The sequence below is a fragment of the Rhinolophus ferrumequinum genome, chromosome 8, assembly GCF_004115265.2.
Source record: "Rhinolophus ferrumequinum isolate MPI-CBG mRhiFer1 chromosome 8, mRhiFer1_v1.p, whole genome shotgun sequence".
Taxonomy (NCBI): domain Eukaryota; kingdom Metazoa; phylum Chordata; class Mammalia; order Chiroptera; family Rhinolophidae; genus Rhinolophus; species Rhinolophus ferrumequinum.
Genome location: NC_046291.1, coordinates 2,822,142 through 2,966,320, shown reverse-complemented (window position 1 = coordinate 2,966,320; position 144,179 = coordinate 2,822,142). Strand labels below are relative to the sequence as shown.

Below are 144,179 nucleotides of genomic sequence, written 5' to 3'. Positions count from 1 at the left end.
GTTTGAGGTCAGAAAATGAGACACAAGGAATTCACAAACAGGCACGCATCCTCCCGGTCCCCGTTTTAGGTTATGCTGAGGCCCAGATGGTTTCCAGCTTGACCCAGCTCAGGCTGGCAAGCACTCGACCCATCTGGCTCACAGCGTCTTCCTGCAATGGAGGTATCTTCTGCGTTAGGCTGATCAACACTGAAGCGAATGGATCCTGCTGACAGCCTTTAAATAGTATTTTGTGAATCTCTTCTAGCGATGGGGACAGAACAAAGACCCAGGAATCAAATATATAACCAATGAAGAGTGTGTTTCCAGTCGCGACAGTGCAAGCAGCATGCGATCTAGTCCAAGCAGCGATGATTTTTAAATTTTTCAAAGTTGTATTTTTTTTTCTCCTCGAAAGATGACAGTGTTATATCAGTTTCAGCCCAATCAGGAGACAGAAACCACATAGCAACTTAAACAGGGAAATTTCAGTCTCAAGAATTAAGTAAAATGAGGGACTGGAGCAACAAGGGCTTGGCTGGTAAGAGCAGAAAGACCTCTCAAGAATACGGGACTTGCAGATAAAGCTACAACTCTCTCTCCCCAGGGCTGAGACAGAGCTTCAAGGAAGGCCCCTGGGCCCTGCCAAGGCTGGGAAGATTCAGGTTTTACTGCAGTGCAGAGCAGTTGCCATGGGGCCACACCTGGAGAACTTGCTGGAAATCAGGCCTCCAGAACTGGCTGGAGAGGGGTTCTCTAGACTGCCAGGGAAAGCAGTTTATGAGAAGAAAGCCTGAGGTGGAGGGGCAAGGCACCGGCCGCCCGCCATGCGTGGCCTGAGCTGGGCGCAGTGGGGTTCCATGTGGCAGAGGGGTCCTGCGGGAGGAGCCCATATGCTGCAGGAGCTGGGGTGCTGCAGAGGACACACTCACTGCAGGAGCCTACCAACAAGACACCCTAGAGGCAGGGATGAAAACTCCTTCCTCTGACAATGTCTCTCCAGGGGCCGCTACTGACAAATATCGTGCCAGCTGACAAGGGAGAAGTATTTAAAGGGTCCGTGAAGGGTAAATTTGGAGCTGAGAGGCGATACTTTGACAGCTGACACATGCCCGCCACCTTGGCCACATGGCTCTCGTATGCACCCTTCTACACAATGTGAGCTCTTGTATATCAATAAAACAAGTCTATATCTCTTCCTAACGAGATGTAGCTATATGTCTTAGAAGTGAAAAAATCCTTACCCTTTCCCCCCAAATGAGGAAACCCATCACCCCAATGATTGTATCAATTGTTGGCTATATTAATTATTCCTCAAACTCAGTAACAGTCTCCCTGAGCTTTGTTGCCTCAATTATCAAATTAATTTACAACAACTTGTACATAAAATAAAAAGGGGGAGAAGAGAGAAGAATGGTTAATGTATAGAAAAAAATACTACTATACAATAATCAAACAGAAAATAGACAAAGCACCTACAATCGTTGTCTCTGTAATTTGTCCTGAGGCCGTGTTATGTCTCTGGCTCCTTTCTTCCACCATTTCAGGCAAGGCTGCTCTGAGCCCATCAGATGGTAGAGAAGCCCACATCTTCATTTCTAGAAGGTCTAAGTCCTCAGCCAGCCTGACTTTTCTGGGGTTTCTCTAGTTTTCCCTTCAACTTTAGTATTACTTAGTTCTTGCATGGGCCTCCTAAGAGGCACTCAGAGAACCCCTGGGTTCCAGACGTGGCCCTCTGTGCCCCCATTGTGTAGCAGCAGCCCCATTTCTCCTGGACAATCAGAATCACCAATTCCGGCCGGTAGACTAACTCCTTTTTTGGCTGTGGGTCCATCGACATCAGGACCTCACCATGGCCACGTGGCAGTCTCTGCTTCCAGTTTAGTGGAAGCATTGTTATGTCCCTCGATGGAAGCACTCTCCATGGGAGCCCAAGACCTCCAAGCCATCCAGAGTCCCAGTGGCAGGACAACTCGTTTCTTGGACCCATGTGTTCTGCCTATCCTGGCCTCTGATTCAAAGTGTACAGTGCGTCCTGGAAGATAGAACCCTGCCTTCAATCATATTCCATGAAGCTCTTTCAGAGGAGAAGGCAGAACAGGATCTGATATGTAAATCAGTGAAGAGTGTTTCAAATTCAGAATGTTGTTGACTCAAGATTGATTTTTCAAATGTTCAAACTTGTGGGTTTTTTCCCCTCAGAACACTCTTGCCTATAAAAGGAAATGTTGAACGAACCTCTGTTTCAGGCTATGTGCTTGGTCCTATGTTTAGTGTCTTCTTTTGTCCTCATAATCCCACCTGGCAGGTAAATGTTAACCTCCATATTTTGCAGAAGACCAAAAGCCTCTAAGATTAACTTATTTTAACTTATTTCTGTAAGCAGAATTTATGTCAAAATTTAGAAAAATAAAGTAAGGAAAAGCAAAGTGAGATCAAATTTTAATATGTGGTTTAACAACTCCAAACTTCTGGAAACTTTTCTATGATTCAGATCAGTACTTCAGACAAGCATGTCACAGAGTTGCCTTAGGTGGGAGTGGTTTTATTAGCAGGGATCTGAGCAACACGTAAGTGGGCCAGCCTTCCCCAGTCATAGGGACAATTGAGATATCTTATCTCCAAAGCCTGAGGACTCCCTAGAAAAAGTGTTTCTCACTTTATTTTCTTCAAGAGGTAAAGGAGGAGAAAGACAGGAAAAGAGGGAGGGAGGAAGAGAGAAAAAAGGCAGGCAGGCAAAAGAAGTTGTGCTTGCTATATGTGAGATATTTTGATACACTTGCTAAATATTCTCGTCTCTAAGAGATTGGATCACTTCCTGGCAGTTATGACCTCAAGCCGTCGGAAACCAAAACCCATTTTCATCTGCCGGTTGGTTGATTTGTTGGTGGTGTCCCCACTCTGCATGGTGTTACCCAAACCATACATTACACAGCACCCTCGATAGAGCTCTGCACAGTTAGACCTTTCAGAATGGTTTTAAATAAAATGATAGAAAAGGAATGTAAGGTGCCATTGGGAGAAAAGTGGCTTACAGGATAAAGCATCAAAGAATTTATAGTTTTGCATCCTGTGGGATTTGAGAGTAAGAGAAAAAGAGGGAAAAACCAACATCTCGTTCCAAAACCATGCGTGTAGAGACTCAACAGCAATGGCAGTAGAGGATAGAAATGGCCTGGTGAGAGGCGGGCTCCTCCACATTAGCCGAACCTCACTGACAAAGAGCGAGTTTCTAACACCATCCTCAGCCTTCCTGTCAGTGATAAACTGAACCCGTTATGTGTCACAAAATGATCAAATTGGGCGTCTACTCATTCTCTGAACCAGGAGCCTTTGCAGCTGAGGCCACTGGGAGACCTCGGGATAACTAATGATTTACTGGCTTCCCACCGACTGCCTATGCGTATATAGATGCTAAGGACAGAAAGACTGAGGGTAGAGGGGTGCTTGGCGGGAGCTGCAGACGAGAGCCAGGTCAACAGCTTGTCCACACTCTCCTCTCCCCCGTTACAGGATGGGCAGTTCTGGCTGGGGTGGAGTGGACAGGAAGAACGGAAGATCCTTCTGTGGCCAAGAGGATTTGAAACCCACTTGCACTCACCTCTGTTTTTGCAACAGAATGTGACAGATCAACTCATTTTAGAGGTTATTATTGTGAAATAAAGGTTTGAACTAGATTCTTTTAAAATTCCACCAGTATACCTGCTTGTGGGATTTATTGAAGCTAATTCATAATATTGAAAATGGAAAACTAAACATGTTTAAAGGAATTTCTATCTCTAGTAAAGAATGTTAGATAGAAATCCAAAACCATAGCCTACAAGTGTAACCTACACACCTAGGACCCAGATCTTTGTTTCTCATACTCATCTTCAATAAAAGGAACCAGAGCTCCTTGGAGAAATGGCTGATGCTAGGACATGGGGCAGGAAATACACCAGAAGAGCCTGGATCATCTTGTAGTGCAAGAAAATAAGGAAATGCTCAAAAAATAAAAAAGGGGAAAAGGAATAAACGAACACGGGCAGTGTCGCAAAAGAACCTAGGAGCCAAGCGTAAGTGCTTCCAATAACCAAAACTGAACAATTTGGACAACAAAATTAAGTCGTGTGGGATTGTAACCCAAAGTATAAAAGTCATGAGTCAATACTGATGTAAATAAACAGCTGGGGCCCAGGAGAGACACAAATCTCCCAGACAGCAGAATTTCAAATAATTGAAGGAGAGACTTTGTCTCAAGGAGATGGCACAAAAGTCTACACTCTGTAAGTCGGGCTGCGCAGAGTGGCTTCTTTCCAAAAAGTATGGTAAGTGGAGAAGAACAACTTTAAGTTGGAGAAACCTGACATACACAAGGTCAATATCAACAACAATAAGTCCCGGTGACAGTGCATGCCCTTGACGTGATATTATCAAAAACACACAACTCCAGTCAGCTCAAGAGAAAACATCACACCAACTGCCATTTAGAAATGTTCTACAAAAGACCTGGCCAATCCTCCTCAAAACTGACAAGACCGTCAAAAGGAAACAGACAAAGGAAGTCTGAGAAACTGCCACAGCTAAGAGGAGCCGAGGGAGCTATGAAGACTCCGTGACCTGTGGGATCCTGGAACAGAAAAGGGGCGTTAGGGAAAGACAGAAAATCGGAATAAAGTATGGACTTCAGCTAGTAACCATGTAGTATTATTCATTCATCAATTGGAACAAATGTCCCACACTGTGGTAAGGAGACGCAGGGTACAGAGCATGCAGGAACTCCCCGTACTATTACTGTGGACTAAACTGTGTCCTCTTAAAGGTCACGTTAGAACCCTGACCCTCAGTGTGACTGTATCACTGTGTCTGGAGGTGGGGTCTGTAGGAGGTGATTAAGGTTAAATGAGCTCATAAAGCTGGGGCCCTAACCAATAGGACTAGGCCTTAGAGGAAGAGGATGAGCTCACTCCCTCTGCCACGTGAGGACGTAGCGAGAAGGTGGCCGTCTCAGAGCGAGGGAAAGAGCTCCCACTGGAACCCGCCATGCTGGTACGCTGACCGTGGGCGTCACACCTCCAAATCCATGGGCCCACTGGGGAGTTACCAGTGAGCTCGGCACAGGGTGGTGTGAGATTCGCTGAATTAACTCTACTTCCGCGACTATCCTGTTTGAGCACAAAGCATTTCCTGGGGAATAATGCAGTGGGCAACCCAAGTCCTTTGATGGAGAAAGCGTTGCCAGTTTGGACTGCACATCTTGACTTGGAGAACAAGCCCAGCGTTTGGAGCAGCTGTTGAAGGAGCCTCACCTGTGGTCGCATATGTTACGTTTGACTGGTCTCTGCAAAACTTGGAGAGTTTTCTCCATATTTCAGACTAAAAAGCCAGGTATCTGGCTTTTTTGCACAATAGGTCCAAAAGTTCTGTACTCATGAAGATTCTCCCCGAAGCCTGGAATGAATGTGGCTTAATGGGGCATTGTCTATACCTGGACTCTTACCACTTGTGACAAAATAATGCTACAAATGATGAACTTTTTCTTCCTTTTTCTTATGACTCAGCCTACAAGTTCTAGCCATAATTATATCAGACTGAACAGCAGTGTTTCCAGTTAGATTTACATTTCTAAATATTTTTCTCTGTTCAGAATACACCACTTCTACCACCACATTCGAGCAACAATCTCTTAGGCACTTACCGTCATGTCTGGGCTATTTATTTCATTTAATACATAGACACGTCTCAGCCACGTCAATTATTGAATTAAAATTTAAAAGGCCTATTAAAATGTTTCTTTTTATAATTTATTAAATTTTCCACCATGCATGTCTTCTTTATATTGGTCATAGATCTAATTACATTATTTGTCTTATAATGATATCTTAATTTCAATTCATTCTGCACAGACACACTGTTTTGGCAAAGTAAACATATAGAATTTTTTCCATTTGTTCAGTTGGTTTGCTGTAACTTTTTTCTTGGAACCTATAGTTTTGTTGTTTATTTTTGCATTTTTAATAGGGCACAAAAGGATATAAGAATTATCTCATTACCTCATTGTCCTTTTTACTGCAGGGGAAACAGCACACAGTGATGACCAGTGACAACTGACTTCCTTGTATTGGGAAACACCAGAGCGGGGTGGGGGCTGGGGCAAACGACCAGCTCCCATCCCACCAACCAACCATCGTGGCTGTGCTGGAATGTGACTCATTGTCTGCAGATCTCTGCGAGTTTTCAAGTGAAATCAAGACTTCTGTGACTTCAAACCTTGCCAACTAACTTAATGATAAACCAAACAAACAAAACTCCCCATGTGTAGATCAACTCTGGGCAGAATAAATGTCGGCTGTGACCTGCAGGCCCCCTATTAGAGACGCTTTCTTAGAAGAATGATGCCTGGAACCAAGCAAATGCTCAGGTGGGCCAGAGCTGGGCACTGTACGAGGTCTGACAATTAAGTTCTCGAACACTTTGCAATGATGTTGCTAATATTTTTTGATATCAGAGGGATTATTCATTATGAATTTGTACCAACTGGACAAACAGTTAACCAAGTTTACTATTTGGAAGTGCTGAAAAGACTGCCTGAAAATGTTAGGCAAAATATTGAAAGGAAGACATTTGGATGACATTCAGGACATCAAGGGTAATACGATGACAGCTCTGATGGCCATTCCAGAAAAAAAGTTCCAAAATTGCTTTGAAGAGTGGACTAGGCACTGGTGTCGGTGCATAGCTTCCCAGGGGGAATCCTTCAAAGGTGACCATAGTCATATTCAGCAATGAGGTATGTAGCACTTTATGTAGGATGAGTTCATGGACTTAATTGTCAGTCACTTAGCCGGTCTCCTGAGGGACCCACTCCTCCATCCGCGCATTCTCCAAGCAGATTTCACACCAGCTTCTGCAGCTACTGGTTTTGGCATCCACGCCACAGCGCTGACTCACAGAGCAGAGGATCCACTGACTCCCTGGGGCCTGGCACTCGAGCTGAGCCCCGCCCGCCCACACTACCAGGGCTACTCGGGTTCAGTGTCCTGGGCCTCAGAGCCAAAGGGAACCCAGGCACCTCTGTGGCCCGCCCCTTGCCTTTGCAGAGCACGAGACTGGACCTGACAAAAGGGAGACGACTTGCCCAAAGCTACACAGCTTGTCGGAGGTAAAGTGAAAATCGATCTCTCCCGAAGCTGGCACTGATCCCTCACTCAGCCTTTACCTCCCCTCTCCCAGAGAAGAGATATGTGTATGGTCCAATGGCGCCAGAGAGCATGTCTTCGGTGCCTCTTAGTTCACATCAGCTCTGTGACTCTGCAGGAATTAGTTTCCAATAGAAATAGCAAAGAGAGAAACATGATACTTAAAATCAACAGGTAACATCTGCTATCAGGAAAATCGACCCAACAGAGGTTCTCATTTCACACTAGACCTACAAATTATGCCCTTGCTTCTCTATGTGCCTTAAAATATTAAATGGATTAAAATAAAAGCGTAAACCACTATGGAAGAATTGTGTTGACTTTATAATATCTGAGGGTGGGAAAGACCGCTCTAAGCAAAACCTCAGGCTCTAACCTCAAGAGAATAATTTGCTGCCTCAAGTAAAAACGTTTTGCATCTATAGAAACACCATAGTCAACTTTAAAGACAAATAATGAGTGGAAAGAAATTGTTCCAAGACAAAGGGGAAAGGTTTGATTTTCCTAATGTATCAGAAACATTGACAAATCATTAACAAAAAAGTGAATATATACCAATTGAAAAAAAAAGGCAAAATATTTGATTGAGGAATTACAAAGAAGAAATACGGGGCCAATAAATGTGTAAAAAAGCATCTGAAGTTATCAGACTCCGTTTAAAGTAATTGAAATGATCATTTCCAAAATACTAGGTGAAAAAGGAAAGGATTAGTGGGTCTCCTCATCAGCAAAGACACAGAGAAGTAGACGCATGACTGCTCTTGGGGGATCATAGCTTGTAAGTGTTTAGACAACCATCTGGTCACATGCACTCGGGCCCCTCAAAAATCTTCCAGGAAATGATTCTACAGGGCAGTCAGTCACATATCGTGTGTCATGCAGGGTGTCATGCGGGGTCTCAGCTCCCAGTCCCTGCATAAGAACGCCGGATATGGTGAGGCCAAAAAGGAACACCCACAGAACCATAGATAGGGGAGTCAAACCACTATATTCTCTCTGGTGGTTGGGTTAGAGACACAGGAAGCAGGAACCACACGATCTGCAACCTGCTGTCCACTTCTCTCTGCCAACCCACCTCACTGGCCAACTGCAATCCGCCATCCGCGCTTACTAGTGTAGCCACAGCAGTTATATCGGTGGCTAATGGCTAACTGGTTATAGCTGATGGCCAACCAGTCACAGCTGACGGCCATCTACTCCCTGAGCCAGCACCTTTCCACGTGAGGCCGAGAGCCTGAAAACTGCTCTCTGGGACTCTGTCCCCACACTGTGTTTCCCCAAAAATAAGACCTAGCCGGACACTCAGCTCTACTGCGTCTTTTGGAGCAAAAATTAATATAGGACCAGGTCTTATTTTACTACAAGACCGGATCTTATGTAATATGGTGTAAAACTAGGTCTTACATTAATTTTTGCTCCAAAAAACGCGTTAGAGTTGATTGCCCGGCGAGGTCTTATTTTCGGGGAAACACGGTAGATGAAGTTGTCAATCACCTCACTGTTTAATAATGAAAAATTGGAAGAAATCTCCATGACCAAAAATAAGTAAATAGTTGAAAAGCCAAGGAAAGGATTCCATGCAACCATCATGTGAATCATGCAAAAAAGTGTCCGATGGGTCCAGGAAATACTTTCTTCCAACTTGAAGGAATAAAAGCAGCGCATTTCCATTTACATCCATGTATGAACATATATTTGAAGACTTTACCCCAAATATGAATGACAGGTATTGGCTAGGTAATCAGCTGTAGTCAATTTAATGACGTGTTATGTGAAGAAAAGCACAAAATTTATAAATTATTTTAATATAATAATGATATTTTAATTGTGTTTGGAAGTATCCAAGTATTACAATACTGCTTAAAAACAGAATAAAAAATAGTCATAATATCAATAACCAGAGTATAATCTTAAGAGAAGAAAAGCAAAAAATTACATCAATTATTTTTAAAAACACAGAATGAAAAATAAAAGGCAGGATATCAAAATTACACCTAGAGTCAAGGATAGATTGTGAATTTGGGTCACGTTTTATTTTCTGTTATGTTCTTCTTTATTCTTCCAGTGTTCCTCAATCAATATATATTACTAATAAAAATATTGTTAAAATTAATTTTTGCCTCCGATTCTTTATTAAAAGGAATGAAATAGCTTGGGAAAGGACACACACATTTGCATAATCATGGGAAACAAATTCTACTGTTCAGGTTTATAGATTTTCTTTTCATCAGAAATACTGCAATCCTCTTTGGCCTATAAATCACGCATCTCATTTTTCTTTGATATTCAGTCTTTAACCTCCATCAGCAATAAAATGATTACTAACTTTCTTGGGGAGGAAGATCCTTCAGACACATAAATGCAATGAAAATTTTACATATTTCATCCTCATCCACGCAAGCAGCCTTTTATTCTTCTACTGACTGACAGAAACGCCTACAAGTCACTTTATTCTGGAACAAATAAGGTGAAACGGTTCTATTTCTGTCCCAAGTGACCTCACGCAGTTTCTTTGGTACAGAGTCTGCTTCTATAAAGCTTTTTCAGAGAACACTGAGCTGCCCAGGTTCTAATGTGGTGCCCTTTTTGGAATTGTTAGGAATGGATGATGGTGAGTTTGAATCAACTGCAAAGTATCATCTGCCAAAGAAAATAACTCAGAAGCTGTCACGGTGGGCAAGGAGTTTACCTCTTCTGGAAGTTTCCAGAGCTCATCTCTTATATATCAAACACAATCCTTGAGACAGCTTCAGTTCTGACACCCAATTCAGCGTCAGTCCGGCAGGCTGTTCTGTGAGCAGGGATCTTGTGGCCTTTTCACGGAGCAGTCAACCCCCGAAGCTCCTTCTTCAATTGGGTCTCGGGCCTCTGTGAAGACCCCAGCTGTCTTCTCACTTGCCTCCCCTCCCTCTTCCTCAGCCTCCTCTGCCCCTCCAGACCTCTCCTCTCCAGGTGCCCAGAGACTCAGGTCTGCCTTTCTTTTCTGGCACGTCTTTATTCTTGTCTCTTTATTGTGCTTGGCACACTGTGTTCCTCATACTGGGTCCTTCCGGCTGGTTATAGGGAAGAGTCCATCACTCCCCAGACCACTTGTCTGCATAAGCTCCTGAAAGAACAAAGAGCTGGGCTCTGGGTTTGGACCCCAGCTCAGCCCGTCAGTGGCCACGGGTCTTGAGGAAGTCCCTCAGCTTCTCTGCAAAAGCAGAGAGTGATGGGACACTGCTCCACAGAACCACTGTGGGGATTAAAGGTGTGCAAGCTCTTAGGGTCCAGAGTGTGGGGTCTGCAAACACACAAACCCTGCACTGGGTGAAAAGAACGAAGCAGCCAGCATTTACTGAGCACCTACTTACATTTTATATACGTCTTAGTTCACTCTTATAAAAAAGATCCTCTGAAATGGGTATTATCAACATGTTTTACATAAGACAGAAGCTCAGAGAGGTTCTGCAAGTCTACACTCCCAGTGGTAGGAGCCAATGGGATCCCAGACACATGTTGCTCCCAAATTGTGCTCTTCTCAACTTTTCTGTGCCCTTCAATTCAAGCGATAGACGATGTCCAAACCCAATCTCTGCCCCAAGCATTCTGCTGGACTTAATTACATACAATAACCATCGATCAGTGGGTGCAACTGTATGTGATTAGGTGCTTTGATCTGGAGTGTTGTCCACCTGGCTAGTAAACAATCACAACTATGTAAAAAAAAAAAATCCTAATTAATGAATATGGAAAGGCATCCACGAGGAAACACGGCATGGGATTATATGTGAAAAGATTAAATACAGTAGTCCTCCTCTATCTGAGCCTTCAGTTACCCAAGGTCAACCGCAGTCTGAAAATATTAAATAGAAAATTCCAGAAATAAACAATTCATGAGTTTTAAATTGTTCCCTCTTCTGAGCAGTGTGTCGGAATCTCGCATGTCCCGCTCCACCCACCTGGGACGTGACTCACCCCTTCGTCCAGCATCTCCACACTGTACATACGCCAGCTTTAGTCCCGTAGTAGCTGTCTCCGTTATCAGAGAGAGAGAGACGGCGAGAGAGGGACCACCTTCACATAACTTTTATTACAGTATATTGTTGCATAATTTTCTATTGCATTATTAGTTATCATTGTTAATCTTTTACTATGCCTCATTTATAAATTAATTTTTACCATAGGTATGTATACACAGGAAAAAACATGGACTATATCTAGGGTTCAGTGCCATCTATAGTTGCAGGCATCCAGTGGGGATCTTGGGACGTATCCCAGTGGATAAGGGGGGGTTCACTGTAAGTGTTGGTATTTCTCCCCGTGATCAGAGGATAAGGGGCTGCTGAGCTCCCTGGGGCGTGTCCGTCACCCCTTCATCTGTAAAGGCTTGTTGCAAAGCTGCAAATTGCTGCTTGAATTCTTTTTCCATACTGGGCACTTGGCTGCCAAGTGGGAAAGAAATTCGCCTCCTACTGCCAGCTGGCCGAGCCCCTAGAGGCTACGGTGTGCAAGCTGGGAGAGGAGGGAGCACTCCAGGCCCCCCACCTCTGAGGTCTGGCGAGCTGGCACCTGCCGGCCCCTTTCTGTCTCTGTCCAGGGAGGAGGTGGAGGCCCGCCGGTGGGAGAGGAGCTGGACTCCATGGAAGTGACTGGCTCTGAAACAGATTCCTCTCCCCTTCACAAAAGGAGGCAAGTACCTCTTGCCTCCCTGGGTGCCGTGCCCAGCAGTCACCAAAATGCTGACCAGTGTTCATTTCATGACCCGCCTTCTAGGCAATAATTTTGTAGAAAGAGGAGTGCCTACTGCCTATCACTTTGACCATAATCCAGTGATGTTACTTTAGAATTGTTTTGCAGTGCATTTACATACAGAATGGGCCTTTGCTGCATAGCACATGTTACATTTGTCATCTGTGTTTCGTACCAAAGTCCTGCTCCCTCTGCTAGGGCATTTTTGGCTTTAAAATGATGGAGAGACCCTCTCATTTTACCTCTCACTGCCTCTCAGACGTGAAGGTGAGTTCCAGCTCCACAGTCGCCCCTCCCAAGGCCCCGGGAGGCCCAGCATAGCATGCACGCCCCATCCCTGAGTGGGGAAGAGCGAGAGGAGACCAGAGACCAGAGAGACACACACAGTCCAGATCAGGCAGAACCTTGCAGTCAATGGGAAAAAAACCGGGAAAGAGCAGAGTCAGGGCACCTGAGGGAAGAAAGGTTTCCAAGGAGGTCCAGGGAACTAAAGCCACTGGCAGTTTAGGTAAGATGACCACAGAGTCATAACCATGGAATCTGCTGACACAGAGGGCATGAATGATCCAGGAAGCCACTTCAGTGGGTACAGAGGCCTGATTGAACCAGTTGTTTACAGCAGATAAAGGGGTGGATTCACAGGGATACAGAGCTGGAGAAGTTCGTGGAATCAAAGAAATTTGCTCAGCTTTTTCTGTCTGGCTTATTTGGCTTTGCATATAAGATCCATATTGCAAACGGCATTATTCTTTCCGTGTCTTGGCCACCATAAATAAAGCTGCAATGAACATCAGAGCACATATATCTTTACAAATAAATATTTTCAGATTTTTTTGGATATATAACCAGGAAAGGGATTGCTCGGTCATATGGTAATTCTAGTCTTAATTTTTTGAGGAACCTCCACACTGCCTTCCATAGCAGCTGCACCAGTCTGCATTCCCACCACCAGTGTATGAGGGTTCCTTTTTCTCCACAGCCTCTCCAACACTTGTTCCTATTTGTCTTGTTGCTGATAGCCATTCTGACTGGGGTGAGGTGATATCTCATTGTGGTTTTTATTTGCATTTCCCTGATGATCAGTGATGTTGAGCATTTTTTCATATGTCTATTTGCCATTTATATGTCCTCTTTGGAGAAATGTCTCTTCAGGTCCTCTGCCCATTTTTCAATTGGACTATTTGTTTTTTTGTTGTTGAGTTGTGTGAGTTCCCTATGTATTTTGTATATTAGCCCCTTATCAGAGGAGTTTTTTTGCAAATATCTTCTCTGATTCAGTTGGTTTCCTCTTTATTTTGTCAATGGTTTCTTTTGCTGTGCAGAGCTTTTTAGTTTGATACAGTCCCATTCATTTATTTTAGCTTTTACTTCCCTTGCCTTTGAGGTCAAATTCAAAAAATCCTCTTTAAACCCAAGGTCCATAAATTTAGTACCTATGTTTTCTTCTATGCAGTTTATTGTTTCAGGTCTTATGTTTAGGTCTTTGATCCATTTTGAGTTAACTTTGGTACATGGTGACAGATAGCAGTCCAGTTTCATTCTTTTGCACATGGCTTTCCAATTCTCCCAGCACCATTTATTGAAGAGGGTTTCTTTTCTCCATTGTATGTTTTCGGCTCTTTGTTGAAAATTATCTGATTCTGGGTGGTGAACACACAATGTGATATATAGATGATGTATTACAGAATTGTACACTTGAAACCTATGCAATTTTACTAACCATTGTCACCTCAATACATTTTAATGAAAAAAAGAAAGAAATTTGCCACAGGTTGTTTATTTTGTTTGCTTTTGGGCAGGAGAAATTAGAGCTTATGTTGTGATGAATGATGTAGAAGAAAATGCTAATGATACAGGACAGAGAGATACTTGGAGGATCTAAGTTCTTAGAAGGAAGAGAGAAGAGGATTCAGAACACAGGTCAGCAGTCTGCACCTCTGCCAAGTGAAAAGGGAAAAATGACGAGAGGTACAAAGCCTCCGAGTGGTGGGGGCGGGGAGACCATGAGAGCACCGAGTCAAGGATTTCAGATGCCAGCATTAGAGTCCGTACAGAGCTGGCTGTTGATACACTCGTTTGTTCGGAACCAGAAACTTGACCACACGCTGAAGTAAAAACAGAAAGTGAGTGAGTCTTGTCCCTACAATTTCTGCTGTCCTTACTCAGTGGGGATCCCAGAAGAAGACCTTCAGCGGAGTCTTGTCTGCACCCCACATGGTCTTTCATCATAGTCAGGGTCCCAGAAATATGGTGATGGAGAAAGTTAGAACCATGCAAGGCTTTTAGAACCCATGCTGATCCACTCATTGTGTGGAGCAGGAAAGTAGAGGTGGTTTTTAAAAGGGATGGATGTCAATTTTTGCACTTGAGTAAAAATATGTACATTTCTACACATGCTGGTCATTAGAGGAAACTTGACAACTAGTCTTGTACCTGTGGGGGCTCATCTCACTGGGAAGATCCAGTAAATGAAAACATCCAACACCACCTCCCTCCACACCATGTCAGGTTGAATTCTTCCAATGAACCCTCCAGAGGTGAAGCATCTTCAGTAGTACCCAATACCAACCATGAGAATCGTCCACCAGCTGTATCTTGCAGGAAGTTCTGTGGTCACCCACACCAGTGGCTTCAGATGAAACATCAGCCCTGATAAGCCAGCTGACCCACAGTCTCTGGACGAGGTCACTCCCACATACTTGAGACGGGACAAACTCCCCCTGGGCAATATACACCCCATGCACTTGAATTTACCGAGACTTCCTTATTTCAGCAACATAATCTAGGTCACTCTTTCAAAAATTTTTCATCTCACTTTCATTTTTAAAATCCCATCGCAGGTAGAACAGGGTCTTCACACAGTAAATACTCAAAGGTATATTTCTACTAAAATATATAAGAAGACCAATAATTCTTGTATTGCCAACTTCACCAGGTTATTGGGAGACACAAAGGAAATAACTGGTCATAGTCTTTGTAAACATGGAAGGTCTCCAAAAAGTATATTTAGCCCTTTCTGATGGTCCGTGTAACACCTCAGTTAACTAGAATAAATTGGAAATGGGTTTCCGGTTAATCGAATTTGGGGGTTAATAAAAGAACCTTTTTGTTTCAACCTATGCTTAAAAGTATCTAAAATGTTTGTCCACTTTCATTCTTTGGTAGCACCATGTGGGGGCAACTCTAAGCCCCGCTTGCTGAGGGGAGGGATGCAGGAGCATACGGTCAGGCATGAATGGTCGGAGCTGAGCTGAAAGGCTATCGGCCGCATGAGTCAGTGCATTTCATTTCTAACCAATTTCCCTGCCATGACAAGCTCCATGTTTGCCTTTTTCACAACAGCACGCTTTGTGCCCAACACGTCTTCCCTTCTGTCGGAATGCAATCAATATTTGTCACATGAAGAAGCTCCTCATATTAATCTTGTTCTTATTTTTTCTTTCCAAATAGAGAACAATTAACAATATTGATGTTTTAATTGGTTGAAATGATTTGGGTTCTTACCAGCTTCACAAATTAATAATTATTTTCAAATGGAAAATCAGAATATTCAGAGAAAGACCACGGGTTGCTCTGTCTACATGAAATCAAAACATAAAGTGAATTAAGACCTGTTTTAAAGCAACAAATCCTAATGTCTGGCCTCATGGTGGCAACGCCCAAAGGCTCCCATTGGCTTGGGGACAGGAGTCAGGGTCTTGTGGGGAGAAGGAGGCAGAAGGATGGACATCCAAGAGATGGGTCAGGTTAATGATGAAGACCAGAAAAGTCCAGGACAGAAAGTTCCTAGGCAAGCAAATTCTAGAGGCCTAAAGAAAATTGTCTACACCTTCTAAGAGCATACAATCAAAATCATAATGAAATCGCTGTCACTTTAAAACAACTAGAACCAGGCAGCAAAACTCTTGCCCTCCGTGTGCGTGTAACATGGGTCCAGCCTTAGCTTCAGAATTACTTAAATAAATGCCGCCTTACTAATAAAGGTTCGATGTAAAATGTAATGTCATCTTGCTTCCCACACGCTCTGATTCACTGAGAGCCTGGGCAAGGATGGAAGTGACAAGGCAGTGGTGATTCTTGGGCACATCCCCCGAGGGAGGCCGTGGAATGGAACTGGAGGCCCCGTGACCACAGCTCTGTCAGAACCTCAACCACTTCTGGATGGTGGGATTTCTCAAAGACAGGCTGGTTTGGGGGTGAGCCCAGGAAATGCATTTCCAAGTTCCTTGACCTCAATTTGAAAATCACTCATGTCTCATTGCCAAGACAAAGGAGCCCACACACAGGGTACTAGATTACAGGATTTAGAAATCCAGCCACCATTTAAATGCCACAAAGCTCACTAGATCTGCAGTTTCAGCTATGGTGACACGGATAATAACATGTTCACTTGTGGAGCATGCACACTTGGTGAAAAACACTTAATTGTAGTTAACATTAATATTCATTATTGTTCAGCTTCAGCTTCAGGTGTACAGTGCAGTGATCAGGCATCTACATCTTCCCTGAGGTGGTCTCCCTAACGAGACAAGTGTCCATCGGATACCCTACAAAATCTTTACAACATTATTGATTACATTCCCCAAACTGACTTCCGTATCCCCGTGGCCATCTTGTGGTTACCGACTGTGCTTTCTAATCCCCTCACCTTCCCTCTTATTCCCACCCCCCCTCCCATCTAGCAACCCTCAGTTTTTCCTCTATGTCTCTGAGACTGTTTCTGATTAGTTCAGTCATTTATTCTTTTCTTAGATTCCACATATAAGTGAGATCATATGGTATTTGTCTTTCTCTCTCTGACTTATTTCACTTAGCATAATGTTCTCTGGGTCCACCCAGATTGACTTCTTTCACTCAGCAATAGGCACTTAAATTTCCTCCATAGCTTCATAGCTCATTTCTTTTCATGGCTTCATAGCTCATTTCTTTTTAGTGCTGAATAATATTCCATTGTCCAGATGGACCACAGTTTATCTATCCCTCACCTACTGAAGGAGATCTCAGTTACTCCCAAGTTTTAGCAATTATGAATAAAGCTAGTATAAACATTCATGTGCACATCTTTGTGTGAACATAAATTTTTTACTTCTTTGGATAAATACCAAGGAGTGCGATTGCTGGATCATATGGTAAGTGTATGTTTCATCTTGTAAGACATGTTAAACTGTCTTTCAAAGTGTCTGTACCATTCGTGTTCCCACTAGCAGTGAATGAGAGTTCTTATTGCTCCACGTCCTCACCAGCATTAGGTGTTGTCAGTGTTCTGGATTTTGCTCATTCTAATAGGTGTGTAATTTAGTTCTTTGAAAGCTCAGTGAGTGTTTGCCCACCTGACCTTTGGACATGCGGCTCCTCTGCCTGAAATACTCATCCCTGAGCCCTCTCCTAGTCACCTGGCTTGCGCTTACTCCACTTTCAGGTGTTGGCCTTTGTGTTGATCTATGTCTTCTGAGAAGCAGATGCTAAGCCAGGATTTGATGTGCAAGAGATTTATTAGGGAAATGCCTGCAAGGGGAAATGGAAAGGGAGCCAGAGGAGGATGGAGAGTCATCAGGTCATGAAGCAGGTCTGATTCTTTGTCAAGAAAAAGGGAAGGAAAGGAGGCTGGTTGAAGAGTTGTAAACTGCAGTGCAGTTGAAGAAATTTTGGTAAAGATAAAGGGGTGTCCTTGAGCCAAGGTCATGAATCAGAAGAGTCAGACATCTCCCAGAAGAGTGTGCCTTAGTGTCCCTGCCGTGCCCAGTTGTGGGGAAGCATGGTTTCAGTGTCCACATGGTATAGATTTCAGAACACAACAGCTAGAACATCAGTCCATTATGGTCGCTATAGCTGGAGATCTAAGAGGTACATTTCACAGTCTCCCCAGCCCTCAAATCCTAAGGGAAACTCCTATACTGACTCAGGACCCTACATTAGGACTGGGAGAGCACCCAACACTCTTTCTTAATAATGCTCATTAGATGTTTAATTTTTGACTTGTTTTAATATCTTTGTCCAATTATATTGTACACTCCACGAGGGCAAGGATTATGTCTACATGTTCACTGGTGAATTCTCAGCACCCAATAGAGAATCTCAGTTAAGATGATCTCAGTTAAAAGCTACCAAATGCATGAATAAATAAATGAATGAGTAAACAAAAGTACAATATTCATGAGCAGATGGAGAATTTCAGCAGAAAGAAACTATTAAAAAGAGTCAAATGGAAATGCTGGAAATAAAAATAAATATGAAGAAAGTTTCCCAAGGCTTATTACTAGACTCAGCACAGCCAAAGAATCACTGAACATAAAGGTGGCTCGATGGAAATTACCAAATTTCCATGGGAAATTGACACAAAGGGGGAAAAGCGTGGAAAAAATTGATCAGAGAACCCAAAAGCTATGGCACAATATCAGAAAGTCTAACATATACGTAATTGGCATCCCACATAGAGGAGAGAGAGAGGGAGAGAGAGAATCAGAAGAAATATTTGAGATGATAATGGACAAGAATTTATCAAAACAATGAAAGACATCAGACCACAGATCCAACAAACCAGGATAAACTCTGAAGAAGCAAAAGCATACCTAGACACATCATATTCTAAGCACGTAAAAACAAAGATAAAGAAAACAAATCTTGTAGGTATCAGACACATTACCAACATAAGAGCAAAGATAAGAATTTATAGGCAACTTCTTGTTTAAAAATGTGCAAGCTAATTTCTAGAAAGAGATGAATCCTGACTGTCCCGGCTAACCACTATCCTCCTTGGTTGGGCAAAGCTGTGTGTGTCAAGCTGACTCGTGCCTGTGGCCAGGTAACCACATTTACCCCTCTCCAAGCACAGTCAGTGTCCCATGAGTGACACCTTCAGATGTTTGCACACTTACTTGATAAGGGATCATTTTGAAGCTGTTACAGAAGAAAACGCATATGTTGATAAATAGATTTTATTTCCAAGTATAATCAAGACATACTGTATAATCAGCTGACCTGGACACCCAAGAACAGACTTTCTGGCAAGTAAAAATGACAATCAGTATCCGGGAAGGAGAGAGCTTCAGTCCAGAGTGCTGACGATGGCCTGATACAGCACATTTCAGATTCCATGGAAAATAAGATCTAGAATAAAATTATTACACCTCAATGATTAGGGTTTTATTATCATGGCTTCTAAAAGGAAAGGGGACATAAAATATGGATAATAAAGATTTATGTTCAATTCCATTTACACCCTGCTATTTATATTCAAATACTTTACACTGAGCCTTTCTATATTTAAGAAGCAATAAAGGCGCTGGCTAAGAATCTCTTCTCAGACCATGGCTCTGCCTCCTAACAGCTAGTTGACCTTGGAAATGTTACTTTACCTCTGAGTCTGCTCCTTTATCCTCACAAGGTCATTAGGAGAATTAAATATGATAATCCAGGGGGAGTACTTAGCACAATGCCTGACACACTATAAACACCCAATAAATTTTAGTTGTCATTAGCTTAATTATTGTTTTTGCTTATTATATTGTTATTCTCACCATTGTTTGGTCTGAGTCACTTTTATCTAAGCTAAGGTATAATCTGGTAACTGACGCTCTTTGTGTGCCTTATTCTTTGCGTCTGTCCAAAGCCCAAGATACATTCTTCTGTGACTTTTCAGGGCTCATTGCTCATTTTCCTTTACGAGGTTTGAAAGGTGAGTGCCAGCTCTGAACTTGGGAGCTAACACAACTCTACACAGAACTGGAACATTTTGTGCTTTCCCTGAGATGCAGCCAGAAAGAACGTTTCCATCCCTGCATTTCCACAAATGTGTTAGCACAGCCCATTTTTGAGGATAAAGTAGGGTGGATTAGCAGGAAGTGATCAAATGAACTTTAACCCTACCGGCACTGCATGGGTCTATAAAACTATTTCTAAAAATTGTTTCTTTTGTAGCAATTATTATCAAGCTGGCCAATTATATATGCTGGCTTCACTGGCAATGGCATTATACTCTAAATCGGGGATTAACAAACCTTTCTATAAAGACCCGACAGTAAATACTTGGGGCTTAGTGAGCTACACACAATCCTGTTTCATATTCTTCTTTTTCTTTTCCTTTTTTTCCCCACAGCGCTTTAAAGATATATTTAAAATATCTTAAGCCATGGACCGTATAAAAACAGTCTATGGGCCAAAATCGGCTCACAGACGACCGTTTGCCGACCCCAGTCCTAGATCCTGATTTCCTTTGTCTTACACAGTTTAGCAATCTAGAAGACTACACCCTAAAATGTTCTTCTCTTTGCCAGAATCACATTAAAAGTCCATCTTGTTTTCAGCATGTAGGAAACTGGACTCTTTCAGAGGTTTAATTGGAAGAGAAGAGGTATTTCATTGAAATATATTTTGAAATACATCGTGTATATTTACACATGCTCACACATGTATGGTCTCAGTATTCCAAGTCAATAAAAAACGTCTGAACTTTTTCAGCTCGTTTCCATGGGAATAAACGTTAAAACAAAACGTATATTCTCAACACGCACCAGGTTTTCTGGCTGATGAAACGTTTTATGAGTTGACTTTGGAGGGTGTTTTATTTCCATCAGTGCCTGCCTGGCTGACTCTCCTTGCTCTCCTCTCCTCTCTCTCCCCCATCGTCCTTGCTCTCTCTGTGCGTTCTCTGAGCCACATGTGCTCCTCCTTGTCTCCCTGTCTGCTGATTTCCCTTTCCTTCCCTCCTCTCCCTCATCTCTTTGTGCCGCTCACTCTGTGGGCCTCTGAGATGGACGTCAAACATCTGGTTTCCATCTCCCCACACTGTTTAACTGAAGCCCAGCCGACCCAGATTTCCTGTTCATAAATCATTACTCATCTGGAACACACTCAGGACCACTTTGGGGAGTGTTTACTCAGCGTATCTCCTTTTTTAGAAGAACTGTGTTCCTTCCATATCACTTCAAGTTGGCTGCCATCTTCTAAGTTGAAAATTTTCTCAATTTTTAGTTTTGAAAAGTGGACAAAAAGGAATTTACTTTAATCAGGCATTTAAACAAATTGTATAAAAATTAGAATAGGGTGAAATGTAAGAGTTTAGAATTATAAAAGTAGTGAAAAAATGAGAAGAACATATATTGTACTAAGATATTTTACATTTGATGTAACATTTGATATTTTAAATAAACCTTTCAGAAGTGAAGGTAATACAATTATAGCTATGTGCCAGGTCATACTTGAAATATTTATTCATTTAATTCTCACAACAGCCCTACTGAATAGATACTATTAACCTTATTTTGCAGAAGAAGAAATTGAGGCACCAAAAAGATAAGTAACTTGCCCTTATGGCTACCAAGTGGCAGCCCTGTGAAAAGAAATAGACAGTCTGGCACAGGAGTCCATAAACTTAAGCACCTGATGCAACTGCTTCTTAGTTTCTTCAACTGTAAAACTATCCCCATTTCACAGATGGGGAAATTGAGGCGCAGAAAAATGAGTAAACAAAACTGTTATAACCGTATTCAAGTTTTTCCAAACATTGTCTTTTTATTAGTACTTCTGATATGTTTCAGTGTTGTACTGTATTAGTTTGCAGTAAACTCTCAAGAAGTGTTTCAATTCCTGTAGAAGTGCTCTACAGCAACATTAAAGTTTAAAAAACTACTTCCATTTTTACATTTTTCATAGAAGCATGTGATATGCCTATCTTTGCTTAACTGATTTATCTCAGAGGAGAAATAAAATAAATATATCAAAATATTTTTATCTAAAAATTGATCAAAGCAATTCAATGATTTTCCTATGGTCATAATGTCTGACTTCAGATGAATTTATTTTTATTATTTGTTTTGAAATTTATAATTTTGTTTTTATTTCTAACATAAATCTTATCATGTTATCCCTGCTCCACATGGTCACTCAAGGACCCAGGCTACTGAAGCCTCCACAATTTTGCAGCTGTCCCTTCAAGAATATGTGGCTTTCATGTTCAACATGGGGACAACGAAGTAAAGGGCATGGCTTTTTACTATCTCAACACTCACCCCTTTTCCTTGGCCAACACTCATTGTCTGGACCCACTTCCTGCAAGATGGATAGAATAGACTTGGGAGCTGATGAATCCCACCATGTGCTAACAGAAAGGAAATGAAGGCGCAGAAAGAAGAAAATATCAAGCCTATTCCCTAGCCTCATGATCTCTCTATGCCCTGGAGTTGGGGTAAGAGATAACAGTCTTTAGGAACAGGGACAGGTCAGAGCAGGTACCTGTGAGGGATAATTCGATGGAGATATTGATTCTGAGATACATTGCAACCAAATATATTACTTATAAATTCCAAGCACTTCCACATGTATTTTATAAGCCTTGTATTTTTTAATCCGTATAACAACTCTTTGAAGTTAAGTATTTTGCCTAAGGATGCACAGATCATAACCAATAAATCTGATGTTGGAACACCAGTCAATCAGACTCCAGAGGCTGTCCTGTTCTCTTATATGCAATGCTGCTGGTAGTCATCTTGTGCAGAGCAAAGGAAGTGATGCCCAAGGTTTTGTAAAGGTTTATGTTATTGGCATCAATACTGCCCCCATTTTTCTCTTCTGTGTATGGCTCAAAATTTGATTGTCACTTCTACTCTGAGCTTTCTTTCTTTAGTCTCTCTCTTGTTTTGTAAATATCTTTTTCATTGGTTTGGTTTCTTCAATATAATTTGTGCCACTTTTACTGTATCAGGAAGGGTACGTGCATCATGATGAAGGAAGTACATGCAGAATAAGGCAGAAAACTATTATTCATTTATCTATTAATTAATTTATTTATTTATTTATTTATTTATTTATACAGAAAGACAGTATCCAGATGGTATTTAGTCTGTGAATCTAGTCTTCTGATTCCAAATAAACCAACTCAACAATCATTAAAAAAAAAAAAAAATCCCTCTGTCGCTCAGCGGTTTCTGTTATTCATAAGCAAAATATGTATAACTAAGAAAAATAAAAAATTAACTATCAGCAACTGATCCTGACGTACGGAATTGGCTGCGTTCGGATGGGGGTGATGTATAACAGTCCTCGAGCTCTCTCCATCCTGCAATGAAGCTGCCAATTCTTCTTATCTCCTGGGGCTCAGCTCACTTGTCTACTGAGGCTGGTGCTTTGGAACACCTGAGAGATAGCAGCAACTATGATTCTAAGATGCTTCTACTCCTTCCTATTATTGCCTTTGGTATAAAAGCTAAAGGAGAATGCTTCTCTGGCCAAGCGGAAACACAACAGCAGCGCACGTTTATTTGTGAAGGGAACTCCTTTCTCCGTTCCCAGCACTATAATGATGCCAAGTGACAGATAAACATGGCATTTGCAAAACTGCACTGTTTTTAAAGCTGAAGTTGAAGCACCAGTAAGGAAAACAAGAGACCCTCATTATTAGGACCAGGACACCTGGGAAGAGGCAGAGGAATTCAAGATGCTAGCTGCTCTGGGCCCCAGACATACACGTCCCTAATTCAGAGCCTTTATATTTGTGGTTGCTTCGGCCTGAGATGCCTCCTCATCACCACCTATCTTCTCCCCCACCATCAGGGATTTTCAAGGCTGGTTCACAATCTTCACTTTTTTCATGTATCTGATCAAATTCCTTCTTTGCAGAAAGACCTTCCCTCAGCACCATTTATAAAGCACACACACACACACACACACACACACACACACACATCACTCACTCTCAGTGTCCCTACTCTGCCATATTTTTCTGCTTAGCATTTATCACCACTGAACATGTTAATGATTCATTTTCCTATCTCTGCACGTTGTTTAGGCAGAAAATCAGCGTCAGACAGCGAGGCATGATAGTGGAAGCAAGGTCAGACAGAGCAATGACGCTGGCTTTAAAGGTAGAGGAGGAGGCCGTGATCCAAGGGAGGCCAGGCAAGGAGACAGAGTCTCTGCTAGAGACTTAGGAAGGAACTCGGCTCCGCCCACACCTTAATTTTTACCCATGAGACCTGTTTTGAACTTCTGACTCCCCCAATTGTGAAATGATAAATTGTGGTGTTTTAAAGTCACTCACTTGTGGTATTTGTTGTAGCAGCAATAGAAAACTGATACATTTGGGTTCGTTTGACTTCTCTGAGCCATTTTTTTCATGTGTAAAATGGAGATATTAATAATACCTACTTCTTAGAATTCTTGCAAGTAAAGTACCTAGGACTCTACTTGACATATTGTATGTGCTCAGCAAAAAGACAGTCGCCGTCACTATTGTGAAAGACAGGTTTTCCAGGCGAGCTTTTTCCCCAGCATCATTTAGCCGTCACAAAACCTATCCTAGTAATCAGTGTACTCCTCCTGCACCTTACGGAATGTAAACTGATGTAATAACAAATAGACTCAAACATACAATGTCTCAACATAACATAAGTTTTCTTTCTTGCTCACAGAACAGACCTGAGTCCAGCTCTCTTCCATGCATCATGCAGGCGCCCATGTGCCTGCCTTGAGTGGCTCCATAGTCCCCCGAATCCAGAAAACAGAAGATTATGCAACACGGGGACATGTGCATGCAAGGTGTTCATTGTCCAGGCCTGAGATTGGGACATGTCGCTTCTGTTCGTTTGACTGGAAAGGACTTGGTCATAGCCATATGGAACTTAAAGGGACATTGGGAAATAGAGTTTTGTGTGTGTCCAGGAAGAGACAACTGGAGTTTTCTGGAGAGCTCTCAGTCTCTGTCTTGTGTTCTTCCATTAAAAGGTGAGCTGCTTGAAAACAGCAGCTTTGTCTGTTTTATCTGTAATTGTAGTCACAATGCCTGCAGCATAGTAACAATTCAATAAATTCATACTTAATGACTAAAAAGTGAACATAAGCAAATTTGATTTGAATGCAGCCCATGAAGGCTGGGACTACAGAACAAATTCACCAAGACTCACACCCCTGTTTATTTTCGCCATACATACCTCCTGCAGATCACTAAATTCAGATCTGAGGAGATTAAAAAGTCCTAAAAGTGTCCAAGTACGGACAGTTTCCTTTAGTGAGCCTGGTAAATAAAAATCATGATTACCCAACATTTCTGACATTGAAAATTCACAATTGTACACCTCATAAATAAACAAGAAAGGAATTTTAGCAGTACTTTAGGTACTGCTTGAGATTTTTCCATTAATCTCCAGAATGCATCCCCATCTTTCTCTGTCTTCCATGAACCCCAGGAACAAATTAGACTAATGTACCCACCCACCCCACAGGAAATATGCCCTTTGCATCTCTTACTCCTGGCCCAGGAGGACACTAGGGCAGGAAATAGTTCAAAAAAGTGGCCACTAGACGGACGTCAGCCAAGGGCTTCAGCCCATGCCCAGGGCACTGTGTCAACAAAGGGACATGCATGGCTTTTTCTGTCCGGAAGAAAACAATGTGTGCTCTGGACTTTGACCAGTGGATGGTGCTTCTGGGCTTCCATCTTGTTTTGGCTCTACCAGCTCACACCAGCTGTGACAGCCATTTAGTGCTCATCTTGCAGGCGGTGAGGACTTACATCTGCATTATATCAAGACTGCGTGGGAAGAAACGGTTTAGACCACAGAACCTATTCTTAGAGAGCTCCAGAAGCTCTGGGATACCTCCAGATGCAATGAACGTGTGCGCATGTGTGTGGTGCATGTGTGTACCAGGCAGTCATGCAGTGGACTCTAGACCTGACCAGACAACTTGCTTAACATCACTCCTCTAGAAATTGCCTTTTCCTGTTATCCACGCATGTGCTCATATTAGGAGTAAGTAAGTAGTGACCCAAACGGGGCAGCTGGACCAATTAGTCAGGGAGTCAGGTAGCTATGGGTCTATATCCCAGTGGTGATATTTTCTCGTGCAGGTGAAACAAGTGGTGATTAACACGTTCCGTAAGGTGCAGGAGGAGTGCACTGATTACTAGGATAGGTTTTGTGGCGGCCAAACGATGCCGGGGAAAAGCTCGCATGGAAAACCTGTCTTTCACAATAGTGATGATCACTGTCTTTTTGCTGAGCACATACAATATGTCAAGTAGAGTCCTAGGTACTTTCCTTGCAAGAATTCTAGGAAGTAGGTATTATTAATATCTCTATTTTACACGTGAAAAAACTGGCTCAGAGAAGTCAAACGAACCCAGATGTATTAGTTTTCTATTGCTGCGATAACAAATACCACAAGCAAGTGGCTATAAAACATCACAATTTATCATTTCACTGTTTGGGGAGTCAGAAGTTCAAACCAGATCTCACGGGTAAAAATAAGGTGTAGGCGGAGCCGAGTTCCTTCCTGAGCCTCTAGCAGAGAATCTGTCTCCTTGCCTGGCCTCCCTTGGATCACGGCCTCCTCCTCCACCTTCAAAGCCAGCGTCACTGCTCTGTCTGACCTTGCTTCCACTATCGTGCCTCGCTGTCTGACGCTGATTTTCTGCCTCCTTCTCCTACTTTGAAGGACCCTTGTTATTAAATTGGGCCCACTGGGACAATTCCAGGTATCTCTCTATCTGCTATTTGGCAAACTTAATTCCCATTTGTTATGTGATGTAACACATTCACAGGTCTTCAGGATTAGGACGTGGGCATCTTTGGGAGACCGTCATTCTATCTACAACATCAAGGTTGCATAGCTAGCAAGTGGCAGAGTTTGAATTCCAATACAAGTCTGACTACAAAACTCAGATTCGAAACCATCACATTCTCCAACCTCTTAGCTGGTTACCACATGGCTCTCTCTGCCCCTTGAGTGACTTCTTGAGAAGTCCAAAGCCCCCTGTCTCTGCAAAGCTCAGGGCGACTTCCATGTGCTGTGAACCATTTCCTGAGTAACCTCCCCAGGGAGCATCACAGCTACGCTGTCAGACCCCCTCTGCAGTCCTCCTTTCCCAGTGCTTGTAGACTCTGGAGTGAAGAACCGTCCCAGCCGTGTGTAGCCCACCTCATCTTCTACCGTCCACCCATCTGGTTTTAAACCTTAGGGGTAAAGAGAACAAGAAGAATCATTCTTCTGCAAGAAAGCGTTCACGTATATGAAGGAAATGGCCAGCAACCTCTTACCCCCGCGTCTTCTCTTGGCCATGTGGAAGAGCTTTGGTTCCTTCCACCATCTTCACAGGCGGTGCTGGCACCAGCTCCACACTCTGGACACACTTTCTGGCACACACTAGTTTACCAGTGGGCCCTTTACGCAGTGTCAGTTCCTTAGGTGTGGTCTAATCACACCTCCAGCATTTTTCTATAAACTCATATGAGCTCAAACTAGCTTTTCAGTGGGTATGTCACAGTATTTACTCAGATTTAATTGACACTGACATGGATTAGAACCATTAAGATATTTGCAAAGTGCTACTATTAAACTACTATATTTTTATCCTATGGGGAGGTTATTTGTGGGATTTGATAAGTGGACCCAAATAAAAGAGTTTACATTTATGCCTAGTAAAATGTACTCTTACAGATTCAGCCCCTTTCAACCAAGGACTTTTCACTCTCCCTCCCAGTTTCACGCCATCTGTAAATATGGAAATAGTGATTTATGTGTTTCCGTCCATGGTACTCATGAAAATGCTCAACAATCTGGATCGGGCGGCAGAATTCTGCAACACAGAGACCAAAACCCTTTGGGTTACTGAGTCGACAGTTCCTTCGGACACCGCAGTCGGTACTGCACCTCATTATACCAGCCTCCACCCATATTTCTCCAGCGTGTCTGCAAGTAGATCATGAAAAGCTTGTCAAACGCCTTGATGGAGAACAGATGACGTCCTGTGTGAACCACATTTCCCAGCTAAATGCCTGTGAAAGAAGGAAATGAGATCCGGGAGTAGTGGAGGCTGTAATTAGAGTAGTTCTTTTCCTCAGACCTTCCACTGAGTGAAATGATTTCAGACTAGTCACCTTACACACAATGACACTTATGGTCTTTAATACTATGGAGCTGCACAGACTGAAAGAGCAGAGTCATGTAACCAGGTCTGCTCTCTATGCCTTTGGACGTGTCCCAGAGAGCCTTCCGTGTCCTCTCTGTGACTAGCACAGTGCCTGCTCTGCCTGTGTCTCGGGGTTGTGGTGAAGATCGAGTTAGCTGAGACGATGAGCGTGTGCCACGAACGCCAAGGCATGCCCCCCAGCACTGTGTACCTGAGGACATCGTGACATCGTCCAGGCACCCCTTTCGTGGCCTCACCTCAACATCCTCAACCAGCTCAGGAATGCCTGACATCTGGGGGCAAACTTCAGGGAAGTTCTAGTTGCAATAACTTTCTTAAAAATGCACTTACTACATATGGAGAGTTTGGAGGTAAAAAACAATTCCTACAGCTGAAAACATTAAAAAGAGTACTAATTCCATGAGAAAGTTAATCCTGCTCTCTTTTAATAGAAGTTTCCCACTTCCCAACCCACTTTGTATTTATGAAAGTGCTTGAGGCACAGCTCTGGCATCTTTGGGATGGCTTGTCCAAAGAAAGGAGTTCTCCAGTCACATTGAAAAGACACCTCTCAGGCAGGTACAGTCACACCTGCCAGTTAGTGCCACCCAGTAACTAAAGAGATGACCAACTTGAAGGATGGAACACACAGAGCAGCTAATTGGAGGTGTGTAAAATGTAGTGAAAGGACAATCATAGGCAAAAGACCAGCACTCCTCACTCATCAAATGTGTGACCTTGACCTGGCCACTCTAAGTCTCGGAGCTTAATTTCCTCATCTGTAAAATGGGTTCTTTGTACCTTCTTTACCGTGGTAACTTCTTCATTGTACCTTCCCCACCATTCTACCATTTCATCATTGTACCTTTTCCACAATTGTACCTCTCCACCATTGCACCTTCTTTACTATTGCACCTTCTTTATAGAACTATTGTGAGGATAAAATGTAATAATGTATATGAAATCACCAACTCTAGAGGCAGGCGAGGCCACAGGACTTTCCATGACTAACACAGCAACAAATGTTTTCCTTAAGATGTATCAGAGCTAATTCATACAAAACCAGCTTCCGTGGTCGCCTTTGATCTCAAGCTTACCATTTGTCATGGTGTCAGAGCTTTCAGTCATTATGTCACAATCCCCAGCAGACTTACTTTTAGTTAAAAATAGAATCTTATATAATGCATAAGCACTTCAGAATAAACTGAATGTGTCTATATTTACAACAACAAAATTCCCAAATTTAAGAATTTGACCACAACATGAATGGACCTAAGGGTTATTACGCTAAGTGAAATAAGTCAGACAGAGAAAGACAAATACCATATGATTTCACTTATATTTGGGATCTAAAAAAACAAAATAAATGAGCAAAACAGAAACAAACTCATAGATACAGAGAACAAATTGATGGTCTCCAGATGTGTGGGGGATGGGTGATAAAGGGGAAGGGATTAAGAAGTACAAATTGCCAGTTATAAAAACAGTCATGGGGATATAAAGTACAGCATGGGGAATATCGTCAATAGCATAATAACAACATATGGTGCCAGGTGGTTATTAGACTTACTGGGTCATCACTTTGTGAGTTATATAAATTTCTAATCACTATGCTGTATACCTAAAACTAATATAATATTGTATGTTAACTGTAGTTAAAATTTCTTTTGCATTTTAAGCAAAAAAAGTCAAGTGCAGTGAGATCATTCACTCTTAACCCAGATATGAATTAACAAAAATGCAAAGTAGCTTGCAGCTTTACTGGTAATATTTATAATACCTTTTGATAATGAGGAAAAATACCATCCTATAATAGCAAAAGCAAATACTCACTAAAAATGTAAAGTCAAAAATTATATTCAACTGTACATTACAAAAAACATTCCACAAACATTAGCTCAACAAATGGCTTTTGCAGATGAGAACACTGAAGCTAGAAAGTTTAGGAAGCTTCCTCGGAGCTCCACACGTCTTCAGTGCCAAGGCTGAAATTCACACCAGTATGTCCTCTATAGCCCGTGCCTTTCCCCTCTAAGCCCAGATTCTTCCCAGTACAACAAGCTGCCTCCAGCCTCTAAACTCACTGCTTGCCACCTTCTTCTCTGTTGCTGAAAATGTCTACCTGAACCCCCACCACTCTTTCCCTTTCTGATTACTCTCCAGAGGACTCGGACACAAGGCGTGCTGGAGATTAGGATATTGGCCACACAGGCTATAGGGTTGGGAGGAACGAGACGTGGTTGGAGGGAGCCAGGGAGACCCAGGCCCTGTGTCCTTATGGGAAAAGCGTATTCAGATATGTCCAAGTAGGTGAGGCCACGCAAGGAAGAGCCACCAGGCTGGTTCACAAGTGATCAGCTTGCTTCCCGAGTGAGAGGAGCTGGTGCTCCTCATCCACCTGGCTCAGGTAATGTACAGACAGGGACTGGAGCAGTGAACCTGGAGGGAGCAAGAGTCAGGCAAAAATCAGGATGGGGCCAGGAGACTGGGGTGGAGGCGGAGCTCCAGACTCAAGGCAAAACCAGGAAGTGAGGGGAAGTTCTTGCCCTTTGGCCACTGTGGAGGGAGGTGGGCGCCAGATTTGCTGTTCCAACAGCAAAGGAAGAGGTGTGCTGTTTGGCAGAGAGAGTGCTGGGCAGGCCCAAATGACAACTGTCCACTGTAGCCAACCCCTTCAGCTACCCAAAGGGTACCTGTTTGTGTACCCTTTCTCTGGGTGTTCTCCAAAGAACACACGCCAGTGAATATTTTCCCATTAGAATGTCATGAGGGTTTTCGGTTTGGGTTTTTTTAATTAGTGAGTAGGCTTCATTTTTTTTATAGCAGCTTTAGTTTTATGGGAAAATCGAGCAGGAAGTGCAGCTCCCATGTCTCCCCCACCCCCACCCCCGACACACAGCTTCCTCCATTATTAACACCTGGCATGAGTGTGGCGCATTTGTGACAAGTGATGGACTTGGTTGGTTGAGGTTCTTAGCCAAGGAGGAGCCTTCACCTCCGTGACTGAGGGGTCTGAGCACTTGCTGGTCCTGCCTCCGTGGAATTGCAGTCGTTTTCAGTTCAGCTTCATCACTGTGCTTGGTGGTCCAGGGAGGCCCAGTAGGGAGCACCGAGGCCTCCTCTCCACCCAGGTTGTAGCAAAGAGCTCGTTTCCCCTTCAGGGCCAAGGTCAATCATCAGGCACTATACCCCATTTCTTTGCTGGTTAACCCAGTAGCAGGAGGAACCCCGAATGGCCAACTAGCTGCACATTTCCTACTCAGTGGACGAAACCACAGTTGTAAGGTTAGAAGCAGCAGCCCTGACGAGGATACTGAAAGTTCTAGCCCAGAAAATTCCGACATCATGGCTACATACAGGACAAAATGCAATCAGGTTATCAGGGATACTTGGAGGAAATAATCACACATCCCCTCCCACTGCATTGTTCTCAGATGCATACGGAAGAGTTATGGAAGGCACAGCACCACACGTTGGTCTCTGGCTAAGAGCATAGAGAAAGCCTGCAGGACGACAATGCAGAATCACAACGTGTTATTCCCCAGCTGGCACAGACCTGAGGTTTCAGGAAGCCGCGTATACTAGTCGTTAGGCTGATACATGGATTCTGGTTCTCTCCTTCCAGCAACCTACTGGGAAGGTCCTTCTTACACCATGGAAGTTGCGTTTGGCCTTTTGCCTGGATGACATCTAAGTGGGAAGTGGTAACACACAGGATGTAGGTTACCTTATCTTGTTTTTATTTTCCCCTACATTGGTAACTGTGGAAGCATTTTTCAAGATGAAGCCTCTGTCAGCCTGAGGCTGACATGGTAACCAGTAAAGGCAAACCCAAATTCAGAATAAGTGTCTTTTCCAAGGACAAATCACTGTTCCCTCATGATGGAATGGGTCCAGTGTGATCAAACTGCCATGGGGTTGTTTGTTGGCCCCTCAAGGTACCGCACCAGGGGACCAGGATTGGTCACAGCTGTTGGCAAGTGGACGACACACCAGGGGCAATTGCGGGGCCAGCCTTGATGGAGCGGAGTCCAGATCACAGATCCCATAGAGAGGCTTCACCCTAAGCTCCTGGTGTTTTCGGCCGTGGGCCATTGGAGGAAAGAAGCTAACAAGATCCCCAGTGAGAGTCACCGTCCCACCTGTAATGGGGGCTTTGGGTGGCCTTTCTGACAGAATGTGAATAATCTCAGCTTCTGAGTTCATTGCAAAAGGAGCCTTCTTTTACCCCAAACTGATATGTCTCTAACCTCCAGGGCTGCTCTTTCGGAGTCCCTGACGCTGATGTCATGGTCCATTAGTCAGTATGACCCTTGTCTCTAGCCATGTTATCCCTGGTTGCCACAAAAGCCGTAAACGTGAGAAGGATGCGGTACCGTTAGCCATTGCTCTCCTCCCAGGTGAGGTTACTTCATGCTAAGTGGACAAGGTGATTGCTTGAAGTTCTACCTTTAGGAGGTTTTCCCTTCCCTGCTGTCCCTCAGGGTGTCCCGAGTAAGGACGCCACGCGGCACAGTCCACCTCATGTAGCACTGACACGTCTCACAGACAGACTATAAATCATGTTCCATTTTCCTTCTGAGGAAACCACAGGTGTGAGCTGCAGAAGGCTGCGCTGTGGCAGAAGGAGGAGGGACAGCTACTGGCTCATGCCACGTTCCCACGTCTGCAGACTCTGCTTGCACCAACCCAGGTCTTCCTCTGAATGAAGGCGGGCTGCTGGGCTCCCCTGACTCCGGGCTGCGTGGGCTGGGTACATGCAGTTCGTGACTTCCAACCTAGGAGGCACGGCGATGTCTCACTCCCCAGAATGACAGGAGCTGTTTCCAAAGGAGAGCCCTTCCACGCTCAAGAACATGTGGATGGGCTCCCAAATCTGCGGGAACGCTGCTGTGACTCCATCCAGGGCAGGCTTGTCACTGGCCGCTCACAGCTCCCTCGCATCCACAGAGAGTTTGTGACAGGCTGTGCTGGATCAAAGAGCCACCCCAGGGCCTCACAGCTGGTCCCCAGATGCGACTTGCATGTGTCTGTCTTATGATAAACTAAAAAGTCTTTAAAGAAAATAAGCTAATGGCAGTACAAATAAATCGAGAAGATACAAGCCCTGAAGTTTACAAAGTTCATTTTCAAAGAAATGAAAAGAATAAGGAAACAACCTGAAAAGTTTTTTGTTGTTTTTTTAATTTAGAAAGGCAAAATGAAGTAGCACAAACGGAGGTTATGAACAACCAAGATGCCATTCAAAAGGTCTAAAATGTTACCAAACTAAAGCTTTAAAAGTATTCAAGAGAAAGAAAATAAAAATAGTGTAAACACTAATGATTATGGGATAGAGCCGAAAAGAACGGAGAGACAGTAATGAAGTCAGATGGCGATTCTGCTACCATGTTTTACTTGACAAAGACGAAAAGCATCTTCCAAATGGTACACATGACCCTTCCGACCTCTAACTTAGTGGGGAACCCAGGAAAGAGCCCCAAGCTGGCATCACATCAGTGCTCGGCTCCCTGCCTTACTCAAAAGGGTCTGACGGCAGGCAGCCTTGTAGTTGAGGCAAGTTTGCCCTCAGCTGGACGTTGGCACATGGCCCCACATGTCCCTGGGGATGTCCTAATATTCTTCACCACCTCGCAGCCAACATGTACTCATTCAGTCGCCATTCTGGGCATGTGCATTGAGCAAAGCATTCTGTGGGTCTGTGAGGGACATACACACAAACTTATCCAAACCCTTGCTCCCAAAGACTCATGGAATAATAAGGAAGAAACGTCACATATGAAAAGTACTGAAACCCAAGTGTCTGTTTTCCCCCCACTGGCCTCCAGCCTTGATCTTCTCCCGTTGCCACAGTGTGACTTTGCTTCGGTTCTGCACCAATTTGAACTAATCAGTTTCATAAGGTTTTGTGGGGGTTTTTGTTTTGTTTTGTTTTGCTTTTACAGTTTTACTCAAAGTTTATGGGCTCATACGAGGCAGTGCATTACACATAGAGCATTTCCCTGGAGAAGTCCCCACCTGACACCAGTTACCAGGTCTCTCTCCTGCCACCCAGCCACCGGGGACTTCCTTACTGCCACAAGTCAGGTTCACAGAACCAGTATCTGAGATGGAGAATCTCGTGCAGAAAGGTTCTTAAGCTGTGCTTTGCAGATCAACACTGCCATCCTCAAGGTCACAGTTATTGGGGTGGAGGAATGAAGGGAGTGACAGCGGGAAGTGATGAGGGAAGTGATCGAGGAGGGCAGATGACAGCCATCAAATGGAAGGGGTTGGTTTTCATGAGCTTGGGGGGCACGAGAACAGCTCGGGGAGGCGGTGATGGGGAGCCAAGATGGCAAACCCGTCCTCGGGGGCCGGTATAGCTGGGGTCCAAAGAAAGCCCTTGATGTCTTGATAGGACTGAGGCAGAGGATATTCCCAACAGCACAAAGCCAGTTTCCAAGGAAGATTAGGAGAGCAAACATCATTCTGAAAACCGTCGAAGATACCAAAGGAGTTTGCTGATGACAGAGGTGACTCAGAAGGCACAGTGGAAAGATTCGGAAGAGGAGTCTCATTTGGAGATGCAGACAGCACGCAGAGGAGACGCTAGGCGATGATGAACGATGAGACCGTCCGTTAGGCCAACTATCAGATGCGCCTCACGCTACCCAGCCCAGGACCTCGGCAGCACGGCTTCTGGGAGGCTTGTAGGATTTACAAGCTGCCTCGTTCTATACTCCTAGCCACTGTGTGTTTCAACCAAATACGGCACTCTTCCAGACCCTAACAAAACGGAAAGAAACCTAGGCCCTGGGGTCCGGGGATCCAGAAACAAAAGATAGAAGAGGCACTAATGGCTACTTCTCCCAGGCCCACACCAAGGACAGAGTGGGATGTGCTCCTGGTCTGGGCATCCTTCCAGGAGAGGGACGAGGTTGGGGACAGATGCAATGTTGTGCCATGGCACTGCTGCCCCTGTTCCCCATTTCCAGACCCCCTATTTTTCTCCACTAGCCAGCCACTTAGAGCTGAGATCAGCCAACTGGATTTTGGGCCCAAAGATGACCCGAGAACCCTGAAGAACCCTGAGAACCCTGAGAAGAATGCTGAGAACCCTGAAGCCTCGTTCACAGCACCTGGCGATTCCCTGGCAACGGGACCTTGGTGAGCTGCCTCTCAGCTTCAGTTGTGGTACCCACAGTGTCTGAGTCAGCCGTGCTACACCCTGACTGTCTAATGTGATCATCAACACTCACTCTGCCACCGGAATTAACAGCTGACACTTTGGCCATTATGGCCCTTTGCCCAGGACTTCGCCATTTGCTGTGGCTCCTTGAGTAAGACGTGGCTTCTGACACTGGTTGGTGGGGCACAGGGCAGCTGTCAGAGGGACCCAGGGCCTGGGCAGCTCCCCAACAGCACTTACTGCACAATTTTTTAACCTGGAAATAGAGATGACATTTGTAAGCATAACTGCAGAGATGAGGTGTCTAAGGAAAGATAGACATTAGTTCATAAACTTTAAAGCCACAGAAAGAAAGGAAAATGGTAAGTGCTTTTATTATTTTTTTTTATTTATTGGGGGTGACAATGGTTAGTAAAATTACATAGGTTTCAAGTGTACAATTCTATAATACATCATCTATAAATCACATTGTGTGTTCACCACCTAGAGTCAGTTCTCCTTCCATCACCATATATTTGATCCCCCTTACCCTCATCTCCCACCCCCCTCCATCTTACCCTCTGGTAACCACTAAACTGTTGTCTGTGTCTACGAGTTTTTGGTTTCTTTATTTACTTGTCTTGTTCCTTTGTTGCTTTCAGTTTTATATCCCACATATCAGTGAAATTATATGGTTCTCGACTTTTTCTGTCTGACTTATTTCGCTTAGCGTAATGATCTCAAGATCCATCCATGTTTTCACAAATGGCAGTATTTCATCTTATGGCAGAGTAGCACTCCATTGTGTATCCGTACCACATCTTCTTTATCCAATCATCTATCGAAGGACACTGGTTGTTTCTATGGGTAAGTGCTTTCAAAATGTACGATATTTGTGAAACTCATTCAATAAGTAAAGAAATTCTTAACATAGAGTAATAAATACGCCAAAAAAGAAAAAAAATTGCACCACTGGCAAGGCAGACTTTCAGACTGTTGAATTCAAAAGCTAGTTTGTCCACCCAGGGCTGTGTCACTCGGGGCAGTTACAAACCTCTCTGGGCCTCGGCTGGCCTGGCTACAGAATGAAGAGCTCACATCAGTGCTGGTGGATGAAGCGATGTGTGCCAGGCCTGGAGCACAGTCCGGCCTGGAGAAGCCATCGCAGTAGATGCTACTGTTAGACTTTTCACGACTGTTTAGAATGAATTCAGCGTGTTTAAAATTTTAACTTAACTGGTCATCTAAATAATTAAAATAATGCAACATAAAGTCTCCCATATCGAATTAGCAAAGAGTTAGTAAAAGGAACGTATCCTTGTCAGGCAAAGGAGACCTTTCCAAGCCCGTTTGTAGGAGTCTAAGTTGGTGTCACTTCTCTGCGGGGGGCCTTTGGTGACACGTGCCAACAGAAAAGAATGTGCATCATCCTCGATCACATGTTCCATTTCTTCTCATTGGTTCGGCAGTGACAGAAAGATACTGGTGTTAACATCTACCACAAAGTTATGTGTCACTGAACTCTTTACAATCATGGGAAGGTGAGAACCGTGCAGGTGTGCCCACCAGCCACCTCCACCTCCACCAGCCACCGAGTCCTCTCGTTCTGCCCCGATACCCCTTGGATGCCCCACTCCTTCCCACCCATGGCACAGCGCTGATTGTGCCTGTATCACTTTCAGCTGGACTGTTAAGAGCCTCTGTCATGCAGGGTGGCCTGCAGGGTCTCAGCTCCCGCTCCCCACATAAGAACTCGGGACATGGTGAGGCCAAAAAGGAACACCCACGGAGCCATAGATAGGGGAGTCATGCCACTATATTCTCTCTGGCGGCTGGGTTGCAGACACAGGAAGCAGGAGCCACACTATCCACAACGTGCCGTCCATTTGTCTCTGCCAACCAACCTCACTTGGTAGCTGCAATCGCCGTGCTAACTGCAATCCACACTTGCTAGCTCAGCCACCATCTCCTTGCCAGGGCTCATGTGCTGCCCTTGTAGCCACGGCAGTTATATTAGTGGCCAATGGCTCACTGGTTACAGGTTACAGCTATCTAGCCACAGCTGATGGCCATCCAATCACAGTTGATGGCCATTTATTACCTGAGCCAGCACCTTTCCATATGAGGCCGAGAGCCTGGAAACTGCATTCCTGGCTCTGTCCCCACACCTGGTCTGTAGCTTCACTTCCAGAAGATTCTTCCTCCAGGCAGTTCATTTATAAAAATGTCTTCAGCATTCGGCCCACGTTGCAGGTTGGTCTGCAGGTTGCTGTCCTCTTTCCTTGTGGCCCGGCATGCCCTGTACATCCAGGATACTCACTCTATTACATCAGGGACTGCGTTTATTCTTTATGAAAACAGTGCCGCTGACCACAGTGAATCTTCAAACACCTTCGGGAACTCTCGTAGTCTGGCACGTGTTCACAGGAAGACTTCTGGACCCATCATGTGTTCCGTCTTTCTGTTGCGGTGACATACAATGATCCTGAGGTCAGGAGGGGAGGTGGTCCGTTTTCAATCCAAAGCTTCAAAGTTGTGTACACTTACATATAGCAGACCAGACACAGCCACAGTGAGTTTTAACTGAGTGCCTCTAAGCCAGAGATTGCAGACTGGTGGCTCAGGGGCCAGATTTGCCTTGAGGACATTTATTTGGCATCAGTGTTGTGGGGACAGAGCCAGGTGGGCAGTTTCCAGGCTCTCGCCCTCACGTGGAAAGGTGCTCACTCATGTAATGAATGGCCATCAACTGTGACTGGATGGCCATCAGCTGTGGCTAGTTGGCCGTCAGCTGTAACCAGTGAGCCATTGGCCACTAATATAACTGCCGTGGCTACGCTAGCAGCAAATGGGGGCTAACAAGGAGATGGTGGCTGAGCTAGCAAGAGCGGTTTGCAGTTAGCACGGCGGATTGCAGCTAGTAAGTGAGGTTGGTTGGCAGAGAAGCGGATGGCGGATTGCAGATAGTGTGGCTCCTGTTTCCTGTGTCCCCGATCCAGCCACCAGCGAGACTATAGTGGTATGACTCCCCTGTCTATGGCTCCATGGGTGTTCCTTTTTGGCCTCACCATGTCCTGCGCTCTTATGTGGGGAGCGGGACCAGAGACCCCACATGACACTCTGCATGACAAGTGTATTCAAATCCTCAAACCTGAATGCCTGGAAGATGGATATTTGCCCCTGTAAGCCTCAAGCCTCAGCAGTCCCCGCTCTGGCCTTACCCATCTATGCGACATGCTCGACCCTTGAAAGCACTGTCTCTGACCCCACTAAAGCAAGCATCCTAAATGAGCTCCAAGCAGACACAAGGGACCCAGCCCACGGGTGGTGTCTGAGCTGTGGTCCCCGTGGCTGCTCTGGCTGCTAAACCCATCTCCTCCGTACTGTCCCAATCTGCCCACTTTGGGCATCCAGAGTGAGAAAGCTGGGGTCCGGGGCCCAGGAGCCTAAGAAGGCGTGAGCCTCACTGTCAGGGTGATTACAAGACCGGGGGCCTGAAGGACACCGTGCTGGCGGGGCTCCTGTCTGAAAACCGAACATTAATTTCGGGTAGGGTTTGAGTGACAACTTCGGCCAAACAAGAGAATGAGAGTCCCAGTGAGACCCGGCAGACAGTTAGTATACTCTCACAGTAGGTGAAAAGGGGCTGCCACAGCAGAGGCTGATGAGCTACGCCCCACTATTTTTAGCCCTCCTCCCTGCCACGCTGGCAGCCGCTCTCCAGCGAAATGGCAGGCAATGGGTTCCATGTGTGTGAACTGGAATGCAGCGGCTGAAACGCCTCCAGAGGCCCAGTGTGCTTCCTTAAAAGGCATGAGAAAGTCAGATTGGATGGCTACAGGGACAAGAGCCTGGACCCCAGGTGGACCCCAGGATTTACACCCCACAGAGGTCTTGGGGGACAGGTGAACCACCGAGAACCTCCCAATGAGGGTCCTTGAAGTGAAAATGGGCTTTTATTTTGAAACTCAAACGAGGACTAGGATGATTTGAGCCACACATATGTTGCAGTCCGGTCCTCCGAGGAAAAACTATCCCTGTGTGATTCATAAAGCCACTTGTAGAAATTCCCTTCAGACATTTACTGTTGGCCACTTGGTTGGAACATGAGGCTAAACAGATCCAGTCCTCGGCTTGAGCCCCTCCCAAGGAAACCTCACAGAAGGAAGCAGTTTTCTGGATATATTCTAAGATGAGATGAGAGTAGAATAGAATAGAACAGAATTAGAATGTATTCTAATTGGGGAACTTTATGCCAAACCGTATAAAATGTGCATAAGTATTTTTTGTTTCTGGAGATGGCTCATTTTTGTTCTCCTAAAATTGTGTCTTATCATGAGAAGCATGAGTTCCCTTGATGAGGTGGGAAATTCCGAAACTGTTGGGTGTAACTAAGGGTCACGTATTCTTTTGCCCACTAAAGTCCAGAAAGACAAAGATAAGAGACATGTTTGAAGTCTTTCTGCACAGCCCTGAATGCATTCTCAATCATGATGCTGTTTTCCACAGCGCTGTCAGAGGTCACACGCATTAGATCTGGCCCAGGAATTAAGGAAGACCACCAGGAAGTCACGAAGGTGGGGAATTAGGTGTTGGCTGGAGTGGGGCACAGACCACGCACGTCCAAACTGAGAGGCAGCAAAGCACGTACCTCATTGAAGCAGCTGAGTTGACAGTCACGTCAGGGCCCAGTATTCCTGTCCCAAAGATGGACAACAGACTGGGAGTGCCGGTAACCCCATTAGTTCCAGTGCTTCCCTTTAACAAAAGCTATACCACTTTGTTTCTGTGGCTCTGAGTTTTTTTTCCCTTTGCAAATTATCATGAGAGTGAATTGGGACACATAAAGCTTATACCATTGGATGAACCACACACAGTTTGTTAAATGGCACAGATTGCTGTGTGTTGTGCGCGCGCACACACACACACACACACACTCACACACACACACACCTGTGCACGCGGCCAGTCAGCCCACATCCTCCGGACCAGAGCCCCACCGACCTTAGGTTCCCAGCCTCATGGGAGGCGGGCTTGTTTGTCTTGATTACACCATCCACCTCTAAAAAAAAAAAAGCACGCCAAAAATGCTGTTCCTCCCCCATTTTTCCTCCTCTCAGTAAAAGGCATCCTCAACCATTTCACTTCTTTTCCTAACCCACCTGTCCAACTCATAAGCAAGTCCAGTTGACTCTACTTCCAAAATAAGCTCAAACTCATCTTTTCTTCTCCATCTCCATGGCCAGCACCTGGCTCAAGCCATCATGTTCTCATGGCCAGGGCTGCAGTTCCTACAACTGCCCCTTTGCTGGTTTGCCAGCCACACGAGCCATCTTGCTCTTCTTCCAACGTGCCCCACTCAACATGGCAGACTCAGAAAAGCCTTTGACCCCGCTCTTCTCTCAACCTGGAATCCTCTTCCCTCAGGTTATCCCACGGCTGACTCCCTCTTGCCGTCTGGGTCTTTGCTATAAATCAGCTCCTCTGAAGGGCTCGCCTTAACCACCAGGCAGCTCGTCAGACCCTCTCTGCCCCCCGATGAGTTGTTGTTCACTGCACGGTCTGTAAGTTTGCCTCCCCTGCCCCGTGCCATGTAAGGCCCACCAGGGCAGGAATATGCACTGTTAACCTGTGCAGACAGTGCTGAACCTATGTTTGTTGGATAAGTGAGTGCATGGCTGAATGTGTACTAGTCCGGGTTCAAGGTTGCAAGTGACAAAAACTTACTCTGGTTAACATACACAGAAAATTATTTTATTGGAAGGATATTGAGTATCTTACAAAAATAACAGGAGGACTAGAAAACCAGGTTTGATTTCAAAATGGACAGGAACCCGGGAGCTAAGCAGCCAGAGCCATGGTGGAAATTCACTCCACAGACAGGTCACAAGCAGGATGACTCTCTCTGCAGCTCCTGGACCGCTGGACATCGGGTGGTCTTTTTCCAAAACACTGACCCCCATCTGGTGGAGTGCTGGGCACACAGTAGGCTTATGGTAAGAGCCCAGAATATCTGTTCAGTCATTGAATTCCCTCGTTTCTCCCCACTAGAGTCACGAGCAGTGTAGTGTTTGCTATAGAGAGATCTCTCTCGAGAACCCGCTTTCATTAATTTGATCTTAAGTCTCCACTTCAATTCCTATGTGTTCATGTCCACTCAGGCTAGAAGTCAGTGCTGTTTCTGCCGTACTCCGCAGCCCACCTCTGAGTTCACCTGCGGCCACAGAGGATAGCACCAGGTGTGCTGGCAGCTCTCTCCCTCAAGGGCCCGTGTCTTTCTGCATCTTGACCTAAGGACCTTCTGTAGCAACAGCGAGGGCAGGCAACCTGGAAGTACTGGGGACTTAACCTCCCCAGGAAAATCCTAACCAAAGGGATGAAAGGGGACAGATGGGCACACAGCGTCCCCTTCCTCATCACACCACCCCCAGCTTCTCAGCGGGTCCCCGGCAGGGTGGGTGGTTCACCACTATTGCAACCACAGTGGAAACTGCTTGTAATCAATGCACCTTCTGTTGACCTTTCTCTGTCTTGCTTCTCAATTCCCTCATTGATGCACCCCACGTACCTTCCTAAACAAACGACCTGCGACCAAACCTTGGCCAGAGTCTGCTTTTAGAGGAAACCCAACAAAGACCGGGTCACATATGACCAGGCAACTCCTTGAACCAGAACTCCTATCAAACACAACTGTTCTAATTTGAGTCTTCAAATCTGATATTCTTTCTTGAGTATACAGGCTCCACCAATTTTTTTTGTGTTGTGCTATTTCCGTTTCTAACATCTCCTGGGAAATGTGTGCAAAGACTGGCACTCCAGCATCCCTCTGGAATGCAAACACGCTTGGCTTCTTCCCTGTACATATGCCCACGTCCCTTCTACCAGAGGATTTTCTGCAACAGCGTCGGGAAGGTTTTCACAGACATCTTTGACTTAAGGCAGGAAAACCATATCTATTTTCCAGGTTTCGTATTACTTGGAAGGCATTTCCCTTATGCATATGCACAGGGGCCCTTTCTTCTTTGGTTGTCTCCCATCATCCACTGTCAAATATCTTTGGGCTGTAGCAACTGGATTTTCAAATACTCCTTCTCTGGTGTTTCACTCTGACAAGTTCACACCCACCATGTGGGTCACAGAATGAGGAATAATGTGGAAAGGGATCCTTGAACTGGTTCCACACTGAGCGTCAGGACCTCTGAAGTACAGTCCAGCTCTGGAGTCATGATTCCAAACAAACAGGAAGACCCCCTGGGAAGCCGACGGTGCTAGGAACAGCTCACACCAGCCATATGGCTCGGAGGGCAGGCGGGAGGCAGAGGCAGCATCAAAGTTGAGACCAGGGAACTAAAGCCGAGGAAGGAGCAGAGCCTTGGGAAGCCCCTGGACTTGGCCCAGTGTCCCAGCACCGACAGCAGCCCCCAGCTTCTCTGGAAGCCGCGCCCAGATGGGTGAACCCAGAGAAGCTGGCTCGTGAAGACTAACAAGATCCAGCTGGACATTTGACAGCAAGGGAAATTTGGCAGGGAAATCTGAACTATTCCCCCAAAATGAATCACCATCGGGGAAGAAGGTTAAAATTGACCCTGAGGGTTCACGATATTGGCTTCCTACAGAAGTTCTGGCGCCCGTTCCCACTCGCTGTGACTTTTTTTTAATTATGTCGAAAGTTGTAAAGGGCGAGGCAAGTGGTGGGGGGAGGTAAAGGCACTTATAGTCACAAATCCAGCAGAAATGATGATGAAAGCACTGAAATGCGCTGATGTTGAGTCCAGACAGATGTGCCTGTGACTCAGCCCCAAGCACGTCACCCTGCACAGCCCTAAACTTGAGCCGGGATGTCCAGCTTCTCTGAGTCCCTCCCCAGCAGAGCAGCTCCAGATAATGAGAAAGAGGTGGGAAAACTGGAATAAAAGGAAGGGGAAGGATAGAGAATCTCTGTCCACTGAGAGTAACAGAAGTCTTGGGTAGGGTGCTTGGAGAAGATGGAGCCCTAGCTCACATCCAACTCCCAGGGAGAGCATCCAAAGCCCCTGGGGAATGGCAGTGAGGGTCCAGCAGGCACTAATGTGGCCTTGGGAGCTCAGAGAGAGCTTCTGGGTCATGGTGACTTGCTCAGATACAGCTGGATAAACAGGACCACTCTGACCCTCTGTTTCATCATCTGTAAAACTAGTATAATGGCCACTACCAGACAGCACTGCCTGAGATGATGAGTGTGAAACCCCCGTATAGTGCCTGGCACACAATTGCTGCTGGATAAAGGTGACTTGTGTTAACTAAGGTCACGCTAGCTGCTAGGACAGCCCCAGTACCTGACCCAGTAGAAGTTTAGTTCTTGTTAACAAAATCCAAGACAGGTGTTCTTTACTGGCACGCCCCCTTCTACACCAGCCAGGCTGGAAGTTCTCTGAGGGCTGCCCCAGAAAGAACTGGCTGGACATCAGGGTTAGGGGCATGCCAGGGTTCAAGGAAGGATGCGGAGTCCCTGGCGTGGTCTGGCAAAGGGCGAGTCTTGGAAAGACGTCCATGAGTTTTCGGGGCAGGAGTCCTGCACCTCAGACCACACTTCGCTGAACAGAAAGTCAAGACAGATGATCTAACGGGGTTTTGTTTTTGTCTCTTTGTGGGAATATATGTGGGAAGCTGAACAGAGCACAAAAAATGGTATCAGTTCTTGCCTATTTGGAAACAAAATGTCTCCAGAGCCCGCACTTCATTTCTTCTGCGACTGCCCCGGTCTTGGCCACCATCACCTCTCACCTAAATTTCTGCCACAGCCTCATCCCTGGCGTCATCACCTCGCTGCTCTGGCAACTCGTCCACACACAGCAGCCAGGGGTCCTTTGAAACTCACAAACGGTCACATCAGTCATCTTAAGCAGCCGCTAAACGATGGCTTGCTGACCGCCGAGTCACCAAAGGCTCCTCTGACCGCTCCCCTCGCTCACGCAGCCCAGCCCTGGCTTTGCCTGGCGCTCCTCCTCCGTGTGATGCATACTCCTTGCTCTCGGGGTCCAGGCTGCCCAGAACTCTCCCTCAGCTACCTTCTTGGCTGCTTCCCTCACCATCTTCACATGCTCTTCCACAGTTGCCTTCTCAATGAGAAGTGTGGTTACCTACTGAAATTTGGTGGCCCCCCCACCGCAGCACGGTCCATGCCCCAGGCTCACCTTCTCTGCCCCACAGCCATTCTCATCTCCCACAGTAGCAAGTCATTGGCTTCTTCATCTCATTGCTTGCGTTTTCTCTGTCTCCCGCCACAAGACTGGCACCCCCTTGCGGCAGAGATCCAGCCTGGTCTATTCACTAACTGAACCCCAAAGCACAGAGTAGCACATACGGTGTCCTCAGTATCTGTCAGATGAATTAATATAGGATAAAACAAAACAAAATTACATGGAAATGGGATCTTCATGTAAAATTGAAAATCTGGGGCAGCTGAATCCATTCATTATTCTTCCACTCCATTTTATAGTTAACATTGGGGTAAAAAGCAACTTTTTTAGGGTCTGGACGTGTGGGGAGTGAAAGCATCATCGATGGCACGGGAAAGCACCTTTAGGAGTGTCCTTGTGGCCCAGTGGGGTTCTCAGACCACAGCTCTCCCTCCCACAGTTGTTGACTCTGCACATCTGAGCATCCTGGCGTGGGTGTGAGGGCCAGTGCCAGTGGTAATGTACCCTGGAGCTCTCCTAAGGTCCAGGTTTTCTCTCCCTGGGACCACCACGTGCTAACTGTGCCAGGTCAGGATAGGAAACCAAGGGAATAGGAAAGGCGGCCATTTCACTTTTCTCCTCAGCATCTCCCACCTCCTAAGATTTTCTGGATGTATTTATGCTGTCTGGTCCTCATGTCCAGGAGAACTGCATGTCCAGTGCCTACATCTGGATCTAGCACGTGATAAACATTCAATAAACATATGTGAAACAGAGGAATGAATGAGTGAGTGAATGGTTACGTACATCCATACAACACAGATCATAAATCAAGTTAAAGTTACAAATAGTACAACCTATGTATGGAAATACCGTCAAGTTTAAAATAACTATTTGATAAAGATAGCATGTTTATTTTAATAAAAAAATTAAGTGTAGAAGAACATTTCAATCACCACGCTGGAAAGCGCCACTACTTAAATTTTGTTGTATTTACTTTCAGTATTTTTTCTTTGCAAAAGAGACACATATATTTGTGTGTGTGCATGTATACATATACATGCATGTGTATGAAATTAAATACACAGATGAGTATCCCTTTTAAACACTCTATCATATAAACATTGACTGATTACAGTTGTCCTCCAATAGCTGTGGTTTCACTTTCCACATTTTCAGTTACCCGCAGTCAACTGTGGTCCAAAAATATAAAATGGAAAATTCCAGAAATAAACAACTCATGAGGTTTGGAATTGCAGGCCATTCTGAGTACTTCACATCATCTCATCACATAGGCTCTGTGTCATCTCACATCATCACAAGAAGAAGAGTGAGTACAGTACAATAAGATGTTTTGAGAGAGCGACCACATTCACATAACTTTTATTACAGCATATTTTTATAATTGTTCTTTGTTGTTATTAATTATTATTGTAAATCTCTTACTGCACACAATTTATAATTTAAACTTTATTGTAGGTACATATGTATGTAGAGAAAAAAACATTGTAGACATAGGGTGTCAGGCATCCACTGGGGGTCTTGGAATGTAACCCCATGGATAAGGGGCAACAATTGCATGGACGATTTATCAACATTATGACATATTCAATGGCTACTTATCTTTTTCTTTTGTTGGTGAAGCATGATGTATTTAAGCGTCCCCTTCTCGTTGGTCATTTTGAGAATCTCTAATTCATTTTTATCATTGCAAATAATGCCATATGGAATATCCTTGAACATAAATCTTTGTGCATCTCCAGTTGTTTCCTTAGGATAAATTTCTACATGTAAATTTATTGGCAGAAAAGTTTGTCTTGTTCTTTTGTTGTTTATGGTTTATATACCACATATCAGTGAAGTCATATGGTTGTATTGGGAGAAAAGTTATGAAAACTTTCAATGCTCTTTACACACACTGCTGGCTGGGATTACAGAGATGTTTCACGTCGTGAGTGTGGTGAGGCTCCCATGGGCATAGTCATTAGTCAGAACTCATTAAACAGTACACGTATATGGATGCAGCTTGTTGTGTGCAAAATTACTTTTTTCAATGTGATGGGGTGAATAGGCCTCATGTAAACAGGGCCGGAAGCAAGACGCCCACCATTCTACCATCTCGAGGGCTTTTGTTTTCCTAGTAGCTGAAGCGCCCACGCCCAGGGGAAGGCCTGACTGCTGGGAGGTGGGAGGGGATTTTAAGCAGCTGTGGAGCAGAGGCACCGTGGGGCTGCGACAGCGTGTCCAAGGGCTTTTGGGTGAAGTCAAACCATGGGATGTGTGGTGAACTTTCCCTCTTGTCCCCTCAAGGAGTCTTCAGTCACTGGTCACTAACGTATGGTGAAGACAGATTCACACACACTACGGGGGTGCCTTGGGCTTCCATTTCTCTTCTAGGAGAGTTAGGGGCATGGAGGTGGGGTGCAGCCCGTTGCTGAGGGGACGGGGGCCCAAATCCCTCTGCTCATGAGTTTCCTACAAGATGCTGGTGTTGGATGGATGCTATCTTCCCAGAAGTGGTCACCAAGGGCAGTGAGTACACTAGTCACTGCTGAGGTAGAAGAGAACCAGGGGAGAAGGTCACGGTGGCCTTTCAAGGTCAATGCAGCACTTATGGAGAAGCTACACTCTTTTCTCACGTCCCGTGGGACAGGGAGGAAACTCACTTCCTGTGGCAGCAGGAAGGGGCATTCAACTGACCCCTTCCTTGAAGACAAAACCCTAAGAGAAATACCCAGAGGGGGTAGTTGGCCTGAATCATCCTCACTGCCACCGAGTTAGGGGCTGAAAACCAGCTTTCAAGTGACCATGAGCCTGACCACTGGACCTGCAGGAGGAGGTTGGGTGGAAACAGGGAGGCCAGTTGATTTGGCAAGGTCATGTGAGTTTCCTGTGGATTAAGTGAGCCAAGAAGACAGCTGGACTTGAGCTGACTTGCTTACACTGTACCCCAAAAGGTTGTTGTACTGGATAAAGGCATCTCCAGCACCAAGAACCTGTGGGGAGGGCTTCCCCCAACAGGGGCTGCGAGACGGGAGGAAGAGGTTCACAGAAGCCCCGTTGCCCAAGCTAGTCTCCACAGATTCTGCCAGAGAACCAATATATGCCCCGAGAGAGCAGCATGGGGGCCTCGCTGCAGAAGGGACCCACGGGCAGGGTAAGAGAGAGCAGCTCCAGCCAACAGAAAGTCAACTCAACGTCTGCCTCGGGAATCCAATGAGGAACTCCAACACAGAACTCCACAGACCAGGAAGATAAAGAGGAAGCCCTGGACATCTCCACTCAAACCCCATCCTGTACCACAAGTCCAGCCTGCGTGGGGTTCAAGGCATTGGATAGTACCTGCGGTTTAAGTTTTAAAACAAACAGGATCCAGCCTCAAGATCCAGTAGCGATGGTTTTAATGCCCAAAAGTGACTAGGAAGTGATTGAATTCAGCTGAAAGGTCTTCCCTAGAGCTGCTACCAAGCTGTCAGCAATGGATCAACATAACAGAGTTGGAAGCAGGTATTGGAAATGCTAAAACTGTGTTGGGGTTGAATTGGCTGAATTGCACCCACCCCCAATACCCCCCACAAAAAAATAAAAAACAAAAATAAAAAGATATGCTGAAGTTCCAACACCCAGGATTTCAGGATATGACCTTATGTGGAAATAAGGTCAATGCAGATTAATTAGTTAAGATGAGGTCACACTGGGGTAGGATTAGCCGCTCATCCGATATGACCAGTGTCGTTATAAGGAGACGGCCATATGAAGGCAGAGACATGGGGAGGAGCCCCGTGTAGACAGACGCAGAGATTGGAGTCATGTGGCTGCAAGCCAAGGAATCACCAAAAGGTAGGAAGAGGTAAGGAAAGATTCCACTAGAGATTTCAGGGTAGCACAGCCCTGCCAACACCTTGATTTTGGACTTCTGGCCCCCAGAACTGAGAGAATAAACCTCTGTTGTTTTAAGCCACCCAGTTTGTGATATTTGGTTACGGCAGACTGAGTAAACAAGTAGTTTCCTGGCTTATAAACCATCCACCACGCCACTGACACACCCTTCCCCAGCCCCTCTACAAACATCTCCTGTTCCTGCCTGAACACACACAGCCTGAGGGGAGGTGCACAGGCCATAGGGAGGTTCCTGTGGGGCTGGGGGACTTTGGGGTGGCTGTCACTGAGAAAGTCACAGATCACATTTCCCACCCAGGTTTCATATCCATTTGAAGGGAATCCATGACCATCCCTGGGCCCTTTGGAGATCTACTAGGTTGGTCTTATGCTACAAAGGGGGGGGGGTCCTCAAAGATGAGGGGGTTGGCGGAGGAAAAGGTAAAAGCCAGCAAGGTCCTCAAGACCAGAAAGACTCCAGGGTCCTGAGCAAGGAACCCCGTCCAGCTGACCAGGGAGTGCTGGGTGTGAGTGGGTCAAATCCCTCCACTGGAAACAAGAATGTGGTAACCAGGGCCATGGGCCTGGATGGAGCCCAATTCCCCTGGCCTAGGGGTGATTCTGACAACAGGTGCTATGGAAACAAGCCAGCCAGGAATAACACCAAACCCAAGACACTTTCAATATACTTTATTAAAAAGTTTCTTTGTATAAATTTCCTAAAAATTTTAAAATTAAAATTAAACCCCCCTCCCCCGCACAAAATAAAAACACACACAACATTAGAGGAATGCCAAAAATATTCTCTATTATGATTTTCTTTTCATTCTTTAATGACGGCATTGGTCCCGTAACAGTGCACAGAGATTAAGAGATTTTGCTTCCTTCTAATGCGACCGTTTGTTAGAGGCTTTAGAAAAAGAAAATGCTCTCAAAATTTAATCCAGGGTATTGGGAGAAAAATGGAAAAGTTGGGCACTTGTTTATTCACCATACACAGGCTTCCATCTAAAGTCATGCTTAATTAAGAGGGGGAAAAAAAACGAACCAAGCGGAAGTATATAGACTAGCTGTGAAGTTGGGATTATTTTCTAGAACTTACATTTGCCCGGAACAGGCATAACATGAAACTCCAGACGGAATTTGAGTTTATAGGAATGTTCACATACACACCAGCAGTGGATAACTATTACACAACGTTCAAAGTATACGATATTACTGCCTGGAGACAAAGAGCGTTGGGTCCAGACACACTTAGCACCACATCGATTGGTCAGGTGATGAAACGGTTCGTCCCGAGTTCCAATGTGAGTCGAAACATGAAATGGTACAGTGCCAGGGGGTCTACACCCAGAGCTTCTAGGAAGACGGCTTGCAAAGGGCTGACTCCTTCTTCTTCAAGAGGTATGTGTCACGGGTCAGCCACCCTTAGGTCCCGATTGCATTGATGACTCCGGGGTTGACAAGCCCTGCGCAGTGATGGAGGGGGTGGGCAGGGAGAGAAGAGGAAGGGGAAAAGCCACGTTACTGACTGAAAAGGGCACTGGATTTCTCATGAAAACGATCCCAGCGCCACTGATTTTCATCGCCCATCTCCCTTTTATGCTGCAAGCCTTCATTGGTTTCCTGGGAACTTTTTGACTGGGGTGGGGCTCTCTGTGCCACCTGGGCCCATCCGCTCACCTTGCATCACCCGCCAGACCTTCAGGCTGAACTCTCCCGTCCTGGCACTGGGCCCAGGCTCTAGGTGCAGCTGTTCTTATTTTATTACCAATCGAGCTGCCCAACATAATGGAGATATTGGGTGGCCTCAGTACCAACATTATTATTTAGAGGAGGCAAAATTATTTAAACATGAATAGATGGGGCTATTTATCTTTGGTGTTACCTATAATCGTTCATTATATTATTTCCCTTATAATCGTGTTTATTATAATATTTTATGAATAACAGGGACTTTAGTAACACTTCCAAATACTGAGGAGTAGTTGGTCGTGTGTTTCTTCACTGGCAAAAAATACAAAGATACTTGTATGTTTTTAGGAAATTACAATAATTCAGAAAATTAATTTCATTCATGTGCTTTATTTGAATATCTTCCTTATCAGAAGATACAATTTATCTTCTCTTTCATAGCCATCATAATCATTCAAATGTCTTTAAAAGCTTCATTACTGACCTGGGTCTCTTACTTTCTCTGAGGACACCACAAACACAAAAGCATAATCACTTACCAGGAGCGCAAACCTTTTCACATTCTTTCTGTGAATTAAATCTATTTTCGTTTCCACCGCAGCCTCCATACCAGAATCTCGCACAGCTATTGGTCTGAGAATCATAGTACCACTTCAAAATAAATTTCCGGCAAGTTCCTTCTTCTCTTGGCAGCTTACATATATCTTTAAAAACAAGATGAGGTAAGAGCAGAAATTAGAATGTGCAAGTTACTGAGCACCCAGCACGAGAGGCTGAAGGTCTAATCACGATAGTGTCGGAGACAGACCAGAGAAGAGAGGGGAGGAAAGCTCCCTAAACCTTCCTGAGCCTCAGTTTCCTCGCTGTCAAATGGACATAATAGCAGTAGATACAACCATATTGATGAAAGGATTTGATAACCTGCACTCAGAATTCCAATGTCAGCTATCGGTGTTGGATAATTTAAGGTGAAATGAACTGTGTTTCCCCTTTCCAACCACTGGGCTATTTACTCTCTGATCCTTTCACGGCTAAATCCCAGAGAAGACACCGAATTTTAAAACTTTGGCGTTTTCTACTCATTGGCAAAATAGCAATTAATTCTGTCAGAATATAGTTCAAAAATAAAGCAGTACATTTCAATGCCAGCCAACTAGATTGAAAATCAAAGTTAAAGTGGAAAAGAAAAATCCTGTGTGTGTGTGTGTGTGTGTGTGTGTGTATAGCCCAGTGCCTTCGTGACCAGCCAAATTAAACAAGGACAAAGAACTAACACTGATGTAGAATTCACCACAGCAAAAATGTCACATCGTGAAGCTATTTTGAAGGCTGAGAAGCATTCTTTTTCCAGTTAAGGAAGTTTATGTTTGAAATGCATACTTCTGATGCAGCCCAGCTGCAAAGTCAAAGCTAGGCTGGCCCCAGTGCTGGGAAGGAGAAGTTTACAGCTCGCACACAAGAAAACTCCCGTTGACAGAGTTTTCTGGCAAACTCCAGACTGCTGCGAAGGAGGAGCATTCGTGTCAACCGTGATCTGAAAGTTTGAAAAACGTAGCCCTTCTTGCGAAAACCCCCTGGAGTGTCCCATGCTGTGTTTACATGAGTAGCTAAGGCTTGAATCACCCAGCCCTCCCCACGCAGGCTGACATCTCCATGGGCCTCTGTCCCCAGCTACATGGGTTGCTCACGGCCGCAGAGTTGCTGAGCACGTGTGGTTCTGATGGGTACCAAGCCGGGAGAGGAAAACCTGAGTCTTCCGGGAGAGAACCAAAGCATGGGTCTACACGATGGACCGGACTCCAGGGCACACAGGACTGAGGCTCAGAATTGCTCTAAAACACTCCCTGGCAACGTTTGAGGGAGCTGTCACCCAGGCAAGAAGACTGGAGGCTACACAGCTCCGTGTCCCAGCTGCAGACCCTCCCAGAGACCCAGGAAGCCAGCGACGCCACCAAGAGCCTTTGAAGACACAACAAAGCTGGAATAAAGTGATGACAGTTCACGTCAACCACTTTCTTCTTCTCAAATGTGCCAACAACTGAAGGGAAATGCCTGGTGTTCAAGGAATGTTGTGGAGAGGACTGAGCAAGGCAAGATCACCCAACCACCAAAACTTATCCCTCGTTTACTGGGTCCCCTGTGAGTGTGAGGCCCAAACCAAATGGTTGTCTCATCCCCTCTCCTTTCTTCCTCAGAGCATTGCCCAAATGGCCCATGTTTGTTCCACTTTATTTGTACCAACTGCGCTCAGCCTGGCCACCCGTGTTTAGCTATTACCTTCTCACTACCCTGTTCCCTTCTGAAGCAGACACGAACCGTCCTCCCGGACCCAAGGACACTGGCCCGCAGGCAGTCCTGCAGCTGGACACTCTGCTCCCTGACTGACTGGCTTTTCCAGCTTCCTGACATTTTCTCCTCCTCTCTCCAGCACCAAAGCATCGCCCTTGCATTCTGCACCCTTTGCTCCAGCGAGAGTCTCTGCTGAGACCCTGTGTGGTTTAGTAACAAAGTGTAAGGGCACTGCTACAGTGGACATGCAGATATTTGTGAAACCAAGAGAAATATCTTATGAGGGCCCCACACTCTTCAAAGACAAAAACCTGCAACTCTCCATTTTTCAGGCATGAAAACGGGAGGTTCTATGTCCTTCAGAAGCTTTGGAGTTTTAAACTCCCATCATCACGATTTCTGAGACACATATCTTGTACCTGAGTCACCTGTGCTATGTCTACATATGCTAACACAACCATTTTAAAGACAAAAAAAGTGTCTTGGTGTCCAAAGAGGGATGGATGGTTGGACCTCGTTGAAGCTCTTCCCTAGAACAAGTCTTTGGACTCAGAAATTGTTCATGTTCCCCCTCCAAACGGAGTTGCCCCTTTGAGCACAGCCCTGGAGGGAGCCTGGAGCCCTCGCTTTGACCTAACAGAGCGTCTGGCTGCACCCCCATTCATTTTCTCCACCTTATGTTGAGAACACATTGGGAGCCGAGAAGACAACAGAGAGTGAAAGTTATCAATAAAGTTTCCTCGTTCACTTTTGCCTAGAACAACAACATAAAAAAGCTTCATTTTAAAGGGAAGACTTGAAAGGCCGCCTGATTTGGATGACCACCTGCTGAAACCTCCTGGTGAAACAGCGATGGGGCATTGGGCTTCAGTGAGCTTCCAAACACGAAAGGAAACTGATGCAAAAGCAGCGTTTGGATAAACCCTGCTCAGGGAGGCCCAGCTATTCACAGAAGACACAGATGCCAGCCTGGGACGTCCTAGAACAACAACCATGCGGTGGAATCACCCCCTAGAAACATGGTCCATTTTGGTAATAAAAACGTGCGTGCATGTGTGTGTGTGCGCGCGTACCCACATAGAGTATTCATGGGGGAAAATACAGGAACAATATGCATCGGGTCATTAGAGGTGGTCACCAATGCTGTGACTGTGGAAGTCACAGTTTCTTATATTTTTCTACATGTTCTGAATTCTTCACAATGAATATCTACTATTTTATAACTAGAAAAAGATAGTACTCTTTGAAACAAAAAATGTGTTGAACTGGAAAACATGCCTTTTTATCATTTGAGATTTCTATGGCGTCTCAAGCAGCATTTTTAAAGGCATCAGCTTTGACATTTTCCAAAGCAGCAAGGTGTCAGGATTTCAGTGCTTCTTTGAGCAAAATGGGGAGCGGGGTTGGGTGTTTATGCTGGAATTGTGACTACATCCCTCGTAGGTTTAACGGTTTCACAAACAGGGCTTCATAGCCCTCAGACCCAACATTGCGGATGTGGTACAAACGCTTCCAAAGCTCAGAAGCAAGTACGACTTGCCTGAATGAAAAAGACTTCCCTGAGCAAAAACATTTTGAGCATTGATGGGATCAAAAAGTACCAAAGAAATTGTGGTATTTCTAACTCAATTTTAAAGGTAGCTGTGGTTACGTTTTGGCCCCTTGGCTCTTTCAGATCTTGACCAATAGACTTTTTTGTTTTTAATTCTTATACTTGACAATAAACATGCCAAATGCCCTTTGAGACCCATCATAACCTAAATACTGCACTGATATACACACACTCTCACACAGCGATAAACACACAGCCTTGAAAATGGCTACTTCTCTTTAACTACGTAGAGAAAGTATTTGTAGCTATTTAGTTTACCTCAACTTGTGGGGTTAAGTTAGTTATTTATATTATTATTCACATAAAGTCATGGGTTATCGTTACTGCATCATTTTGTGCTGGCCAACGCCATCTATTTCTAGTGCAACACGGCCAACCAAATGCTGTATTTCATCAAACTAAGAAATCTTAATTTTGCTATGCACTATTATTTTATATTCCACAAAGTAGACAAAACACTATCAAGAAACCATGACATGTCACCCATTTTAAGTCACATTTTAATTTCAGAAGTGTTACAATGGGAAAGTCATGCATCTCAGAATCAATAAAATAAGTAAAATGTTGGTGAACTTAATTTCCTTCAGAGCTATGTAATCAAGCCAGCTATGCTTGCTCAGACAAAATGTGGTCATCTCTACCGATGGCTAATTTCTAGAACAAGTAGAAAAGCATGTTACATATTTTGTTATTTACTTTGGCTCTCTCTTGCATTAAAACTTTCCTTCAGTATGTATGGGTAAGCCAATAATTTAGAATTCATTTTGTAATATTGCAAAAAGTAAATTTTCTAAGTAAAATTTTTTTGGTTGTTTAGAAACTTCAGAGAATCTTACCTTTGGTCATAACATGCATAGAAAACATCTACCCAAGGCTTCCTTAGCCAAAAATGAGAAGGAGGAGGAGAGAAATGGTGACAAAAACCTAAAACCAAAATTAGCAACTACAGAGCACTTGAAAACCAGCAGTAACCAAGCTGGCTGCAGGTGTCTGGCAGCCAAGGCTTTTCAAGGCTGTGATCATCACTGAAAGATACACTTACGGGTTGTAACTGCCATTTACAGGCAGCAAATAGATCACAGAAAAGTGTCTGTGATTCTTTTCAGCGCTGAGGAACACGAAAAAGAGAGATGGGATTTTTAGGTGGGAAAGGGAATTTGTTTTGTTTTGTTTCCTTGAGGAAAATGCAAGTATTATTTAAAACGGAATCGTGTGAAATTGCAAAGCCTGGACTCTGAGTGGTTAGTAATGATTCCATCGGTCTGCTGAGGTAACCAACCTCCATCTCAAAGCCGAGGCCGCAGCACCACACTTGCTCTCCACACCAGACAGGGCCAGGCCCTACCGGGGGACAAAGACTGTCCCCTCACCAGACCGTCCTGTCATTATGTACCTGTGCCACATAAGGAGGGCCTAATAGAGAAGTATTATGAAATGTGAATTTCACAATGGGTGAACATGAACATATGTCAGGGAAAACAAAAGTGTGAAAACTGCTCACTCTTCTTCCCCTTCATTAGATGACATGGATGAGGGGCCCCTTCATTTCATAGGGTTTTGCCCACAGGTTCCTGCATAGACTCGGACACTGGTCACCATGTTTCCTAAAGCGAAGTGCCAAACTATGACAAAATATAGTTCCTTAAAATAGAATCAAAACCCAGTGAACCTTTCATTCATGGAGATAAAACAGCAAGGAAAAGTAGCTAACATTTAATACTAAGAAAGGGACACACTCTGTAAATACACACCATGTTTTTAACTGACTGGTGTTGCAGAAAATTAAAGGAATTAAACTGCATTCATGCTCACATAGACAAGCTATTTTTAAAACTTGATTTTGCCGGAATTGTCTGAAAACTACATCTTTGGAGAAATAATGCATACTGTAATAATTGATATTTGGATGCAAAACATACATGCAACCAGCGACTAAGCATCCAGTTACCATATTTTTAAAAATATGGTACTTGATAAATACTTAATAAAGTGATAAATTACCATTTCTTTTTTTATCCACAAAAAAATATGAATATCATTAAAATATGTTTGCCCTCAGGGAAAATTTCCAAAACGACTTATTTACACGGGGGGCAGGGGAGAGGCGGAGGTTGGGAGGGAAGGGGGCGAGACAAGCCTTCACCTCCTTATTCTGTTGGCCGGTTTTGAACTTTAAACCTTTTCAGGTCAACATCCAATCAATTTAATTCCATTGAGTAACCGGGTATTAAGCGCCTGCAGGCAAAGAGCACCGTTTACTGTGTACATCAATTACGCTGTGGCCTGTTCTTACGAAAAACAAGGGAGTCCTATCTTCACGCTGACGTGCATCGCTAGTGGGAAATACACACATGTGAAATGGTGAAAGAAGATCCAAGCCCTGGGTCTGAGAGCTGCGTGCTCCTCGGGATGAAGGAGAAAGGTTTAGACAAACTACTTGCAACATTGAAAGACACACAAGCCCCAATTTCAAGAACGCTTTCTCTCTATCACACAGAGAAAGGAGACCTAAATGTTAAAGGTCTGAACTGAAAGCATCTTTCTATTTCTGAATCTGTGACTCAGTCTTAAAAAAAATAAAAAGGACGGGCCCAGCCAGCTTCTTGTTTAAAGATTGTGTTGTTTATATTAACTAAACGTTGTTTATATATTCTTGTCCCTTCTGGACCACACATAAGAGAACCAAAAACATCCCCAAGGCTCTCTGTGTAGCTTACACCCAGTCATTTTCTCTCAATGAAGCACTGAATTGGCTAGAAATTTTACATTTCCTACACTCTATGAGAGGTAAAGTCACCAGTGAGTGGGAAACAATACACACAGATCTCAGTGACTTGGAAGTTAGAATTTCGTCTGTCCTGACCCATATCTTTGGGAAATCCTACGAGTCTTTTGTGGCTGCTCTCTGAATCAAAGTACCATGTTGGAGGCGACTCAGAAAGGAGCTGGAGTGGGTTAGGAGCTGCAGGGCCCCAGTGCAGGGGACTGAGCCTAAGGTTTGTGCACGGCCCTCGCTGCTGCACTCAGAAAACTGCTGATGAGCAGAAATGAACACGGTCGAGACCGAAGTTTTCTTTTCCATCCAAAACCCTCACCCCACCTTCCTACGTCCATTGTCTTTTTCGTTTGAGTTGAAAATCTTAGAAGTTTTTATAAAATATTGTTATACAATCCTCATGAAGTTAAAGCTTAACTACCCAATCAACCATGAATTCCTGAATAGTTCCCACAAGTTTCTATCAAGAGGAGAGAATTTCTTGGTTTTTTTGTCAACCTTTCCATTAGAAAGGCAGCGGGGTTTGAAGACCACATGACTGCCTTTAATATAGACTAACTCCTAAGCTGGTTTCCAAAAGCAAACTACTTTGCACATTTTCCAGTCCTGTAAGTAGCTCGTCTATGTGCCTTTATCGTATATCTATGTGCATAGCAGTGTCACAATTCCTGCACTGACTCAGTTACCTTCTTTCTCGTAATGCCTGATGACACATGTCAGTATGGGTTGTGGCTGTATTAAGAAATGATAGACAAATAGATGATAGATAGATAGATAGATAGATATAGAGACAGATACACACATACCTGGACATAGGGAAAGTCGATTGAGCAATAATATATTCTAACAACAAAGAAGATTCCCTCTAAAAATAACTAAAAGAATCAGAAGGCTCTACTCCCAAGTGGCCCCAAAGAGATAGGGGTGTGGAGTCAGAAACCATCCAACTTTATTTAAACACAGAGGAGACAAGGTGCAGAGTCTACAGAGACGATAAGATGGAGAAACAAACCATTTTAAAAACTTACAGTGGAAAAGAGTAAAATGAGGAATCCTGGTCAATAGCTCAAAAAATAATGTGCTGCTCCTTCTGACTGCACATACATTAAAGAAGCACAGATGCTTTTAAATCGAGCAGCACAAAAGCAGCTGGGCCCCCAGCAGATGGCTTTCACCATAATCGATCACAGACACAAGCACTGTAAAGAAACATGCCTCCCTCCTCCTGACTGAGGCCCACACACCAGGAAATAATGAACTGTCTCCACTTTTAGGGAAGACCTTCTCCTTTTGGGTTTATAAAACAAAACTATATCTACACGGCCATGGGCGTTGGACTTTGAATATTAGTACCAACATCTTTCGCAAAACACTTAAGCAACGCATGTCGACTATTTCAATCATCAGTTCCTTGTGGGTGAACAGCCTAAGCTCACAGTCCGCTGAGCGGGGCGGTTACAGGTCTCGCTTGGGAGTTCTACTGCCCAAGAAAGAACAAGCAAGTAACAGCTGTCAGTTCCAGAAACACGTCTCCCTAGTCCCTGGTTAAACACACGATGTGTACAAGCGCAGCCCAGGCACAGACGTGTGATAGACAAGCCCTGGTGTGTGCTCAGGGAGGTAGGACCGGCACACCCATCACTTGGCTCACTTCCAGACCCGTGTCGCTCATGACTTCCCATCTGGGTTGTCTTGTGTCCTTTTAAGCAGGTTTTTATTAGATTGAATCATTGACTGGATGAAACCCTATGCCTTGCAGTGTCACAAACCACAAATCCACTCTAGTTCCAAGACGAGGCAGAGGGAAAATGACGATACATGAATTCCTGGCCACAGCCCCCAAAGCAACCCCCACCCAATTTCCTCCAAGTGACAGCCAAGGTAAGTTGCCAATTTAGAGTGCAGAATATGCACAATGAGACCATGCAGGGCCACACAGAGCCGATGGGGAACTTTGCCCGTGAAGTCATGCCTGGCCTGAGAATTAAAGCCCCAGCAGATGACTGAGAATCACCACTTCAAAGGCTTTCAAGTGTTTGGAAGAATGTTTCTTTAGTGTGGCTCAGGGACCCAATGTTTTCACAACTCACCTCTTTCATTACCAGCCAACGGTTCCGTGCTCACCATTAGATTGATGGTTGAACTAGCAGCTAACTTTGCTGGTTGTGGAGGTGGAGGCTGAGTTTTCTCTAGAAAAGAAAAATATATGCAACGAGTAGGTAACTCAGACACTGACGGGCTTGGGAATCCGTAGGGACCGGGGCTAGCTTGCCTTTCTGGGTTACGTCTTAGATGAGGGTGGGCCACTGAAGCATGGAGACTGAAGAAGTCTCCACACACACCACTGATGCCTGTTGTCTCCAAGTTAGATCCATCTCAACAAGCAAACAGAAAATCACTGAACTCTGAACAGAGCCTCTCACTTCCCACATAACCTCTTCTGTTTCCAGCCCAGAAAAGAGATATCTGGGCTTGAAGGGTCTGTGGACTCTTATCTTCGTGGATTACGTGGTGACTGGTGGGCATTCCGTTTCCTCAGAGTTCCTCGATCTGAATGGCACCGGCCCAAGGAGAGCAGAATGTTCATCCCCCAGAGAAGAGGGGTTGAGGAGAATGTGGGCGGGGGGCAGGGGGAGATAGAGAACTTAGAAAGGAGGAGGGCGCCTGAGTAATTAAGAGACTGGAAAAGCATGCAAGGGCAGGCCTCAGTGCAGCAGAGCAGCAGGGGCACGACAGATGGCAGAGGACGGAGCCCCAGCATGGTGGGACCAGGGGAGGCAAATTCTGATGTCCTTTCTGCAGTGGCCATGGACGTCCCATGGCCCCGGGGCGGTGTGACTCCTCAGTTACTCCCGAAGGAGCCAGGGACTGTCCATGCTGTTTTCTGTTCACTGAACGTGGAAACACGCTTCTGAAACATGGACGGGGTGGACAGTCGAGCCCCAGCCAGGTTTCATGGGCATATTTCTTTCTCCCATGGAAGGGGCTGCACTCAGGCCCAATGGGTCTGCTTTCCTCCATGAAGTGGCCCAGGACACCAAAGGCATGGCCATAGTTCACAAGGAACCCCATTTTCCATTTCATCCATTTATGAAGCTGGGTGCAACCAAAACACCCAGGATTTGGTTTTAACATTGTTGTTCTATCAGAACAGATTGGATGAAGAATGGTTCCCTCTGTAACCTGTTGACATTCATGTAGAAAGCACTTCTACATGGAATATCAAGGTACCGACTTTCCTTAAACCGACAACGTACTCACTTGTGCTGAAACTTCCTCGGTAGGTGGCCCTGACCTGAGACCTCAGGTAGCAGACCACCGCCACGTGGTACGTCTGCCCAGCACGCAGGCCCCCGATGACGCGGTCTGTGACAGTGACGTTCTGCTTCAGAACCAGGGACTGATCGTGGGCCGAGGTGACGGTAAGGTCGTAAAAATAAGGACTGGAGGGTTCCGGCCTGTCCCAGTGGAGTTTGGCGCTGTTCTCTGTGATCTCAGACACCTGGACCTCTCCAGAAGGCTTCCCTGGAAGGGAGATCAAAGCAGAGTGCGGACATCAAAATAAAACCCTCAGCGACCGAGACACACAGCGAGAGATGAAATCCGAGAGGTGTGTACCAGCAGACAGTTGCTCGGACACTGCGGTGAAGCAGGGAACTCGTTTCTTGTTCAAGTTCCTATGTGAAATGTGAAATTCATAGTAATTCAAAATCGCATGATTCATCAGCAGGGTACCTAACTCCATTTCCTGTCGAAAATCCCTCTTGTTAAAAGATACTCTGAAAACACCCGGTGCAGTGTGCTAATAATCTGAATGAAGTGTTCAATACAGAATGAGCCCCATACTTTTAAAGACATTAAGTCATGAAACTTTAGGCATGACATGCAATTCTTTTAAAGGAATCTGTTTTTCCTCTGTTCATAAAGTGAAGACAGTTTCCATGAGTTTTTCACATGAGCATATACATTGTGCCTTCACTTTTCTGTAGTTTGTGGCACTCGATAGTATCTTCTAGCATCTTCTTTGAGGGAAAACAATAACATAACACACGCTGGGTCTCATGAAGCCCACCTCCGCCTCGTCTCTAACGCGGCCTGGAACCTGCTTTCCCGTGAGTGGTACCAGCATGCACTCAGTCTGCTGAAGAAGGGATGGTCTGGGCCCCAACTTAGTTTGCTGAACGAAACACCCGATATTGCGGGGCCTCTTTTCTATGGGAACGTGTTGCATCGCAGGACAAAGTCCGCAATGCAAAGCTCCTCCCAGATCTTCTGGAATCCTACCCCAAGGGAGGCAGGTCTGGCTCCAGGACCCAAGCATCCCAACTGCCACTTCGCTGCCCAGGGGCCGACAAAAGGTTTCTCATTCTCATTCCGTAAATGGTCTAAGACCCTACTTCTACATCATCCCTTTAGCTGAGACAACTAGATGTCCAGGAGAGAAGGGTTGTGCCGGCTGCTGACATCCCAGAGAGAACGGGCAGCTCCCATCCTCACCCCAAGGCTGGGTGTGGGGCTCGGGTGGGGAGTGGGAGCCAGTGGGAGACTCACAGGGGACAGGAGAAAGATCGCTTTGTAATATAGGAACAAAACAATGTTTTGGCAATTCCATGCTCTGATGGGCACCTCTTAGAATACATCATCTAGATGCACAAATCCCAGACCAATGATTGTATTTCAATTGCTTTGTAAGCAGGCATCAGGGGACAAGCTCTAGACACAGTAAATGACGACATCACAAGTCAGCAGCTTTACCCATGGCTTTCTTACCCATGGGCTTAGCCATAGCTGGCTTGGTGGTGGCCGGTCGAGCTGCCTGGAGCTTGGGGGCCTCAGGCTTTACAGCCACTGGTTTGGCAGCAGTGGGAGGTCTTACAGCTGCTGGTTTCACTGCTGCTGGCTTCGCTGCCACAGGCTTCGCTGCCACTGCGGGTCTAACCGTGTCCGACTGCGCAGTCTCAGGCTTGGCAGCCACAGGTCTCGTGGTGGCCGGCTTTGCAGGGACTGACTTTGCAGGGGCCGGCAGGTTTACCGTAGTTACTGGTTTGGTTGTGGTGGTCACTGGTTCTGTGGCGGTCACTGGCTTTGTTTTGGTCAGTGGTTTGGATGTAGGACTTGAAGTAACATTATTCAGAATGTTTCTGTTAAAACAAATTAAACACCGTTTCAACCCACACATATTATTGCCTGCTGTCTAATATAGACAGATGTAACCCCACGAGTTACGCGAAATGTGCTTGCTGTCTTATCAAAACCCATGCAGGAGTTTTTATATCTTACACATAGAATTGCACCTTTATGGGACGTGTGCCACAGAAAACACAATGAACAGCAAATAAAAACAGAATCATTAAAAATGAAGCCTATATTGTACTATAAATACATCTGACATCTTATTTTCCATTTATGAGATAAAGCAGGGAGAGAGTAAAGAGACAATAATAAATATTTTAATAATTATTATTATTGGTATTGTTAACAATAATAGTTGACCAATATTCTAATTATAAAAATTGATGTACTCAAACATATACACCAAAAATTAAATAAAATCAGTTAATAGCAACTCTCAGTACAAGAGAGCATCCACTCAACAAAATGCTGTGCACAGCTGGAAAATTATAGTGTCAGAGTACACTTCTACTCCCAGGGCTTACTGTGTATTTTTGTTTGCATTAATTTGTGTGTGTGTGTGGTTAGTTTTCTTCACAATTTCTTGATCTATTACGAATCCCTAAAGAGAATAGCAACACAACTAAACAGACACAAAGGCCCAGACCCACCCTTTGTTCCTTTCTTGTCCTGAGATGAACGTTCACTATTGTGTAGATATATCGTGCTGTGTGTCATATGCAGAGTATTTTCAAGTTAATGTTATACAACTTCAAATACCAGGTTTGTCCATTCTGTTTTCCTAAAGATAAGGTTGAGCCAACTTTACAAAATGCTCGAGAGGAATTATAAAGATGAGTAAAACTAGAAAAAGAGAACCTGTGAAGAGAGATCAGGCAGGCACCACAGTGGCGGGAAGGGGCCGCGGCTGCCTTAGTAACGATTCTCAACTAACGAGGCCGAGATCTGATGCATCCCCTCTGAGGACAGAGGCAAGAGTCGAAGGATTTGAGAGCTGACAGACAGAAGGGTACGCAGGAGGAAGAGGAGGGCTCTCCCTCTCCACCCTGGAGCTCAGCCAGGAGTAGGCCAGATACTCATTTTTCAAGGGTAATTCAAATCCGAACCTCATCTGGGTGCCACAGTCAGAACTCCCACTTGCCCCAAAGTATGGCACACTGTGGCATTCTCCTGAGTGGCACAAAGTGCTGTCGCATTGCCTGTGCTCGGTTTCTGCTGCCACGTCCCCCTCGCCTAGCTCTCTGTCGCACGACCACACTGCTCTCCCATCTGCTCCTAGCGTTGGCACCAAAGATGGAGCTGGTCCGAAGGTCACCGAGCACGTGCCAGGTGGTCAGCATCACTGTGGGTACCCCAGAGCCTCCCACCCCCAGCTGCCGCATTAGTCTCCCGAGTAGAAGGTACACGTGGCCTCCTAACGCTGCCACCGTCACCTGTGTTACTAAACCATTTGTTATTTGAAGAAGATTTGTAGTCCATTTTTTTGCTTAATGTATCCAACCCTTCTACATAAAATCATTTCACACCAGAGATGGTAGACTGTTTGGACACAGGGCGCCCACTGCCCACCCTCTCTGTACCCATGCCCTTTACAATGGGATGTGACAGGTCCTCCCAAATCCTCCTCACCCTGAAGTCTGGCTAGGCTGGCATTTAGACATGTTTTGGTCAATAGAATGTGTCAGAAGTAACAGTGCGCCTGTTTTAGCCTAGGCCTCAAGAGGCCTTGCACACTTCCGCCTTCTCTCATGGAATCTTGCCCAGTCGCCTGTGGACAAACCCAGGCTTGCCACTAGAGAAGGAGAGACCATATGGAACAGAGATGAGCCATCCAGCTGAGACCACTCTAGACCACCAGTCCACAGCTGATGAGCAGCAAACCACAACCATATCAGTGAGCTCACTGGAGGCGAAAAGAACCACCCAGCTGAGCCCAAGCAAATTTTGTAACCCACAGAATTGCAAATTAAATAAATAGCTGTTTTAAGCCACTATATTTGGGGTTGTTTGTTACGCAGCAAAAGCTAACAGGTACAACAGATTCTTCAAAAAGAATGTCCCATATGACTTTTAGGAAGTCACATTTTCTGGATTTCAATGTCTTCACCCCATAAAGTTACGCATTGGAGGACCTCTGTATTCCCTCTAGCACTGTCATTTGAGAGACAATTGTTACAGTCACTTACACTTGTTTGTGACCAAATTTCAAAAGAGTCTTTGCCGGTTGATCCCCTTGGAACCAATCACACTGTTTCCTGATATCTGGGGACAAGTAGAAAGCATTTTCACCTAGAGAGAAACAGAAATATATATATACTTTAAGTGCATGAAATCACTTGCAAATTAAAATTAATCTGCTAATGAGTTCAATGGATCATATAGTAGGAAGCCCATAAATATCTGTTGTATTAATTCATTCTTTCAGACAAGCTAAGTGCAGTGATTTTAAACATTAAGTATAATGGTACTTGATCTATAAAACATCTTAAGGCAATATCTCCTACTTGGCAATTATTTGGGTGATTCAATTGAATGTAATAGTTACTCAATGTGAGGAGGAAGACAGGAATAGAAGGAAAATCAAGAGCAGAGTTGAACAAGTTCCAAGCTCTTGAACATCAAATTATAACCAAGTTACTTTCAATATTTTCTCAATGTGGTGGTTGCCAAACTTTTGTTTTCAATCTTCTAAAGACAGTGGCCCCCGGGTAAACTTGCTGGCTTCCCTTTGCTTCACATTTTTTTTCCCTACAACTTTCGGGGGACAGGCTTCATAAGTGTGGATACTGTTTTCGTGGACCTCACTTTTCCCCTGAATAATAAACTCTCCACATACACGTGTTTATCCGTACTTTATCCATCTCCCTCCTTTGTTAGAGACCTTCCTGTGACAACTCTGGGCCACACACCATGTGAGGCTCTAGGGAACACAGTGGTCAGTGATACACCTTCTCTAGGACCCTGCAGTCCACAGGACCACAGACCCATAAATGAATGACCAATGGGCCACGTAATAGATGGGGTAGGTATAGTGTCCAGATTAAAAATGAACAAGCCTTGGGAGGGGGAGCATCCATGGTGAGTAGGGGCGGCTAGAGATAAGTTTTGAAGATGAATATAGATTTGCTGTTAAAGCAGAGATGGTGAGCATTGTGGGGAGGGGTAGTCACACTGGCAAAGACCCAGAGGTTTCCAAGTGTGGAGCTGGTGCCTAAGCCCAGATCGACGCAACTCCTTCTGGAAGCTACCCCAAGGCCCCATCAGGATACACACACATCTCGGCAACATGCCAGCATATTATGTCATGTATGATAACTGTGCACTTCACCCATTCCCCCACCTAGACTGTAACTTCCCAGGGACACTGTGTCAAGGGCGGGAGGTGCCCAGTCGAATTTGATTGAATAAGCACGTGAACAAGGACAGGGTTTCAGTCTGTGTGTTCACTGCCAGTTCTGGCTCCTAACGTGTGCCTGGGATGTGGTGGGCATTGATACACCAGGGGTGCCAGAAAAAGGTGTACACATTTTATGGACTGTTATCTATGTATTACTTTTCAAACTGAATTGAATTACGGTAGCAGTGTGTAGTACGGCGCTTGCTCAAAAGATGGTGTTAATCAAATGAATACTAGCGTCACCATGCGTGCGACAGGCAGGACAGTCAAAGAAAATGGCGGAAGCATGGTTGTCATTCGAGGAGCACAAGACCATGTGGAAGTGGTGTTTGAAATTCGAGAATGTTGTGGAAGTACAATGGAGGCATGAGTCTGCAAGAGAACCTCCCACACGCCTACCAATTGCACGCATCCGTGGTTAAGTTTGAGACACATGGTACTGTGTGAAGAAATTGAAACGGCATGTGCAGCGATACAAGTGGACACTTTGGTCAGCGTTGCCCAAGCAGTAGTTTGCTGTAATCAGAAGTGTCTGGACGCTGGTGGGAACCACTTTGAGCACCTTTTGTAATTGCAGAAGCCAAATGTGACTTGTATTCATCTTTTGTTATCGGTATGTATTATTAGAATTTTAATAATTTTTTCCTTTCTTAAAATGTGTATACACTTTTTGGGCACCCTCTGTATATTGTTGAGTGAAAGAACAAATCACCGTCAGGACATGAGTTGCCTTTTCCATGTCTGGGCCCACCGCCCCCGTCCCTGATAACCCCAGGGTGTGGCCGGACAGAAAGCCCACGATATCCAGCAGGACTTACTGTTGACAAAGGACGGCAACAGCCTCCCAAAGCGCATCAGAGGCTCCTCGTTGAGCTCCGTGGACTTGTCCACCAATTTGAAGAAGACGTCGTTTGGCTCGCTGGCGAAGCTGTACACCTCCTTGACGTTGACCTTCCTGCCAATGCCCAGAATCACAAAGAAGTAGCCCCTGCATTTGGCCTGCAAGATGGCTCTCTGGGCTTCCTCCAGCTGCGACTTCGGCACCTCGCCTGTCAGCATCAGGACCACAATCTTCAGGTCACGCGGGTTGGGTGCGCTTTCAAAGACGTTCTCTACAGTGTATTGAATGGCGCTGCCCAGGGCCCTGGTGCCCTGCAGCTGTGTCATCCTGCTGCCAAGGAAGTCCACCAGCTTCTCCTTGGAGCCGTAGTCAGTCAGGGAGAACTCCACCTTCACAGGCGGCACACTGGCGTTCCCCACAGACGCGTAGGGTGCGTGCTGCACAACTGCTATTCTGGCGAAATGCTGAGAGGCCTTGGGGTCGGGGCTCACGTCCAGCTGTCTGACCAGGTACCCGATGTACTTCTTCATCTCGTTGAACTGGAACAGAGTCGTGGTCTCAGCGCTGTCTAAGATGAAAGCCATGTCGATGTCCACATCGCTGCCCGCAGCTCGCCGGTCCCTGAAGGCGGGCCTCCAGCTGCCAAATCCACAGGACGGGTCGATGTTGCAGATGTCTGGAAAGAAGCACGGCAGCCCGTTTATACCATGACTCCTGCAGCAAGACGTGGCACAGCAATCTGCTGAGAGCCTGGGGTCATGAAAATTGTCACAGAATCCAGAAACCTATTTATATCCTGTTGACGTTACTGTAACCAGATTTCCGTTTTCATCACCTAACACTTACTAAATAAATCAGTAAGCCAAAATTCTTGTTAGTATACTGTGGCATTGGCTTTAGAAAGGGAGGGAGGGTGGGAAGGAGGGAAGGGAGATGGGAGGGAGGGAGGAGGAAGGGAGGGGAAGGGAAGGAAAACCACCTTACTTTTTCACCACTCCTTGAAGAAATGTGTTCTATGAATAGGAAGTCCCAAAGCCAGATAATTAAAATCTGGACTCCAAGGTCAAAATGTAAGCAGAGCCCACTTTCTCCTTTATTACCTATAAAACTTGTCCTTCTCTATCAAATAAAGCTCTGTTGGGGGGGGGGGGTCGCTTTAAATACGGAAACTACTTATGACGTAGTGTCCACACTGGTAAATACCAGCTTTATGAATCTTAATTTACGGAAGGCCTTTACACAGATGATGATAATTCACTCAAATGTCCCCCCGTGGATAGTACGTTCTGCAGTTGCAGCTAGACAGATGCCCGCTGGGAAGCACCTTACCCAAGCAAATATGACACGTCAGGACATTCTTCAGGAAGTCCGTGAGGTCTCTCCTGGAGGGCAGCACGAGTGCATGCCCCACTGCTGTGTTATTGATCTGGTTCAACAAAAGGAAACACTCAGTAGGAGAGATGATAAGCAACCACTTGAGACTACAGCTGAGGAAGGAGTTACGGTCACGTCATTAAAACAAGCTTCCCAATAGATCAGTATCTTCTCTTTTTTTTTTTTTTAGAGGGCGGGTTCGGACGAGGCACTGAGTTTAATAGGAAAATATAGGTTTTCTTCTGCTGAAATGAGCGGGAGTTCAAGTCCCACCCCTGCACTTTCTGCTGGACCCAAGGCAAAATGATTTAACCTCTCTGGGGTTGTTTCCTCAGCTGTAAAGTGGCGATCGTGGTATATTGCCAATGGAGTTATGTGAAAGGCTAAATTAGATAACATATGTCAAGGGCCCGGTGCGGCCTCTAGCAAATAGTGGGGACTTAAATAAGGTCGTTATGCTCAGCAATAATAATAATAGCAACTAGCAAACGTTACCGCATTCCTTTCCCGCTCTCCCAGGTCTAGAAAGGGATTTGATGACAAAGCAAATAACACAATCATTTCTGCAAAATTCAAAAAGTCCTGCCCATGACGGCACCAGGCACACCATCACTAATTATTCACTTAATGAATCATTAAATTGAATTAATGAATGAATAATTAACTTTTCAAACTCGCTGAAACTATGCTGTTGAGAAACCTGCGTGGTTCTGCGTCACTCAGCCCACATAGGGGGGATGTAGGTAAACGCGCCCCTTACAAGAACACACAGCTGGTGGCCCAAGAGGGACTCCCAAGTGCAGTGCTCTGTGCTCTAACTGGCTTTAGGTTTGGCAGAATAAACCCCAAGAGATGGCAGCAATAACCCAACCGTCTCGCTGACATAGGCAGTGGGCAAGCAGTAAAATATCCAATTTGGAAGGAAAGATATATGCAACCATCTCACCATCACCTCGTCTTTTGCAGGTGAGGAATCTAAGACACAGAGAGGTTAAGTAACATGACCAAGAGTCCTAAAGCTGGAAAGTGGGTGGCCAGGAACTAGAGCCAAGGCCTCCCCACTCTTCCCCTCTCCATGCCCGTCATCCACCCCTCTTGAACAGTAACCCCAGAATTCACAGAGTAAATTTTAATGGACGACATATAGCAAGTAAACAGTTATTTAAGCGAATGACAAGGGGGCAGGTGGCTGCATCACAGGCTGCCCCTTCGATGCCAGCCTAACTGAAGAAAGGTTTGAAGGAGGTGCATACCAGGGTGCTGGAGTCACCCAGGTTTGGGGACCTCACTAGGAGATGGCAGGCCTCCCAGGTCAGCCCTAGGAGACTGTCTTCCAACACGTGAGGAAGGACCCTCAATCTAGTGCCGAAGCCAGAGGCTGTCTTGGAAATCTCACTCCTGAAAGTCTCAGTCAGACCAGTCTCCTCCAGGATCTTCCAGAAACTCTGGGGCATGGATACATCAAGGAGGGCATGGACGTGCCTAAGACCCTTCTCAGAGCCCAAGAAGAAGAGCAGATGTCACCAAAGCACACGGGGCACAGACCTGCAGAGCGTTGATGAGCTGCCGGTCCTCCTGGTTCGTGAGGAACAAGGGCGTGATCCCAGCATCCGACAGCTTCAGCACAGCCTCCCTGAGCTGTGGGGACGCCCTCGTGGGCTTATTGCTGAAGAAAACGGCCACCTTCCTCATCAGGAATCCATTCCTCACACGCTTAAACGTGTTTCTGGCCACGAAGGACATGGCGGTTTCCAGACTCTGCTGCTTGGATGTCAGAGACACCTGAAGGTTCCTGATACTCTCCAGGAGGGCGGACTTCTTCTTGGAGTCAGCAAACCGGATCTCCGTGGTCACCTCGTTGTTGTAGGTGACCACGGCCACGCGGGCCCCCCGCGGGCAGTTGCTTTCAGCAATGGTCAAGTCGCCCACGATCTTCAAGAGCACATCCCTCATGCGGCCAAACGCATCTGAGGTGACCCCCTCAGACGTGTCTAAAGCAAAGGCCAGTTCCGTCGGGAAGACGGGGCATTCCTGGGGCCCTGTGGGAAGTGGGGGGTTTTCAAAGACACACTTTACTTACTGGAAAAGGGGTCTTCCTCTTTCCTCAGAAGGAAGTCAAACTACTGAAATTAACTTACCATAGCAGCAAGCTGTCAAGAAAACAAAGAGAGGCGTGAAAGACACGTCTACCAGGTGAGACTTTCAAATGTGAACATAAAAATGCATCACGGACAGCAGGAAATCGTGTACTTACGACATTTATCTTTGATACTCTGGACAAGGGCGCATTGCTTCAAAAGGAAAGGAAAGAAGGTGTAAGGAGAGCAGACAAAAAGGCTTACAGGACAATGATTCGGGCTGCCCACAAGCAACTTACATCGATCGAGTCGCCTCTGTTGCCTTTGTGACCCTGTAAAACAAGGGAGGAGAGGCTGATGGGGCATGGGGGACGTGAGGAACAGTCCTTGGCCCACAGAAACATGTCAGAGGAAGCAGAAGTGGACCTTTGCTGACCTTGATCATTTCAGGCTCTCCCTATGAATTTGATTTTACCGCTCAAAGAGCAAAAAGAGAGAAGACTTTGGGGACAAAATTATTTCACCTGCAAGGTAAATAGCTCCACACCATGAAACCCTGGGAGGTCATTACAAAGCCACGTGAACCACACATCTGCATGTGAGTCCAAACACCACTTCTTCAGAGAAAAGGAAGAATGCCCTTTCACCTGCTACGGGGGCCATCCTGTTCCCAGGACAGTGGGAAGTCACTTAGCTTCCCGTCAGCTCCAGGTCTATAGCATCCTATCCTGGCTGAATGCTCCAGGGGACACCCTCTACCGCCCTCGGCATCTCACCCCGATATGTGTCCACCCTGATGGTCAGGCAGTCTCCTGTGGGCCCCGTGGGCGTCTCTCCATAAGGCTGCTTCTGCCCACTCGCCTCCCAGAGTACCTGGCGAATCGATCTCCCAATGAAGGCTGCACTCATTTAAACCCCTGACTCGGCCTTCTCCTGGATCCAACCCGTGTAATCCCTCAACCTTTCCTTCTAGGAGTGATCTTCCATGTCCTGAGTTATCTTGTCCATTCTTCTTTGAACCTCATTAATTTCAACATTGGAAGACAGTAGAGGTAGAAATTCAAATAAGGAAACAAAGATGTAAGTAACGAAGAGATTTTATGGAGGGCTGCAGAGAGGCGTCCTCTGTGGCGAGACGGACGACTAGCAGGTTCTAAACCGTGAAGCAGTAGCTCCCCTGGGGGTTTTATAAACCAAAGAAAGTATTCCCCAAACTGAGGTCTGACATAGTCATACTCCTTCCACAAGATGCAATCAAGAGGTATTAAAATATGTTCTCTTTTGTTTGCTTGTGTCTCCCCTGCACAAGCCTCCAACAAGGAAATCACACCAGGAAATTGCAATATGTCCTAGACTACAGAGTTCCACATGAAACTTGTCTTAAAACTTTCTTGTTACTCTAAAACTCAAAAGCTCTTTGCTCCATTGTAATATCAGAAGGGAAGTGGTTTAGAAAACAAAAATAAAAACAGTAACAACAAAAATGGAGCACACCTTTTTTGTGAGGAAAGGAGACAGTGGCAAGTTTTCAGGGACCATGTGAAGACTGTCACCCCACCCCCAGGCGCGTAATCGGAACTGGGTAGGTACTTACAGATGGTCCTGGGTACCCAGGGTCTCCCTTCTGTCCAACTGTGCCTGGAGGTCCTGAATTTCCCTAGAAGGGGCAGAACAAGCACTGGTCAATCGCGGCAGAAGAAGGAAAATTGTCAACTCCTGCAGTTGGAAAGGGGCTGAAGGTGATCTAATCCCACAGCCGCTGTCACCACCGGAAATCTCTCACTGTCAGGGAACTTGTGTGTCCAAAATTCAAGTTTAGGGACAAGTGGCCTTAACGAAATTAACGTACGACTCCCTGCAGCTATGTTCTCTGGAAGGTTAAGGTAAGACAGAGCTTGCCTAAGGACCATTAAAAGACTATCCACGGACACAAAGAAACCAGTAGCTGCCACGGAATTAGGGCACTGTTTGGTCTAGATAACCAAAATCCGAGTTTTAAAACCCTATCTTGAGTAGTAAACAATCTAGTTTGACTGTCTTCGTGAAGCAAATTAACAGGATCACTACTATGATTTTAACTACACTTTAAGCTGAAAATAACTGTTGGGAACTTTTACCCATATCTAGACCACGATTTGCTAACTCAAGACTCAGTGCACTCTTCAAAAGACAAGTAAATATCCACCACTGAAGAGAGTCATCCAGAGCCAAAAGTAGCTTGAGGAAGAAGATGAGTCTTTTCGTGGTGGGAGGAGAAGAGCATGTGGTCTCAGCCTGGCTCGCCTCTGAGCCGGGGAAGCTTGTCAGCACGTCCTGCACCTCATGAAATCCTGTCGCCTCACCGTCTGGTGGGGAAGACCAAATATGACCACCTCTGTGGTCACCATCACTCCTTCTGAGACCTGAGTGCCCATGGCGACATTCTGGGCGTGGACCATGGACTAGTGACTTCACTGGCTTCACAAGTGGTGTTAGAGAGGTGTTAGAGGAAGAGGCTCCTGGGCCCTCCCCATCAGGGGGACATGGCCGAAAAAGGACAACACAGACGCAACCACAGGGAGTCCTAAGGAGACTGCCCTCCGGCTTAGGATTCCTTTCCTCGCACCCTAGACTATCATCGCCAGGTTGCAGGTGAAGAATAGTGTGCAAAGAAGCAGCGGAGGGGTCAGTGTTCAGTCACAATACCACACGTGCTCCCATTCCCACTGCAGCCATGGTGAAGGCAGACTTACCCTTCGGCCTCTGATGCCTTTGGGGCCTGGAGCTCCCCCTGTTCCTGGCTCACCAGAGGTTCCCTGGGAAGAGAGCCAGGAAGTGGCACATGAAAGGTCTCGCTGAGGTCCCTGGGGCATCCGACCGCACTTCCCAGGGCAGCCAAATGGCCGACTTTGATTTCCTTTTCCACTGGGTAACTAGTGCACTTGTGTCTTTTGCAGTTTCAGCCTTAGCTTATTGAACCCGTGTATGTAATGATGATATGTAGATGACAGCATTTTAAGGTTTACAGAGTATTTTGTTGCAGGGTTGTTTCATTTCATGTTCACAAGCACCATGACAAGCGCATACTGTCATTTCCATTTGACAGATGTGGGAGCATCGTGGAGAGGGCAGGGCCTTTCCCAGGGTCACTGGCTTCACAGGTGGCTGACCTCATACTAGAACCAAGATAGTCTGACTCGCGGCCCATGGACACATTGTTTTCTCCTAAAACATGGTGATCTTTTTACCACTAGGGGAATATTTACCTTTGGACCAGGGTGTCCAGGAAATCCTCTTTCTCCCTATAAAAGATACATAAATGACTCAATTTTGGTCTCCATTTAAATTCATCTAAAATAAATTATTCTTGAGCAGAAAAGAATATACCCAGAGTCCTCAAGAAGAAAAATTCACTATATTCCAAGAAACTTTTCAGAAATGATTCTTTAAAAAGTGCATGTCTGAAGTACGTACTTTTTTGCCCTTGCGTCCGTCACTGCCAACTCCATCTCGCCCGTCTTCTCCCTGATTGGAGAGAGAGAGCGTTACTGCAGGCCACCGTGCTGGGCACGCCACAACCACCTCCGTCTAGAGTCCTGAGCAGAGGGTGCTTGAGTCCCTGAAATGTTCCCAGATCGAGGTACAGATCAAGGAACTGTTCCTACTCTTACCCCATCCTCCAGGTGTAAACAAGACTGTGTCTGTAACGGGGGGTTAAAGGACTCCTTTGGCAAAATGGTGCTGGTGGACTACCAACGGAAAGACGTTCTCATAGCTATTGGCGAAGGTACTGCTTGGATGTGGAATCCGAGACTCATAGAACCTGGGAATCTTCGAGTTGACAGGACTGTTGAAGGTCACCTTGACTCTATGCATCTATGAGTCTTTGATTCTACTTCAAAGCAAGAACACAGGACTGCACTTCTCCTACCTTCCTGAGTCTTCTGTGCTCAGGCCTTCTCACCTCTCTGCCATGCCCCTTCCCTTCCCTCCAGGTCACGCCAGGAGACTGCCTTCTCTCCAAACACCCCCTCCCGGGATGCTAAGAACCATCCCTATCACTCTCTCATGGGTGGCTTTCAGAAACGGACACAATTAATTATTTCAAAAGAATCACAAGAATTTAGATAAAATAGACATTAATATCTCTAAAACGTACATGGAACATGCTCCTTAGTTAATGTACAGTTTTAAATGGACACCAACAGCTAAACAGCTATTGCTCCCAAATTTATGGAAACAGAACCAGGAAGATTTTTCCCATAATGGTGTGAATAGATTTTAAATTCTGGTTTTTTTCTGTCTGCTTCTAAGACTGAGAGTAACAGACATGGAGTTTCTTAAAACTTCAATTAGCTGTAGAGATGATAAATACAGAAGATAAATATTTTAAAGCTTTGGGATTATAAATCAGATCAACAACGTCCATTTATAGAGTTTTTAGGTACTGACTCATTTTAGAAAAATTCTCAATGTTCTGTAGATTTCTTTTTCCGGGATAGAAATGTATCCTAGACAATTATTGTTGGTGAGCAGTTAGATATTTTAAATAACAGTTTTTAAAATGTGTTATCAAGGTAATAATTTCAATTCCTAGAATGTCTCATTCAAAGGAAACTGCTCTAATCTGGATTGAGACTTTATCAAACCCAATCCTATTTTAACCCAAGGATTTTATTTATTTGTTTGTTTGTTTGTTTGTTTGTGTATTTATTTTGCAGTAAAGCTCCAATTAATCGTGCTCACAAAGCATTTGCAGGACCGGAAATAAAGGTGGTTCACATACTCGGAAAATAATGTCTTCACCCACCCCTCCCACCCCAATGAAATAAAACTTATTTTGAAGTTTATTTGCTTATCATAAGGAACAGTTTTCACTATTTTCAACCACACCCCCAACGATCCAAAAAGCAAGCATCAAGTCCTCTCTCCTTGGAATAAACCCAATTTGCACACACAGACGAGACCAGCACATGGCCACATCTCCCCGCTTACTGAGCCTTTCAGAAAAAGAGTCAGCGACAATATATTTTGATCTTACCGTCTCCCCACGGGGCCCCCGGCTCCCGAGTCCTCCCTTTGGTCCTGGATCTCCAGGCTCACCCTACACACGAGAAACAAGGCTGAGATCCCTGAGGGTCTGGGATGGATTTGAAATGTGATTCCAAGCCCTGCTTCATTCTAGGTGGTGCCACTGGTAAGGCTGCTGCCAGCTGCTAACTTCACCTTTTAGATTTTGATACGAATGGTTTTTTAAATTGCTACGTTCCTGGGTGGACTCCTGCTAAAGAATCCAAGAAGGTTGGTGTTTGTTTTTTTTCATTTACGTGGCATCGGGACATGCTGAAGGGGAAAAGAGAGAGAAAGAGAAACAGGAAAAGAAAATGCCACGAGAGTCGGTGGGCTGAATTCAGCAGGAAATACAACCCCACCGACAGGAGGCATGGAGACAAGTTTGGCCTCACATGAACACATTTCTTGAATGGAGGAAATGCTGCCCTTTCAGGTGGGTTATGAGAAGTTCTGGGTTTTCTCAAGGCTTTTAGGTGGCAGGTTCTCAGACAGCCATCACAGCAAGCTGCTGGTCTCTGGAGTAGCCACCTGGGGCTCTTGGACTAGTAAACGTGGCGGGTACAGCTGCTGGCTGCGCTGCCAGCATTTAAGGGCGTGTGCTCAGCCCAAAACGGATGCTCTAAGTGCCACAGATCTGCTCTGATGGCGCGGAGGACGCTGCGCTATGTTCACATGCCGTGGCATGAACAGATCAGGTCATCCATGGCTGCCAGTGGGTTTGTTCTGGCGACAAGAAGGTCAACCCAGTGGCACAAGTTGTGGTAGGGACAGGGAGCCTAATGCCAAGCCAGCTCCCAACAGGGCAGGCTGGGCTGGGAAAGGCCAGAGGTGAGGAGAAAGGATGTGTGAACTCAGCAGGTGGGTGGGCTGACAAGTGAGGGGCAGGCCACGTAAGGCCTGGCCAGTCCTGACCTCAGGCAGTGAGCTCGACCTTCATCAAGACAAACCTTTCTTCCCAGGGGCCCGGTCCTGCCACGTTCTCCAGGAGCACCTGGGGTCCCTCCACTTCCCTGCAGCCGGAGGAGAGGAGGGTCAGTGCAATGCTCACCCTCCAAGCCAGTGTCTGCGTCCCACCCCTCCCTCACACCCCCAGAGGTCAGAGCCACACTCAGCACCAAGCATGGTGTTGCAGACCCACATGCAAACACGCGTGGACATGGCTTGTGCAAATCCAAAATATGAGTATGACCGTTCTGGCCAGTTTTCACACATTGTGGGTTTCAATGTACCCGGCTTTGTTCCTTCTCGCGCCCCATACCTCCACAGTGACATGTGACTGGACAGGTGTGGAAACCTGTGTGCACTTTTCCTGTGTGAGTGGCTGAATCAGCATCCCACCATGCGAGACAGCCGCCAGAGCCAGGGAACGGCCCTAACGAATGGCAATACTAGACGAGACCAGCTTTCTGTGATTGGTAACTACTCAGAGCTTTGGCTCACCCCTACTCTATCTTAAATTCTTATCTAATCAGAGCTGAAATAAATGTTGATCAAAAAAAAAGCTTTAAAAATAGATATTTAGGGCCGGCCCTGTGGCTCAGGCGATTAGAGTTCCATGCTCCTAACTCCGAAGGCTGCCGGTTCGATTCCCACATGGGCCAGTGGGCTCTCAACCACAAGGTTGCAGGTTCAACTCCTCGAGTCCCACAAGGGATGGTGGGCTCCGTCCCCTGCAAGTAAGATTGAACTCGGCACCTTGAGCTGAGCTGCCGCTGAGCTCCCGGATGGCTCAGTTGGTTGGAGCACGTCCTCTCAACCACAAGGTTGCCAGTTCAACTTCCGCAAGGGATGGTGGGCTGTGCCCCCTGCAACTAGAAAACGGCAACTGGACCTGGAGCTGAGCTGCACCCTCCACAACTAAGACTGAAAGGACAACAACTTGAAGCTGAATGGCACCCTCCACAACTAAGATTGAAAGGACAACAACTTGACTTGGGGAAAAAAAGTCCTGGAAGTACATACTGTTCCCCAATAAAGTCCTGTTCCTCTTCCCCAATAAAATCTTTAAAAAAAAATAGATATTTATCAGATTTCAAAACTGGGGAAGGAGTTTCTAAGGAAACAACTCTCACCAAGCTCCTGCCTGCACGACAAAACATGTTTGTGCTGTTAGGTAGTTCATCACCAGGTCTTAGTCATCGTTATTTTCTGTAACAAGTGGCAGGATGGCTCCCTGAACATGTGTCATGCAAAAGGGACAGCAAGTACAGAATGCCGGGCACCGATCCCGCCGCGGCTGGAACAGCACGTCTGCTAGTCATCGCTGACAGCCAGGACAGACGTGGAAGTTTGCAGTCACACCAGGTTTAAGGGACTTCTGTGTCACACTTGAGGATGGGGACCTTGTACACAAAAATGCCAAGCCACAGAGCCAATCTCCAGGGGCCAAATATGAAGCAGTTTGGCATAATCGGAGCATTTCTGTAGATTTGGTTCGATTTAGGCAGTTCCATCCCATGACCTCTGAGATGAGGCACCTCCTGCTTTCACCAACCACCCACCCAGCTGGTCCACGTACAGAAGGGGCACCACTGGTCCTAAAGTCCCTGGAGCACCAACAGAAAGGGCTCTTCCTTCCACAGGTAAACTAGCCCATCTCTGCAAGGACTGACCCAGGGTCGGTGCTGCCAAAGACTCGGCGACGGGGACGGTCTGTCCCCAGCCTGCTCGGCGCCATGCCACCCACTGAGCTAAACAGGGTGGGACCCACAGCAACTCACCCGAGGCCCCGGGATGCCTTGCTCACCGATCAGGCCTGGAGGGCCGGTGGGACCAGGCGGGCCCTGCAGAAGTAAAAGGCAGTGTAAGTGCTGTGTCCAGGCAGCACTCCGTGGAAGCTCGGGTGGCATCTGTATTTCCCAGAGCCCAGAGCCTCGTTTCTGCTGGCCACACTGCTGTCTCAGCGGTACGAGCAGCAGCCCCAGCCCAGAACACGAGTGGGGAAGTTAGTTTAGAAACACACAAGGAAATTGTTCAAACAAAAGCGTTACAGAAAGTTCACAGCGGCGCTAGTCCCAGTCTCTGAAAGGGAGAATAGTGCAAGTGTCCATCAACCGACGAATCGATAAATAAACCGTGGTCCATCCATCCAGTAGGCTATGACTCAGCCACAGAAAGGAACAAAGCACTGACACACGTTTCAACATGGTGAACCTCAAAAATATGATGTGAGTGAAAGAAGCCAGACACAAAAGGCCACCTAGTAAGTGACTCCATTTATATGAAATGTCCAAAGAGGCAAATCCACAAAGGCCAAAAGGAAATTCGTGTTGCCAGGAGCTGGGGAGAGGGAAGATGAGGACTGACTACTTGATGGGCACACGGTCTCCTTCTGGTGATGAAATGTTTTGAAACTAGATAGAGGCGATGGTCGTACAACCTTGTAAATGTGCTCGTGTCACTGAGTTGTTCATTTTACGACGATTCATTTTGTGTTCAGTTTTGTGAAATTGACTGTCATCTCAATTTAAGGAAAACACTAGAGCATCTGAGGAAACATCACAAGGCATGCAGTCACACGGGGTGGGAGAGGATACTGACCTGCGCACCTCGGGTCCCCTGCTCTCCCACAGAGCCCGGCTGGCCAACACCACCCTTGTTGCCCTTTGAAAGGAGAGAGAAGATACAGGGAGGAGTCAGGATGGTTCTTACCAACGTCAGCTCTCTGTTCCACAAGCGTGTGTGGACAAGGGGACAGGGCAACAATCCCTGTTCTACGAGGGGGTTGGAAGCCATCCACCCGATAACTCCAGGGTAAGACATTTAAGAAGTGGAGCCAGAATTGCATTCTGACCATTGGTTCTCACTCTTGCCCCACCTTTTCTTCAAGATGGCTTTGTGAAATAGGATTTTTTTTTTTAGACCCAAACCTGTCTTGCCCAGGTGAGAAGACTGACACACCTAGACGTTGTCACTTTCTAACGACCAGATAAGTAAACACATTATAGAGGAGAGATGCCCGGGCACTGCCTCCTCCATCTGTTTCCCTTATTTGCACCCCCAGCTCCCGTTAATCATTTTCACAAGTCTTTTAGAAGAAGCTAACTTTAAGGAAATGGGACAAAAGGTGCCGTAAGCCTCGCTCGCAAAGGAGAGACTGTTTTAACTATGGGCGGGGTGGCATCTGTGCCCTTTAAGGACAGTCCCCTGAGAGCACACGGTGACTTACATTACGATGACAGAAAAAATGGTGCCAGCTCAGAGGCTCACCTTAGCTCCCACTGGTCCCCTTCGTCCAAAGCCGCCCTGTGGAAGAAGTTACGCAAACGGTGAGGGGACACAGGGGACGGAGCCTGGGGGCTTTGTGTGACAGCCCACACGTTCCTCTGGCACCCGCTGTGTGCCAGACTCTGTGCCCAGTCAGCCCCGAGGAAACACATAAAAAGACACCCTGCTTCCTGCCCTCATCTCAGGAAAGTTTTGCTTCCACGCTACCTTGTTAGTCACCCAAACGGAAGTTTTGAGAATTACTGCAGACCTGCCAAGCAAAACAATGACTCCTTCTGGCTGCACAATCGCAGCCAATTTCAAATAAGGAATGTGAAATGGGAATGTCAAGCTGTCTGCTTTTCTACCATTTTCCTAACAGTAGGGAGAGGTAATGAAATACGTTCATTATAAGGGAAGGCAGTCCCAACCTCTCCAAGTCCTCCTGGCCAAACACAACACATCCTCAGTGAACAGAGTCCAACTGCACACACGTGAACCTGAAAAGCCCAGGCGTGCTTAGTTTGGGCTCGTGACTTGGCCACACTTTCCTGCAGGCTCCAGAGGTAACCCTTAGTCCAAATAAATGAGGGCTCACTGCAGCAGTGAGCCGGCCATTCCCACGCTGTGATCGCTTCCTCCTGAGTGGGAGGGTTTGGGATGGGAACACGGGAACACCCTGGGTATGTCTCTGCAAGGTTAGGAGCTGGTATTCTGGAGAGTGTGACAAGCAGCTGGTTCCAGGGCTCGGCCCTCTGCTGCAGAAACCCAAGAACCACATCCTCCACTCCCCGGGGACCAGCCCAGGGGCAATCATTTGCCATTACTCACTGTAGTGGCAGCTTCTGGAATGGAAGACTTTGGCTTCCTTCCATGGGCAAGTGAGGGAGGGGTGGCGCCGGGTGGCTCCTCCACAGAGTAACAAGCGGGCTGTCCCCTTCCAAAGGGGACAGCCTCGAGTATGACAAGAGGCCATCAGCTCAATGATTCATCGCTCAGGCCAGTGGCAGCCTGATGTGAGGAGTGGGGTAGCCCAGTCTCATCTGGGTGCAAACCTGTCACAGCAAGGTCCTAGGGAAGGGGCAGAGGGCCATACCGCCAGGCCTCACCCTGCTGCGAAGGGAAGAACTGAGTCTGCAAGGGCCTACAAGGGACTGCATCAAATTCAGACCCAAATTTCCACCTTGTGCATAGAATTAAAATGAACTGTATGCACAACTATATTGTAAGTCATTTCCTGAAAACGAGTTTTGCCTCTGCTCACAAACTGAGTGGTAGAGTACATGATAACAATTGAGTCCTTCCTCACTGCTTTGTTATTACATAGCTCAGCAGCATTATTCAAAAATAAGACTCAAGACTTGAAAGATAGCCTTTTCAAATATTAAGTCTTCTTCCGAATTTTAAAGGTAAAATTATGCCCACAGCATCCCATGATTAAGGATGAGAGTCGTTTCTTTTACAAGCCCTCATGCCAGCACACCCCCCGCCACCATCCAGCTGCTGATCCCTTGACAAGTCTGTCACTGGCCGTGGGGAAATGCCAGAGGGTGCCCTGATCTCGGCTGCACAGCCCCAGCCAGTTTCTGAGCCGAGACCCGCCGTGGGCACCCATCAGCTTCCGGAACTGCCCCCGAGGATTTACAAATTCCAGACCACTTCTCCCCATGCAGGGACCATCTACCTGCTTCAGGTCTCAGCTCTGAGTGCCTCTGGGCCCCGGAGGCTTTCAAACAACTGCCTAAGAGATCATTTCTGAAATCTATGTAATTTCACTAACAATTGTCACCCCAATAAATTTAAAAGAAAAAAAGAGAGAGAGAGATCATTTCTATTGCTTTGGCTTTACAACTCTTCATCAAGACTCCAACATTAGGCATCCTAGACTCAAAAAAGGAGCTATTCTGCAACTGACATTCCTTGAAACGGCAGTGACAAGATGCAGTTCCCCGGAAAATGGAAACCTGATTTCATTGCTTGCGTTACAGCAGCATAAAAAAAAACAAAAATTATAAAACCCACAATGCGTGTCCAACCCCACCAGCCTTCCTGCCCCCCCCCCCATTCACTCACCCCTCCCCTCAACTCGGGTGCACGGTTTTGTTTGGATTTTTTTAAATATTTAGTGGGTTAAAACCTGGCCAAATATTTGCAAGCAGCAAAGATATTACATCACTATGCTTTTTGGGAGGGCAAGGAAGCAGGCCTGGGGGACGGGAAAAAGAAGCACAGAGCAAATGATAGAAAAGCGGTTTCTCTAAGCAGCAGATTTGGGTGACAGTGGTTTCAGAAATTCCCTCATAAAAAGTTGCTGCGTAACTTTGCCCTAGGCAGTGTTTGGCGATTCCGGTGGCACTTACTAATATCACAGCAGAGCCCCCCAAAGCCCTAAGAGTCACTCACATCCTTCCCGGGTTCTCCAGGACTTCCAGGCACCCCATCTCTCCCAGGGAGACCCTGGCGTGGGAAACAAAATTGACATGAGAGTCTCATCTGCAGAGAAGACCGTCTAACGCGGCGCTATTGCACAAGACGCTACAGGAAGAGGGATGGATACACATGGGGAGGCCGGACCCTTGTGGGGGTGCAGACGAGGTGCATTCCCACCTCCACAGCCTTGGGCTTGACAAGCACTGTTCGTGAATAGCTAAGGGGCACCAGTTCTGCAGAGGAGAAACCCCTCCTGGAAGGGTTGCTTCCGCTCCCCAGCAGGGTCCTCCTTCATGGGGACACACCGTCGGCTTCAGAGAGGTGGAGCCCTCTGCACCTGACCTCTTATGTCCACAGCCCTGACGGTCACCGCGTCTACGGCCTCTGTGGCCGGAAACGAGCCAGCGTGAGCTTGGTTTCTGGCCCTCAGCACAGCATGTGTAGGAATGGGGAGTGTCATACCATGGGCCCAATGTCTCCCGTTTCTCCTTTGGGTCCTCTCTGCTGGCTGTCCCGTCCTGACTCACCCTGAAAACAACACAGGTCAGGAATGTGAGCCACATGTGCAAGAAAAGGACACTTGAAATTGGCTTTAGCAAAAGAGAAGCATTTGCAGCTTTTCTTATCGATAGCTCTATAAAACCTGTAAGCAAATGACCGTCCCTGGGCCAGCCTCCTGTCCTCCAGGCCAGGACAAGGCAAGAGGGAGCCTGGGGCACCGTCCTCCCTGGGGAGGAAGAACCATCCCCCCCCCCCCCCGTTTGGGGCTAAGAATGTTTGGCCAACCCCATGGTCCAGTCCAGTCAGAGTGGGATGGGATTTGGCTGAGGAGCCTTGCGTTCGTATCATTACTGATATTTTTCTGACCACCCAGTCCATCTGGATTAAAGTTCCTGGGACCACATTTTTGGGAAATCTCTCTGATCTTTGTATGACAGGCTTTGCAAACACTTACGATCTTTGCAGTGTATCTTTGCGGCTAGAGAGCAAACTTATCTCCATCAACCCCAAAATTGTAGGAAAAGGACAAACCACATATTTTATCAACATGTTTTAAAGCAATTTCAAAGGTAAAAGTCTTCCTTTCAACACTCTTCTCCCACAATCCTCTTCCCCAGGTCTCAGGTTGTCAATGAGGAATCTTCCTTACCGGGTCACCTCTAATTCCAGCGTCTCCTCTTTCTCCTTTGTCTCCTTTAGGTCCTTTGTCACCCTAAATAAAAAACACAAGCAGAGACTAAAAATGAAATAGGATTTCAAATTTTTATCTCACCCTTAAAATCACATTCTTTAGTTCATAAATCTTATATAGACCAATGGTAACCAGTTATTTACTCATTTGCCATGAAGGTAAAATTACTTCCAAATATTTTTTATTTGGTCAGGTAATCTACAAATCCTTACTGGAGACTCACTCTGTGCAGACACTGGGGTTTCTTTACAACGAAACAAACTCAGTCCCTGCCGTATGAGACATAGTCTCCAATCAAGACAATATAATGAAATGTGTCACAGCTGCCAGGGGACACAGGGGACGAGGTCAAGGAAGGCTGCTTGGAGGAAGTGGTCTTAACATACACGAGTAAAAGAAACAGTCCCCAAATGAAATGTTTATAGTGTTTTCATAACAGCAACACTACGGAAATACACCTACCCTTCTCCCGGGACTCCCATTCTCTCCAGAAGAACCAGGCAATCCTTTGTCCCCCTGCCAAAGACAATGGTAAAATGTCATTCGTGGCACAACTTCTACCACAGACTGACGTACCAGTCCCTGGAATCTTCGGGACCAAAGAGCAGTTTGAGAGCATGAAATCACTTACATCTTCACCGTCGAGGCCATCCAGCCCAATCTCCCCTAATTCACCCTGTCAGGGGACAAGACACACGGGTGAATGTGGAACCCATCCTGGCCAAGGAGAAATGAGAGCTACTGGGCAAGTTCTCAATATAAGAACAAAAACAAGTTTGAGTACCTTCTCTCCTGGGAACCCGCGAGAACCCTAGAAGGTGAGAGAAAGAGGAGACGTTACCTCCTTCCTGGAGGCTAGTCCCTCAGCCACAGAACAGGGCTCGCCCACCCCCACACCCCCACAGCCCCACCCCACTCGAAGGGCACAGCATCTGACCAGTCAGCCTTAGAGGTTGATCTGTTTGCGTTGCCCTCTCACTATCACGTGGGAGATGATAAAGCTCATTTGCCTGGACCTCAGCACTTGGGTGGCCTTGGCTCCCTGGCAGGAGGGGTGGGCCCTGAAAGCCAGGGACAGGGGCTGCAGTCCCCATCCCTTTGTAACTTCGCAGTGTAATGGCCCCTCCTTTCAGCACCTGCTTTCAAACTTTAGCAAATTCAGGAAAAAGTTCAACAGCCCTCAAATCCAAGTATCTCCCACAAAGAACCTTCCAGCACGTTCAGTCCTCTCTCTCGCCTGCCCCCTCCGCCCCCACCCGCCCCTTTCCCTGGCTCCTCTCGGGGTCCAGGGGCTGAAGCCATGGGCACCGGCCTTCTCTCTGCCCTGGCTCACGCCCTGTCTGTCCTCGTGAATGTTTCCTGGCAGCTTCGTGTTTCCATAGGAAACTATTCCTCCATCCTCAGGCTCCCTTCCCAGTGCGACCTGTGCTCCGGAAGGTGCCAGCCTGCGCGCTGCCCTCCCACCAGAGGCCACGGGCTACTGGACCCTGAGAGCAGAGAAGCCCCGGCCTAGAAGGCACTTGGAGAAGGTGCCCCACTTCTGCTCGTGCCACTGACCACCTGTCCCCACCGGGCGGGATGCTGTGGTCCCCTCTCCACATTGTACCTTTATTCCTCTCTGGCCGGGGCAGCCCTGGAAACCTTGAGTGCCATTCACGCCAGGCGGACCCCGTTCACCCTGTCAGGAGAGACAAAAGTTAAGTTGGAGCTGCTTGTCATCGGGGCTCCACTGAGTCTGTGTCACTGGAAGGCATGTGTGAGAAAGCACATTTTACTAGCGGGAATGCTGACTGAGCCGGGGAGCGCCTCCAGCATTCCTGCCCCCCAGATCCAGTCCACAGCACCCTGAAGGGAGTGGGGTCTGAGGGTCTGCAGCACAGAGGGGCATCCTGGGGGATGGGCACCAGGTCTGGGTGGGAGTTGGGCCCCCATGGAGAATCCACGGGCCGACTGCTCCACTGCATGGCCCCTGGTTCCCAGCTCTGATGTAGCCCGTGACCAGCCCCGACATGCAGACCTACCAGCTAGGACCCTGCAGCCTCACCTGCTCCCCATGGGGCCCTATAATCCCATCCTAGGGCTGGGCCTCCTTCTAATGTCTCAAAGCCTCTCGGACCACCTCTGCCCCAAGTACAGCTTCCTGAAGGTTCTCTCCAACCCCAAATGGGCCCCGGGTTTACTGACCACCCAAACCAGCAAGCCTTCCCTGGGAGACGCCCTCCCCTTAAAGGGCATAACCCTGATTGCAGCCTGATTCAGTCCCCTGCACCACGCTCCGGCTCGCTGCCATCTCTGCTTGGGTTCTGGTCTTAGAGGACACTGAATATGCCATCAGTCTCAGAAGCCACTTCCTCCCTCCCTCTGACACAGAACAGAGCCCCACACTCTGTAACCACACTAGCCATGCTCGCGTCCCCAGACTGTTTCCCATTAAGCACAAACATGAATACAGGCATTAAGGAAGTTAAAAATGAATGTTTTCCCGGTGGGAAAGTCATTGGACTGTTCACTGGCCTGGAAACTGAACAGATTTTGAACTCCATAATTCAATCCTAGCACATGAGGAACAAGGAGAAAATAAAAGTGTAAGGAATAAAACAACGCCACTTACGGGTCCACCCTCGTCACCAGGATAACCTCGGTAGCCATCTTCTCCAGAGATACCCTACAAAAAAATCCATTCCTGGGTTAAATCCATAGGTTTGGGGTGGGGTGTTCTATATTTAAGCATCTTCCCGACCCCCCCTCCATGCCTCCATGTGGTAGAGTAGTGCTAAGATTTAGCAAGGAGTTGGGTGTTCCTTTGAACTTAACGGTTCTTCACTCACGAGTTCCGTGCCATTATCCTTTCCTTCAGGATCTGTAGGGCTCCTGGTCTACCAGGGAACCCTGTAACTCAGAGGCAGTGCTAAGAGTCCCTGCTAACCATGTGCAGGGAGGCTGCCGGCCAGTGATGCCCGCTGGTTTTAACGTTCTTTCATAAAGTGAAGAACCAGTGTGTTCAGGAAGAGTCCCTCTCTCCGTGAATAGGGAGAAAGGAACTGGTATTTGCTCCTCAGATCTGCAACCTAAAAGCACGCCTTCTCCTCCTCTCCCCATCTCCATGCAGTTACAGTAGAGACATCACCCAGCCAAGGTCATACTGGACTCCTGAAACCTGCTCTCGGTGTAAGAAAAGGGCAAAGCCATCGTACCTTCGGCCCAATGCTGCCGATGGGCCCTCGGTCACCCCTTTCTCCGGAGCATTTGCAGGGCACCCCACAGCAGGCTTTCTCGGCAATGTTGTCCTGTGAACATGAAAGAAAGTTCAAATCTAGGCATTTACTAATGCCTAGAAAACAAAAGGCAGAAATATGCTGTAAAGGTTGAAATCTGAAGTGTGTGGATTTCACAGTGAGAGACGAAAGTCACTAGACATCATGTGGCTTTCACTCACAGACTGACGTGGTGGGCGTGGGAAGTCACAAATGGGACACTGAAGGGCAACCAAAGTAAGATCGATCGATCGTATTCACAATGCCACCTCAAGCTGGGCCTTACTTCTAGAAGCTTCCATCCCAGATATTCAAATTTCAAATGTTACGCATAACTTACGTAGTGTTAAGCTCCGAAGAGCCAAACCTAACAAGCAAATTGCAGAGGGTCAGGGCAGAAGGTGGTTCCAAAATGGAGGTCCATGTGCCCTTTCTCAGAACCATGTCAGGGTCACGGGCTACGGCACCCGCCTGCAAGAGGCCTGGGGAGCAGCTGCGGTGTGGGGTGCACACGAGCGGTCCCTGCCTCTCAGCCGCAATCACCACAACTCCGGGTCACCAGGGCGTCTCAGAGCCGTCACACCCCTGACTTTCCCTTCCCATCTCAGCCCTGGCCTTACATGGGAAAGCACACACCCAAAATAGGCTTCCTTCTGCTAAGCTCATGGGGCCAAATGTGTCTTCTCGCCACGAGCTTCCTAGAGTTTTCACTCTCTGCCACATCCCAATCATCAACTAAGTTGACATCCTTCCAGCCAGTTTTCAAAAAGCCTACTTCCAGCGGTGCTGGGAAGCAGGAAAGGGAAGGAAGGGTCAAAGCCAGTTCACCCCACTGTCCATTGTCACCACCAGCAGACGGTCTCTGAGTTGACAACGCAGACGCACATTTCCCCAAAGCCCCGCCCCACTCCCGAACCTCCTGCTGAGGCTGAACTTGTGGGGTTTAGGGAGCCCCAGAGGGCACTTTCATTTGCTGCAAAGGAAACTAGACAAGAAGACATTAGGAGGGCTTCTCCACCCAGAAATGGTCTTTCTTCCCCGGCACAGGCTTGCTTCCGCCCTGTGAGCTTTCTGAGGCTGTGGAGACTTCCTGAGTGGGAATGGCCAATCTCAGTGTTTTGTCTTCTCAGCAATTTTAGGAATGAAAAGGTCCTCATTAAAGGGGGCAGAGGAAACGCCAAAGCGACAGCATCAGCGCGCCTGGGGACCCAGTCTCCACCGTGCTGTCTTTCCAGCTCTTGGATGTCTCCGTTTCCAGGGCTTACACGTGTTATGGCAGCAAGGCAGGTCCCAGGTGCATTAAACGGGTTACATCACCCACCAGAGGTCCCTCTCCCATCGCCTGGCGATAACTGACTCCATTATATTGAGATGCCCAAAACTGTGGCATCTGAACTGGTTTGTGGGCGCAGACATCAAACCTCACCAGCTGCTCTACGAGTTCATAATCCAGGTCCAGCAAGTTCACTCCCAGCGGCCTGTTGTACGCAAATCCTCGCCCGAACTCCAACTGCGCGAGCTGCTCCATGTTGGCTACGCGTTCGAGGCCCACCAAGATCAGAGCTCGGACACCTACAAGGAGAAGCACATTTCATGACTCACCGAGGCCCTGGAGACAGTCAACATCTTTTTCTGCTCTGACTTTTTTTTTTTTTAAAAAAAAAACTTCAGTACAAAATTTGGCCTTTAGCTGAAATATGTTCAATCAAACTTGTCAGCCACTCTGAAGAGTTGAAAAACTGGAACTTTGGACCCTCTGAGCAATTGTCTCAGATATGTCAGTAACTAAACTGGTGCCTATAAATACAGGAAGTGACACCATGAAGCATATTCATACATAAATTCTCAAACTCTGGTCCTATTAACATAACTCAGGTATGCTGCGGGAAGAACCGAAATATCAAACCTCCAAAATCAGGTAATAGCAATGCCATCTCCACTGCTCATGAAAACCAGGCAAATAAATCGCATGTTCTCATGATCAGTAATGCTTCTATAAATTCTTCTCAAACCTCTAGTGTTGGCATCCACTTTTTGGCAGTCATTGCTACCAAATTCCAAAGCAATGGACAACCAAATATTATAGCTGACAAAGGGCATTGTGGCGTAGCCAGTCACCTTGAACTTGGAAAGTGTGCTGTTGTTATTTACTTGATATTAAAGTGTATTTTTACTTAGCATTGTGGTGTTTCTGAGCTGTGATAACCGTAAACTACAATATAGCAATATTTTTCCTTCAAAATTAACTCTTACTTTATGCGATGTAGTTAGACGAATCAAACCTTCACGATCTTCTCCAAAAGCATCACGCTTTCTAGGTGTCCTACCACCTGGTCAGTCTTTCTGACCTGGCGGGGCCTGTGGCAGGACATGGCCTACATGAAACCCTGGATAGCCCCAAGCCCCACAGCCCCAGAGGGGCAACAGAGGGCAGGGTGCTGGGTGACCAGTGCTCCCCAGAGGACCCCACCAGCAGAGTCTCTTCTCTCCAGCAGACCAGTGTGCCTTCTCCCCCAGGTCTACTTCTAATGTTTAGAAAGCCTCAGAACCCACCTTCTTCTCGGAGTGCCTCCGATGCCCTTTGTAAATCAGCCAAATCTCCATCTGCTCCATCAGTAAAATGAATGACCACCTGCAAGTAGACGATGAGTCCAACACCAGCCGAAATTAAAAAGAAACATCACAGGCTCTTGGAAAGCAGATGAGCCCATTTGAACCCCTCGTCTTACAGTTGAGGAAACTGAGGATCAGGCTGAGAAATAAACACCCGATGTCCACAGCTGTTTGATATTGTGCAACAAATGAGGCAGAAAATGAATGTGTTGGAGTCTGACATCAAAAGACACAGCAGCAAGGAAAATAAAAACAGTTTATCTCACTCTCCTATTTATGTGACATAGTTTCTGGAAGGTGTGTGTGTGTGTGTGTGTGTGTGTTATGTGTATGTGTGAGGGTGTGTGTGGTGTGTGAGCGTGTGTGTGTTATGTGTATGTGTGAGGGTGAGTGTATGTGCATGTGTAAGTGTGAGTGTGAGTGTGTGTGTCTGTGTGTGTGTTATGGACTGAACTGTACCCCTCCAAAACTCATTTGTTGAAGTCCTACCCCCCAGTACCTCAGAATGTGACTGTATTTGGTTGGCAACAGGGATTTGAAAGAGGTGATAATGGTTCAATGGGGTCATTTGGGGGGAGTCCTAATTCCACATGACTGGTGTCCTTATAAGAAGAGATTAGGACACAGACTCACAGAGGGAAAACTACATGGAGACAGAGGGAGAAGCACCCTCTACAAGCCAAGTTGAGAGGCTCAGAAGAATCCAACCGTGCTGACATTTTGATCTGGGAGCACCAGCCTCCAGGACTGAGAACGCACACCTCTGTGGTGTAAGGCAGCTCAGTCTGTATGGCAGCTCTAGTGAACTGAGGTGTGTGTTTGCGCGCGTGCACGTGCATGTGTGTGAGTATGGATATGCACACACAATAAGCATGTACGGGTGTACATACAGAGAGAAAGAGAGAAATGTGTAGCGAGAACAGAACTATTTAACGGGTAGGCCCATAAACATGAATCAATCACCAATTCCACTCATTCGAGCTGACTTCCAGGATTTTTTCGAGCTTCAGTAAAACAAGGACGATCCTGCATTTCAGGCTATTAGGATGGGTTGAATAAAGGACTCCTAGGCACGGCACTCCCAACCCCAGGAACAGGAAGAGCGGTCCCCCAGCCCCAGCCGTTGCCCCTGCCCAGCCCTAGTCCGGGAGCCGCGCTCACCTTCACGCTGTCGGGGGAGGCCTGCCTGAACTTGCTCTGATAGACCTTCAGCGCGTCGGCCGTGAGCACGTAGGGGTGCTGGCTGCGCATGTGCCGGAACTTCTCCAGCAGCTCGGGCTGGTACCCGGCGAAGTCAAAGGCCTCCACGGGGCCCGCGGGCGTGCTGGCCACCACGGCCACGCGCACCGTGGGAGTCTGGCCGCCCCCGCAGCTGAGTCGCTGCATCTGGCTGAGTCGATTCAAGACGGCATCCACCTTGGACTCGAGGCCCTTCTGAGCCACAAACACGTTCTGCGTTCTTGAACCGTCAAACCCCAGAATGACATCCAGGTTACAAGCTGGAAAGGGGGAAAGCGGGCGATGAGCGGAGATGAACGCAAGGCACAAGCAGGGCCCTGGGACCTGGGCCAAGACGTCACCTCAGAGGCAACATGACGTTTTGTATGGATGAGCTTTGAGCAGCAGCTGGGTCTGCCTCTTTCACAGGGAACACGGGTGCTGACCATTAGGCCATTTTACTATGGCTTTTTATTTTTATTTTTCTCATAATATTAACCAATTTTGGCATGATGTACAGTGGTTGAAGTGCTTCTTAAGTTTGTGCTTTAAATGCACTTGAGGATTCAAATACTCTGATCTCATACAATTAACCTAATAAACCTATCAACAGAAGCAGGGATCACTACTTCTGAATTATTTGGGAGATTAAAGACTTGGGAGAAAAGGTAAGTCTTACAAAGGCACACAAAAAAGACAAGCTTCCACTCTTATCCTGGAAGGACATCCGAAAGCAGTGGCTAGATCAAACCCACATGGACTTAAGTAAATGCCTGAAGTTACCAAACGCTTAAGGAATCCATAGGCTCGTGCACATCAACAAGACAGGATTGACAATATGTCCATGACGGGGACTTACCTCTGGAAATATCAGTCACACCCGGACATAAGGTTTCATGCATTGCACCATCCAGAGTTTCCAAAACTTGCTCTTTCAGTTCTGACAGCTTCTGGACGTTCCCCACTCGGAACGCCGTCGCACTGTTGGACGCTATCTTCCCAACCTCCACGGAGTCCGTGTTCCCCAAGCCCACGGCGAACACTTTGACACCACTCTGGGTGAGTGCCAGGCTCGCCTCCTGGGCATCTTCCATTGACTTTCCCCCCATGATCACAAATGCGATCTGAGGGACCCTCTGATCCAGGCGGCTGCCAGCCTCTGGCACGAAGTGATACTGCTGCAGGTGCTCGATCCCAACCTTGGTGTTTGCGTGTCTCCCCCCTTTGTAGACCACTTTGTTGATTGCGCTGATAATCTGCTGCTTGGTGGAAAAGTCCTTCAGGAAGAATTCGTCAGTGGGGTCCGAGTTGTACTGGACCAGCCCGATTTGGATGGAAGCATCCTCTCCATAAACTGTATCCACAATTTCGGACACAAAATGGAGCACTTCCTGGAAACTATTCTTCTGGAAATTGATGGAACCATCCAACAGGAACACAATATCTGCTTTCCTTGTATCTAAAAATGACCAAAATGAAAATGAGGAGAAATTTGGTTTCCATATCCAGAACATTCATAGACAAAATGTAAATTAAATAATTAAAATAAGACATTCCTGTAACTTATGCACAGTGAACACCTTAGCTCTGTTCTGTGCCTCTACAGTTTTCAAATTCACAGCCCTCAAAACGTTATGCTACAAACAAAACGAGAAATGATAAATCATTTAAACAAAAAGAAAAGGAAACATGAGAACTCAGGGAAACTGAGTCCCAGTCCCATGCAAAATGGCATTACACTACGGAGTCAACGGTCCAGGACCTCAGGTGTTTTAGAAAACACCACGAAACACTTTCCTCTGGTCAAAAATAAAGGATGGTGTCTGCCAGGAATCAGGGCAGATGTGCTGGAGGCAGAGCAAGGAAGGTCTGGGAAAAACAGATTGGAAAATGGGAAGTGGCTCCCACACGCTTTTGGAGGGGTGCCTGCCAGCATGCTGAGAGCTTTTGTGGGACCCTCCTGAAAATGAATCGCATTTGGGGGTAGTTTCCCAGTTATATCAAGTGGTCAAGACTGGAGTAGAGAAGGGCATGGATTGGCCACCTCCAGAGATGCCGTCCTAGACTGAGAGCCATCGAGTTTGCTGTTATCCCTCAGTGTACCTTTATAAAACCTTTCAATGGGGCTACAATTAACCTCATGGAAGCTCATGGATGCCTCATGGAAGAATCAATGACCACATGTTTTCTGGGATATTGTATCAATAAGTATTATCGATTGCTATGCACAGACTTAATTTCAAGGCTCGATACGCAAGACACACCCCCACAAACCGGGATGGAGGAGTTAAAGAGTTTTATTACAAAGCGAAAGTAAATAAGACAAGATAGAGATTAGGGGAATATGTCATCCTAGCACTAACAAGCAAGGAGGCAATTCATCGTACCACCAGGGCCCAGTCTATTAGAGTCGCAGAAGCAGCACCAGCCCTTCATCAGGATGGGTGAAATACCTTGCAGCAGCAGAGGCAGCCTGGGGAACCACCGTACCTGCCTTTGTTCTTCTGGGGTTTTAAGGACTTTACTAACAACAGTGGTAAGGAGCCAATAAGCATACATGTCAGCAACACAAGGAACTGGTCCCGGGTCTGGCTAGGAGCCGGGGCCAGTCCTTGGTACGAGATTAGATGTGCCGGAGCCTGCGAAGGCCAGGCTCCCCATCCTGTACTTTCTTGGTCCTTGGAGGGTAGCCAGTCCTCCCAAGGCCAAGCACGTATCCAAGTCACTGTGCAAGTTTACATCCCCAAATGTCCCCAAGCAGACCTTCATATGTTCTATCCCTTACAGATATGTTTCCTTCTACAACGTCAACTGAACTTTTTTTCTAATATTTATTTTTCTAATATTATCTGCAGTAACAACCAAGAGGAGAAAATTATTCAAATGAATGCTAATTACATTTTTCAATTGAAAAAAAAAATTGATATCACACTCTTCAGTCATGGGTCCCAAGTTCATACCTGTCCGAGGTGGGAAAGGTGTGACCATTCCTGGAGGGGCAGGAGTGACCCTAGAGGGTCCAAATGCGTTCAGGATCCTGTCTTCTAGATTGGGGGTATCTCTGAACTCTCGCACCATGAAGATCAGTCTGGGGTCATTGGTGATGGTCTGCAACTCTGTTCTGTCGATGTTTCGGGTCCCAACCCCTAAACTCACAATCCCCGAGGAGCGTATGACCTGTGAAAACCTGGAAACGTCATCCTGGGATTTTCCACCCAGAAACAGAACGAGGTGTTGGGGCACACCATCTTCTATCCGGCTCCCAGCAGACTTGACAAAGAGATTTCTTGCCACAAATTCCAGAGCTTTGCCAGTGTTCAGCGGAGACCCTCCTCTGAACCTCAGGCGATGTATGGCGTCGAGCACGGAGGCCTGGGATTTATAGGTCTTCAGGTAGAACTCAGGAAAGGCTTCGTTGCTGAACTGCACAAGCCCAATTCTCACTTTATTGGGGCCAACACTGAGTCTTCGAACAATCTTCATGATAAAATCTCGAATATGTGCGATGTTGTCAGCCCCCACGCCATCAGAGCTATCAATGAGGAAGACGATGTCTGCGGCATCACTCTCAACAGCTAGATACAAGGGAAACAGGAGAAAAATGCGGTACACGACTGGTGCTCAACTGGTTTTGTCTCTGCATTTGCTCCTGAACTTTGCATTGTGTTGCACCATAATATGAGTGTTAAAATTATAACTGGATGCACATGTGTTTATCTCTTGGGCTTTTTAAAATTGATTCCCAAAATTGGGCCTTTTTCACCCAAACACTATCTACTTCTTGAATTATCTTAAGTTCTCCAAAACTTTCTGAGTCTACTTGATTTTAATTTTGGCTTTGTGGCCTGGGTTACAATTAATGTTAAAAATGAAAGCAGCATTTAGAAAATAATCCTGGAGACCATAATCTACAGAACTGTGAACTGTTACTACCAGAAGGGACTGAGCTCATCCAAACTAACATCTTTGTTGTACGGAAAGAGAGAGACAGCTGAGGCCAAAGGTCCTCGCCTCGCCCTTAGCTACCAACCACCCAGAGAATGCCAACTGTCTCCCAAAGGGCCACTACATCTCCCCAGGTGTTTGATTCATAGTATTTCTTTTTGCTCACATATCTCTAGCATTTATACAAAGTTTTTATTTTCACTATTACTTCTCCTATTTTCTTTACATGAGTCCATTTTTTAACTATACAATTAATCAAAAAGTCCTGAGAAAGATGAGCCATGTTTTCCTCTTAGTTAGAATTCTGGGTACTTCTTGGATGTCCTTTTATGAAACTACTCAGAATATGTTGTCACCCAACAAATTCAACCTGTCTTTTGACTCATAAATCCCTGGGCTACTCAGAGTGATTTTGCTGTGCTGTGCTGATTATTCTGAACTTTGTATTGCATTGCAGGGGGGAAAAAAGGAAAAAAGAAAACTAGCACAGCAAAAACTGAGCAAGTCACAGAATTGAACCCTTTACACTGAGAAAGAAAATTTGTCTCAGCCAAGCCTTGGGTTCTCCTATAGGACACAAAAGATTTCAGAGAACTTCAGCATCAGAGAAAACCACACTGTGACCACGATGGATCAAGACAAAAATGAGGTCATGCTGTAATCATGTGAACACTGACAAAAAAGAAGACAAAAATAACCAAACACTTCCTGTCTTGGCTAAAGGGAGTGACAACTGCTTTTGCACCAATTCTAACTTTAGCCGTAAGATTTAGTAAGACACCCAATCATAGAATTGCTTCCATTTCCTGTCAGCACCTGATCCTGGGCAAAGTCCCATTTCCTTAAGCCTTCCCCAGAATCACCTACCACAAGTTCAAATCCTATCAGAAGTCCTTTCTAACACCCTCTTACTGAGCTATCCCATGATTCACTGTCCTGTGCACCCTCCCTCATGCAACAAGCAATAGATGCAACTGGTTCAACCGTAGGTGTCCCCTGATTTCCATTTAACTCATCATGAGTACCATGGATCTTTGAGCCTGTTATTTTTTTACATCAAAAATACTCAGAGAACAACAGCAACAAAACACACTCCATCTTACTTGGAGGATACTGGGTGCTGGACAAAATCCGCTGTATCTGCTCTGAGGTCAGGGTCGTGATGGGGGTCAGCAGTTGCTGCTCCAGGCTGGGCAGCTCCCGGAAGGTGCTCACCGAGAACACGTACTCAGGGCTCAGGGAGATCTGAACCAGCTCCTCCCGGTCCGTGTGCCTTGCGATAGCCAATGGCGCCACCCTAGACTGCTTGAGCTCTACTGCCGCGTCGCCCACCTCGTCCCCAGATTTCCCAGACGAAATGAGGACCAGAAACTGAGGGACGCCCTCTTCGATCCGGCTCCCCTGTGGCCTCTTGAAGATGTTCCTCACCACGTACTCCAGGGCACGCCCAGTGTTGATCTGCCTCCCACCTTTGGGCCGCAGCCGCCTCACCGCATTCTGCACCTCGTCCTTGCTGGAGTGAGCATTCAGCAGGAATTCTACAGTGGGGTCCTCGCTGAACTGAACGACTGCCACCCGGGTCGTGTCAAAGTCCACGTCCAGGGAGTCGACCAGTCTCTCAATGAGGTTGCGGATGTACTGAAACTCAGGGCTAGCATTTTGGGACCCATCGATGAGGAAGACCACATCCTTCTTGTTGCCGACACCTGTGAATCATACAGTATCGTGGGTTTCACCTTCATTGGCACCCAGTTCTTAGCAATAACAAACCACCTCCTGGTTTGTCATGAAATCACCACCTGACAGACAAAGCATCCCAATTCTGAATGTTACCGTTAAAAATGCTAGTCCCAGGAGTGAGTCCTGGCTTTTCAGTGATTATAAGTCAGGGAGAAAGGAAGGAACCAGCAAAGCATAAGGAAGAGTACCTCTGAGGGAGGCAGAGACTAGACACACGAGAGCCATGTCCAGACAAAGTGGTGATGGTGTTTGGGGAAGGAAGGGATTCTCAACTGGGACACACGCTGCTCGTAGGTCGAGCCAAATGGCGCCTGAGAATTGACCAGTGGAGGGGCCTTGACAAGAGCACTTTGTGTAGCATGGTGACAGCGACTGATAGATTGGGGTGGTTTGGAGCAGAGTTGTGGAGAGCACATATAACTTTTAAAAGGAGGCTGAGGCACTACTAGATGGGGAAGACGGACATCGAGAGAGTGTTTGAGAGAGAGAAAGCAATGCGTTTGTGTCAGGAAGGGAATCATGCTTCCTACGCTCAGAGGAGAACTGACAGTGCAGGAGCGAGAAGAATTGCAGATGACACCCTTGAGTAGGGGACAAGGGACGATGCTCCAGGGGACAGAGATAGTTCACCCCCATCACAGGAGGGAAGCTGAGTATTGACACCAATGCCGGAGACATCGTGTGCTGCTGCTTCTGGAAGTTCTTTTCCAACTAACTCCTGTTTCCTCAGTGAAATGGGCATCCACATTGCTATCTCAGAGCAAGCTGAGGGAGGAGGGCGGGTAAGAAGCGCGACAGGGAGAACGGGGGGATAGGGAATCCTCACTCTGAGGAGTGGGACAGTGAATGGACTAGGAACTGTATTATTGTAGAAACATACGCTGGTACTTAAGAAAGCTGCACATTCATCATGACAGTGGTTCCAAAGTGTGTTCCCCAGGACACTGGTAGTTCCAAACGTATCATGAAAAGGCTGTTGCAGCCAAATAGGTTTTGGAAATGTTGCATTCCCTTACTGCATTGCACATACACGAGACACATCGATTACGGGGGGCAAAAAGCCTCTCACTTTGTTTATCTCAGTGTTTCCCAAGTTCATTTGATGATGAGCGTTTAGACCATTCCCTGGACACCTGTGCGACAGGCTGCTCGCTGTCCGGGACACCGGCAAGAAGAAGCTGACACCCCTCCGTTGTGCCACGTCAGTCACCCTGGCCCCCCTCACCCACCCAAAAGCACCGTCTCCTGCAGCTGACTTTCCGCTCACTTGCTTTTGCTCCTCTCGTCCTCTCCCCCTCTGCATGCCCTGGGGCTGCAGATGGTATTTTGTAGGATGTGAGCTACAAAGAACAAGACACAGCTGCTTCGTTACCACTGCGACCCTCCCCACCTGGGTGCCCAGGGAGGATAGGCTCCTGGTGGGTATTTTTGGAAGGGAAGAATATATCTCAGCCCCCTTCCTTCTCGGAAGCCAGCCTCCCACCACTTTCCAGTTCATTGTAACCAGGCCTAGAAAAGGGGAACAGGAAAGAGGATATAGACTGAAATATGCTCATAGAGCCACAGGGCCTCCCTGACACTTAAGACCAAGCAAACTCAGACGCAATCTTCACACTTTGGCTCTGGAAATACCAATATTTTGGAGACTGTGCTTGACAGAGCACCTGTGGTCAAACTCTGTCCCTGCTCATGGAAGGTAGCGGCAGCTTAGAACCAACGGTACTGAACAGGTGGTGTCAATCAGGCGGTCCCACCCTTCAGATATCTATACAAAAGCCTTTATGCAGAGTTAAGCGGTCGACACTAGAAGCCACGCATAGTCCCCTCTTTCAGACTTCAATTTGGGCAAAAACATGGATCTTAGCATCTCCCCAAGCCTCTGTCATTTCTGGCCCCCGAAACCAAACACACACGGTTCCTAATTCTTCGAGTAATTCTGGTTTTCACTCTCTATGGCAGAGGAAACAAAACTGAGAACACTTTGTCGCCCCCAGTCCAAACAAGGAGCCCCAGATGCTCCCAGAAACAATGCCCCAAAGAGCCCCCGCCTTACCTGGGCTCGGTGGAGGGACCATGGTTGACCGCAACCTGGTCACCTCTTCCCGGCTGAGCTGGGTCACTCTCTGGGAGATGTCCTGCTGGATATCCCCCAGCTGCCTGAAGGTGGGCACGGCCACCGCAAAGTCTGGCATGAAGGAGATGGTCTGCATCTCCGCGGTGTCGGCGCTGCCGATGCCGATGCCAATAGGCACGGCGCCGCCCCGCTTCACGTTCACCGAGGGGCCCCGCACGTCATCCCCAGACGGGGCAGCCGTGAGCACGATCAGGAGCTGGGGGACGCCGTCCTCTATCCGGCTTCCGGCAGTCTTAGTCAGGACATTCCTCAGGGCAAAGTCCAGGGCGGCCCCGGTGTTGGGGGTCGGCCCCCTCAGCAGGCTCAGCCTGTGGATGGCACTGATCACGCTCTGCTGGTCCATGTAGGAGTTCAGGTAGAACTCGGGCCTGGTCCGGTCGCTGTACTGCACCAGGGCCACACGGACCCGGTCTGGGCCCACGTCCAGGCTCTCCACCACCCTCTGGACAAACTCTTTCAACAGAGGGAAGCCGTTCCTGACACCATCGGAGCCATCCAGCAGAAAAACCACGTCCTTTTCACCTGAAACTGGGAGGAAGACAGCCTGGATGACTCACATGGCACGGAAGAGGGACAATTTCCTACCGACGTGGAGAGCTGAACAAGGACCCCACAAAGACATCCAATTCAGAATCCCCAGAACTTGACTCTAGGGGTGTCCTCATAGGAAGGAGACAAGAGGATCAGAGTTAGAGGAAGAAGATATGAGACATGAGGATGGAAACAGAGGTCAGGGAAGAGAGAAGACACAATATGGAGGAAGGGGCCACGAGCCAAGGAATGCAGGCAGCACCTAGAAGCCGAAAAAGGCGAGGACACATGCAATCCACTAGAACCTCCAGGAGGAATGCAGTCTTACCGACACCTTGAGTTTAGCCCAGTGAAAATGGTTCTGGATTTCTGACCTCTAACAACGTAAGAATTCATGTTGTTTTGAGCCACTCAGTTTGTGGTAATCTGTTACCGCAGCCATAGGAAACGAATACACCAATATAGAGAGATAGCCCTTTCATTGTAGAAGTTTTCAGTGCTTGAACAGTGTTATTAACTTTCAAAGGTGCACTCAGGAAACAACATTGAGGACCAGAGAGATAAGGATGGCAGAGCCTTCATAATTGTTAGCATTTCATAGATGGGAGGTTTCAAATGATTTTCTACAAATCACAGTGGATCAGTGGGGGAAAATGTAACCCAGATATCCAGGTTACAATCCAAAACCAACAGTGTGGGGGCCCACTAGTCGATGAAGAAACTCTAGATTGTCAGTTTTTTAATCAAAAGGATTATACATGAAACTGGTGACTCTTTTCACTGCATTTTTATCAGCAAATGGAAAGTGGTTAAGCACAGAGGCATGGTAATGCAGATGGGCCGCTGGAAATTTCCATGCGGCGTTTACGGTGGGAATGTGTCTGCCTCTCATCACGTTTTCTTCTTGGTGAATGCGGTGAAGGATACACAGTGTTACCCCCTTAAAACAAGACACTGGGGGGATATGAAGAGGAAACTGTTTTAGCTACAGTGTAGCCAAGTCATATGGCTTTTCTTATGAATAAAGCAAAACTCATGTTTCTTAAAAGGATTTTTTAACCACTAACGAGTCTACATCTTTATAATGTATCTGATTATGAAATGCTCTAACGTCCTTAAGAATAATCGCCCTGGTTCTCCTGTTTTGCCCTACCGCGCAGTTAGAGAGTCAGAGTCGGGAAACAAAAGTCATACATAGATCCTGCTCCTACAGAAACCACCTATTAATTTTCCATCTCCTCTGGAAACCCAAGGCAGGCTTCAATCTGAGGACCTGGGCCCAGCAGCCTACCACCAACTCATGCACTGGAGAACTGGATTGCGGAAGCAACCGGAATTTCTATGCCATACCTGGTGTCGACACCCCATTTTTCACCAGGTTTACGAACTTCACAACCTCTGGTTGGAGGTCTCCAATCTTAGGAAGCGACTCTGCAGTGAGGACAAAGGCAGCGGACGGCACGATCTGCTCTAACTCGGCAGGGTCTGCATTCTTGGCCTGTAAGACTAAAGGCACTACAGATGTCTCTTTCAGGTTGCGTGCTGACACGTCCACACTATCGGAAGACTTTCCCGCCACCAGCAGCACCAGCAACTGAGGCACCCCTTCCTCAATCCGGCTTCCAGCAGACTCCACAAAAATGTATCTCTGTGCGTAGTCCAGGGCGTAGCCCAGTTTGAGGACTTTGCCAGTTTTGAGCTTCATTCTCTTCACAACGTTCAGGATTTCAGGCTTATTCTGGTGCTGATCAAAATTGGACTCCACCCTCACATCATTACTGTACTGAGCCACGGCGATTCGCGTCCCATCTGGCTTCACATCAAGCTCGTCAATAACCTTGTAGAGAAAGTCACGGGCAGCAGCGAACTGGCCCAGGAGGTTGGCTGAGCCATCAAAGAGGAAGAGAATGTCTCGCTTGCTTTCTACAAAAAAAAAAAAAAAAAAAAAAAAAAAAAAAAAAAAAAACCACACAGTTAGGACGCAATGAGGGACAAGAATATAACAGGCACCAAACTGACGACAGCCCAGCACCACCAGCATTCGGTAATGGGAGTTCATGCAATTCGTCTGAGGATCACTGTACCAGCAAGGGAAGACAAACCCACGCCCATTGTCATTCAGATGTCCATTTCAAAGCAGTGCTTATTTGCAAAGCACTAGAATAGCTAGACGGGTCTACCCATCATGCTTCTTCAACAAAGCAAGAGCGTGAAAAGCCCTGAGGGTTCCATTCTTGCACCAGGTGGCAATCACTCTAGGAAAACAGACAGGGTTTTCAAATTACCATAAACTAAACTACTAAACATGTGGTCTTTATTGCCCTTTTGCTTAAAAATTGACCTGTCTCTAGTGAAAAGGTTAATATGGGTTAATCACCCACAGATAACTGAGTGGACATATATCTGATCTAACTGGATTCTCTGTTCATTACGTTTGAGGTTATGGATTAGGCCCCAGAAGAGTACCCATCACCACTTGCAGGTCAGGCTCTCTGTCAGTGCTTTCTAATCTGCTGTAGTTAGACAACACAAAAAGGAGGACAGCCCATTGGGGACTACCACGTGTCATGGGAACATGATTTTCAGTTCAAACACTTCTTAGGATACCTTCCATTAGCTTTCAGTGGTCTCAGTCTCGCCTGCCGTCCGTGATGTCAGCAAGCTGATAGATTGAATGCGTGCATATCTAACCACCACGTTATTCTGCAGTAATCATTCTCATCCAGACTTCCTTTGGAAATCATTTTACCATCACATAAAGATACAGCCTTTGTCGGGTATATAAGAAATAATTTTGTAGCTACAGCAGATTTGGAACATAAAAAATATCATATAATGGAAATAACGGCAATTTTTAAATGATCCTCATACATCCTCATGTATGAAAGGAAACCTATGTCCCTGTCACTCTCTCACTTCCATCTGGAGTTGCACACCAGAATCTTCACAGGCATTGGGCAAAAAGCAAAAAAAAAAAAAAAAAAAATGGGAAGCAGCAGCAGTTTCTGAATAAAGGGAGGGATAGGATGCAAGGAACGTAGCTGGGTTTTCTCCACTTGCTTTCTTTTACAAACACTCTTTAGAGAGGGAATCTGAACTTGCTGGTACAGTGACTCAAACCCCCTTCAAAATACTTCAACCACAGGGAGCCAATCGTCTGTCTACGGTCCACCACGCTCTGGAGTCCAGATGGGGCCACCTGCCGGCCAGCGAGGAGCCAGGGGACCGGGCCCCGCGCAGGCGCAGGCGCGGGCAGGTGCGGGAGCGTTACCTGGCTGGGCGAGCGGCACTTCCTCCACACCTCCACTAACATATGTGGTTAAGGGCTGAATCAGCTGCTGAGGCAAAGCCGGCAGGGAGCTGAAATCATCCATGAGGTACACGAGGCTCGGGTTAAACGCAATGTGCTCGAGCTCGGCCTTATCCGCCTGGTTGGCGCCTACACAAAAAGTCAGGACGCCCTCGCGGGCCAGCGCGTTGGCCGCCTGCAAATAGGAGTCCTCAGACTGGCCGGCCGTGAGCAGGAGCAGGAGCTGCGGGACGCGGTCACGGGTCCTGCTGCCGCCAGCTTCGGTGAAGTGGTGCCCGTGCACATAGCTTAGGGCGGCGCCAGTGTTCAGGCCCGACCCCCCCTGCAGCCGCAGCTGCCTCAGGTGCGCAAGCACGTCTGACTTGGTCTGGTATGTGTTTAGGGAGAACTCCGTCACCGGAGTGTCACTAAATTGCACTACACCAACACGGATACTGTCACTTCCAACATCAAGGCTGTTAACTACGGTCATTACAAAGTCCCGCACGTAAGGGAAATTGGTCTTTCCAACGTTGAAGGATCCATCCAAGAGAAAGATGATATCCCTTTTGTTTACGTGAACTGCAGTGAAGCACAGAAAACAAGGTGAGACATACACACCCGCGGAGGGTGTCGTCATGTGTGCCTCTGACACGTGCACACATGCCAACACGCAGGACACAGAGCAGGACATCAGTGAGCAAAGCGCGTCCATCTCGCAAAATATGGCAGAAGGCTGCATATTTCCCTCCAGCGATGGCTGCTGTTTGTGAGGCACACCGATCGCCAAGGTTACGACACCACCTTAGCTCACACAGAGACACAGTGCCAAAGCTAGAATGTTTGCAACCAGCAAAAATGATAGGAATCCTTGCAGAAGGTCCTTTCCTGGAAATTACTTCTACAAGGGTGCCGTGCCCTCTGCCTCGCTTGTGTCTATGGCCTCGGTCACAGCCAGCTTTATATGCACGAGCCTGTGACCTCTGGAGTTCACCTCTACACATTTACAGAGAGAGTTTCACTTACAGACACATTAGAAGTGTTAGCGCAAGTTAACCAGAGAACACAACTTCCTTACGGCTAAAACAAACTAACAAAATTAGGCTGTTCTCATCTTGAGGTATTCCTAGAACCACCCATTTGTCATTCTCTACTGTCCCCTGTCCTGAGGGGGCAACTCAGCATTGCCAGGCAATGATCCAACAGGGTGCCCATGGGAATTCCTCCAGAGTGAGAGCATGGGATCATGGAAACGCAGTACAACACCAAGAGTCAACTTGCTACGGTTGGCTGAGGTCGTGTACATGAAGAATCAAAAGTATCATTCTCAGATTAGAGCGTTTTCCCCAACACATTTAGAAACAATTATCTCCCATTTCTTCCCAGGTGCCCACTAAAATGAAAAACCTAACAACGAATTTTATCTTCTGTTCAATCACATGGAACTTTGGCGATCAAAGAGTGTGGATTAGAAGCTTTAAGGAAACGAGAGACGGGGTTGGGGGGAGCATGCATTCATGCAACATGGAAACAGTCGTCCACTGGTAAAGTGTGTGAGGCAGAAAAGCCTGTTCCCTCGATATTCATCTTCATTAAGGAGAGCAAGTAGTACCCATTGAAGTCATAAGCTCATAGACCGTTGTAATAGTTTTAAAAATAACTTTCCACTGATAATCATATTACGTGAGAGATCTGAAGAACCACTGTTTTTATCTTCACACCCCTCCATTCGCTACGCTTTCCCACTGAAGGACAAGGCATTTGAAGTCATACAATTCCCAGCTTGGGCCAAATGGAAAGCTGAAATAAAGCCCATTTGTTGCTGTCGCTTCCATCATTTAAGAGCTGTCCCCTCACTGAACACAAAGAAAACTTCCTTTTGTTTGTTTTTTTTCTTTTTCTCTCAAAGGCTCTGCCTGGAGACCACCCTACTGTGTGCCTGACACCCTCCCCACCTTACCTTCAGTGGTTCCAGAGAGGGTCCTGAGAGGTGCCAGCAAGCTGGGCAGCATACCCTGCAAAGGGGTGGGTAGGAACTCAGCTGGGGTGAACACCAGGGACGAGTCAAACGCCATCTCTTCCAGCTCAGCCTGGTCGGCAGCCTTGCTCCCAACGGCAAAGCACATGATGCCACTTTTCTTCAGCTCCTGCGCTGGCTGGCTGATGTCGTCCAGGGACTTACCGCCTGTAATCAGCACCAAGAGCTTGGGAACCCCCTCAGCGGCCCGGTAGCCGGCTGCACTAGTGAACAGGTTGTTCTGAACATAGTCCAAAGCGGAGCCCGTGTACAGGGCTGAGCCTCCCATGGCCTTCATTTTCCGCACGGCGGAAATGACTTCCTTCTTGCTGGGATAGCTGTTGAAATTAAACTCTGGCCTCACGGTGTCTGCATACTGAGCCACTGACACTTGGATAAGATCCTGGCCGATTTCCAGCTTCTGGATGACTTTGGCAATGAAGTCGCGGATGGCAGCGAAGGTGGGTGCTCCCAATGCCGATGAGCCATCCACCAGGAAAACTATGTCCCTCTTGTTGACTTCAATGACTGTAGATAGCAACATTGTGAGGTGAGGACAACAGTCTGAGCAATCACATGCAACTGACTCCACACAGCTAACTCCACTCAGAGAATGTTCTCATCTGCTGGGACTGAAGGGAAGTCAGGGGAGCCCCTGGGGAGTTTGTCATAACACACACACACACACACACACACACACACACACACATGCACGGGTTACATCTGCGTCCTTCCCTACGGGACGGCAAGCGGGGCTCCCATTCACCACCACCCACCTCCCCCCTTCAGTACTTTTTACAAAAATTGTTGCACAAGAACAAAGTTAGTTCTAGTAGCCACCAGTTTAGCATGCCGTCACTTAACAAATCAGAAAGCTCTTCTCTGCCATAAATCTATAGCTTGGGTTTCAGAGCCCAGAATGATGCCGTCACCCAGATGTTGAAAGAAGCAATCCGTGTCTGCTCAGTGCCCGCTGGTGTCGCAAACTTGACGTCATAAACACCTACTGCCAAGGGCAAAGGCGCAAAGAGCATAAACATCCCCATTCTTTCCGTTCTATCCTCCATGCCTTGATTGTTCAGGCAGCAAAAAACATTACTTGGCATCATGAAACTTATGGAGCCCTGTGTCGTGAAGGTTCTAAGCTGTGTGGTAAGACTGTGATAAAGACAAACGAGGAAGCAAAAACACCTCGACAAGATCTCTGCCTGGAGGTGACTGAACTTGTCCCCCTGCTGTGTCCACGCCTCGGCAGCCCGCCTGGGTCAGGGGAATGAAACGGATCAGCCCACAACACTCAATCCAGAAACCTGGCAGGGCTTCCAAGATTCGCAAGACCATACGTGGCTAAAGCTGGGGCAGGAGGGTTTGCAGTTTATTAGGTAGTGGTCTGCACGTGAGGGGCCGCCATCCTTCCACACGGTCAGTGGATTATATGCAACACTTTAATTCACTTGATATTTAACTATATTGACACTGATTGGTCCAAACCTTTCTCTACAGAAGGAATCACGTAAATGCACACATAGACACAAAGCACCCAGGGACAGGCACATGGGGACCGTCACTTTGGCATTAGCTATGGTGCAGACAATGAATGTCAAGTTCCCAGCTCTTGTGGAGACCTACAGACAGGTCTACATCGCCCCACACAGGGCTCTCAGCTCCCAGCTCACTGGGGTACTGGAAGCCACTGAGGGGGGGCGCTGGCTCCCACAGCCTCCCAGCGTCGGCCCTGCCCGCTCCCCCCTTCTCTCCACACCGGGACCCTGATGACCTCCGCGTGGACTCTCACTACACGTGCGGCCGCAAGACACTGAGTGTCCCGCACCTGCCTTCTCCTTCCCTCCGTATAGACATAGAAAACCTGTGCATCGCCTTGCCTGCACTATGTGTGCCTTGACGGCATGCCTGAGTGCACACTCTCGCACGCACAGCCTTTCTGTACCACAGAAGCTGACAGCGCCATCATGAGCACAGATTCCTGTACTCAGCTAGAGGACAGCTCAGTGCCCACCTTATCTGCTTGGGTGGCAGTCCCTCCCTCCCCCTCCATCTCCTTCCTGACGTGAAATGCCAACCCAAACAGAGCCATCTTCTCTCTTTCACAGGCTTCTGCTGGGAGGTGGTTTGCAATCCCCGTGATGGGAGGTGAATCTGAGGTCCTGCTGACCGGTCGGCTTCAGCCCTCACCTCCCTGTGGACTGACCCCAGCATGTCACCCAAGATGCCAGCTCCCCTGCAGACCTTGCGGCCCAGGACGGGGGTGACTGCCCTCACTCTCCCACATACTGTTTCCAAGCAAATTCTCCTCACACATCCAGACCCCCGTCGCCTTTCCTTGGTGCCATCTTCCTCTCCACCCTACGCTTGGGATGACTCGAGGCTTCCCCTAGGCCACTCTACTCAGTGACTCAGGGATCCTAACTTCTAATAGAGCACGGCCTCCTGTCCTGCAGCACCTGCCTCCAGGATCACACGTGGCCTGCTTGTCCTCCAGGTCACTCACACTCCACCCTCTTCAGCCACACCGAGGCCCACGTCCATCCACCCTTTCTCCCAGTTGGCCGCTCGCCAACTTCACTTCCCTCTCCACGGCCTTGCTGCCAGTTCCCGTGCCCTCCGTCAGACACTCCTGCCAAAGCCTCCTTCCTGCTCCTCTCTCTTCCCCATGCACCCCAGGCAGCTGGGTGGACGTTCCTGAGAAAACCACACAGCGGATGTCTAAGCTGCACGATGGAATTCCAGACCGCACACACCTGTGGTCAAATAGCGCTGCCCTGGCAAACTTTGCTCTCCCATCCTCCAGAACGACTCGGCCACACTCTGCTCTCTGCTCCAAGCTCCGTCCCCATCACGCCACACAGGGCTCTCAGCTCCCAGCTCACTGAGATGCTAGAAGCCACTGAGGAGGGGTGCTGGCTCCCACAGCCTCCCAGCGTCGGCCCTGTCCGCTCCCCCCTTCTCTCCACACCGGGACCCTGATGACCTCCACGTGGACACAGCAGTGGGTGCTCTTTGACTTCATCCTACGCAGCTTCTCAGCAGTTCAGGGCCCTGGGGACCTCTCCCCCCATCGCTGACTGCCCCTCCTGGCTCCTTTCCAGGCCATTCCTTTCCTCACCCAGCTGCACAAGCACAGCTCCTGGAGCCCGGTCCCCGGGGCCTGTCACTCCCCATCCACACCCTAGGTCTCCTCTCACGTCCATGTCAGTACCCACTGCCCATGGGCACCTAAGCTTGACGTGCCCACAATAAAGCTGCAGACACTCGCTCCCTAAATGAGTTGCCTCTCCGGTCTTCCATGTACCAAGTGAGCCCCAGCCCCCGTCTCCGACAATTCTGAGGGAGCCAGGCTCCTCCATGCTGCAGGCCACCCCACCTGGACCGCTGTCCCCTCTGCTCTCCGTCTGCTCATCTCCTTTCTGTCCTGCAGCCTCTCAGACTGGCCTTCCCTAGCCACCTGGCCACCCCCTCAAACACTCTCTGCCCTCATTCGTTCCATGACAGCCCCCTTACCTGTCCTCATCTAACTTACCACACTCGGGGAATGTTTTGTTTGGTCATTGGTTTACAGTTTTGTTATGTACCTACCTCCCCATTATACTGTAAGGGGCCAGTGCCCCCGTTGGTCTCATCCACCAGCACTGTGGACACAGGCCTTGGCACACAGACTGGCACATACCAGAGAGCCAAGAATATTTTTTCAATATTCATAAACAAATCACAAAGATTAAAGATGATGTTTGTAAAAGAAGCTCACACACTAGTGAGCTAGGGAAAACTGAAATGAGGGACATGTGCTGCCACAAATAAAAAAGAACTTGAAACTTCTCCGGGAACAGAACTAGATCTTCCTCTAGTGTAACTCCTTTGTCATAGATTCAAGAAACTGGAGCCCAGAGAGGTTGTGTGGCCTGCCCAGGATCACACAGCTGGTTAACATAAGACCCAGGACCAAAGGCCATCTTTCCTGACTACAGCTATGGCGTTTCATCAGGGTTTACAAAACCCGTGGAAATTTTTGGTTTCCAAAAGTGAGCAAGCCCAGAGAAACCTTTGTAGGTTGTGTTCCAATTACATGGATGTCTGCAAATACCAAGAGAATCTTCAGAATGGGATGTCATGCCCATTCTAATTTACCCCGCCCAGCAATATGCCTAATACCATTGGTAATAAGATCTCTGACGGACAGGCGGGATCTCCAGTCAATGTAACCTAGTACAACCAGGTCTGCCTGATGTTTAACTGCCACAGCACCAAGCACATCTGTATTCTTGTTTGAATTTTGCAATACACTTCCCAACTCCCACAGTTGTTACACATATATTTGTTATGTGAATTGATTAGTTTTATGTTTTTAAAATGACTCCAACTGGGTTTTTTGCCAAAGGCCCTCCTTTGAGTGTATGTAATCATGTCTCCACTCAGAAGAACTACCCTAAACTTGACAGGCACAGGTAAAAAGGTTTCCCTAAATATTGTACCACGCTGAGTGCTTTGCTATGTCCCCCCTTCAGAAGTGCATCTCCCAATAGCCAGCACAAAAACAGAGATTTTTGGCAGACAGTTCTCACATATCTATGAGCACACTTCTAACATGCAGACTTTTCAAGGTCAATGGCATTATCCTGGAGTAATTTTCTCAGAATCGTAATGAACGCTTGAGGTCCATTTTTAGGATAACTGCGTCATAAGTCGATGATACGATGACGTTTGACATCTCAAAGTAACAGGTTCGTTGAATGACAACTTTCTTGACCACTCATGAGCTTTCCACTCACTCACAGATCTTTAGAAACCTCAACCATCACAGACATCACATCCAAGCACTGGCTCACCTCAAAAGGACTTGGCTGTGTGTGGTACTTACAGGTTCTCCTGAGGCGAATCATTCTGTAAGGTGCCTGCCTTACATCTACAAAAACCAACACACAAAACACCCCACTCCCACACGGAGGGTGAGAAGAGCATACGTACCTTGTGTGACAATGGTTGGCGGTTGCAAGACAATGCGCCTTTGGGCCACACCAACAATGTAGGACAGTAATTGCTCCTGGAGATCCCCAAAGCTATGGAATTCCGGGACAGTAAACACCAAGTTCTCACTGGTAGCTATGTACTGAAGCTCTGCCCTGGGGGCGGCCTGGGTTCCAAGGCCGAAAGAAAACACGCTAGCCTGCTTCAGTGCTACCACCCCGTCGTGGATCTCGTCACTAGAAGGCCCGGCACTTACGAGGACCAGCACCTGGGGAATCCCTTCTTCCACTCGGCTGCCTCCTGCCCGGGTGAAGTGATTCTCCACCACAAAGTCAAGGGCAAGGCCGACATTGGCCAACTCCCCACCAATGAACCCAAGGGCTTTGACTGCATCCAGAACCTCAGCCTTGGTGGAGTAGGTGTCCAAGGAGAACATGGTTCTGGGCTCATCGCTATACTGGACCACCCCCACTCGCATCTGCTGAGTTCCAACTGAGAGTCTCTCAAGGAGATTTACAAGGAAGTCGCGAATGACTGTGAAATTGACACTTCCGGTGTTGTTTGATCCATCAATAAGGAAAATAATGTCAGCAGAGTCTTGTGCTTTAAAAGAAAGAAACGCAAAAAATGTGAAAGCGTTAGAACAAGTGACCACATGCATTGTTCAGTGTTCTGACATGTTTCTTTGGAAACCAATAAGAAACAGGAAATATGGACAAACGCAACACATGTTGATTAAGGAATGTGAAATTCTTTTTTAGTTCTGCATTCTGAATGGATAAGAGGCAACTTCTTAGAAATGATGGTGTAAAATAGGGACATTTAAATCAAATTTTTATTTGTGCCATTTTTGTAGAGATCTTATTCACTATTCTGGGTACATACTCTAGATATTTCTAATAAATTTGGAGGGAAATGTAGTTGCATGGAATTGTGCATTACCATACCTATAGAAGAAAATAAAGGAGTACATTAACAAAGGTCCAAAGACAATTTCTAATTTTTAACCATTTCTCTTATTATCCTCACGTAATTGTAAGAATTTTCCTTGTCCAAATCCACAGCTACAAAGCAGAATCTCAGATTCAGGGTTTGGTGACTCATCCCCAGTATGTTAAACACTTGCTTCCTTGATCAACTATTGTGTCTTCTTTTTTTCTTTATAAACCAAAATGGCCACATACATGCAACTTTGTGAATTTGAAAGGAAGAATTCAAACTACACTTAAAGTTTCGATTTTATAAATACTCTGATAAATTTTTGGTTTGATTTTCTTTTTCTCACATGATGTTAAGTTGCGTGACACTCAAATGCAGGTCTGGGATTAGGCTAGAGGTTTTGTTAATGTCTTTTTAATATTGCCTCTGTATTCAATCACGTAATGCAGAACAATGTTAAGCAGAGTGATATGAAACCAGTCATGACAGAATTATCCAACTTTGTTTTTTATGACATCCTAAACTGATTCCCTAGCGGGACCGTGAGCCTCTAAGAAACCCTTAATCAGAGTTAGCTTCCGGGTTATGCAAATGAACATCAAAAAGGCTGACCAAGACCTCTTTTCTCCCCACAATGGCAAACATGAAACTTCCATTCCGTTACTGAGAATTGGGGTTTCACAGAAGCACTGAGCGAGGAATGGCAATCAAAAAAATCTATAAACCGGGGTAGGATAGTTCAAAGGCTCAGCTAGAACATTTAAGTCAGACTGAGTTAAACTACCGAAAAAGCAAAAATATTCTGGTAAATGTTATTTTAATAACTTAAGTGTGTGTTAGAACAGGAAGAGATTTTATGGGATCATATACAATATTTATATTCTGAGATTTGGGGAAGCTATATTTGGGGTATAATTATAATATTATATGTAAGGCCATTCATTCAGAGCTTCTTCATGACAGTGAACATTTTATATTTAAAATTATTTTTTCTTTGTGCCAGCAAAATTGTTTTTATGTTCACTATGGCAACAGGATACAAATTTTGTCTCAAACAGTTGAAGAATTTTGCTACAGAGAAATTATGTTCTCACTCTACAATCCCTCTCATTGTGTAAGCTGAGCCAGAAATTGCTAGAATCAGAACTGCTCTTTCTTTTTTTACATACATCCCTGGCATCCTTGCAGAGGGAAAGATATTAACTTGGAAATATAAGGTCTAGTGAGGATAATTTTCCACTAGAGTAATTAAGACCTTGTGTTTTTAATAATTGTCACAGAAACAAATTAAATAAGGCTGGGCGTTTGCTAAGAATTCCAAAGCATTTGCCACTCTTTAGCCAAAACATTAGATTCCTGAGGGATGCGTGGGCGGGTGTGGTACCAGCAGCGTGAGCCATGTAACAGGCCGTAGAAATGCTCACGTCTTCACGTGACTAGGGGCTCTGCAAATCACACCGCAGAATCCCTCAACATGGCCCAGGCCTACACCAATGACCCCGAGGGACAAAGGAAGATTTGCCACACACTCTACAGAGCCAGACAACTCAAAGAAAGATTAACGATGATCCCAGGGTCCATAATAGAAAATATCACCGGATGACACGTTCCCTTTCAATTACATACTTCTTGATTGCAATTTACAAGAGTCTAAATAAGACAAATGAACCCTGAGGGAAAACCGTTGAATGTTTCTCTTCTAAAAGGCTAAAGAGCTGCAGGTCATAGAAAAATGTTGGATAATTTGTCATCACTGAAAAAAACAACCTTGTCCTCTTAGGCACACGATGATGGGACACACAAGGGCATGCTGTGTTATCCAAGAGAGCCGAAGCCTCAAGAAGACGCAAGAGCCACAGGCTGCTGTGTACAGCAGGGCACACCAATCACCGATAAGAACTCTAAGCGTGATCCGCTCTATGGAAAATTAACACCGTGAACGGGTCCTTAGCTCATGGGGCACTTTTTTTTTTTTTTAAGATAAATTAAGAAGATTACATTTGTATTTCTTATGCAAATACAAAATTGTTGATGGGTTTCATGCATTCTTGAAATCTTCGTGTTTTGCAGAGAGAAGAAAACTCCTACTGGAATCCTCACTGCTTATAGCACATCTTCAGTTTCCATTTTAGGTCAAAGCTTTTGTGTCTAATATCCATTTATAAAAGGGACTTTAAAAACCAGGATTTTCGGAGACTGATTGCAGCATTTATTTAGAGCAGTGGCAATCATGAACATGGTATACATAAATATATTGATGGGGGAAGTTACCTGGTGGGCAGGTGATGGGAGCAAGGTGCCCTGACTCGTTAGCAGTCTCTGTAATGCCTTCCTGACTCCCTTTCCCCAAGACGATAAGCAGAGAGTTATTAATATTATTTTATTTTTTTCTGTGGAACATGCAGTGGGACATGATACTGGAGGAATTGCAGAGTGAAGTTAATTAGAAAAGACGACATAAATGGATTAATGGTCCACCCTGGTGCTGCTAGTGGCTTGGACACTAGAAGACAGAGATGCTTTCTTGGTGTAAAAACAAAGGTTTTATCATCTGTATGGAAACATATTGTGTTGATAGGCTCACTCAGAATTCGTATGGCAATCTAATAGTCTGCTCACTTACATAATGGCAGACCCATCCACGTTTTTTCCTGAGTTGGACAGCACGTCAATAAAGAAAAAATGTCCCATTTCTCTACAGATCCCCCCTCACTGCTTTTGACATGGATTATTAGCTCCTATCAATGTATTCAGAAATAGCGTGATCAGTGAATTATTGATACTGAGAATATCGCAGCAAATGGAATGGGTCCTTATAGATACCCACTTGTCATTTCCTTGTAACCTGGAGTGTTTGGTTTGGGGGGCTCTCGAGGGTCCCACCTGCGTTTCCTGAAATCTGGCAGGATCAACACTGGTGCCATCATACAGAGGTGGAGCATGTCATTTAAAGGAGGGGACACGTTTTAGTGTGAAATATAAATGATCCGGACTGTCACTCACCCCTCCCTATTGGAAGAGACCCACTGGTGGGGGCATTAGCTCTCCCACCCCATCAAAGCTGAAACCGTGCGTAACCATCGGGGAAACCATTTTATGAGCAACCAAATGAAACCCCTTGAGGTTGGTTAGTTCTGAAACCCTTCTCTTCACTAAGTTCTCTGCCTGCCCGAGACAGCTGCTTCCTTCCTCCTGACTTCTAGTCATCTCACTCCTCATCCCTTGTTTTCGAAATCTCTGTTATGAAGGACTGATGTCTAGTACTGTTTCCCTACAATTCCTCCATTACTCTGGTCATCATCCCGAAAGCTCTACCTTTCTCTACACTCCTCTGCCCCTCTGGCCTCCCTAGGCCCCTCCCATCTGGCCTTTCGGATTGGTTGATTTTATGCCTCAAATCTTCAACTCTTCCTTCTTCCTGCTCCATCCAATGTCTTGAATTAACCAGAGACTGACTTTACAACCTGTCACCTCGCCTCCATCCCGCTGTCTCTGCAACCCTCTTGGCGGGAACCACTTTCAAAAGCCCGGGACAAAAGCAGTCCGTAAGTCTTGCCCCAGAGATCTTTCTGCTCCGTCCACTGCATGCCTCCTTAGGCCCGTTTGCCCAGTCACTCCTTTTTTTCATTCCCAGAATTATCCACGTCCTTGTAGCAGCTAAGTACCCTGGAGGGATTCTCCAGGCTTCCTAAATGATTTCAGTTACCCCGGCTCAGCCTGCGTCCGCACCGCACACCCTGTGGTGACTTTACGTCTAGACAGATGACGTTCCTGAGCACCAGCCTCTCGGGTCTCCTGCTTCCTCCTGCCTGTGGTCGTCCGATGACTGCACCCTCAGCCCGTGAGGGCCATTGTGCGTTCACTTGAAACTCTTCCACCCCCACCGTCTGCCCCCCACACATGCTGGCAGTGTCCCCGTGTTGAGCACACGGCTGCCTCTGGGGCTGTCCCCTCAGTCTGGCCTCTCATCGCCTGGCTTTTCCGAAGTCTCCCAGCCCATTGCGGCTTTCATCCGCTTCCCGGCCCAGCCAGGACCCCAGGGAGGGCTAGGTCAGGAATTTACGTGCTACCACTCTGGATTTCCTTGCCAAGATCTTGCCTCTTTATCATTCTCTTTTTGCAAACTCTAAACCTGGGAACTCCTTTTCTTCTAAGAGAGCCTGAGACCTCAGCAGAAAGGCAGAGTGGCCCACTAACCAGAAGACCCAGGATCTCTGCTGACAACCAGCCGTCGCTGAGAGTCAGCAGTGGTGTCCTGGACATTTTGTGGCCCCACCATCACAGCTCCAACTCCCAAACGCCACTGCCTCTCTCTCTCTTTCTGTCATCTTCTCTTACTGAGATGACTGATGCCAACTCCACTGGAACGTGCTCAGCTTCCCCCATCCACTTCAAAATCCTACAAACACAGCCCCTTTCTCTTTCCTTCCCTCCATCTCAGAGGATGTGCCGCTCTCTTTTCTGGAGCTCGCCTCTCCCCTGAGGCCCTCTGCTTCCACCTTAAGCCCCTGCCCACCCTCCTAGAATTCTCTGTTATCAATTGTCAATCGGCTACATGGACTAGTTGCCAGACAAAGTCAGTCCTTCGAAGCTGCCCATCCACGATGAGTCAGCCTAGTCACGGGCATCGGCCAACATTGCTGCGGTACAGAATATGTGACATTTTACTTGCCAAAGTCTTTCCTTGTCGGTCTTTTAGGCACTCAGCACTAGAGAGAGAACTAATGGGTTTGACTGGGTAAATGACTTGCCAGCCAGTCAGTTCTGCACTTACCGCTGTGCAATAAGACATCAATGCCGTGCCCATGCGCTCGCAGAGTGGCAGTGACAAAGGCCATTCGAACGGAAGAGTGTCTGCGGGCACAGCCATGGGTGTAGCATAGAGGTGAGGGAAGACCAGACCCAGAACCCACACGTAAGGGCCTCCAGCTCGGGCTCTTTCTGACTCCATGTCACTTACCCTCCAGGACTCGATTTCTCCTAAATCGATCTGGACTGGATCATATCTAAGGTTTCTTATGAGTCTAATTCCATCAATTCTCTGAAATAAATGCCATAGAACAGAAGAGAAGAGCTTTCTATGTTATTCCACTAGACACAAGAGTGGATGCTTCTTTCTCCCTCCACTCATGCCCTTTCAGACATGGAGCTTTCTTTAAAGGCAACAGGCCTTGTGTTCCCATGACAAATGGAGGGGTTTCTGTTAGAAGCCTGCTGCGCCTCACTGAGGCTTTCTTTTCTATGGATCATACAAGTACCTCTTGTGAGATCATAATGTCTGCCAGGTGTGGTTTTTCGAGTTAAAATTTGTTTCAAAAACCATCCTCTTGGATGTAGGTAAATGCTCTATTTTAGAAAGAGACTACAGAGAGTATCCAAACCTTTGTTTTTAAACCTATGAACGGTCATCTCTTCCCTAATCCACCCGCCATCCTTTAGCCACAATGTTGCTTTAATGCCAGCAGTTGCCAAGCTTATCTCCAAAGAACAGCAAGGCGGGCAGCAGCGTGACAGCGTTGCCATTACCTGTGACGTCTTTAAGGGTCTCTGTGTCTCCAGCCCTTTCTAGAGCCACGGATGAGTGCACATAGGACACTAAGTTTCCTACTATGTCAGGAAGTGAGGTAACATTCTCTAGGTTGAAAACATGCATATTGAACGGTTCACTTGCTATTTCTTTTAACGTTCCTTCATCTGCATCCTCAACTCCAATTGCAAACACGTTAACATCAGCAGACTTAAGTTCCGCTGAGGGCAGAGCAAGGCCGTCGTCCGAGTGTCCATCAGTTAACACTACAATAACCTGAGGGACTCCGTCACTGGCCCGGCTTCCAGCAGCCTTAGTGAGGTGGTTTTGCATTACGTATTCTAATCCTTTTCCAGTCTGATTGCTTTCCCCAATATAAGACATGTTGGAAATATGGGAGAGGACTTCTTGTTTAGTACGATACGTATTTAACAGGAACTCGGTATGTGGGTTGCTGTTGAACTGGACCAGAGCAAAACGGAAATCATTTTCTCCCACAGCTAAAGATTCTATAACATCATATAGAAACTCTCGAACAAGTTGGAAATGTTCCTTCCCAATGCTCCAAGAGGAATCCACTAGAAATATTATATCGGCAGCGGCACCATTTTTGACATCTTTAAAAAAAGACATTGGTTTAGATTTTTCTCCTGTTCAAGCAAAGCCTTCCTACACTAATTCAGTTTGTGCTATGCTGTTACTAAATAATTCACACCTCACTTGCAATACAGGCAGGTAGGCTGACTTACCTGAGAAGCAGGGACCTGGACATATGGATTCAACAGCTGCTGGTACCCAGTCCTGGCCCCAGTTCTGTATGCAATGGGTGAGCACACACCACCCCTGGGCGCGCCCCAGAACAGGAAGCAACGCTCTCGGGCTGTCTGTTAACTCAAGCATGATTCTCTGTGGCACTGTGAGCCCCAAAACCCACCTGCTCAGACCGGAAGGACAGCCTATCACAGGTGACCAACCATCATTGTATAAACTCATTCTTCAGTTTGGGGCCTGAAACTGGGCCTTGAAGAGAATCAACAGTGAAAACTACTGCTTTTTACGTTACCTAACCTCCAATGCTTTGGGGAACGTCAAGAAAAATAAATGCAATAAATAAGTCTTCCTTCAGTGCAGAAGACTTGTGTAACTGTAGAGAACGCCAAGTCTCATTTTTCTCAGACTTTTCAGCATGAAGAAAGGTCCCGTAACGAGTTCCCACACACTTTTCAGGGCCAGAAAAGCCTTCCTAACTGTCGGGCTTAGGTTATCTCTTTCAGAGATGAATCCCGTTCTCCCTCAGAAGTGGGGGGCAGGAGACTTAAGGTGCCGGGCGGTCGGGATGGGCCAGGCTGGCTCCTGAGCTCTACTTACCTCGGGCTGACCCTGTGCCCCAACCACTGCTCCCCTTCCATTGAGGTGGCTCTCGCCTCCCCACCATCTAAGAATTAGCAGGTCTGACGGGAGCATCCCTAGCAGAGGCCCAGCTCTCCCAGCACAGGACAGGAAGACCCTCATCAATCCTTCTGAGCTCATAATGCATGAAGCATTTCTCAGTTTTCTAAAACTCTGCAAACCAATTCCTAACAAGGTTATCTAGGATTGATTTTTTAAAACAGTTTTGGGAAACTGGTTTTGAAAAGATCAGGTGAATCTAGATGGGAAATGTTTCTGTGTCCAGAATTACAGAGAGAGGGTGCTCTTTGCACTTGGTTTACAAGAAAAATCACATTTACTCTCCATAGTTGTCTTCCCCCGGTTTGATGGGCTCAGAGACCAGCCAGGGCCAGAAATGTGGAAAAGCTGTTCAGATGGTAACGTCTTTGTGACACAAACTTTCTGTTCACACCCAATGTAAAAACAAACAACTTGCAAACCAACTCCAAGATATCAAACCCAAGTTCTCGTAAAACTAAGCCATCTCCCACTGGATAAAGAGTATCTGAGAACGCCTGTAAATTGATGAACATTCCATAATGAACAGTTTAGCTAGCCCCTAAAAGCTTCTCTAAGCTCTACATCAGCTCATGACCTCATGACCTCAAATCAGAAAACACTATTTATTTTAATAATGTTCAGAGACGTTTCTGGATCTTACCTGCTTGTTGCTGGGCACGAGTTAACGAAAAGCCTGAGAGAAAGAGGCCAAAGATGGCCACTAAGGGCAAATGTCGGTGTTTCCTCATTTTGAATTTGTCTGAGCACCAAATGTGAACCTAAAGGAGAAAACAGAACAGAGGACAATCACCAGTGTTTGACTCTCAGATTGCGAACTAGTGAATTAAGGATTTATCCCGTTTATGAAAAATAGCTTTGACTGAACACATAAATGAGAATCTTTGAATCTCGTGATTGTATTATTTTGACCATAGCCAAAAACTGTGCAGTTAAACCTTTTTCCTCTCAAATTGGGGTAGGCAGCAATGGCGTATCACTAAACAAATGGCAAAATGGAAACGAGCAGGAGTAAAGGCAGGCTCGGGCACAAAAGCGGCAGGTTTGTGACACCCAGCTTAACTTTGTAACTCACGTGAAAAGGGATCCCACAGGAAAGCCTCAGTTCATGGAGAACGGACTTTGCCCAAATCACAGCACGTGCAAACACAACCACAGCAGCTGGGACCATTTTGAATCGTCCCCTTATTCCCTATTCGCATGTAGCACTTTTCCTCCAACAAAAACCACCTGCGTGTCCACGTCCACTCTCAGAATGGAACAAGCTCAGAGCTAGTGAATTAGCAACACTGTGAAACCAGACGTGAGGACCGACTGCTGCGTTGCATGGTCCCTATACCCACCCACCAGCTGGTGGCTGCAAACATGACTTCCGGCCAGCTGAGCTCATGGTCGGATGGCCTTAGTAACCAGTGTCACCGAACCTTTTCCCCGCAAGCAAACAACACCAACTCCCCACGCCAAACCAGAAAGCACCCCTCCCACACCAAACCTTGAAGTCCCCCTCTTCACCTTCCAAGCCCCAATCCAATGACATCAGCTTGAAAGCCTGGGCTTTTCCTTACAACCCTCCAGAGAGCTGGCCAGGTCTTCTCTGCCCAGGCTGATGTCCCTTTGCCAGGACAGCACCTCTTTTCTCTTCCCCTTGGTCCAAGGCTCTGATTTCCCCCAACTTTTTCTTGGGTCGTGGCTATGTGACCCTTGCAATCCCATAGGACCCCATGCATGGTTTAATGCTGTCTTGAAATTTCTAATAACTTCTGGACAAGGGCCCCTCATGTTCACTTTGCTCTGGGCCCACAAATGATGGAGCTGATCCTGGGTGCAGCTGTGCATGTATATCAAGACTGTCCTTACTCTCACCCAGACCAGGAGAGGTTTTCTGGGCAGGGGCTCGGGTACCAATATTAGAGAGAAAGGGCGCTGGCAACAGGAATAGGCTATGACGTTATCAAACCACCGTTTTTGACGTCATGTTGTCAAAAGTTACTAAGCACCTACTATGTGCCGAGCACGGCTTTTCACCATTTATCTCATTTGTTTTCACTCTATCTTTCTAGGTAGACGTTCATCCTTATGCCTATAAAGAAGGAACTGGGGCTCAGAAAGTAACTGGCCCAAGTCACACAACTATTAAGGGACACCTTGATATTCAAATGGCACCCACCACTCTCAAGGTCAAGAAGAAGAAAAGCATTTATTATACTCTACAACAACTTGTCAATCAAGTTCAACAGCTTGAATTTGGAGCTTTTTAGAAATCAAATGAGGAGACCGTGACAGTGCTTGAGTGACTATCGAGGTACTTGGAGTCGGATAAACCTGGATCTTAGTTCCACCACATCCCACCTTGGGCAGGTCATTGGACTGCCCCAGGCCCCAGTTTCCTCTTCTATAATGTGGGAGAAATACTAATAACACCTCTCCTGCCAGCTTCCTTGGGACTGTGTAACAGCTGCTTGTTAAATGCCTGACACAGACTGGATAGTAGGTGAATTCTAACTACCATTCTCTTCCAAGGTAAGTTTTGCCAGCATTTCCCAAAGTGTATTCCATGGAACATTCAGTCTATGAAATGTTCTAGAAAAAAAAAGGAGGGGGTTCCATGAGCAACAGAGTTTGGGAAGCACTAAATAGCCAGCCACCTTCTGGAATAGTTACAATATACACTAACAAAAGAGTATCTTTTGTTGTTAACAGCTTGGAGAAGGAAAGAAACCTGTTCCACTTTATTTAACCCAGAATTTCCCAAACATGTTTCATAAAATCTTTCTTTAATACTAGCTATTCACATCCAACGAAACAAGTGGCACACATTAGGAGCAGTGGGTACTCACTCCCAGGTCTGGTCTTGCTAAGTCCTTCCAGCTCTACAGCACTAAGCTAGAGGCATCTCCACCTGCCCAGATCTCCTGACCCAGGTCAGGGGTCTGCAGATGTCTGTTCCCTTGGACTCCATTAACTGCAAGACAGGATCCATGTCCCTTGATGGAGGAGCTCGCCACCTCCTAGTGACCAAGTGAGCGGATGGAATGTGTAGATAACCAAGGTATCTCCAAAGAGGCTCTGCGGAGGGGGACCAATCTCACCAGCAACTTGAACTTCCAGGGTGCCAGTTCATATTATCGGTTATTTTTTCTTGTACTTAGTTTCAGGAAGTACTATTTGATATTGGAAATTATATGGTATAGACTACAGTGAAGTGGGAAATCCCACTTGATTTAAGAAACTTACATATTTAATCCAGAGAGATTGGCTTACCATCATAATTTATATTTCATTGTTAGGGTTTGAAGGTTAAAAAGAAGGCCTTGTGAATTACAACACAAAGAGGCATTCAGCTTCAGTGTGAATGAAAATCAAAAACACCTCTCTTGATTTTCAAGTACATGTCAGATCTTCAAATGTAGTTTTTTTCATTTTATAATCCTAAAAGTCCAAATGCTTCTAAATTGCTTTTATATCCCCTGCGTTAGGAATGGCTTGACTCTTCCCTGAGAGAGGCAACGGGAAACAAGAGCAAATCAGGAATGCAAAATGGCTTGTGAAATATCATTACTGCTGAGAAGCTGAGAACACTTGCAAGACTCCATGAAAGCCAGAGGACAGAAATGTACCCACAAATTGGATAACCTAGAAAAAGTGGATAAATTTCTAGAAACATACAACCTATCAAGACTGAATCATGAAGAAATAAAAAATCTGAATAAACCTAGAACTAGTTAGGAGATTATTTCAATAATTTCAATAATCAAAAATCTCCTAACAAAGAAAAGTCTAGGACCAGATGGTTTCACTGGAGAATTTTGCAAACATTTAAAGAAGAATTAACACCAACCCTTCTCAAACTTTTCCAAAACACTGAAGAGGAGAGAACACTTCAAAACTCAATCTATAAGGCCAGCATTACCCCAATACCAAAATCATAAAAAGATACTACAAGAAATGAAAGCTAAAGACCAATATCCCTGATGAATATTGATGCAAAAATTCTCCACAAAACACTAGCAAATCAAATTCAACAACACATAGAAAGGATTATACATGACAAGCAGCAGTCATTCCTGGAAAGCAATGATGGTTCAACATATGAAATTCAATGTAATATATCACAATAATAGAACGAAGGAAACAAAAAAAAAAGATCTTCTCAATGGATGCAGAAATAGCACATTGCAAAATTCAACACCCTTTCATGATAAAAACACTTAACAAACTAGAAATAGAAGGAAATTACCTTAACATAATAAAAGCCTTATATGGAAAGCCCACAGCTAACATCATACTCAATGGTGAAAAAAATGAAAGCTTTCCTTCTAAGATCAGGAATAAAGCAAGTATGTCCTCTCTCACCACATCTATTCAACATAGTATTGAATTGTGCAAGAAATATAAATGGCATCCAAATGAGAAAGGGAGAAGTTAAAATTGTCTCTGTTTGAAGATGACACGATCTTATATGTAGAAAACTCGAAAGATGAAAGAAAGAGAGAGAGAGAGAGAGAGAGAGAGAGAGAGAGAGAGAGAGAGAGAATAACTGTTAAAACTAATAAACAAATTTAGCGAAGTTTCAGGGTATAAAATCAACATACAAAAATCAGTTGCAATTCTATACTAATTGAACAATCTGAAAAGAAAATCAAGAAAACAGTCTCATTTACAATAGCATTAAAAACACAACAAAATACTTAGGAATAAACTTAACGAAGGAGGTGACTTGTACACTGAAAACTACTAAACATTGCTGAAAGAAACTAAAAGACACAAATAAATGGAAAGAAATCCCGTGTACATGAATTGGAAGACTTAATATTGGTTAAATGTCCATACTACCCAAAGTAATCCACAGATTCAATGCAATTCCTATCAAAATCCCAATGGCATGTTTTTGTAGAAATTTTTTTTTAATCCTAAAATTCATATGGAACTTGAAAGGACCCAGAAGAGCCATAGCAATTTTGAGGAAAAAAAATAAAGCTGGAGGCATCACATATCCAAAACATATTAAAAAGCCACAGTAATCAAAACAGTATGGTACTGGAATAAAGACAGACATACAGAGCAATGGAATAAAATAGAGATCCCAGAAATAAACCCTTATGTACATGGTGAAATTAACTCCTATAAGGGTGCCAAGGCTACACATGGGGAAAGGATAGTCTCTTCAACAAATGATGCTGGGAAAACTGCATATCCACATGCAAAAAAAATGTAGTTAGACCCTTACCTTGCACAATTGACCAAAACTAACTCAAAATGGATTAAAGATCTAAATGTAAGACCTGAAAGTATAAAACACTTAGGAGAAAATCTTCATAACATTAAATTTCTTGGATATGACACCAATAGCACGGGCAACAAAAGCAGGAATAGACAAATGGGACTGCATCAAACTTAAAAACTTCTGCGCAGCGGAAGGAAACAACACAGTGAAACCCACTGCTTGGCTGGCTGGTGTGCTTTCTCCATTGAGGATGACCTGCTATGCCACAGCCCCAGCATTGCCCCATTCATTCTCTAGAAATCCCTCAAGCCCATGCTCTACCTTGAGAATCTTCCAGACCTTTCCGTCTACCCATACCTTCCTTCCCCACACCCTGTTAGACCTATTCCTGAGTTTTTCTTTTGAAAAAAAAAAAAAGCAATTTCAGTGTCTGTGATTTGTGTGTGTGTTCTCAACTAATTGAGGGTATAAACTTTAGAACAAGGTAAAACTAAATTGTACACATGCTAGTCTTAATTATTTCTATTAAAAGTAAACATTGGAATTTTTATTAGTGATAATAATTCTACTAGAAAGCCATTTTATGGGGAAATTAACTGTCCACATTATTTAAATTTTATTGGGTCCTTTCCAGAAATATAGCCTATCCTTTCCAAAACAACCTGTAACGTTATAATTGGGCAAGAACATTTTTAATACGGATTCCACGGTTTTAAAGGATCTGACAACTTTTCACAAATGTGTGTAAATTGTGTACGTGGGGTTTCCTGGGGATAGGATCCATGTTCAAATGTGATTCGAAAAGCATCTATTCTAACTCCCCACTGAAGTTTAACTACCACTGCTTCAATGAAAAGATTTAATGGAAGTCTTCCAGGGGGTCCAGTTCAATTGTTTTAAATATGCAGGATGTTAGGCAGTATTCCAAAATAATGCTCTCATTTTTCATAGAGCTTAATAAAATCTAAATTGTATTAGGCTGAAATCTGTAAAGTCTCTCTGAGACATTACTTACTTCAACAATTATTTTAGGAAAATGAATTTTAAATTAGTTGAAAATCATATGTAAATATTTTTATTTCCAAGATATTAATCTTTAAAAGAGTAACCCCCTAAATGAAGTGCTTCCCATTGGGACACAAAGTAATGAAATAAATATACAGTGCACAGGAACTGTCTTTTCCAAAATCTATACAGATATTGAGGAGAGGGGAAGGAACAGAGGAGGAGAAGCCCTTCCAACTCTGAAAACGAAGAACGGGAGAGAGACTTGTAAGCTAATGACTTATGCAGACTCCACTGATGACTAAGGAACTCACATGATTTGGTTGAGCTGAATTCCCAGGTGGGAAAACCGCCTTCGGCTCCACACACTTTTCCTGCCGTCATAATTAGGGGCCAGCCATGTGGCTTGAGCGTTCCTAGTCCAGATGTGAAATATTTGTTAATGCTTTTGTTTGCAGTTAAATCTATTCTGTTGCTTATCATGTCATGGAGTCCCAATTTTTAAAACTGAAGTTCCTGGCAATAAACTTAGAGAATCGTTTCATTCAGCTTATTAAATGATGTCAAAACCTCATCTCTCCAAGTGACCACCCGGCTTGTCCATTTTAATAAGGCAGCCAGCCCCCTCATGACCCTCCCCTGTCCCCAGGAAATAGAGACAAGAGAGCAAAAGGAATATTTACTGGGTGCCTATCTCATAGGTGGAATTTTGTGCCTTCGTCCCAATAACTCATTGGCTAATTTCCCCCTATTTTATAGCTAAACCTAAACCAGGTGAGGCAAAGTGATTTGCCCAAAGGCACACAGGTAAAGCAAACTAGAACCAGCATCCTCATGAAAGTCTGCATTTCCAAAGCCCACAGGAAGAACCCCAAGAAACCCTAACAGGCTGTATCAGATTTGGCCCACATCAAGGAAACTCCCCATGTCTTTGGGGGAAAAAATAGACTTCTTTGGTGGTGACAAACCACAGATTCTATGTCAACAGAATCCATTTGTCTGTTGCTGTTCCTTCAAGTATGAAAAAAAATTGGCTGCTCGAGACCCTTGGGTTGGGTGGGGTGACATGCTGCTTTTGTGTCATAGATTCAATGTCCCGAAGGCAACAGATTCAATAATAGAACTTGAATACATTTTTACTCTTTCTATTTAGCATTGGTAATTCCTTCTTTCTACTCTGCCTCTTTCTAAAAAGGATTGGAGATGCCTTTTTCCTTTTAGTAGCTGTTCATATTATAAAGGTTGCTTTCCACGGCCCTTCCACTTGAACTTGTATTTACTCACATTCCAAAGACTTTCCCAAGCTATTTTGCAATTCTGTGACTTTACTTTTCATTAAGTCTACTCAAAAGCGTTTTCATTTTCCACGTCTGGAAATCTTTTTAAAGAAGGAGACACACACATGCACACAAGGAAAGAATTTTAAAACAAAGGCTTAAATACATCCAGAGCTCCTATTTCGAAGTCATTTCTTTGGTCTTCTCCAAGGACTGCCTTTGAAAGTCAGGCTGGTTCTCCTATGAAGTCCTAGGACTTCTGTTAACTCCTAACTGTCCCATTTAAAATGGGAGCCGCAGGAATAAAAGACCATGGTGAGAGAACCCTGCCATCCGCTGTGAAATGAGAAGTCGCATTTCAGTAAACCCTAGGGGCCCTGAGCTTGCAAGCTGCCGCGTTCTCTCTTTTTCTTGCTCTTCTTCCCTTTCTTGCCTGAATCTTGGGAAAGGACTTCCCCATTCTTATCCCCAGAGAGGAAGTTAAGAGGAGATTTATTGGGTCCTTCGAGCAGGGAAGGAGGAGCGTGGGATTTGATGTATTATTTCCGTTTGAAAGAACTTTGGGGGAATCCTCAAAAGCAAAAATGATTTGGAACAAGCCTAAGAAAACCCCTTCGAAGAAATACATCAGAAGATTTTCTTTTTTACTGTTTATTTTACAACTTGAATCTCTCATTTCCATTCTATGAAACCTCACTAGATAAGAAATATGAGCTACACATACATATGTGTAAGCAGTAGTCTATTTGACCCACACTCTGAACGCTGTTTCTGGGGAAGCAAAATTTTAACTCTTCTGACCCTGTGTGTGCTGCCTCAGCCTCACTGCCACTTACTGATGTCCTTGTAAGCGGCTGACTGAGTGGCTGACTCGAGATCCGCAGTACATCCTGGTAAAATCAAGTGACACAATACCTGTTCGGCAGCTCACGTGTTACAAGAGAGCAATATGGAAGGGGGGTAGACGTCCCTGGTGAGTAGCCTCCCCCCACGTGAGGTCCCAAGCAAGGACCTCACACGCCAAGCAAGGACGTGCTGAGCACGTCGGGGTTAGTTTCCTTCCCCCCATGAAGGCAACTTGAAGAACCTCCAGGTTAACTGCCCACATATTTGGAAATTTATTTAAAGACATATTCCTAGAGTCCAGGATAATGGCCATGAGGCAGAAAGTTCCATCTCTGCTGTAGCTGGAAAAGCCAGCTACCACCACGCAAATGTACAACACATTTTCCCCTCTTAAATCTAAGGCAGCCAGACAAGGCTCTTCCTCCATTTCTACTGCTAATTATAAACATGGGGCAGAGACGCGTTCGGATTTAACATTAAGGAAGAGGGTGCCCTAGAAATGCTTCAAAAGAAATGGCACGAACACCCACTCCATCCCAGCCCCGGGACACGTGGGGCTGTTGGCTCCAGATCAGCGCTCGGCGTTCACCCTCCTCCCTTCCTTTCTTGGCCTCAGACTTCGAGGCTACTGGCCTCTCCAAAACCATGGTGTTCCTTTGTAGAATTATTCAACGTGACTTAAATGTTCTCATATTATGAGGAACAATTAAACATTTGGGTTTGTTTTCCAGTCTGATTCATGATCAAGTAAAAGAGAAAATTATGTAAAGTGGAGACTTTAAAAAAATTAAGTCAAAACATCTGATAAAATATCAACTCTGGATGTAGTGTAATAGCCTGGAAAAATTCTACTTTCTTACTGTCTCTATCAGTAACGGCCGGTTAATTCCTCCCAGCCTCGCTTAGGGGTAAAATGAGGCAAATTGCCTGGTGCTCCGACAGGCAGTACTTCTGCGACCACTTTCTTCCATCTGTTACCCTAGGCTCTGACTGGTGATGGGGTTCCTGCTGCCCCACCGCAAACAGAGAGCCCCCCAGTGCACGTCGGGGCAATCTGTGGGCTCAGCTGAGCTGGCACTAGCTCTGGGTGCCAGCACTGGGCCACTGAATCAACTGATGAAGATTCCAGAAGAGAAAAACCGGTTTCCTGGAATGGCTTCCCTTGAGACCTGAGTCATCTCCAGCTGCTGTTCAGTTTTTGATTTTGAAATTAAATCAACCCATGAGCTCTTCCTTCTAGTAGCCAATTCTCCATGCTCGGGACCCATGAAAATTGCATGTATAGGACGAAACGGGGGGGTGGGGGAGAAGAAGTATTTCCCATTGTGCTTTCTCTGGCCTCTCCTATCTGGATAATGTTTCTGTGTGTTTCCTGAGCCTTCGCGTTCCAGAGAGCAGCAGGATTACACGATGCTAAATCCAGCCAGACCCCTACAAAAGACTAACAACTTGCCTTTGGGAGGGGGTTTGGCAGAACTTTCCATATTTGTCTTAATTTCCTTCTATCCAGATTTTTTTTTTTTTGAACAATTACCTCTCTGCTAAATAAACTTAAAATATGCTACTCCTTAAAAGACTGGTCAATGGAAGGAAGCAGCTTTCTTCACATGATGCTCTAGAATACACTCTTAGAGACATGTGCTTCTGGGATTCCTGGTCCCAGGGGTTTGCCTGTGGGAATACGCTAACATGTGCAGGAGCCCCCAGGAAAGGATGATTTGGCTTCACTGCCTGCTCTGTGACCTCAGGCCAGGAATTCACCTCCCTGTGCTGCAGTTCTGCATTCGAAATGTCAGGGTGTGGAGAAAGCATCTACCAAGGTAGGAATTTTTTGACAATTCAAATAGTCAAATGGAAATCATATTTGCCAGCCAGAGAGTAGGGCTTACGTCTTAGTCATTTTTGTCCCTGCCCTCAACCCCAAAGCTGTCCGCCATGGCGCACAGTGGAGTATATTAACCACAGAGACCAAGTAGACGGTGAAGTTTGTTCGCTCGGAGTTGGAATTCTGTAACTCAGCATCCTAACAGCAGACATCTCAGAGTAACAGTCATAGGTCAGAGAGTCGGTGAGATATTTGTAACTAACAAATATTTTAAATGGAACCTTTATAATTATAGTTTGTGTGAATTTTTAAAAATACATTCAAACAAGTGGCCTATTAGAAGAAAATAGCAAAGGCAGGTAATTAAAGAGTGTGAGTTCCTGGATCAGCTCATCTTAACTTCCCTTCCAGTTCTAAATTTCAAGAATTCTACGTGATACAGCACAGCATGAATATGCAAACTAGCTTTGTTAATTTAAACTTTTCATAGTAGATATTGGTACAACATTTCTTTTAAAAGTTGATTGCTTAATGCCCTTGTAACGAAATGATTTTAGAGTACAGAATGCTTCATTTCAAGGAATAATTTCACCTCAATAGACTTCTACCTGAGCATAGAAAAACATAAAATTCTAAATTTACATCTATTTCAGGTATTACAGTCATGATTTTTTTAAATTATGTATTGAAACCATCTCTAGATAGGTCCTGAAGTTATCCACGAGCTCTGTTGCAGTACCTCCCGACCCACTCCCTGCAGACCGGAAGCCCCACCCTGAGAGACTCCAGCACCACTTGGAGAATTTTCTAGAGCTCAGAGTGATACACCGCCCTCTAGAGGACAGAAAGCCAGACTGCATTTTCAGGAACAGTGTTCTAATTCAAAATTTCATCTCCTTCCCAAAGTAGACCTATGAGACCAGTAGGTATTAAAAGAGAACCAACATAATGAATTTCTGAAGAGAACCCCTCTCTGTAAATCAGGACACTGAGTGTGAGACAGCCATTACCCATGGCTTAGAGGGAACAAGCAGCGTCTTTTCGGTAAAGGGAAGGATCATCTCCCAGAACTTTTACACTGGAAAGAGAGAAACCATATCTAGAAATGAGGGGATGGAGATAACGGTCCTTGACGAGTTCGAAGCTGTCTGAATTAGCAGAGACTTTTTAAGCTTCCCTGCTTTAAAACTTGAAGCATTTGGGGCTTTCGTTTCCTTAGCCAGAGCTACTAATAAAATTTTTTTAAATGTCCGGTTGCTCTCACATCATCCAATATTTCTGAGGCAGTGGTGTGTTTTCACTGCCTGCTTTCCACAGCTAAGACACAGTGAAAAGTTTGCTCCTGTAGGTCACTGAGAAAGCTGCCTGGTACACAATGTCCCATTCAGAACGGGACGTGTCATTCAAGGTCCAGTTCTTCTCCAAGATAACAAATCCTCAGGTGCTTCCAAAAAGAACAAATTTTCAAATAAAACTTTTGGCTAAAGTTATTTACATTATGCCTGTAAGACAGTCACATGCTACAAAATTCAGGACTTGCCGGTGAATTTTAAATCCTAAATGTGGAATTTCACGTAAAAGTGGGTGGTGACACAGACTCCTGGTAAGGACCACACTTTATTTGGTTGTCTAAACACTGAGCAAAGAGACATAAGAAGCCTCAATGGCAAAAACTCTCTACAAACTTTCAAAGGGAAAGGAGGGCTGATTTCAAGCTGGCCTGAAGCAGTGTGGTCTGCAGCCTCCTAACTCAAAACTAAGGTCAGATGGGGCCCCTCATTTGACCCACAAATAGTTCACAGACCCTTGATTGAGTAGAGGGCTTTCTTCCTGCTTTATCATCAGTGACGTATCAGGTTCTAAGCTACGAAATTACAAAAGGCACCAGGATGACAGAACGAGGTACAGTGAATCCTAAACACGTCAGAAATCAAAAGAAGTGCAGAATAAAAGACAGTTCCTATTCAGAAAGATGCTTATTGTCTATCAAATATGTCCTTAAGACCCAAGTTTGAACACTCACCATAAACCCCATCACCTGAGGACCACAAGCAGGGTGAGGTGGGGCACACACCCTCGCAAGTGCTGGAAGAGCCGGGGCCAAGGGCTAACATTCTAGAGGCTTCCCCGGCCACCTCCCAGGACGGTGGGGTGGCCACACCCTCCAATTCCCCAGTTGGAAAAAGGCAGGACAGCCACACTTCACCACCCGGCCATGATATCCTTTCCCAAGTCCTCCTCTCCACCCAGTGTCCTCTTAATGGTTTTCTCACTGCCATGAGCAGGAAAAAGTAAACCCATGGGAATGAAAAACCCTTGTCTCAGCAAACAAGAGAGCAAGACAACGTCACCATTCTTATATTTTGAATTCCTACCAAAGCCCCTTACTTTCCCAGCGCTACGCCTTCACCCTCAGCAACGAGCCCACATAAGAACGAAGCAAAATGCCGATCGCATCTTTCTGGGCCCCCATCCCTAGGGGTGGCCTGAACAAAGGAAGCCTGCTCAGGTGATCTGCTCATAGAGCCGATGTCCGTGCCTGCGGGTCAACTGACCTGTCCAGCACTTCTTTCTCCATTCATTGGTAGAGCCTTAGGGAGCACAAACCATTTCTCCTATCACTTTTAGTAATACTTTTAGTAGAATGTGACAGGAGGATGTTATCTTCTGGGGGAACAAATTGAAGAGCACATTCCAAACCCAGGAGTAAATTAGTTCGAGATCCCCCGTTGCTAGGCCACCTGCTTTCCTGAAAGGGTAAATATTTCACTGCCATCTCAGCCACCTGCTGATCCTGTGGCCTCAGCAAGTAACTTAACACCTCAGAACCCCAACTCTGCATCTTTAAAAGCAGGGAACCACATCTCAGTGGTTTCTGAACAAGAACCTCGTCCATCATTGTTGGTCCAGCTCAAAACTCAGAGGTTCTGATCTTGTCCAACAGCCAGCCAGCTCTCGATTTAGTTCGAAACAAAGAGCACTTGATTTTAAAGCCATTTCCGTTCAGGTGTTTGAAGTATTAAGAAAGGGTTCCCTGGGACGCTGGGGGGATCCCCGGCTAAGAATAATCTCCATGAGCTCTGTGCATGCTGGCAACTCACAGGCGGACGTCGCCGTGTGCAGGCCAAGCAGCTGGCTGGCATGGGTCAACACCCCTGCATCCCCTCTGGGTGCAGGACACTCCCCTACACTCAGAGCAGTTTGTTCTTGGGGTCCAGACCAGCCTCTAAATTTGTACCTTGAGCTGATTTATTTTACACTACATAATACTCCCCTGGGTCCTCCCCAGTACCCCACCCCTACCTACTTCAACCCCAGTTGATTTCCTAACACAGTAAGCCCTTGAAACAGGTCCCCAAAGTAGGCTGGCAACTATCAGGAAGCACTTTCCATCCTGGGCCAGAGGAATGAGCCCCACCCTCCCTTCCAGGGAACAGGCCTTGGGCCTCCTAGCTTGGCACCCACACCACATCTGGGCAACACAGGCGGGCCTGTGGCCCCAGGAGCCCTGTCTTATCCACTGGGCTGCAGCCCAAACCCCACACGCCGTCTCCTCCTCTGACCCCTGCAGCTGCTTCAAGCAACCTCAGAGGACAAAGGCTTCAGCCATGACTTCAGGTTCCTGAAAAGATGAAGCCCGATGGCAATGGCTGAGGACCTCGACCTGGCCCAGAGTCAGGCACCAAAGTCCCCTGGTCCCCGGAAGGCACAGATGTGCTCCACCAGCCCCGTCCCAGGCCAGGTCCTCGGCGGGGGCAGAAAACGCCCCTGACACACGTGGGAGATCTCAGGTGGAGTCTCCCCAAGGTGCTACCCAACAGGTAGCTCCCTTGAATCCCCGCAAAGACACTTCTGCTAACAAAGCAGATTCCAGCTGGGCTTTAGAAGGAGGAGACAGCGTCCAAGAAATGGTGAGTCTAAGTCGAGAAGTGTGCACTGGAGCGCACGGGCGAGCATGGGAAGCCCCGGAGCCCCACAGCTGCAGCCCGGGTCCACACGGCCTCGACCCGGCTACACAAACCCAGTCGCCACACCTGGGAGAGAAAAACCAGCGGAACCTCCCAGACGTGTACAGAAAACTGTCACCGCGGGAACCTGAGAGCCATCTAGAAGCGGTCACCGGGGAGAAAGCGCTCAGAGACTTGGGAAAAGAGGGGAACTGGCACTCACCCTGAGCAAGCCTGAAGAGGTGTGTGTCCCTGGGCGTCGATATTCAGTTATGCTCGACCTGACGCATGTTTTTCCCACTCACAGCGTCTCCTCTTTCCGCAGCGGAGGGGACCAGAGCGGAGGAGGTAACTAACCCTCCTTGCGGTCCCTGCAGGAGGCTGGAGCGCAGGAGGACGGAGCAGCCCCGGGTGGAATATTGAGCTCCAAACTGGACGGCGTCCCGGGTACAGTCAGGGCTTCCTCCGGCTCCTCCTCCGCTCCCCTCCCCCTGACCCCTCCTCTCCCCCTCCCCACCACTGGCCTGCCCCAAACTGTAAATGAAAACCAGACTCTGTGCTCTGCTGCTCCAGCCCCAGCCTCGAGCTGATGTCACTCTCTGAATGCTGTCTTCACCCTACAGACGTTTCGCTAGACTCCTGCGAACCCCACCTTTTGACACACACACACCAAAAAAAAAAAAAAATTCACTTCTACTCGTCACCTTTTTGGGCTGGGCCCCGGTGGCAAAGAGAATGAATTTTGGAATTTTTTCGTGGGTATCCATGGTTTTCCTGCAATGTTTTCCAACACCATCAGAAGGGAAACAGGAAATGCAGTCGCCCCCCTCCACCCTCACCACGCCCTCCCCTTTCTTCTTGAAGTTTCTGAATTAGGACTTCTCCTAATAACCTCCGGTTTCAAATATTAAAAAAAAAAAAAAAAACCAGCCATTAAAGTCGCCTGGGCTCTCTGCTAACCAAAGCTCTGTTTGCCAGTGAAAAGGGAAGAACAGGAGACGACCACGTGGTCTTTCCTGCAGTTCTATATGTAATGAGGCTGGTCGTGAGGCCAAGGACGCCACACCAGGACACGTCTGAGGGGAAAGAGAATGATTCTCCTGATCAGGTTCCAAGAAAATTCTTGAGAAAGAACTTGTGTTTCTAACAAGGCGTCGCCCGGTCCACAACACTGGGATATATGTCATCTCTTTGATCACGAACGTCGCCACCCCAAGCTCTCTCACAGAGATACATGTCATTTTTCTGGTTAGGTGAGATTATGGTCCCATCTTACAGATGAGACAACCTGGGTTCATAGCAGAGCACAGATCTAAACCCTGGCCTTGGACACCCCCACACTTCTCACTGCTCTCCCGTCATGTGGCCCCTGTGAAAAGTCAGCGACTGCGAAATATCCAAAGACATCTGAGACACCATTAATTCCTTTCCAAGTTTAGGGGAGAAGGGGAGACCGTGCACACGAGGCCGTACCTGCTTCCTCCTGCAGCCCCAGGGCCTCCAGACTCGCCCTTCTCTGCACCGTAGGGTTCAGCTCGCAGACTGTCAGGCTAGAGGACAGGACACAGACCTGTCTTGAAACACATCCCTGCTCATCACCGCTAGATGAAGAAGAAATGAGCAGAGGCTCTGAGTAGGAATCACATAGACCGTGTGACATGTGGAAAGGCCACATTCAAAATAGCTAAGAATGTACATTCCTTGATGTTAGGAGAACAAGATTTAAAGAAATAGATAAAAGCCCACTCAGTCAAGAACTGTACTCCATAATATTTAATTGTCACTAATCATGGATGACCTAGACCTTGTCCAACACTGCCTGCGGCTCCAGAAACCTCAGGAGGCTGGTCGCAGTGGGTGGCAAGCCTCCAGCGTCTTCCTTTGTGCCTATTAGCGAGAGTATTTTGGCTCCTATGGTTTCCTCACATAATCACTAAGATTGGGCATTCTCACCAAAATGTCCAGTTCCTCTGTGCTGCCTGGTCCCAAGAATAAACCACGGCAAATGTCAGCACTGACCTAAATATCGAGGGTCCTAGGTCAGGGCCTGGCCACCTGAGGAGCCTCAGAAGTCACAGAATCTCTCGAGTCAGTTTCCCTTTCACTGTGGGTTTGAATTGGCCCTGGCTCCGTCTCCATTTCCTTCTGCACAGAACTTTACATGCCCAAATCCCAGGCTCTTTACAGTGGGGACTCTGAGGGCAGGTTAGCTTTCCCTCAGATGCACTGCTGTCATGTGGGGAAGATGGACACGAGCTCTGGCAGCTTTTCTACTGCTTTGGCTGGGCTTTTTGCTTCTGGCAATCACTCTGGGACAGGGAAGCCTGTCCCAGACCCCTTCCCAGCTTGGGGCACCCACCCCAGCCACTGTGCACCTTGTGGGAGGACTTCCCTGGGCTGCTGGGAGCCGCCTCTTCTGGAGATATCATGATGTGTTTGGTAGGCAGAATTCTTAGGGAGACTCCAGCTTCCCGGGAGCTAAGCGGCAGTGGGGGAGGGGAAGCTGAGCTCAGCATCCCATCACTGGCTCCAGGAGCTGAAGGTATGTCCTGAAGGGAATAGCAGCAGCCAGACACCACATTCAGCTGGGGATCCACGCCTTCCCCATCTGTGTTCCCTAACCCTGGATTGTAGCGTGCTGTATGTGTCAGTGCAGCCCGGCGTCCCTCCACTTCCCAGGATGGGCCAGACAACGGTGCGGGATGTCCTGGATGTCATTGCTGGAGTCCTCGCCCCCAGCCCACTCCTCTGGCCCTCCCCAACAATTCCTGGCCACAAACCCCTTTCTGCCCACAACAGCAGGGTGTTTCTCTCCCCTGCATGGAACCCTGACTGGTGCAGGTGTATTACATCAGCTGCAAAGTTTCGTTCGGCTCTAAAAGCCTGTGCTCATATATTTCATATGGCAGACAAAAAACAAAAGAAAGAATACTAGGCCCAAATGGGATGGTAGAGGCAATTTGTATTTGATGAATATTGTATCTGCTTAATGTCTAGCTCAGTCCTACACGGGTGTTTCTGTGCCTGGCAGCCTCTGTGCCTTTGAGTCTCTTCACCTGGAATGACACAGCTATAGACCACGACAATGAGTGGCAACGTTTCATGTGCACCATGTGCAACGAAATGCGGGGGCACACACTTATGTGGAAATTGGTTGGTTTTTAGAAGAAACGTGAAACACTTTCTCCTCAAATGCCATCTCTTCATTTTAAGTCAACATGGGAAGTCAATGCTGACGGAGAAGAGATAACACAACTCACGTGACCCTGACTTTGTAAATGGCCTCTCAGTGGAGATGGAAACCATCAAGTTTGCGTGAACCTTCAGAAATGCTACTGGCAGGCACCCTGGGGATAGGAAATTAGATGGTTCACAACCAGCTTCCAGAACTGAGCTACCAGAAGTCCACAGGAGCAAAACCCTTTTCGATTTTATATCTTTAACAAACCTCCCCCAGATCACTTCCCTACCACCATCCCCACCCCCGTCACCATCCCATAATAAGCACAGGTAACAGAGTGGACGCCCCAGGAGCCCACCATTGTGACCTCTGTCCCCATTTGGGAGATATGTGACCTGGGGTCCAGCCCGCTGAGCTCATAATCCCTAGATGAGCCAAGAGGTACCCCACCACCTTCCATAATCAAAAGGCTTTTTCTGGGTCACAGCCCACACCCCCACCTTCTCAGCCGCAAGGATGCTGCTTAAGACCAGAAGGATCTTCCCAACAGGCATCAAAAGATTCGGCAAATAACAAGCAGACATGAAGACTATAGCATTATGAGTAAAGGAAAATCCCAGTTCTACATAATTGTGCCCCAGTCTTGAAAGATGGGGAGTATCGGTCAATCAAGTGTGGGTTTCCTGAGCTCCTACAGACAATCCTGTGCATGAAGTCCTGCACGTGTTGATGCCTAGAAAACACTGAGCAAGGAAGAAAAGGAAAGTCAACAGGCTTTTCTGCCTCTAAGATAAAAACCAAATTCCTAGACGAGACAGCGCCTGGGGAATGGAGGGGAGAATCTCAAGGGTTCCCTGTGTGCCGGCACCGTCCCCGCATTCAGAGCTCACAGCAAGCGTCTGCCTCTGCAGTCACGTCCATGGACGTGCTGACTGTTGGAAGGCTGGAGAGTCATCTTCCTGGAGACCGGGTACGTGAGATTCCAAAGTCCACTAACAGTGAAATGCTCCAAAGAGGCAACTCCACTATTTCAAGAGAAGAAGGAACGTGAGCCCAACCAAGAAGGAGGAGTTGAGGTTTCCACTGACCCCACAGCTGGAGGGCAGCTGGGATTCCTCGTTCCATCCCTGGACCCATTGTCTGCTTCCGGAAGCAGCACAGTGGAAAGTGGGAACGAGGCCTCATGCCTTCTTGCCACTAACGAACTGCAGGACTCAGGGGAACCAGCTAAGCTGGATAGGCTCAGTTTCCTCATCTGCAGAAGCAGTGACAGCTGTCACGACAATGTCAGGACAAGTCCGGCACTGACGCCCTGGAAGGCGGGGCTGTGTCAACCATATTTGCCTCTGCCTGATCTCCAGCCTCTGCTCTTCCCTGCGCCGGGCTGCAGGCTTCCGACTATCCACCTCTAAATGCAGCTCCACCCAACCCCAGTCAGGATGGAAGATGTGTGGGGGGCTCATTCCCCCATTCCCCTCCACTTGGTACACGCATAGGGATGCACTCCTCCCACTGGTCTAGGCTACCATTCAAATAATGCTGTTGCAGCAATTTCTGAGAGCCTAAAAGTAAGTGACATTTCTCCTCCAATTACCAAAGCAGAGCAGGCTATAAAGGAAAATACAGTACTGGTAGGGGACAGACACCGGTTATGTCATTTGTCTAGACCGCACTTCCCTTACTCTGGGAAAAGCCCTTCTCTACTTTCATCATGTTTCAAAAGGGAGCTGCCATCTTCCTGCAGAAGCTTCCAGCACCATCTCCACTGCGTGATCCAGATATGGGCATATGACACACATGGTCCCAACTAAGCCCTTCCCCAGGGTTTCCAGTTCGTGCCTCCAGACAGACAGTTTCAGGACCTCTGTGATGTGATCCCAGGAGCTGCCATATTTGCAGCCATGTGAAGGAAGGCAGCCAGAGGGAAGGAAACCGAAAGGAGAGAAGGGGAGAACACCATCACTTTCCTGCTTCCACACATCCTAAGGCCAAGCCCAGCCCCTAGTTTGATCCCACCCACGCCACCCATCTCAACTCTCCCTTTGATTACATGACCCAAAACTATTCTTTTTATATGCTAATTCGAGCTAGGTTTCTGAAATTTGTACCCCAAAGAGTCCTGCCTGATGCCTTAATAAAAATAGTTCAAGGGCAACTTTCTAACTTTCTAATCTAAGTCCTAGACTAGCAGGTCAATCAGGCGGTTGCAATAAATACCACAGTAATTCCATGATTGCTTCTGTTGTTGGAACAAGGTACCTCATCTTGATTTTCCTTAAAACCATTTTTCTAATCACACATACAGGAAGTGAAGTCTTTGTCACTGAGTGGCACGTGGACTCAAAGCCTGAAATGGAAACTAGATAATCAATGTGTTCACTAAAGCATCCAACTGACAAGATATGGAGGGAGCAGGGTGGGGAGGGGGAGGAGTTGGGGAGGGGTCCCAAAGCCAGCCTTTGATTTTAAGGCTTGGAAAACATCTTGTAACAATACACGTTCCTGCAAAGACGTGCCAAACAAGTGGAATTTTATGTTTTCTTGAATCAGAATCAGTAACTTTTGGGGAACATGTGAGCCCCTCCATTTGAAGAAATGAGAAGATTGCTTTGAGTAGAAGTAATATGCCAGCATTGAGCTGCCTCTGGGAAAATGTGTGTAAAATTGCCCAGTTAAAAACACAGCATTTTTCCCAGAATTTTGTGAGCTATAAACCATGTCAGCTGATTCATTTTAAGGATAGCAAACCCAAATGTGAGAGGGGCTAAGAAACTGTTTGCAGTTGATTGCAATTCAAAAAGTTTAGCAAGAAAATGTTTGGTTTTATAACTATTAAACTACACTAAAGGTCCAATTTGATCCATTATTTTTTTTAACTTTGAAATATAAATTCCATTTGTAAAGTATGGGTGGGTTGGTTCTTTGTTAAACAATCTTAGCCTCCGGATTGATTTACTCTTAGGAGTAAAGTCAAACGTACATTCATTTTAACTTCACTGTCATCTCAGCTACTCAGCCACTGTGTACTGGGGGGCCATTGTGTGCAAAAGCTGTGACGGGAAGTGGAGGCGATGCCCGGAAGAACCAGACACAGAGACTTCCCTCTAGAATCTTCCATCGCAGGTAAGACCTAGAATAAAGGAAGAGGCCTGGGGGAGCACCGAGTAAATGCTTGAAGTGGCCAGAAGAGGGCGCCCTCATTTCCATCTGGGAGACTGCAGGGGTTCTGGAAGCTGTGACCTTTACCTAAGGGGCTTGAAAACTAGACATTTGTTATGCAGAGGCAGGTCACTCAGGGGCAGGAAGTTCCAGTTAATTTTCAAGAGTGAGCTGAGGCTGCAAGCACAAGGATTAGTGGGGAGGGCACAGGCCCCTAGATCCTGCCTCATGCTGATCACTCCTTCCTCACCCAAACAGGACTCAGGAGGTTAATTTCAAAAGCAAAGAAGCTCCAGGTGTGGAAACATGGGGCACAGAATAAGACAAGGATGAGAGCCTACACTGACAATGGGGTGTTAAGTAAAGTCTCTATATGGGGGGGGCTGCAATCTGCTGGACCCCACAGCCCCCGTAGCAAGCAGCATTCATCACACAGTCTCTGGAACAGTGTCCTAGAACCTCCGAAACACAGTGCCACAGACAGGAGGCTGAAAACAACAGAAAGTTAGTCTCTTTCATTCTAGAGGCTAAAAGTCCAAAATCAAAGTGTCAACAGGGAGATTTCCAGTCAAGATGATGAAGTAGGTGCTCACCCCCTCTCAGGACCACATCAGTTACAACTAAACCACAGAACAACCATTACTGAGAATCACCTGAAGTCTAGCTGAACTGAAGCCCTGCAACTACGTACCTACAGAAGAAGCTACCTCAGGTCTGGTAGGAGGGGCAGAGACATGGAACAGCCTGGTCCCACACGTTCGTGTGACCACTAAAAGTCAGGAGGGATAGCTCAGCTGCAGAGATTCCCCCCACCTCAGGAGCAAGGGGTCCCTTGCCCATACGAGGCTCCCCAGCCCAGGGTTTCAGTGCCAGGAGAGAAGTCCCCATAACTTCTCGCTGTAAAAACCAGCAGAGATTGTGGCTGAGTGGAACAGAGGGTGGCTGCACTCCCAGGTGCTCCTCTTAAAGGGCCTGTGCATGGACTTACTTGATGATAGACTCACTCACTGTGCTCCAGCGCTGGGGCAGCAGCTCCAAAGGCACCAGGGACATACAGGGAGGAACTGAGTTGTCTGACCTCAGGACAAAGGCTGGAGGGGCAGCTTTCCCCCAGAGGGAGAAGCTGGCAGAAGCCATTATTTCTTTGTTGAGCTTCCCCCTTCCTGGCATGCAGACTCAGGCAGCCACCATAGCTGAGTCTTCATTAAACTGGCTATTACCTTTCATCTGCCTTGCCCTAGTGATTCCCTGAGAGCACGACCCACCCAATTTTCAGGTACATCCAAGTTACTTTTAGTGACTTTTCCCTGCAAATGACTTGTCTTAGCTCATGCTGCAAACTTTCCTAAAATCTCTCACAGGTCCACAAAACCCAAACAAGCAGCACCTGGCTTTGGCATGTCCCATACCCCTGGCTGAGCAGCTCTAAGACCAGCACTAGTAACAGCTGACCTCAGTTTGCAGATTGTCCTCTCGAGGCACCTCCAAGCCCAGTGTAGGTGGCAGCCATATGCAGATTGCTTTGTGGTTCATATCAGGTGGCCCCGAGTAAGGCACAGGCTGCAACTAAACTTGGCCTGCAGCAGGTACCCTCCCAGATGGCACCAGGGCTGGCATAACTAATAGCCAGCTTCTGACCAAGTCAGAGCATCACCTGGCCTGCCTCCAAGGACGACACACCCAAAGGGCAGACAGAGCAGGCACCAGAGCCATGCTAAAGCGAACCCTGCTCTGTAGGGTCAGCCTCTGCACAACAGCTTCTCCACTGTAGTCATGGCCAATCCTCACAACCAATCAGCCTGAGGGTCAATCCCTCCCATTGATGTGCAAACAGCAAGCAAGGCTCAACTACAACCAGAGGGCACACACACCCACACAAGGGACACACCTGGAGCATCCATCTCTGGTGACTAGGGAGACTGCACCACTGGGTCCCACAGGACACCTACTATATAAGGCCAGGAGACATAGCAGCTCTACCTGATAGATAAAAACAAACACAGGGAGGCAGCCAAAATGGTGAGACAAAGAAACATGTCCCAAATGACAGAACAGAACAAAGTCTTAGAAAAAGAACTAAGCAAAACGGAGACAAGCAATCTACTAGATGCAGAGTTCAAAACACTGGTCATACGGATGCTCAGTGATCTCAGTGAGAAATTCAACAAAGAGATAGGACACAAAAATGGAGATAGAAAACATAAAAAATAACAGTCAAAAATGAAGAATACAATAACTGAAATGAACAGTACATTAGAGAGAATTAACAGTAGATTAGATGAAGCAGAGGATCGAATCAGCACTTTGGAAGAGAAGGTAACAGAAAACACCCAATCAGACAGCAAAAAGGAAAAAGAATCCCAAAAGAATGAGAATAGTTTAAGGGGCCTCTGGGACAATATCACGCATACCAACATTAGCATCATAGTGGTACCAGAAGGAGAAAAGAAAGAGCAAGGAAATGAAAACCTGTTTGAAACACTAATGACAGAAAACTTCCCTAACCTGACAAAGGAAATAGACATACTGGGGGTGCAAAAAAAAAAAAAAATGTATACAAGTGGACACTTTGGTCAATGTTGCTCAAGCAGTAATTTACCATAATCAGAAGTGTCTGGACACTAATGGTAACCACTTTGAGCACCTCTTGTAATTGCAGAAGTCAAACATGACTTGTATTCATCTTTTGTTATCGATATATATTGAGTATTACAGTTTTCCTTTCTTAAAATGTATATACAATTTTTTGGCACTATCTCTACAAGTCTGGAAAGTGCAGAGAGTCCCAAACAAGTTGAACCCAAAGAAGCCCACACCAAGAAACATTATAATTAAAATTTTAGGTTAAATACAAAGAGAAAATCTTAAAAGCAGCAAGATAAAAGCAGATAGTTACCTATAAGAGAGCAGTTAATTACTTATAAGACTGTCAGCTGATTTCTCAACAGAAAATTCTCAGGGCAGAAGAGATTGGCAGGAAATATTCACAGTGATGAAAAGCAAGGACCTACAACCAAGGTTATTCTACCCAGCAAAGCTATCATTTAGAATTGAAGGAGAGCTAAAGAGCTTCCCAGACAAGAAAAAACTAAGGGAGTTCATCACCACCAAACCAGCATTACAAGGAATATTAGAGGGACTTCTTTAAGATGAAAAAAAATCAAAAATATGAATAAAATGGCAATAGCTACATACTTATCCACAATTACTGTCAATGTAAATGGATTAAATGCTCCAATCAAAAGATAGTGTGGCTAAATGGATAAAAAAAAAAAATAAGACCTTTGCATATGCTGCCTACAAGAGACTCACTTCCAATCAAAAGACACACACAGATGGAAAGTAAAGGGATGGAAAAAGATATTTCGTGAAAATCGAAATGGAAAAAAAAAAGAAAAATCTGGAGTAGCAATACTTATACCAAACAAAATAGCCTGTATAGCAAAGGCAACAAGAAGAGACAAAGAAGGACACAGTAATCCCACTTCTGAGTAATTATCTGAAGAAACCCAAAATGCTACTTCAAGGGGATGAGTGCATCCATATATGTTCATTGCACCATTGTTTACAATGCACAAGATGTGGAGGCAGCCTGGGTGTCCATCAATGGATGAATGGATAAAGAGTAAGATATATGTGTGTATATATATATATATATATATATATATATATATATATATAATGAACTATTGTTCAGCCATGGAAGGCAATGGGTTCTTGCCATCTGTAGTGGCATGGATGGATCTGCTGGGTCTTATACTTAATAGAGTATGTCAGAAGAGAAAGACAAATGCAATGTGATTTCACTTATTAGTGGAATCTAAAGAACAAAGTTAACAAACAAACAAAACAGAAACAATTTTATAGATACAGAGAACATTTTGATGGTTGCCAGATGGGAGGGGGTGAGGGGTGTGTGAAAAAGAGGAAGGGATCAGGAAGCACAAATTGGTTGTTCCACAGTAGTCGTGGGGATGTAGGGTGTAGCATAAGGAATATAGTCAGTAATATTGTAATAACTATGTATGGTGTCAGGTCAGATGGGTACTAGATTTGTTGGGGTGATAGAAGGGAGGGATTCAGGGGCAGTGTGAAAAAGGTGAAGGCATTAAGAAGTACAAATTGGTAGTTACAAAAATGTAGAGCAAAGCATAGAGAATACAGTCAGTGATATGGTAATAACTATGCATAGTGCTGGGTGGGTACTGGACTACTCAGGGGATCACTTCTTAAATTATATAAATGTCTAGCCACTATGCTGTCCAGCTGAAATTAATATAAAATAATATTGAAGGTCAAAATAAATAAATAGAAAAAAAAAAGAGAGAGAGAGAGAGAGAAAGGTGTCCATGGGGCCACACTCCCTCGGAAGCTTCCAGGGGAGGATCTTTCCTTCTTTCAGCTTCTCGTGGTTCCAGGGGTCCTTTGGTTTCTGGCAGCATTACTCCAATCCCGTCATCACACGGCATTCTCCTTGTGTCTGTTTTCTTATAAAGACACCAGTCATATTAGATTAGGGGCCCACCCTGTTCCTTTGTGACATCATCTTAACTACATCTGCAACAACCCTATTTCCAGATAAGGTCACAGAAGGTAATGGGGGTTAGGAGTTGGACATATCAGTTTTAGGAATCACAACTGAACTCATGATACTTGCCTCACAGAAAATCGGAAAGTTTCTCCATGGAGAAACTCACTGGTCCAAAAGAAAAAATATCCATATGAAGACATATAGGGGTCCATAGAAAAATAGGTGAAATCCGTTATTCAACAGGCCCCATCCTTGAACATTGAGCTTCCAACTAGATTTTGAAGCCCTATTCTTTAATATAAACAACAAGATAAGCCCTTTAGGAAAACCTCTAAATAAGAAACAGAAAATTAAACAAACATTAATTAATTAAGAAACTTAGAAGAGACAGACAATGCAAGAAGCAGAGAAAATTTTTCTACAGGTTAATACTGAATATTCACAGAAATCAAAGAAAAAATATTGTATGCATGAAACAAGAAAAGAATGCTGGATTTTTTCATGAGAATATTTACTGAACAAGAAATCTATTTAGAAGTTAAAAATACCAGAGGATATCTCACTTATAGGTGGATTCTAAAAAGGTAGAATTTACAGAAGCAGAGAGAAGAATGGTGGTTGCCAGGGCCAGGGGATAGGGGGAGAACAAGGAGATGATGGTCAAAGATATTGGAGAGATGTCAGCACAAACTCAAGTTATAAGCTGAATAAGTTCCGGGGTCTAACATACAGCACAGTGATGAGAGTTAATAAAACTATATTGTATTCCTTGAAATTTGATGAGAGAGTAGATCTTAAGTGTTCTCATCACCAAAAAAAAAACAAAAAAAAAAAACAGTAATTATGTGAGGTTATGGGTGTGTTAATTATTGTGATAATCGTTGTGCAATGTGCAATCAGAACATTGTGCAATCAGAACATCATGTTGTACACCTTGAATATATACAAATTGTATTTGTCAATTATACCTCAATAAGTTTAGAAAAATACCATAACAAAACTGAAAAATTCAATAGAAGTTTTTGGAAGACTAACTTGAACAAATCTTTCAGAAATGAAACAAACGTCAAAGTGAGAGAAAAATTTTTAGAAAATTGCAAGCCCATTCAAGAGATCCAATATCTGAGGAATAAAAGTAACAATGAAAGAACAGAAGACAATAGGGAGAAATTTATTAGATAAATTATATGGTAAAAACAGAATTGGAGAGTATGTCTTTCCAGATTGAACAATGAAACAATGAATGAAGAAAGAGCCTTGCCAAGGGACATCATTGTGACATTTCACAAAACTTTGATAATAAAGAGAAGATTCTAAAAACTTACAGAAAGTCAAAAAGAAAAAAGATTAGGGGACTTAAGGATTAGGAATCAGAAGACCTATCAGACATTCTCAAAAACAATCTAGAAACAAGGAGATCATAGAGAAATGCATTCAAAAGTCTGGAGAAAACATAAATATTACCATTCTAGAATTCTACACCCAATCACTATTAATCAAATATAAGGGTAGGAGAAAGACACCATTAGGCAAAATCCCAAAAGTTATTTCCCAGTACCTTTTCTCCAAAGGCCATTAAAGGACGTGCTCCATCAAATTAAGAAAGGAAACCAAGAAAGAGGAAACTGAGGGCTCTGGTGGACAGGGATCCAACAGAAGAGGCAGGAAAGGGGCGTTTCCAAGTAGATCGTAAGTAGATAAGCAGCGACTAGTGCGGCCCGCCTGGAAATCAACGGTCTGGAGCCAGAACAAGAGGGTGGGGGCTCCAAATGGGAGGCCCCAGAAACTTAGAAAACAGATAGGGTGGTGTTGTGCTTGATGATTATTGAAAGGAGTTTGGAGAAGAAATATCAATAGGTACATAGACAAGGAAACAAAGAAGTCTTGGTGACTCTCATAACCACTCGTGTGACATAGTTATCAATAGGGAGAGGGGAATTGTGGACGTAAGAAAGCTAAGCACTCTTTTCCACAGAAAAAAGTCAGAAGACATTTGTACCTGAAAGAGCTGAGGGCAGTACAAGCATTTCACATAGATAGATAGATGACAGGTACATAGATAGATAGATAGATAGATAGATAGATAGATAGATAGATAGATAGATAGATAGATACATACATACATACATACATACATACATACATACATACATAGATACATAGATAGATAGATACATAGATAGATACATAGATACATAGATACATAGATACATAGATACATAGATAGATAAAGATAGATGGAAGCAAAACAGATGAATGAAAAGAGTTAAAAGGATTTCAGGAATGGTGGAATAGAGGGTTGCTGGGTTTTAGTTTATTTTAAAAAAATGAACATTTTTTTAAAAATAAAGAAACAATCTGGAAGAAAATCAAATAACTGTGGGTTTAATACTTAGTTTCGAATTTTCTGAGGATGATTAAAGGGTAGAAAATTGGGAGAGGGTCCCCAACAAAAGCATCAAGTTTATACGAACTAAAGCCACCACTTTTCAATTTGGAGAAATGGGCTTTGAAAAAGTGCCAGGCATAAATTCATATACACATTTCCATCGTTTAAAAAAAAAACTGTGTGGTCACATTTTCTTAAAATGCATAATTCCCTTTGAAATACCTTGGAAGATAATTGTAATAATCCGAATAGAACCCGGGGATGTTGTCCTACGTCTTGATGTCCCCAGTTAAGGGATTTTCCCTACAAGAAGCTAAAGCAAGGAAAGCCTTCATTAAAAATGCTTATTTCTCATCTGTTTTTCTACAACCGAGTCTCTGTCATGATTAAAACAGACTGTTTTTGTGAAACACATTCCAGCCTCATCACAAACTGATAAGCAAACCGCACCCTTGGTGAAGTGTATGCGGAGGGGCCTGGGGCGCTGCAAAGGGCAGATGCTGTTTGCCAGCCACCCCGATATTGACATGCACTGAGAGGTTTGAGCTGCGCCGTGCCATTATGCCTTCAAAGAGCATTTTTAGTCGTTCTTCTAAGACAAAGGGTTTATTTCGGGAAGGGTTCCAAACACTTCTAAACATTCCTGTAAATATCTGGTTTTCATCAATTCTAAACAGACTGCTATTTCTGTGTTCCAAGAAATTTTTCCTGCTTAAAAAAGGTCAAGAGATCATTTTGAGAGCTGCTCCCCAAATACACCTTATTTTGTCAATGAAATTCACTGCAGCTTTCGTGTTTTAAAAGATTCAACGCAACACACGTAAACCAGCTAAACAACATCACACATGTGACTCTCAACTGCATCTATAATTTCTCCTTCTTTAACTCTTTCGACACACACTTTTTAAGCCATGGGCACTGCATTAAATGTAGGGGTTCCATCCAGTGAACAACCCATTCCATCATGCAAAGTTCACGTGAAATTTGCAGTGTTCTCTGCTTTTCCCTTGTTTACAAAAAAGAGAGGGAAACATGCTGGGTGTGGCAGAGTATATTACTGCCCCACTAATGTTCACCGTCTTCCCTGGTAGAAGAGGATACCTTCCCT

General features: G+C 46.0%; 1 protein-coding gene across 1 annotated transcript; it reads right to left on the bottom strand.

The window, feature by feature from the left end:
• Positions 1-48,649: 48,649 nt before the first annotated feature.
• Positions 48,650-130,230, bottom strand: COL6A3 (collagen type VI alpha 3 chain). Its single transcript, XM_033112188.1, has 43 exons — positions 130,035-130,230; positions 116,331-116,448; positions 107,773-108,375; positions 102,736-103,320; positions 100,758-101,357; positions 98,837-99,409; positions 96,875-97,483; positions 94,185-94,787; positions 92,097-92,711; positions 89,996-90,595; positions 89,080-89,417; positions 87,859-87,937; positions 86,732-86,877; positions 85,246-85,338; positions 84,663-84,716; positions 83,658-83,729; positions 82,836-82,862; positions 82,683-82,727; positions 82,514-82,567; positions 82,010-82,072; positions 81,322-81,387; positions 80,833-80,886; positions 78,433-78,468; positions 77,764-77,826; positions 76,944-77,006; positions 75,171-75,233; positions 74,192-74,254; positions 72,625-72,675; positions 72,417-72,452; positions 71,904-71,966; positions 70,766-70,828; positions 69,471-69,503; positions 69,348-69,384; positions 69,232-69,243; positions 68,639-69,132; positions 67,049-67,145; positions 65,697-66,395; positions 63,668-63,770; positions 61,119-61,489; positions 59,610-59,873; positions 58,439-58,537; positions 50,211-50,375; positions 48,650-49,445 (listed from the first exon to the last, which is right to left on the bottom strand). Exons 2-43 carry the CDS (start codon positions 116,416-116,418, stop codon positions 49,405-49,407), a joined length of 8,883 nt encoding a protein of 2,960 aa, XP_032968079.1. The 5' UTR covers positions 116,419-116,448; positions 130,035-130,230; the 3' UTR covers positions 48,650-49,404.
• Positions 130,231-144,179: the final 13,949 nt, after the last annotated feature.

Bases quoted from the DNA above. Each gene is read 5' to 3' on its own strand.
- COL6A3 (XM_033112188.1), bottom strand. From the start codon at position 116,418: ATGAGGAAACACCGACATTTGCCCTTAGTGGCCATCTTTGGCCTCTTT. The intron at 89,418-89,995 runs GTAAGTCCCCGT...CCCCCTTTCCAG, and splicing joins TGTGACTGATATTTCCAGAG to CTTGTAACCTGGATGTCATT. The intron at 63,771-65,696 runs GTAAGTCCTGCT...GTTTCTCTCTAG, and splicing joins GTTGCCGTCCTTTGTCAACA to GTGAAAATGCTTTCTACTTG.